At 37.6% G+C, this 124,851-nt stretch overlaps 1 protein-coding gene across 4 annotated transcripts; it reads left to right on the forward strand.

Annotated features, from left to right (window-relative positions):
- Positions 1-446: 446 nt before the first annotated feature.
- On the forward strand, positions 447-120,382 carry CORIN (corin, serine peptidase). 4 transcript variants are annotated; one of them, XM_031588552.2, is made up of 22 exons: positions 447-824; positions 15,911-16,055; positions 22,892-23,344; positions 42,624-42,834; positions 59,146-59,327; positions 67,591-67,704; positions 73,023-73,130; positions 76,703-76,813; positions 77,711-77,827; positions 81,576-81,674; positions 87,395-87,626; positions 92,821-92,966; positions 94,301-94,408; positions 99,418-99,531; positions 100,198-100,308; positions 101,981-102,110; positions 109,292-109,414; positions 110,527-110,576; positions 112,101-112,275; positions 115,928-116,199; positions 118,193-118,326; positions 118,857-120,382. In XM_031588552.2, the coding sequence occupies exons 1-22, from the start codon at positions 750-752 to the stop codon at positions 119,037-119,039; spliced, it is 3,393 nt and encodes a 1,130-aa protein (XP_031444412.2). In that variant the 5' UTR covers positions 447-749; the 3' UTR covers positions 119,040-120,382. The 4 variants fall into 4 exon arrangements, with proteins under 4 accessions (XP_031444412.2, XP_089995604.1, XP_089995603.1 ...); XM_090139477.1 differs by lacking the exon at positions 447-824 and adding an exon at positions 1,276-1,587; XM_090139476.1 differs by lacking the exon at positions 447-824 and adding an exon at positions 11,677-12,044.
- The last annotated feature ends 4,469 nt before the right edge of the window (positions 120,383-124,851 follow it).

Below are 124,851 nucleotides of genomic sequence, written 5' to 3' on the forward strand. Positions count from 1 at the left end.
TGGCCGCCGGAGGGGTCCCAGACTGCTCCAGTGGTGCCATGATGTTTGTTGCTGAGTTGAGCACCGGGCGTGAGAGCTCAGAGATGCACAAACCCTCGCCGTGTGTGACTTCAGCCGGAGCCCTCTCTTCGGAGCCGAGGAGGATGCGTCAGGGAAAGGCACTCCGCCGCGCTTCGGAAAGGAAGAGCTGGACCGCCCGTGGGCACGAAACTTCCTATCTCGAGGAGAAGCGAGAGCTGCTGCTGGCTCCTAACCCACACAATGAGCAGTAGGGAGCCGGAGGCGTTCTCTGCCACGCAGAGCAGCTCCGGCCCGGAGACGCGGAGCTCGGTGTGGTGGAGATTGGGTGCGGCAGAGGCCAGCCCCAGCCCAGCAGCCGCGTGAGCCCCTCGCTGCCAGCTGGAAAGCTGCGCGGCGCCCACCTCCGTCGCCCTCCCCAGGGGATGGTGCTGAGGGCGAAACGAACAAGTAGGCTGTCCCTCAGCCTGTCCCCAAGGGTAGAGTCTTTGTATAGGAAAGGGGTGGGGATGCGGCGGCTTTCTCGCGGAGGTTTATTATTATTGGGCGGGTAGACGTGGGGGGTGTGGGGTGTGGGGGGGGAGCGCACCGAGCAGACAAAATGCGGAGCCCCTCGCTCCGCGCCCGGCAAGCGTGTGTGCGCGTTCGGGAGGCGGGCGGCTCGGCAGCGGCGGGGGCAGAGAAGAGCGGGGATCAGGAGAGAGCGGAGAGGAGCCGGCGACAGCGCGAGCATGCTCTCCATGCAACAGTTCCCTGCCCTGCCCACAGAGGAGGAGCGCTACCGGCAGGTCCTCTCCGCCAGAAGGGTAAGGCCAGCCTGAAAGCGCCGGCAGGCTACGAGCGAGGGTGCGGTGCCAGTACCTCGACGCTTGGTGCTCGTTCTCTGGAGCTCGGGCGAGCGGCAGGGCGCACGGGTCAGCGCAGAGTGGAGAGTCCCGCTCCCGGCCCCGTGGCTGGAGAGAAAGAATGAGGGTCGGGGCCGTGCCGCCCGAGGGGACGCGTTCCGGGGCGGCTGGGGAGAGGTGACTGTCTGCCCCACCTGTCTCTGCGGGCGCTCCGCTGCCTGAGCTCTCCTGTGCGCACGGCTGCGCAAAGAGAACGCGGATACGACCGAGCTCGACTGCGAGCTGGGTCGTGTCGCCCACGGCTCTGTGCCAGCCTCTTGCCGAGACCCAGCTCCTACAGTCAGTGGGGGAAACGAAGAGGGCTGGCGCGCCCTATCAGTTCAGCGGCCGGAGGTGCGCCGAGCCCGGCGGCAACAGGTCCGCTCGAGCTTTGCGAGAGCGAGGTTGGGGCTTAGTGTCCGGCGGGACCCCGCCCGTGGCCCCATCCTCGGCGTGGAGCCCCCAAAGCCGGACACCCCTGCCGCGGCTGTGCGCCCGACGGTCGCCGCCCCCCGCGGAAGGTCATCTCTCGGAGCGTCACAGTGAGGGGCCGGGAAACTTGAAGCGAAAACGAGCTGTTAGTCCTCGCTGGGAGAGGCAGGGTACCTGGGCGACGGCGTTCCCAGCTCCCCGCAAGCTCCCCAGCGGGAAGATCGAGGTGGAAGGGAGGCTAGACAGCCGCGGGGTGAGCGAGCAGGTGTCTGCCCGAGCCCCGGTGCGGGTCATGCCGCGGGGCGGGCGAGAGCGGCGGGAGGCTGCGGGTGCTCTCAGTGTCAGCGCGCTCGGGCCAGCACCGCACACTGCGTGCCCCAGCGAGATAACGCGTTTTGCCAACTTTGTGCTTTTGCACTCGAAAAGACGATGGTGGAGCTTCCTGTGCTGTGAAATCGTTCCACATGCACCAAAATTGCACAGCGGCGTTTTTTAGAAGTTCCTAAATATGGCAAGAGTGCTTTAATTGTATCATTTCTCCACTTGATTTAAAACACAGAATCCTTAGATGCATTTCATTGCAGACAGTTAATTAATTGACTTTTTATGTAAAGTTATTAGCAGTCTGGCTGAGATGGTGAAACTCTAAGTGAAATGAAATACCTAGAGCTTTTAGTGCATTCGTGGGGTCTCTTGGGAGGGCTTAGCTTTCAGCAGTAAAAACCCGGGATGGATTTTTCCGTATGGCCTCTTATGTCCTTTCCATGTTCTCGAAGATGGTCCCATAGCAATACTAAACTACAGTTCTTAGTTTTGTTCTTGTCATGTATGCGTTAGTCTGGGCTGTTACCAGCCTCTCAGGTGCTTTAACTGTTGGGGTATAGGCACAGTTGAATGATGGTATCAGAGGCTATTTAGGTATCCCCTAAACATTTACTGCAATGAGTCAGCAACCACTGTGCTTCTCTAAAAGCTGGTAGCAATGCCTGAATGTCCTGGCCATCTACATTCTGTACAAAGCTTCTCTAGGGGTGGGGGAGTCTCAAACACTGTCCAAAACTTGTTCAGAAAGGCAATACTTGTGACTTCCCCAGTAATGGTGAAGCCCTTCAGCCTGTGCACCATCCTCACTCCTCATGCACTGTTAGTGCAGCCAGCAGCACTTGTTTTACTGAGTGGGTTCTTGGGACAGCGAGCCAGGTTGCTCAGCTCACTCCCATATTAGAGGAATCTGTTTGTGATCTATTAGTAACTGATGGGACCATCAGGGCAAAACGTTGTGTGTTGCCCCCCATTCTTTGGGAGCCCAGAACTTTGACCCAGAAGCATCAAAGAAAGCATTCACCTCCTCTCCAAAAGTCTTATCTGGCACTCAGCTGCGTGCCTATGGCAGATAACTTGAGCATGTAGTGAATCGAGAGTGTAAGGTAGCTTCAAATATGTCACAACTGAAAGTGTTCTATAAAATGTGCTGTACACCCTGGGCAGTTTAATGTATCTGAATTTTTGTTTATTCATTTCTTATGTATTAGATGATGTTTGCAGACATAAAGGAAAGCCAGGACCGTAAGCAGTGCCAGTAATTATTTTAAAATGCATGCTTACTTCCATGTAGGAATGGTTATTCTTCCATTCTTTCTTTTCATTCCCCCTTCCCCCTACCCCCCTTTATTTTATTTTATTTTGCTAAGCTGGCATACATGATTAGGTCTTAGCACTCTGCTCCCTTGAGGAAAATTAATGTCCTGCTATTATAGCAAACCTTCATATACTTGTAGCATTTCTTCTCATTTGTGTGGCTAAAGGTGTGCTCTCAGAGGCTGAGGTGGATAGAACCTCTGACAGAGCCAGCAGAGAAGATGGGCAGGCAAGGCAGTGTTGGGATGCTTAGACCTGGTGAAGAATCCCAGCAACTCTTGTGCTCACCATGACCCAAATGGTCTAACCAATCAGTGCTGAATTCTACATAAGCCTTTTGTACACAAGAAGGAAGCCAGTGCTTCCATGTATGTGGCCTACTGGCTCAGATGGAGGTGCAGCTTCAGGAGGGTGAGGCCATCCCAATATGTAGGCACTGAGGCACTTCCTAAGGAGTTGGGAGATGTGACTTTGACCCTCACCTGGACTGGGGGCTCCAGGTAACAGGCCTCCTGTTTTTGGGCTGAATGTCATGTGCTGTGAGGCAATCACACACAGTGGTGCTATCACCTGTTGTGGTTGGTCAGCTTTTAAAGCTGGCAGATACTGCTACACTGAGTGGGAAGAGCTGAATCCATCAGCGTGTCAGGTGTTGCTGGCAGAGCATAAAGTCATAGAATGGCCTGGGCTGAAAAGGACCCCTGCTATGTGCAGGATCACCAGACCAGGCTGCCCAGAGCCACATCCAGCCTGGCCTTGAATGCCTCTAGGGATGGGGCATCCACAGCCTCCTTGGGCAACCTGTTCCAGTGCGTCACCACTCTCTGTGTGAAAAACGTCCTCCTAATATCTAACCTAAACCTCCTCTGTCTCAGTTTAACACCATTCCCCCTTGACCTATCACTATGCTTATACCCTAACAGACGCTTATGAGGCCAGAGAAAGGCTTCGTTTCTGATGGCCAGCTGTGGTCTGGCAGGGCTAGGTGTCAGGCCACTTGCAATAGGGCAGTTGTAGGCATGCATGTGCAGCGTACACCCTTCCAAACGTGGCTGCCGGGCACCTCCTGATTTTTAAATGCCTGCAGCCAAGCAGCGCAGGGCTGTAGAGGAGTGATGTGATTGCAGTTTGAAACAGTGATGTTCCCGCTCTGTTCCAGCTTCTTTTCCTACCAAAAAAGAAATTGACCACAAGCTTAAACTCCCTTTGTGAAGGTCTTCTCGTGCAGAACAACCTCTAAAAGCTTCTCTCTCCCCGGGGTGCCCAGCCCGGGTCGGGCCGTTGGGGTTTCCCCGTCGGTCTGTCGGCACGGCCGCGCGAAGGAGCGCTCGTGCTGCCGCCCCCGGCTCGCACCCCGCGACAGACGAACACGACGCCGACCGCATCCCTTCGCTCTGCCCCCCGCCCCTCTATAAATAACTCTTTCCGGGCTGACCTGTCAGATTCCCCCAGCAGAGCGGATCCCCTTGACCCGGGGCGCCTGCAATGGAAAGTCTGAATGCAAAACATACCGTCGTAAAAATAGCGCAGCTGGGGAGCCCCCTCTGCACGTCCTGGCGGTGCCGCTCCGACCCTCGCGCTCACGGCTCATCCCGACCCGATAACGGCTCCGATCGCGCCGGCGGCCCTGAGGCGTTTGGCTGCCCTGAGAGCTCTCCCTGCCTGTTGTAGTGCCCTCATGGTGAATTTTTTTCCCCCATTCTCTCTCCTTTTAACTGGAGGAAGCAGATTTCATCGGTTCCCTTCTGGTCAATGCTTTGTAATCATCCAACACGAAAGAAGTAATGATTTAATGTCATAAATGCACAGACAGTAATGAGACAACGGTTGAGCAAGGACTTGCTGCTTTAAAAAGAGGTGAGAAGCCTCTGAGGTAACACACGAGATTTCAGCTCGTGCCTCCCTTGTGTGGAGGATCGTTTCCCTGAAGGGAGAAATTCTCCTCAGCTGTGCTTTCAAGCTGCTCTAATTTAAAGAGATGCTTGTCGTTGTTTATTTAAGAGTATAATTAACGTGCTGCTATTTCTGGTTGTTTTACCTGCACAGTTTGAATATTTGGATTTTAAAAGCAGCAATAAATACCAGAATGTGGTATTTAGCTGTTGATGTGCTTTCAGCTTTGGTGCATCTGCACTGTGATCTCCTGTCTTGCTGCATCCACTGGGGCCCAGCCTGCCCTGCATGCTGTGCTGGAGCGGCCTCAGCTCATAACCGTGCACCCACACAACCACTCAGTGATCTCGGAGACCTGGTGGCCAACTCATCAGTAATGGCAGTTTGGGAAAGTACATTCACTCAGAAGTGACCAAAGGTAGCGTTATCTCTGTGGTTGTCTCCTCCTTTGTCGTCTTTGATCCTTAAACTAAGCAGAGATGTAATGAATCAATTTGTCCATCAGATCCTTTTCGCTGTCTGTGCCATTAGAGTGGAACTGTTTCTTTTCTGAGTATTGCACAGTTTATAATTCTCTCTTTCTTTGTGTTAGTGTTGTTACCCACTTAAGGTAGTTTTCAGCTTGTTGTCCTGTAATGAAAAGAGGCTGAAAAACAGATATTGCCAGAGATGCCCTGCAGTGATAAACTTTATGCTTTGTTGATTCAAGCTCTGCCTCTCTTCACAAAGAATGTACTTCCCACAACAGTATGCACTGTGGGGCACCATCTTTTGCCCATGTGCTATATATAACCTATCGCCTTTAAAAAGAAAAAAGAGAGAGAAAATACAAATTGATGAAATTTTCTAATTTCTTTCTTGTAGAGTAATCTATAGGGGACAGCTCCTGTAAACCTGTCAAGTGGACTGCCAAGCTGTGGACTGCAGGTGCTCCTGCAAGCTACTGCTCTTCCTAAATTCCAAGGTTCACTTTTTCTCAAAAAATAAGCATTTTTATTTTGAACATTTAAGTCATCTTTATCCAAGCTTTAGCAGAAAGGAATTGAAGGTAAATATTAATTTCCTTTTTTTTGGGACTGCATCTATTCTGATTTATGTTTTGTAGTTGAGAGATATTTCAAGCTTAATTCTCAGTGGATGATTCTCCTGCTTTGGGACTGGATGGTTAGTGGCTGTCAACATGTCTTCCTCTCTTCCCCAAACCTGCAACACTCAGTTCTGACATACACTGAACCTAGTGTTTTAAAAATGAATGTGCTAAAATCTTCCATGTCTGATATTTTTGATCCCAAATAGATTTAATTTAGCAGTGATTCAATAGCAATAGTAATTGCCCAGATTGTCATTGCCTTTCACCTCACATTACTCCTAGTTTCAGAGTAGCCTATGCTGTCACTCCAATAGAGCTGCAAGTTACTTGGGAGCATTTCCTAGAAGTGAAACTTCTTCCCTTCCTGCCTACGAGTGAAGCAGTAAAAAAATCACTTACTAGCTCATTAGGCTTCAGAAATGAGTCAGGGCAGTCTTTTAGAAATGAAACCACTGGTAGCACTAGAAGCTTTGCATCCCAGGTCTCTTGGACCTGTAGCTCTGTATTCACATAATAGGTGGAGTATATGTATAGTATCTGCTCTGGAATTCCCTGGGATTCTCATGTGCTCTATTTTCCATTGCTCATTCTTCCAGGGTCGTGTCTTTTGCTGTGTGGATTATTTTGCCTGTGTTAAAGTGGTAACAGAACCAGTGGCACCTGGAGATTGTAGATGCAGAACATACTAGCAGTTGCCAGGCTTTCCCCCATCTCCTGCATTTTCCCATTTACAGACAGCTGAGCCTTACTTTAAAAGCCTATTTATTCTTGAACACAGGGCTTAGAGATAGACATTGCTGGGAGCTGGGTTGCTGTTTGGAAGATGTCTGTTCTGTGCAGGTATGAAAACAGGATGGATAATGTATCTGAAAGAATATTGGAAATCAAAAAGTAGTGATTTTTATTTATTGATTTGTTGCTAAATGATTTGTGGTCAGCATGTCACAAAATAATTCAGCAGAAAATGCCTTTCTAAAACATAGCTTTGTTCTTGCCCATCTGTTTTAAAGATATAAGTTGAAGTAATATGTAATGCATGCAGACAAGGCTGGAAAAGAAGTCTGAGATGGTGGTGGAATGTGTTTAAAAGTTATTAGCAATTCTTCCTCTCCCTTGCAAAGTCAGAGTATATGTAATAGTGTTGCTAGTGACCTGGAAGGGCTAAGAACCCAGATGGTTTTCATTTGCTTTTTCCTCATTACAGATAGATTATTATGTAACTTCTTGTAGATTTCCAGTGAAGATGTGAATGAGAGGAAAACTGACATCTGTTCTAGAGATGACGATGATGCTGAATAATCCTAGCCATAAATACAGTAGAAATGTTCTTCTTTGGCATAATAATTCACTAGATTGTTACTGTTTCAGACACCTAGATGGAAGTTTTTAATCCCATAAATCCATATGTGGTCCAAAAATCTTTGATACTATATCAAAGTCATAGCCAGAATCTTACACCTATGGAAGTGCTTTGTTAATGCACTTAATTGTGAGTTTTCTGTTCCAGATCATTGTTTCATAACTTAGACAGTGACAAATAGGTTTAATCCCTACTCATCTCTTCAATTATTTCTGTCAAAATGCACTGACATTTGGGGAAAATATCCTTTCTGTTCTTAATTTTCTCCTATTGAAGCAAAAAGTTCAAAGGCGGTGTTTCCGAGAAAAAAAATGGTATTCTATTGAAAAAAATCAATGCATTTTAACCTCTGCATTTTATACTTAGCAGATTATTGAGACATTATGTAATTCCATTTTCATCCTTGGGAAGAGGTTGAATAACTATCCAGCTATGCTGAACAGATGAAACTTTGTTTTGATTCTAAACCATGTCTTTACTTTGATTAATATTGCTGCAGCTCTCATCCTTGGTCCAAGATTCAATCATCTTTTTATTCACAATTCAGAAAAAAATAATTAACATAAATTTAAAATTACACCGTCAAATCTAAAATTTCAATTAGCATCCAATTCACATTGTTGAAAGCTTATGATTTTAAATAGATGACTGTATAATGAGCAATAGGCATGGCAGATATATCATATACTGGTTGACTTCAAGTTCAGAAGGCAGAACCTACTGATCAAGTATTAATAAAAAGAAGTATATTTATTAATGAGGCCTATTAGTCTTTTTCAGGATGGGCATTCTGGTAGAACTTACACATGGATGGTGATTAGTGCACTGATTGTGAGCCACAGGGCAGCCAGGATTTCTCATTGCTTCTTCTAATTTTCCTAGCTTGAAAATTGTTTTCAAGAGAAGGTTTTCCTTTTTCCTCTAACTGGATCCTTTCACCCTTTTACAGGATTTTTTTTTTTTTTTTTTTAAAGAATCTTTTCATTGGCACAATTTAGGCCATTAAGATTTTTTTTCTTTTCTGATGGTTTCCACTTTTGTTTTTTGGTGCTGATGGCTCATGGCAAATTCTTATTCAATTCTCAGCAAAACAAGAACTTGAAGCCAGTATTGTAAGCTTCAGCCCTGCACTCTGAATTATGATGCTCAGTGATGTATAGCCAGGGAATTGCCATGGCAGATCTATCTGCTTAACAAACCACTGTGCACTGAACACGTGGGTATCCAGGAAAGATTTTAAGTGAATGTGTATGTTCAGAAAAACAACACGGCGCTGTTTAAACTTCAGATGAGTAATGTTTGAAAGCCCTAGAAACTTTAAAATAAATAAATCCCAAAGCATAAATTCTGTATTAATTAAAGATTCATTTCCCCCAAACACTTTCCTGCTGCCTGCTGAGATAGGCTGAATTGATGTCCTTGTTCTGGTACTGAGAAATACCAGATAATGCTAACCATAGGTTGCTCCTTAAAATGAATGTCTTCCACTGTAGCTTTTGAGAAATCTTTGATATCTTCCATATGTTTACTAAATCTTGCTTTGGTTATGTGGCATGGCATCTTTGCTACCAGCTGTTATTAATAAGTGAGAACTTAGAATTGCCATAAACTCAATTATTTCTTATTCTGACTATTCTTGAAAATTCAACAATTCCATTGTAAACCTGGAAAATCCATTGTTGTAGTTGCAGACTTATATCACTGAAACTTATAAACAATGTAAATATATGTAATATATAAATATGCATCACAAAGTTACTCAGCAGCACTTCTTTTGAAAAATGAAGAGATTCAAAGATACTATTAAGAGGTGATAAAACTGTTCTCCCATAGTAATAAATACCCTTTATTTTCTTAAGTCCTATTTTGAAGAAGTACTGATTCTATTCAAGGGCTAAATGGTCTGTCTAAATCTCTTCTTAAGTGAGGTGAAGAGCAGTTACAGGTATCATGCTAGATATGTGAAATCCAGAAAAAACTTTCTTTTCTATCTCCTCTGCCTTCCATGAGATGTAAAGAATAGATCTGTAGTTCAGAACTAAGGTCAATATTTTGTTTGTGAATACTTTTCTGATGTGTAAATCAAATTTTTTCAGGAAGACCAATCATTATATTATTTATTTAGACAAATTTCAGTATTAAATAGATGTTTTTCCAAGTACCTTAAATACTTTCCAAAGTCCACTACATTACCCAGATAAAACAGGCTGGAGCCTTTCTTGTTGCTGGCTCTGACAGCTGTTAATACCTCAGCTAGAGATTCAAAGATGATGTCTGAGGAGTCTTCAGTCATATTCCAAAGCAAAAGCTTGACAGGTAGCAGTGCAGGTTCTCAAATACACAGGTGGTACATTGCATATGTTTGGATTTTGTCTTGGTGAACTTATCCTTGGAACCTTCTTGAACTGAAGCTGGAGCAGAACCAGAACTATGTTGTCACAGAGCAAGGTGAGACATATGTCTTCTGAGCTTTTCATGCACACTCTTCTCAGTTCCAAAATTGCCTCAGTGTCTCACAAAACTGCTGAAATTATTTGTTATGAATTAAGTTGTGCTCCAGAAATGAATGAAAGAAAGAACACCAAGTGAATTTTGCTTAGTCTTCATAATGACTTCTGGTAATGCCCAATTTGGATTTTTACTTTGCAATCTCATGCTGGATTAATAACAGCTTCAAAGATCACCTGAACAGAAGTGACCAATGGGTCTCTGTGGTAGTCTGAAGAGCAAACAACCGCCTTACTTCACACATCGTGTTTCCTTTAGGAAGCATCTCTGATATATGACTATCACTACTTAAAGTGAAAATGAGGGATGGGGATGTTAAAAGCGTTTCAGATTAACTTCAGCCGTAAGAATCCATCCGAACACTGCATTTAGAATCAACTATGTATTTCTGTGTATTTATTCATGGCAATAGAGGGAAATAGAGGGCTGGATTGCCTCCCCTATAAGGACAGACTGAGAGAGTTGGGACTCTTCAGCCTGGAAAAGAGAAAGCTCCGGGGCGGACCTTATGGCGGCCTCTCAGTACCTGAAGGGGGCCTACAGGAAAGCTGGGGAGGAACATCTTATAAGGGCATGTAGTGGCAGGATGAGAAGAAATGGCTTTAAACTGGAAGAGGGTGGATTTAGACTAGATATGAGGAAGAAATTCTTTACTGTGAGGGTGGTGAGACACTGGAATATGTTGCCCAGTGGGGTTGTGGATGCTCCCACCCTGGAGACAATCAAGGGTGGGGCTTTGAGCAACCTGGTCTAGTGGGAACCTATAGCAGAGGACTTGAAACTAGATGATCATAAAGGTCCCTTCCAACCCAAACCATTCTATGATTTATTCTATGATTCTATGAAATAAAGAAGTTCCCAGCTTTATATGACATCTCCCTTCCTTGAATACTTTGTATTTCAGACTGAGGGAATGACTCAACATGTTTATATGCCAGTGATTAAAGTAAGGGTAAGCCAGAGTATTTTATTACATAGGTGGGAAAGGAGGCCCTGTCATTTCAGTGAACTTGGAATGTATTATGTCAGTAATTTGTGATTTTTCTGAGGATGTGGAATTTGCTGCGGGAAGTTACAGGTTTACAGTGAGCTTGAGCTACTAAAAAAACCTGATACATTTCATTTTGCAAATAATAATTCATGTGAAAATAGCATGCTGCTAATGTTTACTGCCTTGCTGTATGAAGAAGTTATTTTCTCCCCTGAAACTGCACTATTTCCTTTTAGAATTACTATGACACTTTTAAATTAGTGGTATATACTTAAATCTGAGTATTGCGTTTGCAATATATTGCAATATACTGTATACAGTATATAGACAATTTCTGTTGCTTCCTTAGTATCCATTCTTAAGATGATCCATTTCAGCTTGGCTTTCTTGATTCCTTAACATTTGAAATGAAAAATTGTGCAAAGCCTCACTTCTAGTGACTTTTTGTCTGTTTCTGCTTTTAGCATATGACTTTGCTTGTTCATTTGGATGATTTATCTTAGACTTTCTGCTTGTTATAGTGACTATTAAGGATGTTATTACATTTTTTTTTTTTTTGTGGATGAAAAAGTGCACTGCTGACTCCCATGCTTTCACGTGAACTAGACAGATCTGATAAGAAATGTAGAACACTTCTAGTTTCTGTTACTCACCCCCAGGCATTTGAAATATTGTGTTGGTCAAAAGAGGATCTAAGAATGTTTAAATTTATTTTTACATGTTGACTTATTTTTAACATTGACACTTCATATGTTCAGTTTTTGCTCTGTAACAGTGAGAACTGGGAACTCTCTTCCCTTACACGGAAAGGAAAACTGTAAAGGGGTGACACAGTCATGTGAATCTAATCTCTAGAGCTTTGAGACTATCATCATGAGAGTCAATAATATAACAAAAACTGACACCAGAGCACTGTTTCAACTTTGGGATGGGAACAATATCGAGGACCTATAAAGAACAGCGGATAGTTTTCATAATCTAACATTTTCCATGCATAAACTATTGTTTAGCTAGATGGCAGATTCCCCCAAAACACAATGACTTCTACAAGGCCATATATTTACCATCCTCGAGTGACATTCTTTCTGCATTTCACAGTAGTATTTCTTGTCTATTTTTTCCACTCCTTTCCAGTATAAACACTGTACAGCGCTTCAGTGTATGTCTTGCCCAAGATATTTTCATGTTTGTGACCCAGAAGATGACATAAAGATCCAGCATGTGCAGAAGGTACTGTGTTTAGCCCGTCAGCTCTAATGATATTTCCTTGTTGGAACACCATTTGTTAGCTTTGTGATGCAAACAACAGGACATATTTTTGCCAAGTGCTGTGATATTCTGTGAAAACAACCTGTGATTCAGGTTGTTTTACAGATTAGTAGCTTAGATAATTTTTGTGTCTAAAAGGAAAATTGCATGATACTGTAGGCTTTTCATCAATAAATTTTAATGTAATTTGTCATTCCTGGGCCTTAATGTCACAGGATGTTATTGAAGTGACATCTTTGAGATGTTTGTCCCCATATCTTGCAGAAGACAAGCTGTGAATTTTGGTCCAACCAGATTTTAATCTTTCTGTAGTTAGATGAGACTATTTTTCTCCCTATCTTTTCTTTACCTCTGTGGGTTCAGAAAATCAGTGTGAGAAGTCTGATCCAGCCATCCTAATAAGACTAGGATTTTTTAAAATTCTGAATTGAAATTAACCAGAGTTCATGTTATATTTTCTTACTTGCAACCAACACTTACAGAACAGTATTTGGATATTAAGTAGCAGTCAATAGCATTTCACTAGGGACTGAGTGTTTTAGTTGTCAGAAGAAATTACCCGATTTTTAAAAATCATCTCGTACTCAGACTAAATTCTTGTTTAGCACAACAACTGTTTTAAAGGAAGTGACTTGTTGCCTCAAAACTCAAACACTGAAATTTCCTACTTATATTGTACACAGCATTTAGCTGAAAGAAGTCTTGAGTCAAGCTTTGTAGCATCAGTGGTAGGAAGAGAACTTGTACCACAGTTCTTCAAGAACTGAGAATATGCTTTGGTCCAGTACTCTGCTAAATATATTCTATGCCAAAACTGCTAGCATTTAGGTTTGATCTCTTTCAGTCTGCCCTCAATGATTCTGCTCCTATGTCTTCTTGCTCTTCCCTTGGAAAGAGGGAAAAGAGTATATCTAGAAGATACCTAAGTCTTACACACTTAGAGAATGGTTTGCAGAAATTATTGACATCAGAGTTTTGAGAGACAAGTTTTTATTTCAGCCATTAACATGGAGGAATAAAGTAGGCCAAATAGTACCCAATAAATAAGTGTGTTCCCATTTATATTCCTATTTTTATTTTTTTTGTCAGTTCCAATATTCATGACTGGGTTTGGATTCATTGCCCCTGAGGAATATTACTCTTTGTCTTTCCCTGCTGGGGCTGAAAAGTATTAAGTTTTTAATGAGACTGAAGTTCAGCCTTCTTTTCTTGCCAGTTACTGGTTTAAAATTAGGCTTCTAGGAAGACACAATTGTAGTGGTACCTTTGCTAATCTTTATGGGTAGTGGTAGTCAAGAAGAACTAGGAGGACAGAGCAGGACTGAAATTGATGAAGATACCATTAACTACTTAAAGCACTTAAAAATGGTACTTGTATTCTTTGTGTATTGCAGTATTTGGTGGCAAGAGGAAAAGAAACAGGATCAGGGAATATGTAAAGAGTAGGTAAAATGCGTTTATATTTATCTCTAGGACTCTTCATTAAATTCTCATTGATGACATTGGAACCATTAGCATTGCTTCTAGTTTTATTTTATATTCACCACAGAAATTAATGGGAAAAAAACTTTGAATAGATATACAAATGATGGATAATTAAGGTTATGCTTGCTGAGTCACCAATGATGATTTCAAATAGGTTTAGTGTTTTTCCTGCGGTCATTTCCTGTAGAAGGGAAAAATACAACATGCTGTTTATTTGCCTCTATTTAACTGTTATACAAAAAAAGCAATTGGTAGTGATTAGAGAAAAATCTTTACCAGTTTAACATTCTTTTCTTGAGCAGTCACCATCAATAACTTTTGGATCCAACAGACTCTTTAAGTCTTTGGCAGTAAGTTGCCAATGCAAAGACTGGGATTTTTTTATTCCTTTTAGGAATTGATAAGAGAGAAAAAAGTATTTAAAGTTCTTCTTTAGCATAAACATTCAATTAAAGTACGTAGTATCCACAATGCCAACAAACTTAAAAAAAAAAATTCTCAAAGAAACAGGAATATACAAGCAAGAGACTTCAGAAGCTCAGTAGTCTGTGTAGTGATGGTCCTGCTCCCTGCATTATTGACACAGCAGGATTATGTTCTTTTTCACAGAATATCAAGGCACAGTATGATTCACAAGGAGTGTGTACAGATGCTTGTGATACCGATCTGCAGATCTAATTTTCAGGCTGAACAAGGAATTGAACTCAACAGCACCATTTCCTGAGGGAATTCTGTAACCATTGTACTGTTAGAAAAAGCAATTTAATGCCATTTTCTCTTTTTTGGCTGTGCTTTCAAAAGCAGTTGAAAGTTGAAGTTAGGGCAGTGTTTGGTTTTGGAAGAGTTGTATTCAAAGCAGAACTGTGTTATTCCTGTGCCACCTGCACTCAGATCTCCCAGAGAGGCAAGGTACAGACTGAGCAAACCAAGGTTATCAAATCTAGTGAAGCTAGCTGTGTGTAGTTGCTAAGCTGCCAAACTCCAACATGACCTGAAGGAGAACTTGGGGCAAACTTTGAAAACTCTAATCTGAAAATGTAGGCAAATGTGGACTTAAAGATGTCACATAGTCAAGCAGGGACTGTCTAACTCTTGCTTGGATTTAGGCTCCTGTAAGTCACCCTTTTCTCCAGAACGTGAGATCTCCTTTTCCTTATGCCTGGATGTATGAAGTATTACCAGGCTTGTCATTCTCGCCCTGGTAAACTATTTCTCAGAGAAAAGCACTTAGAGCAAAAGCAGTCAAAGGGATTGTCTCATGCAGAGACTGTCATTTAAAAGGCTAATAATACATGTGTTAAGTTCTTTGGAAGGAGCTTGTCAGTGTAATGGATGCATTTACGTTCTTGTATCCTGTCACAGCTTCAATATGATTGATTTTTCTGACAAAGAGGCTAAAATATTATTTGTAGGTTTTAACTAATGATTCATCTTTTTGGGAGACTGTCTGGAGTTAATTGTTCTATCATCCTATTTCGTGCTATTATAGGGAAAAATGGAATTATTTTTAGTTAATTTTGAGTAAAGATGTATTGACTTAGTAATAACAGTTTCAGTCTTGCTATTAAAAGTACATTTTGTATTTCAGTTCTGTTTCTATTTAAAGAGTACATGCTTCTAATATACGAGATCATAGCCTTTATGGTGTTATGTTTTTGAATGCTTCCCCCCTCCCCCCCCGGCTACACTATATATTTTGAATAACTGTTTAGGCTTTTGCAAAACTTTGTGCACCTCAACTGAGGCTTTTCTGTATTTCGTTTACGGAACACAAAATATTGCTTACAAACTCCATAGAATACCGTGATAAGTTATAGCATGGTAAAGTACTTTGAAAGTGAGATAGTATTATTGTAGATAATAAGTGTAATGATCTTTATCACTTTTATTGTCACTTAAAACAAAGACTGTCATCATTTCTTGGTTCTTTATTAAAAAATCATTAGGAACTTGAAGGTCTTCAGTAGTTGGTAACTGCTAATTTTTAGTTATTAGTAAATAAGGTGTATTTAGTCTTATTACTGATTTATTATGTATTTTGCTTTTTTGTTTTTTCAAATGAAATGTCTATCCAACTTCTAGGTCATGAGAATGGTTTAGAAATTTCAGTGAAACTGTAAATTCATGGATACTGGGTAAACAAAAATTAATGGCATGGATTACACTAGGCTGTGCACCAAGAATGAAGATTGTATGCAGCTTTTCAATAAGAATCTAAAAACTACCTCTAGCATATACTTAAATAATCCATTTGTTTTGTGAAATGCGTAGGCCTGCTCTTGAAAATGTAGGAGTTATCAAGTGACACCAAAATGATAAAACTATGCTCTTTTGTTTTTCAGGTCTTGGGAACAGATGAGGATAATATGGGGGATGGCTGCTCTCAAAAACTGGCTTCTGCCAAGTTCCTGCGACTTTTGCTCCTAATACTGATTCCATGCATCTGTGCCCTTATCCTTTTGCTGGTTATTCTGCTTACCTTTGTAGGTGAGTGCTAATGGAGAAATCGACTCATTTTCAGTGAAGGCAATGAAAACCGAGGTATAACAGCATTCTCAAGCACTAATATAATTGTGGATGTTCAAGGTGTATATCAGTACATCTACCTAACAAACTAATTACCTAGTGAAAAAATAATGCTTGTTACAATGAGATAAATATGCTGCTTAGATTTATATATTTAAAGTTTATTTAAGGTAACAAAGAAACCTTTTCATATCTTATGAGCACACTACTTGAAGAGGTAGTATGTAGATGGTTTTCAGCAGTCGTTTTACAGGTACAAGATGATGTTTATGTTGGACGTTTATGTATTTAAGCAAAATATATTTGTTTGTTCTATATATGAAATATATATCAATGCAAAACCTCAAGTGTGTTTTGTGGAAACTTGTTCCAGAAATATTAGATTTTGTAATGGCTTAGTCTGATAACTAACTGCATAGATTACAGAATTAACAAGCTAGTAGTTTATAACCAGCAGAATTTTAAGAAGCCTTCCCTTTGTTACCACTACAGAGAAGTTGACATATCTTGTAATTAAATCACTTCAACTACAGCATGAGAAAGACAGTAATACTGGGTTAAAAAATTGCTTTTTTTTTTTTAAAAAAAAAGGAGTTAAAAATAATCTGTTCTTTCAGTGCTGAGAATCTGTGGAATTTCTCAATTTTTTAAAATGAAAATATTTTCTTGTTCAGCTTAGTTAAGTACTTCAGAAGCACATCTTTAACAAGTGTGCTGGTGTGAGAGAGTGTGCATGTGTGTATATATGTGTGACATCAGTTACTCCGGAAGTAATGTCTCCTATTGATTTCCATGCCAACTGCAACAGATACAAAAAGCATAGCAATGCTGTTTTTTAGAGCAAATTCTCAACTACAAGATACTATTTTTCAACATAGTCACCACCATTAGCTATGCATTTTCACCAGCAGTGAACATAAGCCTGCGTGCCACACTTGTAAAAATCTATACCAGCAATATAATAATTTTATTGATTAGCGGAGGTGATCTGCCATTGCCACTGCTGAAACACACCACGTACTGCCTCACTGTGCTGATGCTCACTGTTTGGTCTCCATAAACGTCCAGCAAGTGTCAATGAATATCAATGGTTACCTTTTTTTCTGTGTGGAAGGCTCAGCTTCATAACACACTTTCATGTCAGACACCATTTTCTCAGATTGCCCCTTTGCTTTTCTGTCACAGAGCAACAGAATGTTATGAAGTGCTGGTGGGAAGGTCCAAACTCTACTGAGCAGCCCTTATAAATATGTATAAGTACATATATATATATAAGCGCAGGAAGAAACTGAATACTTGTTTCAATAGCACTTTCACCTCTGTCAAAACAGTGACAATGTAAATCTGTTTTTTCAATTCAGTCTGAAAAGGATTTACAACAAGACATCTTAGACCTGTTCTTTTCATTTAGCTTAGGTTAGGCAAGTCAAGAAAACAAAGCTAATGAATGTCATGATTGACAATTGAGTCTTGGGATGTATCTTTAAACTGAGAACATGCTGAAGTGGATTAAGATTAAGTAAGTCTGGCAGTTAAGAAATACAATGCCATTCAATTTACTTTCCTTATGTTTAGGGTTCCATTTGTATCCTTCATATCCTCTGCCCTAGATTTTCATTCTTTGGTGAGAAAGCGAATAAAAAAGCAGGTATATTTGTCAGATTTTCCCATGTTCCTCTTCTGAGGCAAGTATTGACATAACACATTAAAATGTATTAAATCCTCTAGGTAAAGAGGAAATGGGACTTGTTCTGATTCTACTTACATAGCAAACATCAGGGCTATATCTTCTTAGGTCAGTGCAATTACTGTGGGGTATAGAATAAGGCTTGATTTTATTAACCATACGTCAAACTGGCAGTTCCCTTAAGCATCTCTTGAATTTTCATGATTCTAATTTACTATTCTCTTTCAGCTAGCAGCTTCTGTTTTGTGTGCACTGATAACCTAGAAACAAATCATATCTGATGTCTGGAGTTAAGTGAAGAAATTCTATGGGCAACTTTAAAATGTGTCTAAAATAATGTATTATGTTCTGTTTATTGAGAATACACTATATCCAGAATAATAGTTCATATTCAACTCAGATTAGTAATAAATGAATGCTGTTACAGCCTGATATTGGTATGATGATTTACAATATAAGAAACAAATTGATGGTCCTGACTGGTTCAGATTAGATATTCTCTATATAGGAAATTCTGTTCCTATCTTTCCACCACATGGAAGAGTTTAATTCTGTGGTGGTCATTCTTGTATGTTTCACTGGTGATTGAAACATAAATAGAGACCTCTAGTCTAAAACATAAATAGAGAATTTCCAGAAGAGAAGGCACCAGGGTGAACTTATTGCAGCCTTTCAATACTTAAAAAAGTCTTAGAAAGATGGAGAAAGACTTTTCACAACGGCATATAAGGGATAATGGTTTTGAACTTAAACAGGGTAGATTTAAATTACATATAAGGAAGAAATTCTTCACTATGAAGGTAGTCAGGTGCTGGATCAAGCTGTCCGGAGTAGCTGTGGATGCCCCATCCCTGGAGATGCTCAAGGTCAGGTTGGATGGGGCTTTGGTCAATGTGGTCTAGTGGAAAGTATCTGTGCCTACAGCAGGGTAATTTGAACTAGGTGATCTCTAAGGTCCCTTCCAATCCAAACCTTTCTAGGACTGTATGATTCTGTGATTATAAGTGATGTGTCCTTGCCTTCAGAATGTGCAGTTTCATAGGGACAAACCACTGCAGAAGAAATCTCACTGGGTGGCTAGTTATAGCAGTGAAGTATCATTTTATTCTGTGTAACTGCCTCATCCATTACATGTTTTGTTAGGTTGCTTTGCCCTTTTTGGTTAGCTTTTTAAACAGACTTGGTCTTTTTCAGATTTCCTGCTGTGAACTGTTAGAAATCACGCACAGAATATACTGCCAAAATCTCAATGTAGTGTCTTGAACAGTGCAACTATTCTTTAGATCTTGTAACAGTTCGTTTCAGATCTTTAAATAAAACATTAATTCCTCAAGAATGAAAAGCAACTGGAAAATGATCAGTAAGATTGTTGGCAAAGCACTGCTTTGAACTGAATGAGTCTAATGCCAGTTCCTTGGTTTTGTACCAAACACAATGAAAATCATCATGCTTTATGTTTCTGTCATCTGGACATGTCCAGCTGTAGCTGGAGACACAAATCCAAACGGGTTACAGCTATTTCTCAACTAATTAGCTATCTGGACATGATTTAGTGCCCAAAACTCTTTGTAAACTGACATTTGAAGAATAGTTGGATATAATGTGTATGCATACATGAATAAAATTAATATTCTGCATTTTATATTATATGTTTTGTATAGTTCTTAGCAGACATTGATAGGAAATACTGAAGACTTCTCATTACTGAAGAGATTTAAAAAAAACCTGATTATTTTGAAACATGTAATGTTATTTTCTTAGGAATCTTGAAATTTAAGTAGTTTCTACAGAACTTCTAATGCTGTAAGAAATGTAAATGCTGTAAATAAAATTTAAGATTGAAAACATACAGTGGTATCTGGGGGGGGAAAGGACTGTAATCAAAGGAAATTTAAGCCTAATTCAGAGAGACGGTGGAATCTGTAGACTGCAATTAAGTGTTTAAATTCTCTACTCTGTGCACTGGGAGGATGAGAGGACAGGAAGAATGTGTTGAAGGAGAGCAAGGTGCTTCAGGAAGGTGATCCAAAATTTTATATACTAACAGGGATCAGAGTTGGCCAGCAGTGAGTGCCAAGCAGAGGGTTGGCCTACCTCTCCCAAGAACATATGCACCAGAACCCAGGCAAGTGCAGCTAACTGATTGAGACAGAGTCTGAAGACATTTCCTAGTATTATCTAAAAGCATAAATTAAAAGAGCACGGCTAGTCTTTTAAAACCTCCTAATGTTGATGGTGCCTGCCAGCACATAACAAAACAATTGCTAGAGCACTCTTCTAGAAGGAGGAAAAGCTGGATTCTTTAGACTTTTTGAGTCCTAAGATTGCTGTCTAGAAGATTTAGAACTTAAAATTTAAACTCAATTATATGAAAATATGGAAGTGTGAAACTTGTACATACCCAGAGGCCATAACTCTCTAGTAATATCAACTTCCTATTCTTCCAAACCTTCACTTGCTCTCTTTAAGGGTTGCTACTTGGTGGGCAAAAACAATCTTAAAAGACATTCAATAACATTTATTGTCAGCTGAGATACAATTGGGAAAATCTGTTGCCTGGAAGACAGTTCATCATGCAGTCCGCCTGTCAAGAAAAGGAACTATTATCACTGAGTAACTGAAAAGAGAACAAGAACATTATTGCTGGAAAGATGGGCTGAAGAAGCAAACAAATATCTAGGGATCTCAGAAGAAGAAAATGATCTTATGGGTAGTGATGGCTATTATTCTAGTTCCAAACAGAGAATTGAGTGAATAGGTAGAGGATAGAATCCAGTGGATGAAATGCAATAATTTTCTTAACATTGTTTACTGGTCCATCATATTAAGCCAAAATATTTTTAAACTTCTTTCAAGCTTACACCTGACTTGTAATGTTTTTTCCTACTATTCTACTGAGTGATATATAAATAGCTAATCATTTTACTTTAATTTTAAGTCATTATTCATAGCTCTTTGGGACTGACATTTCCAAGACTTTTCTATTTTTGTGTTGAGTGGAGGAGAAGAAAAGAGTCTAGGGAGGAGGACTAAGAATGTGAAAAAATCCCCTCAGCTATTCACAAGTCATGGAAAAAAATGCATTGTTTCAAAGTAGGAAGAAAAGCTGATTTTTTCATTTTAACTTTTGAAAAGTTGAGTTTGAAAAAAAATGGCTGAAGTTTGAAACTTAAAACAAAGTAGGCTTCCCACTCATAGGGATTCGAAGCTTTATTTTGAAATACAGCATCCACACAGAACTACATATGAGTGAGCATAATCTCTGCATATGCTCAGCCACAATTCCTAAGATTTTAGAAAAATCATATTACTACTGATCTTAATTGTGAAATCAAGGCACATTCGTTCTTCCCATTTGGCCTGACCAGAGTACAAAAGGAAAGACAAATTGCTGCTGAAATAATTTGTGGGTGTGAGTTTTTTCGTTGCTTCTGTAAAGCACAGTACATTTCTCCAAATCACAATGAATTATGCACATTTACTGGTAGAAAAACAGAAACTTTCACATGCATATATGAAAGGTCCCTTGGGTTCTGCTAGTGAAAGATACACACAAAGTTTTATTCACAGTCAGTGACAATTGAACCAAAACAGTATGGATAAATGAGTGTTTGGCAAATCTTAAAGGGTAGCTGTTTCATTGAATCCCATTACATTTCAGGCGCCTTACAAGTCTTTCTTCCCAGTTCCAGTTGCTGCAGTTGAATATTACTCAATGAAAAGGGAAATGCTGAGGTTCTTCCTTTCAACTCTTTTGGTTTCATATTCTTCTATATTAAACTTCCCAACCCAAAGTGAATTCAAACTGAAATTTGGGTTTTCTGACACAGTTACTTGTAGCTGCGATTAATAAAGATATCCTCCTGCCCAGTCTTTGAATTTCCACGAAGAAGACTGATTTAATCTAGCTGCAAAGTGGCAGAAAAAAAAAAAAAAAGCAAGGAAAGGGATTCTATAACAGCAGGAAAAAGGGACTCAGAATACCCAAGTGGTAGCAGGCTGCAAGCAGTGACTGGAGTTGGCAGAGCAGAAGATGTGGCTAAATGATGGTCATGATACTGGGCATTTTGTAAACACAATAACCAAATTGAAAATGAACTTCAGAGGATGTGGCAGTGAGTGTTTTTTGGAATCAGGAGTCAATTTCACCAATGAGTTAGTGAAGGAAAAAATCATTATGAAAGACTATAAGAAAGATATATGTTTCAAACGTGGAATGGAATATTTATTACTATGAAGCTGTTTTACATGACTAACCAGATGCAGAAATTGCTTTTGCCGTTTACAATGGAGTGGTGTTTCACTTTTAGAGTTAAATATGACTCTAATATATTTTGTTAAAAAATGAGTTAGTATTTGTAGCTTTTATTAATATTTGTAGCTTCTATTAGATATAACTAAAATGTATGTATTTGAGACTCCTCCTTAATTATTTATTAATACTCTATTAATTACTTATTTCAGTAATAGTCACAAAAGTGACTGAAAAATGTGTGGATTAGATTTTCTTGCTATTTCTTCCGGATTCCTTGTTTCATATGGAATACATATCCTTAGAGTTATGCATTTGTTTTGATTTGCAAAGTTACTTACGACTGTTCAACACATACAACTAAGAAAAGTCTGTGTTTGTGTATAAGATAACAAATGAAGAACAAAAACATATTATAGCACTTGACTAAAAATCTGTGCACAACTGTGTATTCAAAATCCAGTATCAGAGAAGAGTGAGAAAGAACTCATGGATTTTATTTAGTGGTAATGGTTAAATTACATAATTTTGTATAGAGAAAAAGAACACCTCTTTCCATTAATTAACTCTTTCCATATTAATGGAATATGAAATAATAAAAAAGAATTTAATAGTTTTCTAACATACGGACAGTATGAAAACGAGAGATGATGCAATATAGAAATAAGTATTCCCTAATGTATTTCCATGATGATAGAACTTCTTAGAGCTTCTCCAATTTTCATTCTACAGTTACAGGTGTATAAGAATTCAGTCACCCAGTGCCACTAAATTTATTGTACTGTTAACGTCCCAAAACAAATTGGACACTTGTCCTTCTGGAGGATGGTAATACTGGTATTTTTTCCTTTCTTCCAGGGGTATTAGAAAAAACATGCTTTTATTCAAATGGGAGTGATGTCCTCACAGTTAATGGTGACATTGAAACGTCTAGCATTCTTCTGCCAAACATGGTTGAAAACGATTCCAAGACTCATCCCACAGTGGATATCAACACACGGACTCCCTCCTGGACCACCACGCCTTTATCCCAAGCTGGCCAAATGAACACAAACTCAAATCTGTTTAGAGAGACTTTACAGGAAAATGCATTTGCACCTACATCTCCAGCATCAGTGCTCAATCCCGATCTTACAAATGATGATGCTTTATCAGAGAACCCCAAATACGGCACCCAACTGTTTGCCACTACAGAAGGAGAACCACTGTGGTCCACAGATTTGTCCTCTAACATCACAGAGAGGATGACCACTCTACCTGTATTAAGTCCTACTCATCCATCTGTGTCACAGAAAAAGGAGCAGAAAGAAAGTAAGTTTATGTTTTACTTGGCTTCATAATTCTGATTCAGATGAATAGAATACATTGCTGGCTGCTTCTCAGTGAATTCCCATGAGTTCTGAGGAATTAGCCACTTTTTGATAATTTATATTGTCATGTATATTCCATGTTGCAATCATGTGTTATCAGAACATTTGATAAGAAGAGGAAGATGCACTAAGTTCATTCAGGTATGAATATTTACAGTATGTTCTTCACCAGACATGCTTACCATGTCTGAAAATGAATTATTGCTGACTGTACTTAGTTTGTAGATATAATTTTCTAGATTCTGTTGAAATTATGTATGTGGTAAGTACCCTTCCTGAACTGGGGATGTAATGACAGTTACAACATTTTCTGTGGTAATGGATAAACTTTTCTCTAATTTGAAGTTATTTCTCAGTGCTGCGATAAACTTCCAGTGACATTTCTGAGGACCATCATGGAAATGTCATGAAAGAACAATAAGAGTTAGCTGTGATCAGTTTTCACTGGTTTGATTATTAAAAAAAAAAAGTGCATTTCATTACTGCCTTGGTAATTTTATTGATTAATCATGTCAGTATTGAAAGGTTTCTTCATATTCTTTTGTTAACACTCTGAACTTTATATAGGTTGTCATATTAAAATGCACTTGATTTTCTTTCATTGCCTATCATTCCTTAGATGTTCATCTCATCCGAACATGAAGCAATACTTATTCCAGGTCACGGAAATGTCTGAAATAGATTTAAAGAGATGGCCAGTGACCTAAAAGTAGCACTTTGTATAAAACATATATTTGAAATTTCTGTGAAATGAAAATGAAGAGAGGGTATGAGAAACTTAACATGAGCCAGCAGTGTGCCCTTAAGGCTTGGAAGGCAAATGGGATCCTGGGCTCCATCAGGAGAGGGGTGGTCAGCAGGGATAGGGAGGTGATTGTCCCTCTCTACTCTGCTCTTGTGAGGCCCCATCTGGAGTACTGTGTTCAAGTGTGGAGCCCTCAGTACAAAAAAGACATGGAGATTTTGGAAAGGGTCCAGAGGAGGGCCACGAAGATGATCAGGGGGCTGGAGCACCTCCCCTATGAGGACAGGCTGAGGGAGTTGGGTTTGTTCAGCCTGGAGAAGAGAAGGTTGCGGGGCGACCTCATTGCAGCCTTTCAATATCTGAAGGGAACTTACTCCCAGGAGGGGAGTAAACTCTTCATAAGGGCTGATAATAGCAGGACACGGGGAAATGGTTTTAAGTTAAAAGAGGGAAGATTTAGGTTGGATGTTAGGGGGAAGTTTTTTACTAGGAGGGTGGTTAGGTCCTGGAACAGGCTGCCCAGGGATGTTGTGGATGCCCTGTCCTTGGAGGTGTTCAAGACCAGGTTGGACGAGGCTCTGGGCAACCTGATCTAGTAAAGGTGTATGTTTGGTGGCCCTGCTAGGCAGGGGGGTTGGAACTACATGATCCTTGAGGTCCCCTCCAACCCAGGTCATTCTGTGATTCTGTGATTCTGTGATTCTGTATCTGTCAGTAGGGATTTCTTCCAAAAAGCCACTGAATTATATGATGTTTTGAGGTGTCATTCCTCTGTTGGATTCCATACTTAGTTATAAGACCTGATATTGATTATCTACCCAATGAATATATTATTCAGGTGTGAGTGATCATATTGTTTGCATCACAGATTTTTTCGCTCTGCTGTTTTCTTCAGAAACATTCTGCCTTCAGGAGTTTGTTCATTTCCTTTCCTGCCCTGTTCCTCCCCCCCCCCCCCCATCGTCAAACAAGCAGATAAAAGTTGTGGAAGAGCTCTTTATGTCCTTTCTTGTACTTTTCAGAGTGAAGTAAAAGAGGAAACTCTTTAATTTATATGTATATATATGTATATGTGGATGTTTGTATATGTATTTTAACCTAGCACATGGAAAATATTTCTTTTGAGGGTGTTCCTTTATTGTGAACCAATAATTTGTCATTTACTCTCCATCTCCTGCAGTGCAGTTATTCCACAGCTGTTGGAATGGTCTAGGCTTTCTATACATTACATTTGCTAGATTTTCTTTAACAGATTCGTATCTTGTTTATTCTTCTCACATTCAAAAATCAGATCAAATGTGTGTAAATGTATACTTGTATCCTGTTGGTGGTTCATTTATTTACCTTAGATAGTATGTAGTATTCTACATACTATATATATACTTGGGGGGATTCAGGATAGTTTAGTCTCTGAATAATTTTGTGTTCCCATAGCTGTACAAGGGATTGAGGACTAGAAATCATAGGCTTCTCCCACTATCTCACCCCTGTAACAGCCTTTGCAAATTATTTCCTTACACTTCTTGGTTTCTGTGGTGTCTCCCACTAAACTTTGCTTCTCAGAGAGAACTCCAATGAGGTTTGATGTCCAAAAGAATTCTTGTGTATTCTCTTGTTGAAGGAGATGGGAAAAATCAGGAAACAGTGATATACATTTTTGGCATAGTTAGGCTGGGGTAGTCTTTTGGAGTACAAAGGGGTTTTTAGGGCAAGCAAAACACTTAATGACTATGTAGGAACAGTGTTAAGAGATCAAACATATCTCATTCTCATGATCCAGTTGTGACCATTAGCATGTGCCAAAAGAAGAATAAACTAGGACTAGCATTCTCAGCATTACATGGTAGCAGATTCCAGTGATCTGTAGTGAGTCCTGTTGAATTTTCTTCCAGTAATGTATGTAATCTCTTTTGGGTCAATATAAAATGGATATTTGAGCTTTCTAGGCAGATCTCATAAGGAAATTAATCTGCAAATGAAGTGCAAGGCTGATGTTTCACTGTCATCAACACACACTAGCAGATCATCCACCAGGAAAGGTTTCATCTGGTTCAGATGTGGTCAGGTTAGTGCACTACTGATGATTTAGTAAGAGAGCATAACTTGGACTTTATGCTGTTCTTATGCAGGATGGATGTTGAAAGACAAATGATATGTCACACAACACAGAGGCTGCCAGTGCAAAACCAGCCAGACAAAATTCTCTGAAGACATTTGAAATGGCAGTAATATGGCTGTAACATTTTTGGTCTGATCTTAATATCCTTATTACTGGATTTGCTGTAATGTTCAATCACAAGCTTCAATAAAATACATTAGAGAACATTAATAAGATAAATGATAAACACTGTGACTATATGATATTCACCCAAGACTTTAAAACAACACTAGTATGACATTTCTGAATTACTAACTAGAGTGAAATGAAATTTTGCACATGTGACATCAATATAAAAAGTCCTTGAAGCATAAGGAAGTGCTTTGTCAGAAATCCTAGTCAAGAATAGATTAATAGGCAAATGGGAATGAATGATACAATAAAGAAGTGATAAATAAGTTTGTTTTCCTTTTATAAGAGGAAGCAATACTTCACTGGAAGCAATACCCCAGCCTAACTATGCCAAAAATGTATATCACTGTTTCCTGATTTTTCCCATCTCCCTCAACAAGAGAATACACAAGAATTCTTTTGGACATCAAACCTCGTTGGAGTTCTCTCTGGGAAGCAAAGTTTAGTGGGAGAGACTACAGAAGCCACTGTTTGAAACTTCTTTGAACAAGTAAATGACATTTCTGGTTAATTCAGTGTACTTGTTCTTTAACAAGAGACTTCTCTGAGAAGTCCTAAAGAGAATTGTCTCTTAGACTAATTGCTCATTCAAAAACAGGGAAGTATATGAATGGTTAGGTTCCACTGTGAAGCTTAGCAATGCAGTCTCATAGGGTTTCATGTGAATGTAGAGTTCACATTTTACCTTAAAAATGATCCAGGAAGGCAGTGAATAGTCAAGTAACAACATTTCTACTTGTACTGAGTAACCTGTCTAAAATGAATATATGAGATATTGCACTCTCAAAAAAAAAAAAAAAAAAAAAAAAAAAAAAAAAAGTTGAGGGTTTGCTGCAGACAACAGTCTGGCTCAGTGACAGTCAAAAAGGCAACTCTGTTTCAGGTATTGTCATGATGTCAGATGTTGTCATGAGGAATGCAGAGAATAAAAGGAAAACTCATCACTTCAGTGTATAAGTTCAGACAAAAAGAAAGAGGAAGAATTGGAGAATGCAAACAGCAGGCAAACAGATCAGTAGAGGTGTGTAATGGCTTAGATGTGAGGAAACACTAAATATAAATAAGACTCTCTTTTCCTCCTGGAAAATTGTCCCTACATTTCTGAGTGGCTTGGGTAAGAACAGGCAGTGGTCACTCAGTGTTTTTCTTTATATTAGTAGGTGCACAGTGCATTTTGGTTATCAGACTAAGTTAAAGAAGATAGCCACAACTTCACAGAATACATAGCTACATCACAGAATAATGAGAAAACCAGAAAGTATGGAAATGCCTGGAAATCTTTGCGATGAGTTGGTCTAGTTCAGGCTTTTAAACCCAATAGTCCATTTTCAACTTCTGACTTGTGAAGCCTCAAGACTTTACGCTGCCAGAAGTTGTTACACTACTAGGATGGTTCTCATTTGCCCTAGATTCTTATTATTTTTCTTGGTGGTTCCTTGCAAAAGCTAATTTCTGCATCAGATGTATCCTCTCTCTATTACTTCTCTTTCTTGCCAATGAAAGAGTACAAAAGGAATGGATTTTTCCTTTTGAGAGATTAGGGTTTGTATGAATTCAGATTTAAATGTATTGTTTGGAAGTCATGGTCCATAGGATGGAGAATTTCCTGATAGCAAAAACATCAGTAAGAGAATTTCAGGTGAACCAGTAGGTTCACCAGTGGCATTTGGAGGTATATGCAGTAGTATTCTGTTCATCAGCAGTAGTCATTATCTTAAATAATAAAGGATGTTTTCCCAAGATAAATATCAATACACTTTCATCTGTACTTTTCTTCTCTTTGAAACAAAAGTTGGCTGCATTTATGCAGTAAAGTGGGAGACTGAACAGGAGACATCTCGTGTATCAGATTGAGAGTGATGTTTTCATTTCAAATGGAGCAGACTCCCTGGTTCATAATACTGCTGATCTGGGGAGACTAATGGAATATGCACTGGATCAAGTGGTGTTAGTAGCTACTTTTGTTTCTTCCACTTACTGATATTTATACATATATACATGCTTAATATCCATTTTTTTTTTGTCCTATGCCAGTTCTCTCATACTTCTCTTCTAGCAGACAATCAAGTAGCCATACAGCCTTTTCACGTACTCAAACTCACATGGAAAACTGTAACCATGCTCAAATACTAATAGGAAAAATAATATGACCAAGTGTTCTGAGCTTGATCTTCTACCATCCCTTTCTTTGCAGGGCCTGGCATCCAGCTGGCCCAGCACTCTAGCAAGCAGCACACAAGCCTGCCCTTGGCACATCCCTGAGTGAGTTGTATGGAAATAAGGGATGTATTTTTCCAGCTCTGACTATTTCTGAATATACTGAATAGAGCACTAGGAAAGGGCATGAGTCTCAGGTGATCATGGATTCCCATTCAGCTCCCCTCTACACTTAAGCAAGCGTGTAAGAGGATGATCAAAAACAAGCCCTAAATGGTTGCTTGTAGGAGTGAAGTGAGAAACTGCCTTTGCAAAACTGCTTATGGACTTCAGTTGAAATAGCATATATTTTATTTTTGCTTGTTTGCAGCTTTTACCCTTCCTGAAAAAAACCCAGATATGATTGTTATGTAGAGTAGTAGCAATAGTAATGAGAAAACTCTTCCATGTTTCATGCGCATTTGAAATAGAGCAATTTATTTGCAAAACCCCGCTCTGCCCAGAGGTCATCTTTTATTGTAATATAACAATGTCTAATTCATACATTAAACAAACATTTTCCTCTCGCTAGCAGTCCTTTCTTTGCATTTGGTATTCTGCCATAACTATAAGCTATGAAGAACAAAGCTGGCTCAGCCTTCTGTTTGGTAGAGAAGAAGCAATATGAGAATCAGTTTGGAGATAGCTGGAAGGGATTCGTCATGGATCGCATGAAACAAGAAATTCCCTGCTTCTCTCTCCTTGCCTTGTGCTTCTCATTCCAAGCTAAAGTACTCAGTAACAGCTTTCCAAGTTGGACCACAGTTTTCATCTTCCTAATCCCTAGTCTCTGAAACAGTGACCTAATAAACCATGTTTTCTTTTATCATAATTTACGTTTAATTAATCTAGTTGGAGCAGACCCAACTATATTAAGCTTAATAACAGTGATAGACCCATCGTAGATATTTAGAGATATTAATCTTGTTCTGAATAAAAATGAAAAATGTTAAAACATGAATTTCCCCCAGAGCAAAAATAGTTTTGGTCTTTCAAATTGGCAAAGAAGATCACAAACTGTGGTGTCCAAAGTCCTAAGCCAGAACTTTGGCCACTCACCTGCTTTCTTTTTCATACAAATACAAGCATTTCCTATGGATGTATGGGCACATCATGGCAAGGAAACCATTAAGTTTCTGGTATAAATTAGCTGGCAGTGTAATCCAAAAGGTTCTCACATGTGATCACTCTCTATGTAGAATATATGTAGATTTATCATTAAAACTTTGGTTTATGAGAAAGAAAAAGCTAACTAATTTTTAACACCTGATGCATTACCACTCTCAGGCAACTGGAAGGTTGACAAAAATGTTAAAGAATCATATGAAAATTGTAATGAGGTTGCTAACACTTTCATACATTTACCTCCAGATAAGCTTGAGCCTTTTATTCCTTTCAATAAATTAATGGCTCCTTATTGCAAATATTTTATTTGTAGACGATCATCTGTCCAAATACACTTTGTTAGGTCAAACAATGCTCTCTATAAGATACCTAACGGATTAAAAATATCTATTGGAATTAACATTGTAATGGGTACTGTAAATAACTATCACACTCTCCCAGCAATTCTATTTTCACTCATTTACCAATCTTTACTCTTCAGCCTTTCCGCCACATGCTTGACTTTAGAACAAGAGACTCCCTCACTGGAATAGAAATCTTTTCAGCTTTATGTCTTTTGCTTTTATGCATTCATTATGCTTTTTTGCTTTTTTTTTTTTTTTTTTTTTTTTTTTTAACATGTTGTTGCTTATAGTTTAAAGTGTTTTGTCAAAGTTAAACAACAAACTGAGCAAGTGGTTAAGCTCGAAGTCATGTGCCAGCCTGTTATGGCATTTCCATGGAGGGGATCAATGAACACAAGTCATCCCTAAGATTGGCTCTGAATTATAGTAAATGACTTCCTTTTCAGATCTATCAGGTTCTCTGAAAAGTCAGTTATGTGCTTATTTCAACAAAAAGATGTTGTTGATGCAAGTATTATTCTATATTGTAGTTGTTGATCAGTTTCAAAAGGCACACCTTATATCTTATAGTCGGGTGTGATTTCATTTTTTTATTGAAGTTTCTCTCCTTTATCCTTCTGCGTGGTCTGTTTTGACTTACAGTAGAGAGAGTGCAGTCAGCTGTAGACTATCATTAGTATAAAATGGAAAAATCTAGGCTATAGGCTATTGTCCAAAAGGAATACATTGAGGGAAGCTATATGTATTTATTAGTGCAATTGTATAAAAGAAATGGATTTTTAATTCTGGGAAGTGCAGATGAAATACAAGTATTTAAAAATCTGAATTTGCACAGGCAACTTGCAAGAATCTTTTTTGTAAACTTTAAATGCAACTTAACTAGTATACAGTAATAGGGAAACTTAATGATAATTATGTTAAGGTCTTAGACAGCTGTATATTAATCTACTCCTCTTACACACACACACACACACAAACCAACAACAACAACAAAAACCATGTTTTTTGACCACTAACTCCTCAGACTGTGAAAGTTTGTCAACATTCTTCTTTGTTCACATAATGATCAGATAGAGCAATTGGAACTCTGAGGAATGATTCCACTGATGTTGATAGCTAAGCTTATCTATGAACAGAAGCATTTGAACTCTAGTTGTAGAAATACGTTTAAAATGCAATGCCCAAAAGAAAATTGCAGCGATACAGACAGGAGAGTCAGTAGCAGCCCCTCAGAATAAAGAAAGGGCCCTGAATGTCCTTCACCATGTTTTGCAAAATATACTAAACAAACGTGCAATGAAATTCAGAAGATTGAGGGTGCAGTATTTCTCTTTAAAGCAAATTGTCTTTTACAGCCAGTAGCTGCCTATGATGCAATGAAACAATCACACACAATTTTGAAAAGCATAACTGTGGAAATCTTCCACAGGGAAAACAAACCGAAATCTGTTAGACTGCTAAGTCTGTTGTTAGCCATTTAGATCAGTCCTTGCTAAGCCAGATCCTCAGTACACCAGGATCTTAAATCCCATCTGCAAACCACCAAACAGGAAATTGCAGTTAGCAAATCATAGATTTGACGTACTGCCAGTGTTTTGCTTAGGAAGTGAGGTGCTGCATTTTGTCCTTGGTTTCTAGACAAATCTTATAGGAAACCTTAAGTAGGGTTTGCTACATTATTTTTGTCTGAAAGTGAGGTAAGCACTAAGTTATCACTGTGAGTTGAAAAAAGGATCCTAATCTCCTACCAAAGAGATCAGAAGAACAATTTGACTGTTCTTGAGAGTTAAATAACCAGAGACAAATGGAACAGCTCAAGTACACTCTATTATTGTACTGTCCTATTCACAGCCTGTTGAATATCTCAACCATTATCAGTCTTTTACAAAGCACTGTTTTGTTTTGAACATAACAGTATTGATATATAATTAATTGTTGTCAATCAAGCTAACATTCACGTTCATTGAATGTGAATGAAAACACACGTTAAAAAAAAAAATCTGAATTCCTGCTACCATTGGGCCTGTGGAAGCTAGCATTTATTTTACACCTTATCCCTTTTTATGTTTCAACAAAGCTTATCAATAATAGTAACGTACATCTTTCAAAACAATAGCAAAATGCAGTCCAGTAGTGTCATGATTGTTCTAATCCTAAAATCAATTTCATTTTGTGCCTTTTGTTTATTTAATGGTAGGTTCTTTGAAACATGTATCCAATTTCACTAAAAAATCCCAGTAAAATGGCCATTAGGAAATAGCTACTCAAAATACCAGATCTGGAATATAGGCCAGGTCACACCTCATGGGGGTAGGTACTCAGCCTCACCTTTAGCTAATGAACTTACCTGCTCTCAGCTGTTCCTGCCTAAGGGGTTAAAGAAGCAAATATGTGCTTTAGTCAAGAAGGGAAATGTCTGGAAGTGCCTGTGTTAAAAGAATTGGGGCTCAAAAAATGAGATGGCTTATTGAAAATCTAGTTTTCTGCTATATCCCTTGTCAGTAGAATAGACAAGTTAGAATTTACAATTACATCAAGCTCTTTGCAAAAAGTGTTTGATGCAGACTGGACGTGGTGCTCCATAACTTCCTCTGTAGAGCAACCTTTAAAAAAAGATTACCTTTAAAAAAATACAGTAATGTTTAAACTCTAATCTAAAATATGAGTTTTATGTCCTTCATGGCTTTCTCTCTGTGACCTGGGAGATAATGAACTGTTTTTCTGTCTGCTGCAGGTGGTCAGTGTCCTTATCACCTTTCCCTTTAGTAACTATGAAGCTGAGAATCACTCATTCCTTTCAAACAGTATAATTCATTAGCTGAGCTAAGTTAAACCCACAGCAATTGCTTTCAACAAGCCTTAGAGTTTTACTTCTATTTTAGATCTGTTGAAGAGGTTTGCTGTTCAAAATCTTGTCTCCTTCCTTCCCCCACATGTAATCTATTAAGAGTCACCTGGGCTTCATTAAAAGGTTAATACTGCTAAAACCCTACTCCCTTTGCTCAGAGCCATTCAGTGCTGTGCTTATCACAAGGTGCTGTTTGTTGGCTCCCTGAAGAGGTGACTCAGTTGCAATGTAGGGTAAGATAGCTCTTGGCTGGTTTAGCACCAAAGTTGTCAGCATGTCTTATCAATTGTGGCTGTGGCATTTTAATGGCGTACATACAAAACAATTATTTAACAACTCAAACTTATATGCGAGTAGGCAGTAGTCTTTTAGCAGTTTTACGATGAGTTGCCTTATTTTGAGCAAAAGATCATATGCACCTAGTAGTTTAAAGATATCTTGAACTGTCTAAGCACTGGACTGATACATGTACTTTCTGAATATAATTATGGTGACCCATTTTGGTCTGTGTTTTTTTCTGTGCTCTTATTTTATGCATTTTAAAGCTTTGGTACATTTCAGGAAATATATAAAGACTTAATTACCTAACAGTGATGCAAAATCTTCAAAGTTAACGCATGGAGCACGCTTCACTATCTTTAGGCAATTTCTGAGTAGCTAGTTTTAAATATGAATCCTATTCAACATAGTGCTTGTCACAACATAAGCCATTTTATTCTTGAAGTAGATATTTAAACTAAGTGGGCATTATTGTTTTGGGTTGACCTCATTTGGCTGCCAGGTGTCCACTCAGCTGCTGTCTCGTCCTTCCTCCTCAATAGGACTGGAGGGAAAATATAAGTTTCTTGTGGGTTGAGCTAAAGACTAGGAGTCCACTTACCAACTGATGTGCCAGACAGTATAAACTCAACATGGGTAAGATGGTGAAAAACAGATAAAAGTAAAACAACCTTCCCCTAGTGCATCTTTCTTCCCAGCTGCTCACCTTTACTACTTCTTTCTTGACTGGTGTGTATATTATGGTGATTGAGAGTTGCTGTCAGTTCATAACAGCTTCTTTCATCTGCTCCTTCCTCCTTATGCTTCCTCCATGCTCCATTGCTTTCCCAGAGGTGCAATCATTTTGGTGGAGCCCAACAATGCCCTGTGGTGGGGCCATTGGAACTGGCAGTATCCGGCTTAGGGCAGCCCTGGCCTTGCATCATGGAGGAGCTCTTCAGTTACAGAACCTGGGCACCTGCCCATAACACTGAGAAAGCTGTGAAAAATAGACAAGTTAAATCCTGCCAATGGCGCGCTGTTTCTTGTAGAAAAATGTTGGCATTCTTCCTCCAGAAAACATATGTATCCTTTTTATTTTCTTCAGTAATGTAATATGAACGTTGCTGTTCTGTAAGGATGAGATGGTGTTTTCTGTTACGTACAATATGTGCTGGAAAAGAACAAAGGCACAGCTTTTCTGTGAGTGTGGAAAAATGTGAAGAAGGTTCTAAGAATGTATTCAGACTGGAGCAGTAACCCAATGTACACAGTCAGCAACTAAGCTGTCCCTCATGTTAGGAAATGGAGGCTGCTGGGAGTTGTGGAAATCATGTTTTCAACTCAGTGTTAATATGAAAAAAATTGCAGAGACTTTTTTTTGTTGCGAAAGAGTTGATTTTAGCTAATGGCACTTGAACTAAGAAAACAGCTTGTAGATTTCCCTACTGGACTGATTCCAAAGGAGAGATTGTAGTTCCTGGCATCTGTTGAAATGGGCCAGAAGAAAATAATTGTCTGGGCCACTTTTCCTGAGTTATGTTAAAAACATCTGAAATACAATATCAGAGGTTCTGTCCCAAATGAACTGTACAAGAAAGGGAGGCTAAGAAAAATCTGTCTCCCAATTTAATTGAAATGAGAAATGTAGCAAGATGATGTAGTAAATTAAAAGAGGTATTAAATTTTTTGAAAACAGTAATAAGTTTTGTACACAAGTTTTGCTGGAAAGACCAGGTTCTTGGTGGAGTGCTGTGCTCCTTTGATCAACAGCAAAAGTCTATGACAATGTGGATACACAATAGCAACGGAGCAGAAGAAAAAAAGGTAGTATGTATCTTAATACATTTCACATGTGAAGTTGTGAAATCAAGCAGAGTCACAAAACCCTTTGGAGGTCAGAAAAGCATGGCAATTTAGGAAAAAAATTAATTTTATGAGGGTCATTTCCATATCAAGAAGCTTACAGGTTTCTATAGGTAAGCTGGACAGGTTTCTAAAGTTTGTTGCCACCCCATAAGATGCTGCTTTGCCAGCGAAACCGACCCCTAACCAGGTCGGGGCCAAATGCTCACACAGACCCCAAGTATAGGTGAAGCAAAATGGCGTTTATTAAAATGTAGCAGGCACTTAAATATTCTTGTCCCGCTTTGTCTACACCCCTTGCATACACGCTGTCCTATTATGGGACAGCACCTGGCAAGCCCTGAGCATAGGGAACCTGACCCCGTCACACACCGTCTCCTCGCCACGCCTACTACAAAAGTTTGAATAGATGCTTGGTTTGCCTCTTTTTAATGGGATTCCTAGGGTTTTCTTGACACTTAAAGATGAGATTTCATAGAATCATAAAGGTTGGAAAAGACCGTAAGATCATCTAGTCCAACCATCAACCCATCGCTGTCATGTCGGTAGAGCTTTCGCTAGGAAAGAGCCAGGTGAATATTGCTTGGTTTCTTGGTTTCAGCAGAAATGAATTCACTCTCACAGGCAGTGAATTTATGGCCTTCAACTGTGAAATTTAGTGCTTACAGCGTACTGGGATAAGTTCTGTAGCAAAGCTGGTGGTGGTTGCCGCTGCCTTGAACACTGTCTTGTTTTCCATAAGCCTCTTCAAGATGCTCTGTAAAAGCTGCTCTGAAGAAAAGTAATATTTTTCTAAGGAGAGTATCAGCAAACAAGACCTGGGATATAAAAAGCAGGCTGTGTTTTCTTTTTCAATTCAAATTTACCTAACCCCTTCAGAACGCTTTATAGTGCTGGGCAATGATGCACTTTCTGCACAAGCATTGCTCCTGCTGCTGAGGGCAGGCTCTGTTCTTGTCCACTGATAACTGACTCCTTCCCAGGTCCTAGAAAAAATGTTTTTACTGCCATAAAGCTATTCAGACTAACGACCTGATCTACGTGAACTGATTATTTTTCTCCCCAGCCTCTCAAAAAACATAAATAACAAGGCAGGATAGAGGAAAGGCTGTTTTTTGCCCAGAAATAGTTCATTCCATGGCCTCAAAAAGAAGTGAGAACCACTACTGAGTGAGAAATCATGCCATGTGAAGAGAAGGCTGGATTTTAAAACTGAAGATATCAATCATCCTTAAGCTGCAGTTTAGTTGTGTTTCTTTGATGCTTCCATAAATTTGCCTTTTGGGGAAAGAGTGTTGGTAGTTATTTTCAAGCAGTTCAGTTCTCTGGTCCAGTTCACTCAGCTAGTTGTGCAGGAACAGTCCATAAGCAGTACTATCTCAGAGCAATCTGAAGGGGACAGAAGGAAAAAGAAAATATGTTCTTTAAATTAGTTTAAGCAACTTTGAATATGAAACCGCAGACTCGTGTTGCAATTGTTGGAGTGGAAGTCCTTCTGTTGCCAGTTCAGTCTGTTTGACAATAGCCATGGATAAAGAGAAAAGTCTTCATTTAGACGAATGTCAAAAATGACCCAGATAATTAGGAGTCATGCTGCTCTGATCAGCAGCTTTTTCACATGTTGCTGTTCCTATTCACTGTTCATTTTTCTTCCATGTAGGTAATGCCAGAAGTAGTTCATGTGCCTTGTACTCCCTGTAACTAATGAATCTTTACTGGAGAAAGGAAGCAAATAAGTTGAAGCTTTTCTATACCTGTATGATGTTTCTTTTCTTTTCTGACCTATCACCTGCTTGATTGGGAACATGTTTAATATTAATATGTTACAACATCAATTGGATTTATTCATGAATATGATTAGCACTCTAGCAATGAAGAGAAGTGTAGTTTATAAACACTTAGTCTGTACAAGTGGAGCTGAATTTAGTAATTTGATTTTGAGGTGTACTGCATGCTTTTCTTATTTTTTTGGTTTTGTCAATGCATGATTTTTTCATCATTCAGAATTACTGTTTATTTAAAAAAAATAATTGTTATTCGTTCCAAAATTGATTTTTTCAATAACTGTGTAGGGTTTTTTTTAAATACTATTCCTCGTTAAAGAAGCTGTTCCTTTTACATTTATTTAAAAAGACTTCTACTTTTAATGGTCTTTAATATAAAATATTCCCTGCTCTGTGTCTACAACACTGTATGCCTACATACTGAGCAATTCTGGCACTGAGCAGACCTAGTTGTCTAAAAGATATGTTCTACCAATCACAAGATATTGGGCTTGATGCAAGAATGAATGAAAGGACTTGTTTATGCAAATGATCAGAATAAAGAATCTCTAGGTTCTCTTCTGGTTGCATTTTGGGTGAAACAACATGGTTGTGAAGTAGTGTGTTACTCAAAGTATAATCAACTAGAGCATTTGTGTGGCACTTGAGGGGAAACTGGAAAATTCAGTAAGGTCCCCTGTAAAACTTTTCCTGTTGCTGGGTTAGGGTCCTGAGTGCTAGCTGTGTATTTGTGCTCCTTAGCTCTGTGCAGTATAAGTGAACCAGTGGGGTGCTTCTCCTGAGTCAATTAGTCCTATGCAAAACTAAACACGCGAGAATGCAAGGTGTATTTTCTTAATCTGCTGGAGTAGGTTTTTGAGACTGTAGCACTTCCTGTTTTTACTGCAGTGAAAATGTGGTATGTGATGACTCTGTGATGAAACAATTGCTATTACCCTGAAACTACACTTTTTGACTTAAAAATGTGGAGAATATTTGATCAGGTTGAGAGCCTGTGGGTTAGAATTAGGAATGGGTCTAACAAAGGCCAGCTGGTGATAGGAGAATACTATAGGCCACCTGATCAAGGGGAGACTGTTGACGAGGCTTTCTTGCTTCAGATGCGGGAGGCTTTGTGCTCACGGGCTCTTGTCCTGATGGGGGACTTCAACCATCCGGATATCTCCTGGATAGATCACACGGCGAGTTGCAAGAGGTCCAGGAGGCTCCTGGAATGTGTTGATGATAACTTTCTGGTCCAGGTGTTGGACAGACCGACCAGAGGTGAAGCGCTGCTGGACCTGCTGCTCACCAATGTGGAGGAAATAATTAATGGTGTTAAGGTTGGAGGCAGCCTGGGTTGCAGTGACCACGCTCTGGTCGAGTTTGTGATCTCGAGAACTGTGGGCCTGGTGAAGAGTGGCATCAGGACCCTGAACTTTGGGAGAGCAAACTTTAAGCTGTTCAATGGACTGTTGGCTGAGATCCCCTGGGATGCTCTCTTTAAAAACAAAAATGCTGAAGAGAGCTGGTTACTCTTCAAGGATGCCTTCCTAAGAGCGCAAGAACTCTCTGTCCCACTGAACAAGAAAGCGGGCAGAGGAGGGAGGATGCCAGCGTGGCTCAGTAAGGACCTGCTGAGGGTGAAGAAAGGTGTGTACAAATTCTGGAAACAAGGGCGTGCCACCTGGGAAGAATACAGGGATGTTGTCCGGACTTGCAGATGTGGGATCAGGAAAGCCAAGGCGCAGGTGGAACTGAACTTGGCGAGGGACGTGAAAAACAACAGGAAGACTTTCTATAGGTACATTAGCCAGAAGAGACAGGCCAAAGCGAGTGTACCTCCTTTGGTAAATGTAAAAGGAGAACTGGTTTCAACGGATGGAGAGAAGGCTGAGGTACTGAATGAGTTCTTTGCCTCGGTCTTCACTGGCGGCCAGGACTCCAGTACTCCTTCCGTCCCTGAGCCCTGCATCCCTACACCTCTGGGTGGGGACTGGGGTGGTAAATCCCCCCCGCTGTGAGGACAGAGCAGGTCCGAGACCGCCTCATGAGACTGAATGTGTACAAGTCTATGGGGCCGGATGGCGTGCATCCCAGGGTTCTGAAGGAGCTGGCTGAGGTGGTTGCCGAGCCGCTCTCCATCATATTTGAGAAGTCGTGGCTGTCTGGTGTGGTCCCGGATGACTGGAGGAAGGGTCACGTCACTCCCATTTACAAGAAAGGGAGCAAGGAGGACCCCGGGAACTACAGGCCGGTGAGTCTCACCTCTGTGCCTGGGAAGATCATGGAACAGATCATCCTGGATGACATGCTTGATCACATGAGGAAAGGGCGTGTGATCCGTGACAGCCAGCACGGCTTCACCAGAGGAAGGTCATGCTTGACCAATCTGGTGGCCTTTTATGATGGAGTGACGGCATCGGTGGACAAGGGAAAGGCGACCGATGTCATTTACCTGGACTTGAGCAAGGCCTTTGACATGGTCCCCCACCACATCCTTCTCTCCAAAATGGAGGGATGTGGATTTGAGGGGTGGACCACTCGATGGATAAGAAATTGGTTAAAAGGCCGCAGACAGAGGGTGGTCATCAATGGCTCTATGTCCAGGTGGAGGCTGGTAACGAGCGGCGTCCCCCAGGGATCTGTCTTGGGACCGGTGCTCTTTAACATCTTTATCAATGACATCGATGACGGAATCGAGTGCACCCTCAGCAAGTTTGCTGACGACACCAAGCTGAGTGGTGTGGTTGACACGGTTGAAGGACGGGATGCCATTCAGAGGGACCTCGAGAGGCTAGAAAGGTGGGCCCGGGTGAACCTGATGAGGTTCAACACGGCAAAGTGCAGAGTTTTGCACTTGGGCCGGAGGAATCCCAGGCATCCCTACAGACTGGAAGGAGTGGTCCTTGAGAGCAGCCCTGTGGAGAAGGACCTGGGGGTCTTGATAGACGAAAAACTTAACATGAGCCAGCAGTGTGCCCTTGCGGCTCGGAAGGCAAATGGGATCCTGGGCTCCATCAGAAGAGGGGAGGCCAGCAGGGACAGAGAGGTGATTGTTCCCCTCTACTCTGCTCTTGTGAGGCCCCATCTGGAATACTGCGTCCAGGTCTGGAGCCCCCAGTACAAGAAAGACAGGGAGCTGTTGGAGAGGGTCCAGAGGAGGGCCACAAAGATGATCAGGGGACTGGAGCACCTCCCCTATGAGGACAGGCTGAGGGAGCTGGGCTTGTTCAGCCTGGAGAAAAGAAGGCTGCGGGGTGACCTCATTGCAGCCTTTCAGTACCTAAAGGGAGCCTACAAACAGGAGGGGAATCAACTCTTTGAAAGGGTGAGTGACAGCAGGACAAGGGGAAATGGTTTTAAGCTGAGGGAAGGGAGACTTAGGTTGGACGTCAGGGGGAAATTCTTTATGGAGAGAGTGGTGAGGTACTGGAACAGGCTACCCAGGGAGGTTGTGGATGCCCCGTCCCTGGAGGTGTTCAAGGCCAGATTGGATGGGGCCCTGGGCAGTCTGGTCTAGCATTAGGTGGAATGGTTGGTGGCCCTGCGTGTGGCAGGGGGGTTGGAGATTCATGATCCTTGAGGTCCATTCCAACCCTGGCAATTCTGTGATTCTGATTCTGTAATATGTACTTTGTGCTGTTACACTTGCAGTGTAATTTATAGGCTGGACGAAAGGAAGTGGGCTGAGCACCTGTGTTAAAAAGATGAGGCTCTAACTAAACTAGGCATCTGCTTTCCAGGAGAGTGGTCTAGGATATGGACATGCCTGGGATAAATACAGAAATGATGCTGTATCAGAAAGCCAGAATCATGAAACTGATGATAAAACATAGTGACTTTGTTACAAGGGCAGGTCCTGGGTTTAGTCTCTCCTTCCGTCTATCTTATTTTTAAAAGTTCTTGTATAATTACTATAAAATTTCATCTTCAGTACTGTATTATTCAGCTATGGAGCACTCCTTAAAGATCAGGTAGGTTCATGGAATTTTACACCTCTGCTGTCAGGAGTGTGCAAATTTTAAAAGATCCAAAGTAGCCCAGAACATGATCTTACAAGCTTTGTCATTGTGCTTCAGGTGACAGGTGGAGGTTTTGTGAATCATTTTGTTGAAATTTCAATTTTGGAAAGTCCTATGTGCCTCTACTTCCCCCAATTTAGGATAATTTAATATATTAAAGTAACTTCAATGTGATTTTTTTTTTTTTTTTTTTTGGTGAGGAGGAGACTCAGAATTTTGCAACAGTATATTTTCCTCCGTGGTTTTCCTCTAACCCAGCCACAGCAAAACAATGTAGACAAGAAATGGTTGAACAGGGTTAGTGGTTTAAAGAATTTTTTCTGTAAAAACTTCAGTATTTTCATATTTAAATCAGAACTTTTTTTGTTTTCATGTCCCACTTTCTCAAGCAATAAAAATGTTCTAAAACAAGAATCTTTGCAATACAAGTAAATGGCAAAAAATTATTAAAGTATCAAATACAATTAAAAAAAAAAAAGTGTTTTTGTAGAAGATCAAGATACAGTGCAAAGTCACAAAGTGGGTAGTTATTAAAGAGATGACAGATCTCTGATATTTTTTTAAAACAATTAGTTTGTGATTATGAACTGAATTTCCATCACTGGTGTTATTTTTCAGAAATATACCTGCAGTATTTCTGAAATGCTTAGCAGTACCTGCTGAGGCAGACTTGTTGAATGGTTAAAGTTGCATCCTATGTAATTTACATCCCCAAGTCTTATCTGACCAGAGGACAGATGCAGGTGTCCCAAACAAAGCATGTAAGAAGCCAGTTCTGAAATGTCTGATGATGGAAAACTCCTACTCCATTCAGTGATACCTCTGTCCAGTTTGCTATAGTGCATGAGCACAAATGCTTTTAAGAGTTTTCCACTTTCAGAAAACAAGAGTTCAGGTGGTCATTTAGCAGGAGCGTGATGCTTTACAACATGATTAGTGGCAGTCTGGTCTTGAGGGTGTGCCGAGATCCCTGCTTATTGCACAATATGCTCTGAGAATAAAAAAAATAATAAATAAATATGCCAAGACTTGACTAGACAGCCAAGAAATGCCTTCATCTACTCAGGAGGCTGTCATTAACATTGGATTTTATTAGCTTATTGTTGTTTAAAATTCTGAAATTGATGTATGGTTTGCGAAACTCACTTTTAAGAACTTAATGTACTAAGTTAACCTGCTGATCACACATAGCTGAGGTAGCTTGCTATGTATAAAATGGCATGGATAGAGAATTGGTCTCATAGGTCAGGAGTGGGACAATGATGGTTTAGGACAGGGCATATGTCAGCCATTAAAGCACGATAGTTCTGTGCTGATAAGGTAAAGAAGAAAGACTGTGTAGGGAGAATCATTATGCTGGGAAAAGTAGATAAGCAAGTTGATGATTTTTGGCAGGAAGGTTGCCAGAATTGAAAAAATAGGAAAAACCTGTTCAAGCTATTCCTATGGTGGGTTCATCCAACCTGTATCAGAAAGAAATTGGTTTTATTTCTCGTACAGTTTTTTAGAGGCCCAGAGGATTGTGAAAATATATGAGTTTAGTTATTTTTCCAAGCTAACCTACAAAATTTCTTTGAATTCTTTTTGTTTTCGGATATGCATTTTTGGGCAATGTTGTGATAGTATTATGGAATGTCACCTTATCCATGAGGAACAAACACTGCTTATATGCCATATTTGCTAACTTCTTAATTCAGTGCATACTTTGAACCAACTAATGGTGATACTTTTGTTCTAAATATATTGTTTTGATTTCACAGGTGCCTGCATAAATATCACCCACAGCCAGTGCCAAATGCTGCCATATAACTACACGACTCTAACTTCAGTTCTTTCCATTGTCAAAAGTATTGAAATGGAAAAGTTCCTGAAGTTCTTCAGTTATCTCAGTCGTCTCAGCTGCTATCAACACATCATGCTGTTTGGCTGTAGTCTTGCTCTTCCTGAATGCATCAGTGATGGTGATGACAGGTATTTGGAAACAAAAATCAGTCAGTGATGAGAGCCAACTGTGGTAAAACACTCTCTATTAATCAGACAAGTGCAGATCCCAACTAAGCCTATGACCTTCTCACTGTAAAACTTCTGTCTGTCAAAAGTATTCACATTTCTGCCAGAATAAGCCAACTGCAGGAAGATTCTGTTAGAAAAAGTGTTTCCAGAGCACTGTGGTGCTTGGAGATATGATTTAGCAGAGGATTGTTAGAGTTAGGGTACTATGGTTAGGCTGTGGTTGGACTTGATGATCTTGAAGTTCCCTTCCAACCTGAGTAATTCTATGATTCTATGGGACTGGATTTCCATGCCTAGGTTAATGTCATAGAGATCTCAATGCCTCCTTTGATTTTTATTTTAACACCATTTTTCTGGAAACTGTATTGGACCCTTCAGGTAGATTGGGAAAAATATCTAGTGTGAGACTGTAAACGATGCAGGCTTACATTAAAATCTGACTTTAATCATATGTCTTCAAAGGATGGTTGACACTGAAAATAAAGGCTGAGTGGCAATCACAGGGGGAACTGTAAGGGTACACATACAAAATGCTTGTTTGTTAAATCTAGTTTGAAAAGCATGAGTTGCATTAGTTAGCTTGTGTTCTTTTTAAAATCCTTTTCTCTCTCTTTTTTTTTTTTTTTCCTCTAAGCAGTTGAGTGATTTTAGTGATTACAGCTTATCTTGTAGAACCCAATTGCAGGCAAACAAGTATCCTTTAAATGCAAGTGTAATGAGTTAAAAAAGTATCATGTCCTTATTTTAGATGTGATTTCCTGTATTTCTGCCCACTGATCTCATTTTTTAAAAACCGGAGTGCAGTATTTTTACTCATTATTTGCATAATTTATTTATTTAAAAAAATGAGGCCTATAGTGTCTCATGATTTGTTTCTGTGTTTAGTTTGATATAGACTTAAATGTTTTGTGAAGCCATCCTAATGTCAATAATTGTTGAACAATGAAGTTGAAGCAAGAGGTTTTGCCTTTACTGAATATTTATGAAATCAGAACATAATTTTTTGTTTTCTCTCAGTATACTTGTTACTTGATTAGCAACCTGTATTGACTTTACTATGTCAGCATAACAGGGGATATTTGGAAAAAAAAAAAAAAAAGTCATGTCAGAAACCTTGAGGTTAATTAAGATTTATTACTGTAAAATCCAAAAATGAGATGATTTAAAATCAGTGAATCCCATTTTCAGAATGAGAATTTAGTCTAGACAACTTTAAGAGACACAGATATAATACCTACACAAAGTAGTAATTTAATACCTCCCTCTAGACCTCAGTAATAATTCACCTCAATGAGACAAGTCGAAAGTAAATGAAATTTGGGAATTCTGTCTGTGACTCTGAAGTGACCCTGGAGAAATCCCTTTGTTGGTATGAAAAGCTCTTGGAATAATAAGGGAAACTCATTTTGTATGTGTTGAGGCACAAATATGAAAAAGGAAGAGGCAGGCATTTTCTACGTCTATTAAACAGGGTCAATTGGTAACTATTAGGAATCTGGATAAGGAGAAGAGCCATTGTAAAAAGACTCTGAGGATAATGAATATCTTTATTGATGACCTGGATGAGGGCATTGAGTTCAGTCTGGAGAAGAGGAGGCTCAGGGGAGACCTCATTGCTTTCCTCTCTATAACTACCTGAAGGGAGGTTGTAGTGAGCTGGGTGTCGGCCTCTTCTCTCGTGTGACTGGTGATAGGACTAGAGGGAATGGCTTCAAGCTGCGCCAGGGAAGGTTCAGGCTGGACGTTCGGAAATACTACTTCACTGAAAGGGTGGTCAGGCACTGGAATGGGCTGCCCAGAGAGGTGGTGGAGTCACTGATCCTGGAGGTGTTCAAGGAACGTTTGGATGTTGAGTTGAGGGACATGGTGTAGCGAGAACCATTGGTGATGGGTGAATGGTTGGATTGGATGATCCTGTGGGTCTTTTCCAACCTTAGTGATTCTATGATTCTATGGTTCTATGAATAGGGATAGATCCACATACTGTATCCCTTTTTTGGAAATAAGATTTTTTTTTTTAGCATACAGTATCATAAAACTTATGTTAGTATGCAGAACAGTTGTTGCTGACATTGTCTCTAGTTCCTCCTGTGAATTACTGATTTTTCATCCTAACTGAGAGCATATCTGATAATAGTATATATTGACACTTCTTTGTTTCATAGTGCAATTGCCTCAAATTTATGTAAAATGTAATTTGACAAATGCTGCTTACAAACTAGAGAAGAAATGAGAACCATTTGATGCTCAGATGTTTATTCTTAGGTATTGTTGAGAGAATCTGTTGGTAGCTTCAGCCTTGGGAGCAATAATTATAACAATGTGCTACAAGAAGCAACAAGAAGGGAAGTTACAAATGCTAATCTTTGGTATCTAATATGCTGTCATTACACAGCTTTGTTCTGGTGTTTTAATTTATGGCTGTTTCACATTTGTCTTTCATGTTTTCATAAACATTGTTTTCATTATCACTTGAAGGAGATTAAGTTTCTGGGCAGGGAGCGTCTTCAGTGTTTGTGTAATAATACACAGTGTAATGTACTGGAATGTCTGAATACTAATACAATACTGTTGCTATTAAAAATCATTCTTTATCTTACTGTGATGAGAGTGGGGTGTGGCAGGAAAAAAAAGTCTAAAAAATCATATTTCATTCCAGCAACTGTGGATGCACAATCAGCTACCCCTGCTATTTTAAAAAATACATATAGCTGTAACTATAAAAAGCTAATTTGAAGTAGAACTAAAACCTGTGTGAAAATGGTACATGGGAAGTTGAAGTGCATTAAGGTAAAGCTATTATTTGCTCATGACTTGGGTAGGGCTCTTCATTTAATAAGATTGAGGCATCTTCCTGAGTGAATGCATGAGATCTTTCCAATATGGCTTAAAAAATAGACTTACTAAACCTGCTTTAGCAGTCCAGCAGCACTTCTAAGAGAACATGACTCTGTACTGAAAATCGACATACTCATCGCTGTGTCTGATTACTTCTGAAATGTTCAAGGTAGTATCTTTTTCATTTTGCTTAGTATTAGTCTGTGATCTATTGCCACCAGTGACTACACTGATACTTCATTTGTTGTAAGGAAAAACTGTTTTCAGAGCTGTTGGTTATCATTAAGGATTTAAGCTAATGAGTTTTACTTTACCATTGGGAGTGGGCCAAAGGTCAATAACTCCAACATGAGGATTGTTTATTTCTTTATATCAACTCACTTGCATTGGATTCTGCAAGTTTACAGGCTTTGAGCTTACAGAAAATTTAAAGATTCAAAATTAGAGAAGTTTGTAGTGGTCAACCTATAACTGTACAATGCTTCATCTATAGATCTGATGGAACAGAAAGCTATGTAAGATCTTAAGGACTACATACATGGCTTGTTTCAGACTGAGCATTAGAAATAAACTTAAAGGCTACAGATTCTCATTGTCTTGGTGTCTTCTAGAAGCCTGAGTAATTCCAGTAGTCCCTGGAGTAGAAATGTATTCCAGAAAACAGAACAAATGCCTTACATTGATATATCCCCAGAGTATTAAATTTTTCAAGGTCAAATTTAATTGAAACTCTACCAAGAATACAGTATTTGAGCAATGTAAAAAGGGTAATATACTCTCAAGGTACATTTCTCATGGACTTCTCATTTCTGCATCTGTTTACTTACTGCTATTTTGAAATTTTTGTTTCGTTTTTTGAAAACAAAGTTGTGAAATGGTTTATATCTTAAGTTAGGGCTCAAAGAGTCCACCTGAGATCTTGGCTTTTTATCTTGATTAAAATCTGAAAAATTACTTCACTTGTGTACAAACACCCATTCTTGCTTTTTAAATTTTCTTTACCTTAGGTTCATTCTAAAGTAGAAAGCTGTGTAATTAAGTCAAAGTATTTTCTCTGATTTTCAGTCTCTTTCTTGTAAAGGAGTTTGTCATGTCAGTGTCTGTATGTAACAGTTTTTGTTGTTATGCAGTAACCTCCATGGAGCGAATAACAGTAAAATACACACTGAAAGCTGAAGAAAGCTATATGATCTGTAGGGGCTAGGGGAAAACTGACTAGTAAAACTGGGTTAATGGAGAAAAGGTTGTATGAATCTATAAACAGTTTTCATGTAGTCAGCTACCCTTTGAAGTGTTGGAAATAGTAGAAAAGAGCTCATACTGGGAAATCCACTTTTTTTTTGGCTCATTGTCTTCATCTATTTTCTGTAACTTTTACAAGGAAAGAAAGTAAAAATGATTCATTTTCCATGTGGGCATAAGCTAGTATGACATGTTAGATCCAGAAAGCAAATCCAGAAATCTGTGTGTCAGATTTTAACAACAGCTGAAAAAAAATTTGAGATGAGGACAATTTCTTTCAAGTCCTTTTAAAATACAGTCAAGAATCAAACTTCATATAGCAAGAGATCTCAGGATGTCATGTTTTGTATAAAACGTGAATATCAGAGATGTGGCTGTTTTTCTGCTTTTGTGAACTTCCTTTAGACTTATGATTTTTGTTTCTTTGGCTTATAGTGAAATTGATCTTTTCTAATTTATTTTCTTTTATTGTTGTGAATATTTAGAAATTAAAAAATAATAATCTTATAGAAAAATAATTTCTTAGACTTCTTGATGCCCTTAGGGTATTTTGTAGAAAATGTTAACTGAATTACATAGATCTCATTCATGTAGCTAAAGAGAAATTTTATATTAGGACTTTGAATAGGAAGCTATCAACATATCTATTTTTCAAAGTCCCTAATGTGTTCAATTGTATATGAAAATGTATGACTTTTGATGGGTAATTCTACTCTTGCATATTTCAGTCTTGTTTTAATCTACCTATTTTTAGTAACAAAAGCAGGTAGATATGCCAAGACAAAAGCAGCTGTTAGGATCTCTGAGTAATCAGTCTGATAGGTGACCTGGCACTTTTTAGAATGCTTCCGTGCAGAGATGTCAAATTATATTTGCAGATTTTTGCAATTCTATAGCTTTTAAGAAATGCTTAAATTTTACATACTGGTGAAATGTCAATTCTAGGTAACTGTATTGAGAAACTCTCCTGGAATGGCATTTAGAAACCCCTTAACAAAATCATATTTTCTATGATTTCACTGGAATTGCTGCTACTTGATTTAAACTTACAGCACTGATGAGCATTTTTCTTACCATCATCTGAGTGCGTGGGGTGAAGGCTCTTTCAGAAGCATATAAAATGGCTACTTGTCATTTCCTAGGTTTGCAGTATGGCTCTTCACACACTGTGGTAATTGCTTCATTTCTTCTTTTTGATAGTGCCACTACAGACCGAGCAAGTCAGCAAGACTCAAAGAAGCTATTCAGGCTAGATTTTTGACAATGGTTTTCTGTCAAGGAGATCTGTTCTATTCTTCAGCCTTGATGCAGAAGACTATTAATTTCAACTTTTATAATGCGAATAACACAGAGGTGATTTTTAATAGATGAAGTGCTTTATATCCAGAGTATTTTAAATCACGTGTGTTTTGTTTTAAATCTTGCCATGTCTTCATTTAAAATGTGACAGGCTGATTTAGTACAAGAAAACTCAATATTGTAGAATCTATGAATACTTAATTGAGTTATAATCCAACCCTTGGTTTTTAATGCATTTGTGGTTCATGTAAGCGTAGTTGTGACCACACAACCTTGGAGATCCAGTTAATGAAAAACATGCATTGTCAAACCCTGTCTTATAATGTACCCAAAACTTAGGGAGAAGGAGTCAGGTATAGTTGTGAATGCTTTCCCACACAGATAATGTGCTCTCCCACTGTTATTCATTTTTCTTGTGTCCTTCACTGTTGTTTTTAAACATTCTACAGAGAAAATTGGTGTAACTGTTTCTGTTTAACCAAAAAACTGATCACACACACACAAGGTGTGTTACTTGAGAAAGCACAGATAAGAACAACAACTGCATGCTTTTTTCTTTCCTTGTGCACTTTGAGTCAATTGATATGCCATCTGATGCTATAATTTCACCAGTGATTATAATAATTATAGGGTGGTTTAATTCTTTCACTAGACTGTTGAGGGTACAATTGCTAGTGACAGATAGTCAACATTTGACATATTGAGAGAAGAATTTAAATAGCCAGTTTGAGCTCTAGTCTCTCCTCAGTCTGATCATGCACTAATTCCAGGTGAAATAGAATTGACGTAGAGCAACAAGAAAGTGAAATGGTTGGCAGGTGTAATGCACAGGGGTGAAGTTCAAAGTGGCAACAATGTTTAGAATGTTTTAAATAGCCATCAAACAGCAATAAACGATTTCTGTGTACTTATGAAAATGTTTATGTACAAGAGCAAATGTCATATACAAGGATGTGGTTGAAACCATGTTTCAGTAAAAGTTATGAACATACCTGAATTGTTTTCCTACGTAAAACACAGTGAATCAACTTTTAGTTCAAACTGCAATCTGAGTACGTAACAGATGGATACATATGAGAAAAGAAAATCTACAACATGCAGGTTCAGAAAGTATTTGCAGAGTGAAATTAATTATAACAAATCCTCAAAGCACAACTCCTGCTCTGACTAAAGCTAACTGATCAAGATAGAAAATACTATTTTTACTGTCCTGTGATCAGAATGTGTTCTTTATGAGATACAAGTGAGACACTGAGTGGGAGATCAGCTGGTTTACATCTGACTTCAAAGAAGGGAATGCTCACATATGTCTGGAAGATTGGCATTGAACATATTTCCAAGAAATGAAAAAACTTTAAAATGATGAATCGTTACGACTGTAATAATGTAGCTGAAATTAGTGTTGCATTTTTGTAACAGTTTTCTTTTCAAAGCAGCCTGTATTATTCATAAATAATGTTGTATTTCGTGTGTTATTTCATTAGTATTGTGGAGTTGATTCTTACAAGGCAGAAAAAAATATGCTAAAGAGAACACTAGCATTTGCATTGTCCCTTAGAACTCAGACCTTGAAATCAATATGTGATACTCAAAACTCATTTCTGATGGAAGGCTATAAGATGAGAAACAGAGTTCATCTTTGTAGAGAATGCAAGGGAAAATACAGATGAAGATATAGGATTGGTCAAAATGCCTATGTTTAAAATTGATTGATTTGTTTTCTCACATGATCCTTTATTCAGATGTGTATAATTTTGGAGAAAATAAGTGCACTAGTTACAAATTTTAAGTCTAACTTCCATAATCACCAGGAGTTTCTAGTGTCTCAAACTGTGCAAGTAGTAGAACTTAAAATCTGGTATGGAGCTTGTGTTAATAAGTGGTAGGGTTTTTGTGTTAGTAAGTGGTAGGGTTTGTGCCACTTGTGAGCGGGTTCTTGAGACCTAGTAAAATAAGAGAAGTAGAATAGAACGTGTATTTACTTTAGAGTAATCTCTGCAACCTACTCTTTTTATAAAGTTTATGGGTCTATGATTTTGCATGCAGGAATTAATTCACAAATTTTATCTTCTAAATCTTAGAAAAATCATTACTCATATGTCCTGAGTTGACAAGGGATTGATATTAAAGTCTCTGAAACCTTTTCTGTTAGGATCATGGCTCAGCTAGTGGTGAAGGAGCCATGAAAGGCTTGTAACTGGGGCTGGCCCTGGAGCCATGTTACAGGTCTTATGTAAAAAGTCCTGCAAAGGAGTCTTATCTCAAACTATTTTACAGTACTGTGCCAGTAGGTGGCAGATGCAGTGTAGGGGAAGGACAGATCAGGGAAAAAATGTAAGGAAATTAGGACAGAAATTAGAAGCTGCAGAGAACATTTTCACCTTTTCAGAGAATTGTCCTTATTCTGCCTATACGCAGTGGCTGTTTACAACTACTGACATGTGGTTGTACAGAAGGAAGGGATTACTTAAGAAATTAATTTAAAAATTTAAAGCTAGAAAAGTAATTTAGAGCTGTAGACAATGGTATCCTACATTGGCCAAAATAATGTTGATGGTCTGTTGGGGGTGAGGTTGGCTTTTCCATAGCAAATGGCATCAAATTTGTACACAGCATTTCACCTTCCTCTCTGATCTGATGTAGTGGCCATGAACACTTTCCCAAATCACAAAATAATCTGTCAAAGTTTGTGTGCTGGGAGGAGTTAAGGACAGAACACAGATTTTTTTAAATTTATCAAGAATAGGAGGTTGTTTTTTTTTTTTTTTTGAGACGTTTTGGGCATGGGAACATCCCTTTGAAAACATATTTTACAACACTGCCCAGGGGATTTAAGAGAAGGGAAGGAGTCAGAAATCAAGAGGACTGATTGTTTTATGAATGCATATTTTACTGATTGATTGCCTCCAGCCCACTTGGTCTAATGATTTTCTGTGTGTATTGTCTATTATAAGTGTCTGGTCTCTAAGCTGGATGTTAACATGGAATCACAGGTCTTTCTTACTTTCTCCTATGCGTGCAATATAATATTTCTGATAAATAGATACTGATCATTTAATTAACTGAAATAATTATTTGTGGCAAGTCACAGAGTGAACACAGCCTTTCTTTAATTTGAATGTTTATTATATGTGCTAGAAAAACACACTTGCTTTTATGAAGTGAGCTTTATTTCGTTTAATAAAATGTGACATGTAAGCTGTCAGTAAAACACTACACTTTCACAAACACTGCAGGAGAATCAACATTGATAGTCTCCTATCACACTTTTGCATCTGGACTCGAAACCAGAAAGATGTAGGTGAGGGAAAAAATCTCTATAATAGGTATGGGTACACTTCTTGTGCAGGAGTTAATAAAACCAAGATTGAACAGTGTTTAAAGAGTTGTTTAAGAATTCATATACTTTTCAGCTCATGCTTAGCCTCTCTTAATGAACAGCTTATTAACAAATACCTTTAAGCTATCTGTAGTGAAAACCTAATGAGAGTTCAGTTAGTGAGATATGTTAAGTATGTTTCCCTCTCCTGTGAGCAGCTGCTGCTGCCTTGCTGGAGGCTGCAGTGGTAGAGCACCCCACAACCTGCTGGCTGAGCAGGGCAGGCAAAGTACAGTCATGGGATCATGCAAGTAGGAAGGCACCTCTTCAAACCCCTGCTCAGATCAGAGCCAACTTAAAGATAGTTCAGATTGCTCAGGGCCGTTTCCAGGGTTTCCACAACATCTCCAGAGGATGTGTTCCAGACTGTTTCATGGTAGATTTTGAGTTGATTTTATTTTGGTAGTGCTGTAGAATCAATCTTCTGTTTCTGTACTTGTTTTTTTCCAGCTCAGCATTGCCTTTCCTTGTTCTGGTACCATTAGTTAGTTCCATGATAACTTGGATCAGGAAACTGATCTGAATTAAATTGGGAATGAAGGAGAAAAGTGAGGTGAAGGGAGGCTCAGAAACAAATCTGAGGGGAGAGTTTCATTCTTTCAATGACAATGTTTGCTCGTGACAGCTTGAGTTGTTTGTGAAACAACTTCATTGTGAGGAAGCAGTATGATAATTGATTTAACAACAAATTTATTCTCATTGATAGTGGTGGAGTGACAGAAAATGAATAATAGGGATGTCCGTGATCCTTTAGGACTGCTGACTAAACATAGCTCAGAAGTTTTTGTGTAGACTGGTACCTGAGGTCTTCTTTCAGCAGTAGTCTGAAATCTGCAGGGAAGCATTCATTTTGGAAATGAACATGAAAGTAAGGGTATGTATCAGAATGCCTAAAGGATAGCTTCCCATTTCCACAAGGTAAACTGTTATTTTGGGTGCCTTTTTTATCCTGGTCATAGTAATACATATTGCAGCTGGGCACAGTGTCTAAGCTGTGCAAAACAGAGCTACTTTGTATGTTGTGGTTAGTGCCTTGTAGGTAGCAGTGCTGTAGGAAGCCCTGTTTCTAATGTACATTGAATCTGCTTCCCAAACATGGCCTAATTGTATTGGGTTCTAGGAACAACATCAAGTCTAGAATTTTTAGCTGCAGAGGCTGATGTCTTGGAATGTCACAGTGCTTAAGTACTCAGTTTCCTTGTGTAGCTTCTGCTGCCCGCTTAATCACCATTTTACTCACCATTATTAAATATTTTCTATAGCAATGCTGTGGTTGAAATAACTTTGTGTGAATGCTGTGTTAAGAAAACCTCTGCGTCACTGACACACTTTATCTTTGCCAAGTGTGAATCTTGTTTGCCAACATTAAAAAAAAAAAACAAAACTTTTAACCTGTATTCTTATGCATAGTAGGAGCTGTTTCTTCTTCTTCTTTTTTTTTTTTTTTTTTTTTCCCAAGAGATGTTTCTACAGAGTAAACTAAATCAGAAATGTGTTCAGCACATGTATGATAAATATCAGACATAGAATTTTCAGAAATTTGATTTTGTTTAGGAGTGGTTTTGGCAGATAGTACAAGATTGTAAAAATAGCTCATAATTGTGCCACTATTGTTAGTAAAATTTATTCACAGTGATTCCTGACTAAACTATAACTCTAATGAATTACTTTACTACACCTCTTCCATTTTTACTGTCATGTTTAGTTTACATGATGAGATCATTCAGGAATCTAAGAAGGAGTACTGGCTACTTTTTTCAGGTCAGATTATCTCAACTAATTGCAGTTATAATCCAAAACACTAAATAATTTTGCTAGCTTTTTTTTTTTTTTTTTTTTTTTTTTTTTTTTTTGTGGCAATAATTGCTGTTCTATATGGTAAGATTTACATAGCAATTTGCTAGGTATGGGAGAAGAGAAAAAATTATTATGCTGTATGAGATATAAATCAGGTGGTTTAGATTGTTAGGGTATTGTCAGCTCAGCTGTAACATGTGGTGCTGCTGTATGCAGAAAATAGCTACAGATCATAATGTTTCTTAGGATTTTTTTGGTTTGTTCCCATCTGCCCCAGCATTATCTTGCAAACATATTACCAGCTGAAGGATCATTCTGCCTCAGACTTTACATCATCACCATGAGCCTGTGTGCTTGTAAATGATACTGTAAATTATCCCACAACTCTCTATATTGAGGCTGTAGCATGATTATAATTTTTCTGGTAACTGTGCCAGCTTAAACTTCTTCAATAGATTTGGCTGAATAAGTAATCCAGCAAAATACCATCCAGTTTTAACTTGGCTTGATACCTGAACACAGCTTACTGTGTGTCTGTATCAACAGTGATCCTGGAACAACTGAAGGGACAGAGGTGGAGAAAGAATAGTAAATAATAAAGAGATGCTTAAGCCAGCACTGTAACTATAAGAAATATTAATCCATCTGACTTGAGTTGTCTACAAAACTGCAAATGTGACCTTTAGACAGAGCAGTTCTTTTACTCTTATCTGTAAAATTTCAGTAATGAATTTCCCAACCTGATCTAGCTTATTGTATAGCGTACAAACAGATGTTTGCAGAACAGATTGTGAAACTCAAGGCAGTGCAGAAAAAGACATTTTGGAACGAGATCTACATACGCTGTTGCTACTTCCAGAGAAGATATATCAGACATTTACTTCAGTGGCTGCTGAGTTTAAAAGCCAAAGCTTTGAGCTACTCAAACAATTGCTCCATGAGAAAAATCTGTTAAATTTTACAGCAGGAGTAAAACAGTTGCCTAGAGGACTTCTTCTCTCCTTACTGCTTCTTGTAATATATTTCTTTGATAATTTCTAGTGCTCAAAACAGCCATTTAAACAACTTAAGTATACTGATGAGCCCCATGCATAATAATGTGATTGCAAAGATGAGAAGTTGGTTTTACAGAAGGAATAATTTCTGAATTCATCTGAAAATGTAAAATGTTTTCAAGTGAGTGATAACAACTAGATCAATGCAGTATTATAATCAATTTGAATTCCAGTTGAAGTGAACTTCAAATAATTGGCATTAAGAACATATCAGATAATCTGCTCTCAGGCAGTATGAAGCCTCTCTGAAACCTTAATATCAGTTAAGATGATAGGTTTAGAATGTACTGTATTCTATATATGTACTTGATATAAAACTGTTTTGATGAATAGCTTATGGGTTACACAAATTAAAAAAACGAGCAAACAAAAAAAACCCCACAGACTATTTCACTACTTTGTTTTGAGAACACATCTTTTCTTTTTGTTTTGGTTGACACTTATATGTTGCTGAAATAACTGAGGTGTGAACTTCTAGGTGTGGAGAAACCACCCATAGATTCAAAAGTATCTTATGAATCTGTTCTTTTATCAAACTTCACCTTCAGCAAGAATCATTTCCATGAATATCCTTAAAAGCAAAATTGTACTCAAGTACGTTACAGCCTCCTTCCATGCCTGCTTCTGGCGCCAAATGAATGATGATAAGATTACCACAGACCTGTCAGTTTTTTGGTTTTTTTTTTAATGATTTGTCTCTGGGAGTAAACAAAGACAAATCGAGATGAAGATTTTTAATCACCTTTTCATCCTTGACTGGATTAATATGTCCATTCTAAGCTTGATAATTACCCAGAAAATATTTAATTTATGCAACACGTATGATTGAATATTGAAACCATGCCAAATATTGTAATAATGCTGGGTAATCCTACACTTTCTGGTTTGTCAGATCTTCTCTTGAGACTACAAATTCTGCATAGCTTATTTAATCACTACTCAGTTGTCCTTTAGAATTTAGTAATTTCTATATTATTGTGCTGTGTATGTATCCAAACATCTACCCTGAACTGTAATATTGCTTAAACATATTATTGCATAAATATAATATTGCCTGGACTACTGCCAAACTATACAAGTGAGGTGAACTCATATAGATTTTTTTTTTATATAGATATTAATCATCTGAAGTGCAAATTTATCTAGTGAAAAAACTGCTTATCTCCTAACATTTTTAGAAACTTCTAAACTGTTAAGTATAACTGTACAGAGTTACATTTAATATGATCTTTAAAGTGTTCGTAAAATTTCCATTATGTTGAGTGATCAACGTGCCGAAGGACCTTTGGAAATAATGAACCTGAAAGGAGGCTGTGGCGAGGTGGGAGTCGACCTCTTCTCCTGCATAACTGGAGATAAGACTAGAGGGAACGACCTCAAGTTGTGCCAGGGGAGGTTCAGGTTGGATATTAGAAAAAATTATTTTCTGAAAGAGAGTTCAGGCACTGGAAAGCGCTGCCCAGAGAGGTTCCTGGAGGTGTTCAAGAAACATTTAAATATTGTACTAAGGAACATGGTTTAGTGGGGAAATATTTGTAATAGGTGGATGCTTGGACTAGATGATCTTGGAGGTCTTTTCCAACCTTGATGATTGTATGATTCTAACGAGCCTGCTATCACTTCTTTGAAAAAATAAGTCAGTGGAGTATACTGCCTACAGATTGCAGTGTGAGGTCATCAGATATGCTCCATTGGACCAGTAGGAATAACTTAGATCTGATGATGTGAAAAACTGCTCATGTTTGTTTTCACTGTGATATAGTGTCGTAATGTTTTGTGTATTTTTCTAGAAAATAAATAAGAAGTTAACTTTAAGCATATCAGTCTGAATAAATTAAATGGCTCACACTGGCAAATAAGGCAAATCAGTAGTTCACTTTACTTATGTAGTTATGTAGCGTCTTGTTTCTTACAGTTAGTTTTTGGAATTCAAGCATCATCCATAGCAAGTAGTGACTTTGCTTCTGGCATTTTTCTATGTTAAGGAGCCTCCAATAAACCAATGGGACAGCTCATGTTATTATATAAATAAACTTTTAGAAGCAGAGGTTTCGTCAAAAACGATCAGTTAAAAATGAAAAGCTGAAGTCCAAAACACTAAAGGAAAGTGATTTGAGACAATCAATTGCCCTGTAAAATCCTCCTTATTTGGGGAGTTTCTAAGACCCAAGCAAGAGTCAGTGGCAGCTACCACAGTGCTCTTATTGTGTCCTTTCTTACTCTTCTTATTAAAATAGATTGAGTAAAAAACAGAAGAGTGTTTTAGAACATCTTTATCTGAAGAGTCATTTCAGGTCAGATAGTAAACCTTCAATTCGGCAGGACAATGTGCAGAGCTACTAAGTGGCAGCTCTTCCTGTCAGCAGGAGTAACCATTTGTTCTTGGTTTTGTAAACAGCCAGCTATGTGCTTTCTGGTGCTGAATTTTTGTGCCTTTCAACACATCACAATCTGGCAGTGAAAAGTATTATTTTAGAACATATGTTCTCTTCAGGCAACAAAGGAAGCTGCCAAATAGGGAACTGCAAAGAGACAAGTTTGGAGATAAAGGCCCTTGTAATGTATCTGATAATTTCAATCTAGTATTGTGTAAAAGTATTTAACATAATCTGGAGAATCTCTCTCTAAAAATATCTATTTTGAACTAGTGGTTCCAACCTAGTGTATGTAATAAATTCAGTAACAACACTGGCAGCACATTCTTTTTATTAGATACTAAGCAGAGGAAAGCAAATACACTCATGTCAGAATACTTATGCAAGAAAATGTTTTGCTTTATACTGATTTCTCCATGTTAGCATGGCTGGTCAGGCATCTCTGTCAGCTTTTTATTTGCTGATTGCAGGAGCTGCTTCTGATATCTCACAATTTCTAATGAAACTGTGTTTTTTCTCTATTCATATATACATTATAATCCTAACAGAAACACTACATTAAGTAACAAAACTCTTGGGCAGTGTGGACTTTTTCAGTTCAGTACAAAAGCCAGGCTGGTCAGCAATGGTTTACACTTGATAAATTTGTGCTAACTGTTCCCAGTCATCATCACCTTGCTATGCCCAGAAGTGTATTCAAGGGGGACTCATTCCATTTCTGTTGGGACTGAATTAAGGTTGACCAGCTTGAGTGTACCTAGCTTGACATTTTTGGCTTTTTTTTTTTTTTTGAAGATGAGTGCAACTCTTGATGTTTTCCAGTTATAAGTGACCTCTCTTTTTTCCATGACCTTTTAAAGATAGAAAAGGCTGATCTTGCAGGAGCACTGGGCAGCTGTCTCAGCACCTTTGGATGCATCCCCTTTGATCTTGTGAACTCATATGAGCTGAATCAACTGGTTCTGTATGAGAGCTGTACTTCAGAATTAAATGTATTTCTATTTCTCTGTTCACATTTTTTTCCTTCACTGGGAGCTGATATTTCTCACTTGAAGCCATTTTGTTTCCTTTCAAAGTGTGGTGCCAACAAACATTCATGGGCAATGCTTTCCTGTTCTTGGTGCTCACTGCTTAAAAATAAATACGCATTGGGTAGAATAATAATATCATATTATTAAGTCAGAGGTATCATTAAGAATATAAGAAGTATACATTAAGATAATATGCTAATCATATTTTAAGTATTACATATTTTAGAAATCCGTTATTCTTGTTTTCTGAATGAGAAAACATTGATTTCAATGTAAGTAAAAAATTGAAATGTATTTAATATTATTTAATAAAATAAACCCAGCAATGGATTATAATGCTTCCAAAAAATAACATTTTACTTGTAATCAGAGCCAGTTATATTTTTTGTTATTCTATCAGGAATATGTGTCCCAATTTTAGTTGTGCCTCAGTAAACTTTAACTGCTTTAAATATGACTGAAATACTTTATGCTTATAATTTGTATGCAATTTCTGCTTTTTGGCTATTGATTCATAAATTATGAATGTAACGTAGCTTCCAGTCTTTCCCTGGTAAGTTTTTTTTAGAATATTTTAAGAAACACAAAGTGCACTGCAGTAAATTCTAGGAAGAAATTGACGTATTTGAGAAAATATAGTGATAGAGCATTTGCTACGTATATGAGATTTTTTTTGCCATTGACATCAGAATCACAGTCACAAAATGGGTAAGGCTCATAAATGCTGAAAGAGAAGTTGATAAAATGCTGCTCCTACATTTTACATCTGGCAGTTGGTTCTCTCCATGAGCAGACTCAAGACTCAGCAGACCTAAGCTGTCAGAAGGATTACCCAATCTAAGAAAATATATTTTTTTCAAGTTAGTGATTATTTTATTAGCTCATGAGAGCATTTAACAAAAGAGGGTAGGGGTAGGTCAGCACAACTGTGAGGAAGAAGATAAATAAGCTTTCTCTTATCTTGTGTCACAACACAATTACATTCCTTCAACTGTTAATGAAACGTCAGCTTCAGTATGTACGGTGCTGAATTTAGAAATTACTCTGGCTTAATAGGAAGTTAAATGTAGACTAAAAACCAGAGCTGATATCACCTTCAGTGAGGTAGTGAAGATTTAGCACCTTTTTGGTGTGACTCTTTAGAAAGTGAAATTCTTCTGAAGTAATTACTTTTATTTTCTTTTAATTCAAGATGTGGCTATTTATTAGAGTAATAATGCTTTTTGTCTTTGTTCTCTGTCTCTTTTCTCTAGTCAAGTCCTCTTGCCGTGCAGGACATTTTGTGAGGCAGCAAAAGAAGGGTGTGAACCAGTCCTAGGGATGGTAAATGCTTCTTGGCCAGAATTCCTCAAGTGCTCTCAGTTCCACAACCAAACTGAAAATGACACAATTGAAAGAGTATGCTTCTCGCCACACCAAGAAAAAGGAAAGCAATGTATGTTTCTGTTCTTAAATCTTACACGATATTCAAGAGCTCCTCTTTAATGATGTAATGTATTTTTTAATTCTGTAGGATTAGCTCTGGGATGAAACTGTTGTTCTTGATTCTGTTATTATGTTAATTCAGTTTACTATGATAAACCCGGTTATCAGTATGTTATAGTTTTGCCATGCTTCAGCTGCTTAGGCTAATTTGCTTTGCATTAGAAATTCCTGAACTGTTCCAGAGAATGAAGTTAGGAGAAAAGTAATAGGCCCTTTAAAAATGTTCTGCTGTCTATTTCTTTGATAAACTCTAGTAATAACAGGTTAGGTATTTGGAGCAGGAACTGGTTACACAGTCCAAATTTCAAATGTCTTCTTTATCCTTGCTGTAAAAATGGGCCCAGAACTGATGTCACTCTGTTCTCTAGATCCAAATTTATTTGAGATTAGTTCTGACAGCAGAAATCCTAACTTGATTTTTTTCTCACTTACCCCTTGCTGGAGTTCTCTTGCTGGCATCTGAAACTGTGCTGTTGCTGTTCGTCATCCCATGAGCCTAAGTGGCAGAGGCTTGTGCTGTCCATCAGTAGATTCCAATTTTTGAAGTGACTTTTGAGTGATAACAGAATATAAATAATGATATGATGAAAATAGTTTTTCAATTTTGCTTAAAAAAAACTTGAGCATTCACGCATGCAAACTACCTTAAAAAATCAACGAGGTTGTACAGTGTGCCTTCAAATTAAAAGTTAAGATCTTACAGCCTGGGGTGTATCTCCCTGAACCATCTGAATATATGTAATTAAAAATAGCCTGTAGATCAAATTCTTTGTATCTGTTAGGGCATGTTTTAGGGGTCATGAAGTAAAGGAGACTGTTGTCCAATATCTATCCTCCCTTATGAGAACATTTGTAATGGCTGACGTGACAAAATACATGAAGAGAGATAGTGTTTTTTTGAAGGTAGAGTGCTTACCGGAAGAAAATGAATATTATGCACAAGACTTCTGCAGGGTTCCTATGGGCTTCTGAGCAAATTGCAAATTGAAAGCAACTGGGAGCTGTGTTTTGTTTATATGAAACAAATATATGCTAAATATGCTGAAAAATTAGGTCTTATGAGCTTCTTCAAAGAGGAAGCATATATTTTTTTTCCAGACCTCAGCTTCCCTTTTGTGAAATGGGAATAAAACTGTCCTTCTAGCTTGGAGGGTTGTAACCGTATGTATATTGATGCCTTTGATACCATAGTGTATAGTAACATCCTAGAAGTTAGGAATACAATCATTTTTGTCCTTATGGCAGTTTTAAATAATAAATAAGGTAAGAAACTGTGGAATATATACATAAATATGGTAAGGAGTAGTACAATGAGCAATGAGAGTAGCTAGCAATGATCAGTGAGTGACTAGCATATCGTTAGTTGAGTACACTTGTACTGACCACAGAATGAGATGTAATTCTGAAAAAGGAACAGGATACTAGAGACATGGATTTTATGCACGTGTGGTATGAATACAAGGCATGATATAAATATGCCTGTTCTTACTTGACAAATTATATCTGACTGAACTTTTGAAAAGTCTCAACATAACTAAACAATTTTAGAACTTTTAGATCAAATTGGAAGAGGTTGCTGCTTTATGAAAGTTTTAGAATAGTTTAGTTTAGTTTTATAGTTTCACTATTTTTTTAACACTAGAGAAAAGCATGTTAAACTAGTGCCTGGTTGATTATTCTTTCATAATCTGTCTGGTAGAATTTGCATCTCTCTGATAGTAAACTCTATAAATCACAGAAAAGTACATGAGAAACTTGCTGTTTCTTATTAAAGAAAAGATTTAGAGCCAGTGCTGAAGTGCCCTATCTGGCAGGCTAGAGACCCAGGCCGTGTATTGTCAGATCTGACATGCTGTTTTATAAAACAAAAGGCATTTTAAAGCAATTTATTCATGAACTGTTGTGCATGATGTTTGATACAAATCGCTTTCAAGTAAAATGTTTGACTATAGAGAATATCTTGACATTTTTTCACATAAAATGTTTCTGAAGTGATTCTTTTTTGACTGAGAATGGTAGGAACCTGCATTTCTCCCAGGATGTTTCTCCTACAGAAATTAATCAATGCTGAAAGTATTTTAAATTTGTATATTTAAAAGCATTTGCTTCTCTGAATGCAGCAGAATCAGGCAGCAGGGTTAACTATTCCATCTCCTTGGCACCTGGTGCTCAGCTCCAAGTGTTCTTCATGTTCATCTTCATGTTCCAGGACTCAGTTCCTGGAAATTCCAGGAGCATTTTGTTGACACATAGCTGCTTATATACCAACTTCGTGATTTCTTTTGGGGACTAATAACTCCAGACTGCATGCAGAGAAAGCTTTACCTGCCTTCATATGCCTTTCATATGCTTTGTTACGTGAGGTGGTGTAATTCTCTTGCAGGGCTTTAGTATTTTATTGCATTTATTTAAAACAAACAAACAAAAGGTCTGGTTGCTACGCCTAATTCTTTTAGCACAGCATCATCCAATCCAAAACAATTTTCTTTTTTTGATGTTTTCTTTTTCTGATTATGAATAAATACTGTACACCCTCTGCATTTTTAAAAACATTATCCTTCCTCCAAAAAAAAACCCTCACATGACTTTCCAGGCTCCATTGGAGTCTGGCAGATTTCCTAGTTAGAATTCAGAGCATTCATCCTGCAGACAAGTAGCAGCTTTCCTGATAAATATTCATTAGCTAGACTTGGGATTACCTAGTACATATACACTTGATTATCTGTCACTGCTGATCTTAATCTACTTTTTTCTTCCAAAGGCACTGTAAATTGAGTGTATTTTGCCACTACAAAGAAACTTGTAGCATACATACCTGATGTGTCCACAGAAATATTGAATATACTGGAAAATTTGATCTGTGTGCTTTTATAGTAAAAACATCTGAGTGTTTAAAATGAATAACAGATAAAAAGGTGCAGTACTGTTGACAGGGTTGCAACAGATCAGATGGCAAGATTAAATTAAATCCCGCTCTTTGCTTTTAAGATAGATATTAATAGATATTTAAGATAGTTAGCAGAACTGGTTTCATAGTTCTAATGTGTAGTGAGTGAGCAAAGGGCAAGCATCATTAGGCATTCATTCTACAAATCTAGTAATGCATTCTTGGGGGCAAAAAAATCTCAGAAACATTCCTAGGGCCTTCTATGCATATCCCTACTCACAGAAATATTTCAGCTCCGTTTTCCCTTCTTTCAACTGTCACTGTGTTTTTCTGTTATTTTATATGCTTTGACCAGCCAACACAGCTGGTGGTGTTAAAACTGCAGAGAGAAAAGCAGAGTAGCTTGAATGACAAGTAAAGGAACACAATGATCTGACTTGCAGTAAAGTGCAGCTCTCAGGAAAACCCTGAAATTGTGTTTTAATGAATCTAGATGGCAAAATTATTTCAAAAGCAGTAGAGAATATGAATCTTCTGGCTCTTTATACAGTGAAATTTTGTAAGGAACAGTACAGTTCAGGCAACGTTCATTTTGCATTATGCTGAAGAGATATTACGAATTTTTTTTTTTTATTTTGTTAAAAAGTGACGCCCAAGAGGCCTGAACTGTTCTTCATAGCTATAAGATTTTTAATAGATAATACTGTTTAAAAAATTTCACTGCATTATCTTGCATGTTATTTGCACTTCAGTTCCAACAGATACAAATAAAAATGTATAATAAAACAAGCCAAGGCTTCCCTTCTTAAGGAAAAAAAAAAACACAAAAAACCATAAATAGCTACAGGTTGTGCCAAATTATAATTTTTTTCATATCAAAATTAGTTTTGTTTTACAAAGTTTTATCTCTCTGTGGATAATCTTTGCAATGTTTCAAGTAGTGAAAGTTAAATATATTAAAGTATATTTTCTTAATATAATTTTTATCACAATTTCTACCATGGTCAGAATTTCTTTCTTTCTGGAGTAAATGCCATGGATTTCAGTCCTAACTCAGATTCAGTGGAAACAGTGACTATTTTTTTCCTTATGATAGTTTCTTAAAATATATTGCTTTTTTGCTTTTTCTGGCTAGTTTTTCTTTCTGTGTGTGTGTGTTTTGAACAATGTAAGAAAGTGTCTTTACATGTTGTAATTTGGAGGTACTCTAATAATTCCTACATCCTACAAATGCACATATCTTCCTATCAGCAGTTAAAGTTTAAATTTGTAAAAAGAAAGGAATAAATAATAATAGTAATGAAAAGGAGTGATAAACTGCAAAATCAATAAAATAAGTAATCCATGAAATCATAAATAGCATTCAGAAATCTTATTTTTAAGACCAATTTTTTTGAACTTTTAAACACTGGCTATTGCAGTAGTTTTTCAATTGGATGATCTTTTAATTAAGTTTTTCTGATTGCTGATAGCCCAGATAATCTCCCTCTTTGATAAAATCACATGAATTAATTATTGTACATGTCAATAAATTCCTTGCAATGTTCAAGGGCATGAAAGAGCTAAATGCGTGAATAACTGGAGTAAGCTCTTTCAGCCATTTGAAGATGACACCTTAGGAGTTTTTAGCTTGTTTTAATTTGGATAAGAAGCATTTAATTGGAACACCACATTGAGAATGTTAGCAATAGTTGTTTACCGTTTAAGCCTATCATTTTAAGGTGCTGTAAAAAAACAAATAGTTAATAGATTTATTGATGCCAAAACTATAAACTTCAGCACATTTTTTTTCCTCTGCTATGATAATAACATTGCCTTTGCTCAGGTTTACCTTTGAATTTTACAGTAACTCAGCTGGATAGTTCAAATCTTTCTCTAGTGGCTCTTGGTATACTTTACTTTTTCCTACATGAGCTGTTGTAATGCACAAAATACAGAAAATACTTAAGAGAATGACTACAATGTATGTAAAGAAGTTAAGAATTTTCTTGACCAACTATACTGACCTAATGCAGATTTCATTTTGTCCTGTTTGTCCCAAGCATCAAACATAATGAAAATTCTTGTGACACTTTTTTTTTTTTCACATGGTACCTGGTCTATCTTTCAGGACATTGGTAGGAATTTACAGAACTTGCTTTGAGAAACAGCTCAGAACATAGACTCAGGTGGAAGAGACTCTAGTCAATATCTGATTACAGCCAGGTATTTATTTTTCTATAGTCAGTGACAAAGTAGTTATACACATCCAATACAGAATTTCAGAGAAGGCTTTTAAAATCAGGAAGGTATTATCTTTCTCTTGTACCCCTGCACTGTACACTACTGGACAAAATGTCTGGCATACAGCTAGGTAAAAAATGTAATGTGATGGGTCAGGCTCGAAGGGTTATAGCAGGGTTATAGTATTACATCAGGCTGGTGGTTGGTCACTGGTGGGATTCCACAGGTCTCCATTTTAGGGCCAGTTCTCTTCATTGTTTTTATAAATGGTCTGAATACAGAAATTGAATGGACACTATAAGTAAGTTTGTGGATAAAACAAAATTAGGATTGATCCCCTCATGAACAGAGAGGCCTTGCAGAGAGATCATGGCAAATTGGAGGGCTGAGAAATCACTGGCCTCATGAAGTTTAATCTGTTGAGTGTGGGATTCTGCACATGGTTTGGAGCAGCACTGGATATATGTACAGACAGCAGTAAGAGAGACTGCAGAGCAACCCTGCAGAAAGGCATCTGGATGTTCTGTTTGATGGTGTTTTAAATATGAGTCAGCAGCTAAAAGGGCCAGCTGTATACTGGGGGGCATCAGGCCTAGCATTGCTAGCCTGTCAAAAGAAGGGATTGTCACTCTCTGCACTGTGCCAGAGGTTGGTTGGGCACTGGAACAGACTCTCCAGGTCATGGCACCAATCTGCTAGTGTTCAAGAAGCATTTGAAAAATGCTTTCAGACATAGAGTTTGGATTTGGGGTGGTCCTATGTGGAGTTGGACACAACTGTTCTTGTTGGGTCCTTTCCAATTCTGGATATAGATATAGTTCTGTGCACTCACTTAAAGCAGTGAAAAAAAGTCAGAGTTGGTCTGTGTATCTGTAACACTGATACTGATCAGCTACCAGACCAGAAAGAACGATATGGGATTTTTTTGAGAGATAATTTTTTTTTTTTCAGAATTGTGTAGTTTTTCATGTGAGAAAACATTTGCAGCTGAAGGATATCTTTCTCCAAACACTCTTTCTTTACTTCTGTTTTTTTAACATTTTATGTCTTTCAAATTAATTTTTTCTTCCAATATGCATGCCTTCTTATTCTTTGCCTGTTTCAGTTCCGGATTTGACTGGAACTTGAGGGCTTTTTAGGCCACTTCACTTTATTGGAAGAGAAGATCTCTTGCATTCTTCCACCACAGAGAGGAAGGAGTTGTCAGCTTTCCTAACTGTGACTGTGATCCTAGTATCAAAACTTTCTCTAGCTGACAGCTACATGTTGCACTGTACCACAGGGTACATGGAATATAGGAAGCAGGTGATGAAAATCCAGAGGCAAGGGATTCCTCTGTGCTATTTGTGACTCTAAGAACGCCTATATTGAATCAGGTTAAAAGTCCACCTAGTTTGTAATGCTGTCTTCAAAAGCTGCTTTAAAACTACATGCCCAAAGATGAACTTTTCTTACAGGTCTCTGTTTGCTACTGAGTGCTAAAACTTAGAGAAGAACAGCTATGATTATGATTTCATTCTTTCCCTTGTTTGCCTATACTGTACTCAAGATAAACAGGGAGATGTTCACATTAGAGAGTGTCTTAAGATGCTTCTTAGATGCTTCTTAAGAAATGAAGAAGTGGATTGTAATGGAACTCAGAATGGGTAGAAGCAAAATAGGGTAGGGAAGCATTAGGAAGGGAGAATGAGAGTGATTTACAAGCGCATGGAAACATTTCTTTCTGCAATTCAGAAATGAATATGTGACTCCCGACTATCAATAAACAAATCAAGATGGTTCCTCTGATAGTTCGTTTTGATCCATGTCATACTTATACTGTTTTCTTCTTTGCACATGCAGAAAATTGTATACAGTTCCAGCTTCAGAAGAATGTAATGTGTCAAAGTCAAGTGATGTAGCATTATCAAACTTAAATAGTCTTACTTGTTTGATGAATTACAATTTTTTGTTCATGTGATCTTCTTTCTCATAGACAAAGACCTGATATCACTGTCTGTGAGATAAACACTTGTTAGTAGGGAATTAGAGCCCATATTGAGAAAGAATGTCGTTTCTCCTATTGTGCTTTCTACCCACAGAAATCAGAAGGTGCATGGTATAAGGCAGAAAACTGGACGAACAAAAAGATCAAATTACAATAAAGAAAATATAATGTTATCATACAGAATGAGATTCTCTATCATTTTTTCAAAGACCAGGTGTCTCTTACTTATTTTGAACACCTTCCTGTAAAGTTAGAAACCTTTAGAATAAAATGCATAAGTAGTTTTCACTTGAAAAACCATAGCTCCATTACACAAATGGAAAATAACATTTTTATAGCATAATCATGGTCAAGTGGAGAGTTCATGTGGAAGCATAATAGGAAAAAAATGTAAATTATTCAAGTAAGTTTTTATTACAAACAAGGTTTTGTGTGTCAGTAGACAAAAGACTGCCCTCTTCCTTGAGGATGATAAAATAATATTTTGGGCTTAGAAAAACACGTTAAAACTCTGCAAACACATCTCCTGATGGATACTCTAAGCTCTAGGGTTGTGGTTTTGGTGTTGTTTTCTTTTTTCTTTCTCTATAGATATCTCAATTCCCTATATATTCAATAGCAGTGACGGTTGTCTTCTAGTGTTCCGAGTGTTATAAGAGATTGGAAGAATCCTTCCCTTATAGAAAATGTCTGTGCCATGAACTGTTAAGCCTTTTTGCCTTGTACAGTTTTTACCAGGTAAAGTTTTGCCTGAACAAGTAGACTGGAAAGATCTAGTTGTTGTTAACAGCAATTGGATATTTGATCCAATGCATCTGTTTAATGGAAAGTGCTGGTTTAATCCTAAAGTCAGTACTAAAAGAATTGCTCTGTAGAGGTACATTTTGGAGTTAAAGTTTGATTGAATCTCACTGATAAACTCAGTCTAGATACCTGTTTTTTAAATAACAAAATTTAGATAAAAATGCCAGCTTGAAGTTGCTTGAAGTTGCTTGATTTGGAGTTTGTTGCCTTAGTGTATCAATTACAATATCATTTTCTAAATATCTTTAATTTCTGCTTATTTCTTTAGCACATATTTAAAATCTAACATATTCATTCTTTGTTCATTTCCAGCACTATGTGGAGGAGAGGAGAGTTTCCTGTGTGCCAGTGGAATCTGCATTCCAGGGAAACTGCAGTGTAATGGCTACAATGACTGTGATGACTGGAGTGATGAGGTCCATTGCAGTAAGTTTCCTATGGTCTGCAGAGTTCTGTTGAAGTACTGAATCCATTCAGAGAAGCCTAAAAACTAATTCCTGTTGGAACAGGATAAGAGCTTTGTACAGTATTTGCTTATATCATCATTTGGACTTTCTCAGCTGACACTGAGAAAGCCACTCTTGCTGCAGAATGCTTTAGATCTGTTAAATTTATGACAAAGCAGATTTCGTTATCAGCTTAGAACTGCTATTTCTGAAAGAAGCCATGTGGAAATCATAAATATTTTGGGGCTTCTTATTTAAATGAGTTGTTAGCATACAGTTCTAGTAGCGAACTGAAAACTGCTAAGTGTGTCTTTTTCCTAGCCCTTTGCGTTCATTTTATAGCAGAAGCAAAACCATCTGCTTAGAAAGTTCTCTTGGCCTCAATACTGGATGTGGTTTATTTAAATACATCTCAGTATAGCGTGCAGTAGAGAAAAAAAAAAAAAGGTACATGCTTAATACTTATTTCATTCTCTGTAGTAGTTTATAGAGTACAAGTTTTCTGTGTTGACAAGAACATCCTAGGACTACTACCACCTTTAGAAAAGCTGAGCAAATTTATAATATGAAAACAATGAAAAGAAAAAAAAAAATGAAGAAAGGAAAATTTGGAACATGGACTAAGTAGGGACTGCAATAGGACATGATGACACAAAACAGTGCTGTGCATTCAGACTTTGAAAACTATCAGAAATGGGACTGAATTTCTGTGCAGTCTATTTTTCCCTCAGAGGATTTGTTTTGATTAATGATGTAAGGAGCCTGGACATTCCAAGACTCCTGAAGCCACTTTTGAGAAAGTTGATGTAGATTTTATCTGTAAGACTCCAAGGGATGGCTGCAATTTCCTCAGGATCTCTGTATGAATAATGCTAGAGCTTGCTTTTTGCTTAATAGCATTTTATTTGACTGGAGTTTTATATATTTTCTACTATTTAAAAAGTACTGCATATTTTTATTTTTGAAAGTATTTTTGAAAGTATTGCATATTTTTATTTTTGTCAGCGTCAACTTGAGAGCTATGGCTTTCAAGTTCCATTAGAAATGGGAAAGAAGAAATTACTAATACAAGTATAAAACATTACACATCTTGAAAAATCAAGAGTTATAAAAATCATGAGTTATTCAAAAATACCTATAAAAGAAAGCCTATCTGTAAATGACACAGAGTTTATAGGCAGATATATATATATATTTTATTAGATCACCTGGTAAGTGTTGGGCGGAGACAAACTTTTGTCAAATAATCATCAGTTACATGGCAGAAACAGTGGCCTTGAGGTTGGTTCTTTCATTCAAAATTTGGTTCCAAACAACTCAGGAAGTCTTTTTTTAGCCAGTTGTGTTTTGTACTCTTTTGCCCTTGAGAAGTTTTTCTACCACAGTAGAGCCTGATCATGTGTTTGCTCCCCACCTTTTTCTGCGCTCTTTCAGTTTCTGGTATATTTCAAAAGGCTGAAGGTTGCTGGTGTAATTGGATGCATTAGAATGTTTCAGATTTTATAAAAGATTATATCTTATAAAAGATTTTATAAAAACAATATCTTGAAAAATGTTTCTGTAAACATGCAGTAAAAATCTGAATTGAAATATTTTTGTTTGGATTTTGATTTAAACATTGTGTTTGTGACCTAAGCATAACTACTATTACTTTTCTTGATATGAGAATGTGCTGCAAAATAATTCCAGTAAGATTCTGAACTTCTCATATTATGGTTGACCTGTAACTTTGTTTGAAAATAAATTTAATCAAATTATTTTTTTTTTTCTGTAGGAAATTATCTTTGAATTACTTAATGGGAGGAACTTTTAGTTAAAGAAGGCAGTATTTATCCTCAAAAATCTGATTTCATTCGCTTGCAGTCATTTTCATTGATTTCATTCTCTTACCTCCAGCATGTGTACAAGTGGCTGGGCCAACATCATTTGTGTTTAATGAAAGGATGAAACCCACTAGCTTTTGAGTGATCATAATGCCTTGGTTTCTTCTTGATTATCAAAGATAATTGTTTACACGTGTCACTGCAAGCCATAGAATAGAATAGAGTGCTTTGTTGAATTATGTTTTTATTTACTCCTAGAGGTGACAGAATTTGTATACTGAACTCTATCCCTTCTCTTTAAAATAAACATAATAAAGTGTAATGGACAAGTATCTTTAAAATGGAAGATTCCTAAAGCCAAATTTGAGTATGGTTAATGGTCAGAAGCATATATGATCCAATAGTGAACTTGTGAAGATTAGCTATAAGTGAACAGAGATGTAAGGGTTGCTGAATGCAAAAGATAGACCCATCTTGAAAATATACTTGACTTTTGTGGAGTATGGAATGCAAATTTTTATTTAAGTTTATGAAAACCGGGCTTGTCTCATCTTTAACAAAATTTAAGTTGACCTGATTATAGATGAAAAGTGCAGACCGCTCATTTTATTCTTATAAAAGTAAGCGTTGTTGCCAATACCCTGATGGAAATATATGTTAAGACCACAAGATTTCCATATTCACTTATTCCAAGTGAAATTTATTTCTTTGAAAGGAAATCTGTATTCTTTTTTTTTTTTTTTTTTTTTTTACCCTGTGTGGGCCTGAGTGCTGCCATGTTCTAAATGTCACTGCTTCAGCTACGGAGGTTATGGATGTAAACATGACTGGGGGCATGGATGAAAATTGAAAAGTGAACTTACCCAGTGAAGCATCATAGAAAAGACAGCTTTGTTTCATTTGCAGAAAGAGGAACAGAAGGACAGAAACTGCCAGAATTATGAACTGATCAATAAGGGTAAATGTTGCCAGAGTACTTCACGCTGTTGCAGATTCAAAACAAGTAACGTTTAGAATTTTACTCTCAGCTGGCTATTGTTCTGCTTACATGAAACTGGAACTTACATATTTTCATTTAGGGTTTTTTTTTTTTTTTTTTTTTTTTTTTTTTTTTTTTTGGTATTTACTGTTTCATGCCTTTTATTCTTTTAAAAGCTAAACTATTGACTAGAACACTCACGGCCTCGCCATAGTATTCTATTTTATGTCCTGCAGCACTGTCTTCTGCATTGTGCTATAAATTCTATTTGGACTTTCTAAGATGATGTGAAATCAGTAAAAAGCATGAATACTTCTGTGGCAAAAGGGCAAGAAATTATGCTAGTTCAAGTTCTAAAGTTCAAGTTGGTAAAGCCTTGAGAAACTTAGCAGTTAGAGCACTTGCTCAGGATGTGAAAGACTTGGCATACCTTGATGTGGAGGGTTCAAAATCCCACTGCACACCTTCTGGGAGAGTTCTGAACCTGTCATTGTGTAATATACCAAGAAGGACACAATTCTTTCAAATCCAGATCACTGTGCAATCCTGAATGCAGGAGCCCCACACCAAGAGGAGATAAATGGTAGCCTGATTATGTTGTTTTGAGCATCACAACTGAGGTGTGAGACCCATGCTCTGGTACCTGCCCTCTGAGCAATTTTCTTATGCTGTACAGGAAAGACCTTGTGTAAAAATGTCTACACAGTGGCATAGCTTCAACTGGTAGAAGAGTTAATCTTCCCAGACATTCTGTATCCTAACATTCTCCCTGGAAAATCCAGATGTGAAGGAAAAGCTTACAGGAGGGCAGTGAAACTAGGTCACCCACTTTGCAGCTATGTGTAATCAAAAGTTATTACTAGTAGAATCAGACACCACCAACCCTACTTTCTGTTCTCCACTCTTTCTTAACTAGACTTCATGTTTTTTATTGAACTTGATACTATTCATATATTTTGGGTATTCTCAGAATATTTTTCAGAGATTTACTGCAGATCTCAGCCGTAGAAAGAAAAGCTAAACTTGCTTAGGGCTGTCAGTGCTAAGAAGACCGGGTTAGATGGGCCCTTAGCAAAATGATCTAGTGGGTGTCAACTCTGCACAGAGCAGGGGGAATTGGAATGAGGTGATCTTTCAGTTCCCTTTCAATTCAGGCCATTCTATGATTCTACGACTTCCTTGATAAGAAGGTATCAGGCTCAAAACTGTGTTGAAAAAAGTTAATCCTTTGAAACCAGTGTAAGGTCAAAGGAAGTCTATAAAGCAGGGTAGCTCCAGCTCTGTCTAACAACCACATCAGGTGGTCAGTTTTAGGAATCTAGCCCATGAGGACCACAACCTTACTTGATAACTTTGTGTGTATAAATTAATAAAACATTTTGTTCTTTATCTGCAACCAGGGCACTTTTCTTCACTCACTGTTAGGAAGCTGGAACTCTAGTTCACTTTTTTACTATTATGGAAAAAGTATTTCTTTAATGAAAAAGCAAAGAAATGAATGCTATTTATATGATAATGGACTATTTTGTTTAACTCACCAACCGTTGTTTCACAGTACTATGTCTGGGTGTGGCTGGTTAATATGAGAAAACAAGTATTTCACTTGTCTAGGAAAAGCTATTTAAAAAACAGGCTCTTCAATAACTCTTGTCAGGTTTGTGCTCAAGGCAAATAATAATGTAGAAGATGTCAGTGAGAATTAACATATATCTTCATGAGGTTGTTGACTGTGAATTTCAAAATGGTTGAACAATGTTTTAGCCTTGAACATGAGGTCATGGTGAGATTTTTGGTATAATTATCATTCAGAAAACAACGTACACTCTGATTTCTTCCCATCTTGCAACATATTCCTTAATTTTTTAGTCATTAATTCCTAACAGTGCATTTATTACTGGAAAAGGCATTCTATGGTGCCCTCAGACATAACCTGCAGTCAAATAATCTGTGCCTTGAAATCTTGTCATGACTGTCTTGGTCAACAAGATTGAAATGACATTCATTTTTCTCCCATCTCATCTGATTCCTTCCTTGCTTACCAAGATGGAATCTGTAACCAGAACAAAATGTTCCAGTTCCCTAGTACTTTTCATAATTCATTTCCTTCAACAGCTTGAAAACATTTTGAGTACTCTCTTTACTGTCTTACAAAATTTTTCCCAGATGACTGCCTTGCGTTTACCAGTTTGTGGAAGATGAAAGAAGAGCAAGAGAAATAAAATACACTTTTTATGGTACAGGGACTGGTATCACCCGTTGGTATTGATCATACAGACAGAAAACTATTGGTAGAAACAAAAGGAAATATGTCTAAAAATGTGTATGATTTTTCTTTTACTTCTATATTAGATTCTAATGAACTAGTAAATGCTGCAGACCTGTAAATAAGATGGTAACTCTGTCTAGTCTTGCTTAAATCAATAAATTCCACTATTTGTGTTTTATAAGAAACCTTTCCATTATCATGTTAACATTTTATAAAACTTTGTTTTGCAGACTGCAGCGATGATTTATTTCATTGTAACACAGGAAAATGCCTCAATTATACCTTTGTTTGTGATGGGTATGATGACTGTGGAGACCTTAGCGATGAACAGAACTGTGGTAAATGGACTTTTTGTGCTTTTCTCATTTAAAAAAAAAATATAACAGTATTGATAATAAAAGAGTAGGATACTCTATTGCTACTGTTTAGGGCTAAGTAAAAATAGTTCTTTCCTGTTGCTCCCCTTTAGATATTGAAAGGCTACTATCAGGTCACTTTGGAGCCTTCTCTTCTCAAGGCTGAACAGCCGCAGCTATTTCAGCCTGCCCTTGTAAGGAGAAGTGTTCCATCCCTTAGAGCATTTTTTTTGGCCCTCCTCTGGGCATATTCCAACATGTCTATGTCTCTCCTGTACTGAGGACTCCACATCTGGATGCAGGATCATTGAATCCAACTCTTGGCTCTGTAGAGGACCACCCCAAATTCAAACCACATGTCTGAGAGCAGTGTCCAAATGCATCTTGAACTCTGGCAGGCTTGGTGCCATGACCTTGGGGAGCCTGTTCCAGTGCCCGACCACCCTCTTAGTGAAAAACCTTTTCTTAATCCTTAACCTGACCCTCCCTTGACACAGCTCCATGCTGTTCCCTCAGGTCCTGCCGCTGTCACCAGAGGGAAAAGATCAGTGCCTGCTCCTCCACCCCACTCATGAGGAAGCTGTAGGCTGACATGAGGCTTCTCCTCATTCTCTTCTCCTGTGTCCAGATCAGTTATAAAAACTTTAACTGCAGCTCTGGGGTATCCCACTGTTAACTGGTCTCCAGACAGATGTAAACCCATTTAGTATGAGCGTTTGAGCCTGATCTGTCAGTCGACTGTTCATCCATTGTATTGTGTACTTGTCTAGCTGTATGCTGGACATTTTGTCCAGAAGGATACTGTGAGAGACTATATTGAAAGCTTTACTGAAATTAAAAATAATAATAATAGTAAAAATATATACATATATATGCTCGCTTCCCCAGGTCAATTAAATGAATCTTGTCACAAAAGAAAACTTATGTTATTTAAGCAGGACTTTCCCCTGGTTAACCTGTATTGACTATGATCAATGACTGCATCGAGAGGTCTCCTGATAAGCCACATCCATCAGTATCTTTGGATGAATCCCATTGTAGCCAATAAACTTATGTACATTCAACAGGAACAGCAAATCCGGCACAAGTTCAGCTAGGAGTTTACCATTCCCTCAGTCATGGTTCTCCATCTTGGAGGTCACAGGGTCCATCATTAGTGTTGAATACAGAGACGAAAAAAACATTAAATGTCTCTGCTTTATCTTTGTCCCTATTTGTGAATTGTCAAACCTCATAAAGTAATGGACAATGTCACCTTTGATCTTCTTTTTGCTCTTAACGTACTTTAAAAATTTATTCTTTTTGTCCCCTACAATACTGTTTGGTTTCAATTCTAAGTTATCTTTGGCTGCATGAATTTTGTCTCTACAATGGCAAACAATGTATCTGTATGCTCCTGTTCCCTGATATTGCTTCCAATCAATGCCCATACACTTTCCTTTTCTGACTGAGTTCTTAAAGAAGGTCCTTGCTCAGCCAAGCAGGCTTTCTACCCTTCTTCATTTCTGAAATGAGAACGCCTTTTTCTATGCTTTTAGAGGTGGCTCTTTGAATGTGACCTTCACTTATGAACCTTAGTATGTCAAAAGCAGATTCCCAGGGAACCTCACTAAGTAGTTCTTTGAGAAGCCTGAAGTCTTTTCTTTCTATATCCAGTGTCAAAGTTTTGGTAGCAATTTTTTAAGTCATCAAAGATTTGAAACTCCACTATCTCATGGTCATTTCGTGTACAAGACCCTTTTTGTTTACAAACTACAAATCTACAAGTCACCTTTCTTGGTTGGTTCCCTTAGTACCTGTACCAAGAATTTATCTGCAATGTGCATCAAGAATTTCCTGGACTTGTTTGTGTCAGCTGCAAGATTGTGTCAGCTTCCAGTTAAAATCTTGGAAGCTGAATTACCAGATAAGGACAAAGGCAGCTGATCTAGAGATATCCTTTAATTTCTTATAGGATAATTTATCAATTTTATCATCCTGGCTGGGTTGTTCACAGAAGGGTCCCAGTACAACATCCACTTTGTTGTTTTTTTTTTTTTTAAATCCTTAATCCTTATCCAGAGACTCTCAACAGTGTAAACAGTGATGACAAGTACCATGCAGCCCAACCTTCCCATTGCATACTATGCCAACCCTCTGCTTCTCTTGCCCTTCCTATCCCTTCTGAAAAGGCTGTCACAGCTGTCCTTCACAGCACAGCAGTTGTAAGACTCTTTCCTCAAGTCTCCCTTATGCTAATAATGTACCTCTGGGACTGAATGAAAACTTCTTGCTTATTCCTTATCCTGCATGCATTAGAGTAGAAACATTTCAACTGTGCTAAAATGTACTAATGCTCAGCATACTGTGGAGCAGAAAAAAATACCTCACTAGGATACAATCCCTCAAGTCTTCCTTTGAGGAAAGTGTATCCAAGCAGGCACCAGCAGACCAGGTACTTTGTAACCATTCCCTGACAAAAAAAAAAAAAAAAAAAAAAAAGAAAAGAAAAGAAAAGAAAAGAGCAAACAACAACAACAACAACAACAACAAAAACCAAAAAAGCAAACAAATCCAAATTCTGCCGGTGACACCAGCCTTGGAGTCAGGTACTGATGTGTCAAGTCTGCTTGTTTATCCCCCAGTATCATTCTCTGCAACTGGAAGGATAAAGGAAAACACTGCGTTTCTGTGTACCTTATCCAAAATCCCTGAAGGCTCTGAAGTCTATTTAACTTATTCAAGATGTTATGGTTGCTCTTTCTAGCTTGGCTGAATTTGACTGAGACTAAAGTAAAACATAAGAGGGTACATATTGGTGATGCCAGCAGTTTCAGATCTGAACTGTTCTTACACAAGCTTCATTATGAATTTGCATATTTTGATGAAAGAAGTGATATTTCTTTTGAATTCTGTTTTGAATTGACTTTGTAAATTCTGCCTCAATATATTTGTCATTCTGCCATGTTTACTTTCATAGGCGAAGAATGCTTTGCCATAAGAAAGAATAATCTTCGTATGTAAATATTTGAAAACTTTGAAAGCCTTATTTTTTTAGCTTATGTTCCCAGTATTGTACCTGAGAAAAACTGTTAACTTCAAAATAGTTCTTTAAAAACTTTAAAGTAATTCTTTAAAAGTTGAAATACTGTTTTCATATTTTTTTCTTTTACTTTTCTAGGAAAAACACAGAATTTTGAAACTAAAAATCAGAATACGTTTTTTGAGTTTGCTTTTATATTTCTTCTTCCAGTTAGAAATAGAAACAACTGAGAGAAATGTGGTTTCTCTCAGAATACAGCCAAGAGAAGGAATGAATGCATCGCTATCTAAGTTGAATTTACTAAGTAGAATTCAGAACATATTTAACATTAATCTGCAAAAATAAAAAATAAATACGTGAAGAAGTATAAAACTTTCATTGTAATTTACTTGTATAATGGCATAGCTTATGTGCATAGAACAATTAATTGTCCACTAACAGAAATTATGCATATGGTAGTTTATTCTCCAGTTATGGTTTGTTTGTTTTGGTTTTGATTTTTACTTTTTATTTTGGTTTATTTTATTTTTAGATTGTAATCCAATGACTGATCATCAGTGTGGAGATGGAAGATGTATAACAGCTGACTGGGTATGTGATGGTGACCATGACTGTATAGACAAATCAGATGAAATCAATTGCTGTAAGTTCTCTTAATGTCTAAATGAGTTTTTTTCTTTCTGTAAGAATCAAAATAAAAATCTAAGATGAGAAGTACTCCTATATACTGCTTATAAGGCAAAATCACAATTTTGCAATTAGCTGATGATTTTTCTGGTTGCAGCAAATTGAATGTTTGTTAGTAATGTTGAGAAGTACCAGCATTGCCCTGTGTTTCAGCTTTTTGTCAGTTACAGATTATTGTTTAGTTAATTGTAGTGTTCCTGGTAATGATAATGAATGAAAGCATACATGCTCTTTAACTGTAGGTATTTGGAGTTTGTTACAGCTTTATGGTATGTTTATATGCTATTTATCATACCTCGTGTGATTTCCGTCTGCTTTAACAATGATGCTGTATATCTACACAAGATCTCTACAAGGATAGTGATTCAGTTTGCAAAATCAAGTATTGGAGAACTAGCTGGTGTTTTAATATGAATAAAGTTGTTATAAGGCACATGGTTATGCAGTTTTTGATTCTAGTATCTTGCTGCCTTTCAGTGCTTGATCTTGCAACCAGTATTGTACAGTTTTGTCCAGAATCTAAGAAACGAATCTAGGTCAGGAAATATGTAGGGGGAAAAAAAAAAAAAAGTGGCAAAATTTTTATATCAAGAAAAATGTTTTCTTTTCTCTTCAAAACAGCTGAGCCTTCATCTCAGTCTGTTGCTAGTACGTGACACATACAGTTTCAGTCCTTGTAATTAAAGCTCAGCTGTAGGTTATTGAGACATATTCTACACATAATGTACCTTGCTTAGTACTTCAGTACTAAGCAGCATATCAGCTCCTCCTAAATTTACTTCATTGTAAAGTTCGAAATAATTGAGGCCTTTACTGATTGATGATCAGGATACCATTTTTGTTTTTTTTCCAGCTTGTCATAGTCAAGGTCTGGTAGAGTGCAAAAATGGACAGTGCATTCCTAGTGCATTCAAGTGTGATGGAGATAACGACTGTAAAGATGGAAGCGATGAAGAAAACTGCAGTGAAAGTAAGGTTATACCTCTATTTATTCTTACTGAGCCTGTGTTGTCTGTTTTCCAAAGTGCCATTAGCTGAAACTGTCTGTCAAATAGACTTTCTTTGCCTTTCAGATAACACTTTTCAAAGCTGTCAGGCCTCTGCTTTCACAAAGTTGTTAGTCATTATTAGTCTTTACAAATATTAAAAAATTGATAGAATTGAGGTGATATTTTTATCATAGCATCTGATTACCTGATTGATTAGCTGTTTATTGAAATAAAGAATATATATCCACTTTGCATGAAGTGGTTAGAAGCTGATACCCAACGAGTTTGTATCGTATTGGGTGGAACCCTTTGTTAGGGAGCTTACAAACAGGAGGGGAATCAACTCTTTGAAAGCGTTGATAACAGCAAGACAGGGGAAATGGTTTTAAGTTGAGGGAGGGGAAATTTAGATTGGATGTCAGGGGGAAATTCTTTACAGAGAGAGTGGTGAGGTATTGGAACAGGCTGCCCAGAGAGGTTGTGGATGCCCTGTCCCTGGAAGTGTTCAAGGCCAGATTGGATGGGGCCCTGGGCAGCCTGGTCTAGTATTAACTGATTTAGTATTAAATGTGGAGGTTGGTGGCCCTACATGTGGCAGGGGGGTTGGAGATTCATGATCCTTGAGGTTCCTTCTAACCCAGGCCATTCTGTGATTCTGTGAACCTTCTCAAGAAAATGTTATTTGCATCAGAATTTGTGAGTCAAAGAAAAGAGGTTTTTATAAATGTAATGATGAGTTAGTGTGGCTAAAAGATACTATATGGGAATTGAAACCCTGAAATATGATTTTCCAAATAATTTTGTCATGAAATACATTTGATTGTCATGATTTCAGCATTTTAAGGTATTGTTCACGTGTAATTGATTTGATTCTGGAAAAGCTTCAAATTGCAGTTTTTCTTTTAGTGAGATAAACTTCAATGTATTTCTCTTATGACTTATTTTTAAGGAACAGTGGAATTTAGTTCTTTTAGAAAACTTTAATGCTTTCAGGCATAATGGTAACAGGGCAACCTATTCAAAAGATAGCTACACTACACGATTTCCTAAGCTTTATTTCCTTAGAAACCAGTCTGAGAATCCTTTCTACTCAGCCCCCTCTATTGTTATATTTTGAGATCTTCCTACTTTAGTTTAAACATCTCCATTCCAAAAGAGAACCTTAAGTACACAAATTATCATCATTCTTCTCTACAATTAGTGGAGACAATGAAAAAAGGTCTTGCAGGAAATTTCTTTCAGACTGGACTGTGGCAACTAAAAACCAAGGATGAATTTTTGTCTTTATTTCTGACTGCCTAATTTCACAAAATACTCAGGTGTGTTCTTCATCATTCCTGATGTCCATCCTCAGTTTTATTCTATAATATCTTCAACTTTCTCTTTCTCTTGGCTGATAATGTGATCATTTTTAATGTGAGAGAAACACAGTAGAAGAAAGAGATAAAATGGGAAGTACAAAACTATTCAGAACATTCTTGAAGCAAACACACTCAAACTTTTAAAACTCATCGAGCTTAAGCATCTTAAATTTATTTATCCCTAGTAAAAGAGAATTTCACTGACACTTTGATGCATGATATGGGCTAGAAGTTAGTAATGTAATTCTCATTGCTTTTTGCTTTTTGTTTCTGTGGGTATTTCAGAAATTGTTAATTTTTTATTTTATTTTATTTTATTTTTTTTGAGGGGATATAATGAGCAGATGTAAAATCAAAGATGCTAAATTCAGAGGACTAGAAAGATGTTATAATTATGCAGTCAGTAATCTCACTGTATACTAAAAGAGTTATCCATTTAGCATTAAATTGCAATGCTCAAAGCTTTTTAGTACAGAAGGTTTTCTTCTTCCTTTATGTACTCCTTGAAATGCAGAAAGCTCTGTCTGATATTTTGCAATATTCCATAGAGCAGAAACCTTCCTTTAAGCAGTCACATCCTAAATTTTCCTGAGAAGATGTGGACAAAATTTGGACTTCTTTAATTTCTTGCACAGTCCATGTAAAAACTGAACAATTATAGTTTGTAACTTCCTTTTGCATTATGTACATGTGTGCATATGCAGTTAATTTCAGCAACTAGAGAAAATGTCTTAGGACATATGAAGCAGAGAACTTTTTGTATTTAGTGTAACTTAAAAACCTGAAATGTCTAACAGAAGCAGTGAAGTTATGACTAAAATGATCTGGAATAGTCATTTTGTTACAAGCACAATGAATATGAGAAATCAACATAGAAATGTGAATTCAAGATATTGATACATTGCCACTTGTCTGTATAAGGATACAAGGACATTGTGTAACAGTACAAAGATATGCATATAGGAATTACAAACTAACATTTCTTGATCTATGTCCAAATGAGAAAAACAGTCTCCTTCTCTACATGCCTTAGGGAAATTAAATTTCCTTCAGAAAAGGTAAGGTATGACATTTATTAACATTACTTCTGTCATTCATTCTGTGAAAATAGAAATCTAATATGAATGTACTCACAGCTGGTTCTGTGATTCCCTCAAAACACAGGGTAATGTGTTTATAGAAATTCACTGTTGGCTGTGCTATATCAGAAGAATCTACACTGTAGAACAGGGAGTTCTAAGTTGTTGAGAAACTTCCACCATAGGATAAGAAGGAGATGAAACACACTTTTAAAATGAATTTTAATGTTAAAATTCATTATAGCTGTAGCAATAAGATTTTTCCTTACCTTTCAAGTTCCATTTTGTAATCAAATTCTCCTAGTCAATTACTACAGCAGAAGAATGTATTTTTGCATTATTTTGATAGAAACCGTTTATGAAAGAAAGTAAGCCCACAGAATTAGGAAAAATATAATTGCAGCATCAGTTCTTTGTAATAGGTTACTGGTTTCTTCAGCATCTTCTGTATCCCCGATGTAAGGAAGTAATAACTGACTAATGTTCATGAGCTGTATGCAGTAGAAATACAAAGCAATTGTTGCTGTAAACCATTCAAAGGAGGATGAAATGAAAAAATCAAAACTATTCAGTCTCTGTGTACATGAGTAATAAATTACTAATTTTGCAAGACCCATTTGGAAGAGTGAATTTAATGGCTTGGAAAGAACCTATGATACGGACAGAAAGCCAAGGGTTTGTTAAAGAAGCTAACTATCCAGGAATTTTGTTCATAAACTTTGTTGATGAAGTACTGATGAAGTACTGTTTTTGGTTATGCTAACATCCATCTTTTGGGGTATTATTATTATTTTTTTAATAATTATTTTTCATTACCAAACATGGCAACAAAGTTTCATCTCTGCCAACTTTTTTTTCAGGATAGTTTTATTGTCCACCAAAACAATCATGAAATGAGAGAAAGATCAACTGTTTGGCACTGGAGAATAATTTCCTGAGAGTATTCTTTTAATTAGTATCTATTGTTTTATTTGAAATCCAATTTACATAACCTTTCATGCTCTGCTGCAGGCTAGACCATGATGGATGGCTTTCAGAGCTCCATACATCTCTGTCAGGATTTGGGAATATAAGTTATCATATTGAGGGATAAAGTGACATTTGGACAGTTTTGCACACTTGTATTCCTTATCCTTCATTACTGCACTTTCAGTGCTGTAGGGTACTTATTCAACTATGTAAACAAAATAATAAATTGTTATGAATCTCTGTATTTTCATATCACAATGCTTCAGTCTTCTTTATTAGTTTGGTACAACATTAGAATAGTAAATTTCTATTTTTCTCAGGTCAAACCCTCTGTCAGGAGGGAGACCAGAGATGTTCTTCCTGTCCTGATCCATGTGGAACTTCTCTCTGTGAGATGAGAAACAGCCAGATGAACTGCAGTAAGTAGGTCACATGCTTCATACTGTCACTGTTTTAGGGTGTGTTAGATAATGAAGATGCAGGGTAAGGCACAGTAATACTTTCGTTTACTATCTAATGTCACAGTGTGTAATGATTACCTGTTGAAAAGGGCAAGGCTGAAACAAGAGTTTCATCATAAATCCTTATATAAGAGATACTTACAATATTTGACATTGACATATTTTTGCCTTTTGTGAATTTTTGATATGTTCTTAATGAATGTTTACAGTAATACCTTTTCTTAATGCCAAATCAAGCCCGTTGTTTACGTAAAGAAAACAACAAAGTGTGAGATAAGGATTTATGTTAAAAATACAGGAAAGCATGATATTGTGTTTAGTGGTCTGAGAAGTTTCAGCCCTTTTCTCAAGGAAGAATTTTGATATTAAACCTGGCTAATCTAGTTATTCTTCTGACTAATATGTTCATAGAGGATCAGGGTATTCCCCACCGTGTATCTTCCTTTCTATATCCTGTACCATACAACTCTATGCAAGCCCCTCACACCCACTGTTCACTTGCCCTTTAAACTAGGGCAGAACTTTATATTCAGAAAGATTTTTTTAAATTAAATCTTCAATTCAGGACACCTCAGCACATAGGCAGTGTAAGCTTGCCTTTACTTACATGTGAATGTGTAAATGTGAGGACGTATCCTGTAATTGGTTTGTAAGCCTGAGCAATACCTATTGCAAGTTATCGGTTGGTACTGCTAGCTTGTTTGGATAATGCTACCTATGATGTTGCTGCATTAAATTATAGTAGGATCTTAGATAACTTGTGTTCGAATGGATGCAGAGAGAGCAATTGCCCAAACTCCTGATCAAAGTAGTGCCAAATGGATAATGCTGTCCAGGATCTCATGAAGCTGAATTTCTAGGATCGCCATAGACCAAAATTCCAGAAACTTTCTTGACAACCTGTTTGAGCATTAGGCCTCCCTGATGGTAACATCCTCTTTATCCTCTTTACCTTATGTGGAACTGGAATTCATTGAGCTCCAAACTGTCCTTCACCTATTAGCTTGTCCCTATACTTCCAATAGTCTGACTCCATTTGCTTTACAACTTTCCATAAGGTAACTGTTAACAGCAACTAGATCTCCCCTTAGCCTTCTATTTTTATGGCTGAACAAATCCTGTTTTTGCAGCCTCTGTCTGTATAGTGTATATTTGTAACATATGTTTCTAACCTTCTTTGTGGCACACCACTGACCTCATTCCAGTATGTCAATGTCTTTCCTGAATGAGGGAGCCAAAATGAGACATAATACTCCAGACATGCTCTCACCACTGCTGAATATAAGCAAATTACAGTTATCTTGTCATGGATAACAGTCAGGATAATCAAGCATGTTTTTTTCTGTGATAAATTTGTGCTGGCTGTTCCAGATCACACTTCCTCGTGTGCAGCCATCTTCCGGAAGGATTTTGCTTCATACCCTTCCTCTGGACTGAGGCTAGCCTGAGTGGACTGCTGTTCTCTGAATCCTCTTTCTTACCGTTCTTAAAGACAGCTATGTTTCTTGCCTTTATTTTCCAATCTGATGCCAGGGTTTCCATGACCTTTTGAAGATGGTGATAAAAACCAGCCTTCCAATGAAATTAGCCAATGAAAATTGAGATAGAAAAGACAATGAATACCTTGGCCATACTTCTAATCATTAAGTACTCTGCCCCACTGACCGGCAGATCCCCATCTTTCCCACCCTTCTTTTTACTGCCAGTGTACTTAAAACAGCTCTTCTCACTCTTTACATTTCTCGATAGTCTCAAATTTGGCTGAGCTCTGAGATCTATCCTTGTATGCTAGGAAAATGTTTCTTCATTCAACTTCAATGCTCTTCATGTTCATTGTCCTTCAAGCTGATATTGATGTAGTTAAAACCCCCCACAAGTACCAGGGCTTACAATCACAAGGCATCCTCTAGCTCTCTAAAGGTGGATTCATCTACCTCCTCTTTTTCTAGAGGGATTTGTTGTATATTCTTAATGTGGAATTTGACATCACTTTTGTTGGCCTGTCCTCTGATCTATATCCATAATCAAATTATCCATGTGAGAGAAAACCTTCCATGGTTACTGGAACAGTAGGATTTTTTTATTTTTTTATTTTTTAGTTTAGTCACCTGTTCTTCTTCAAGAAGTACTTAGAAAATGTTATGGAACGGGAAAGAAAGTATCCATATAGCACAAAACTAATAAGAAGCCGGTTTTAAAAAAAAAAGCAAAAAAAAAAAAAAAAACCAAAACCCATTTTTATAAAAGGTTAGTAATTTAAATTTTCTTGGTTGAAATCTCGAATATCTTATTTGAATTATATCAGTCATTTTCTCTTTTGTGTCTCACAATTTGTGGAAGATTATTCCTTGCTTACTGAGCAGCAAACAGTATGTTGTGGAATACATATAACAGTCAATGAGAAATAGAACACTTCTAGTGGAAATATTTCCTTGTTGTATTTTGGTCAGTAGTCTGTAGCTCTCAACAAGAATAGTACATAATCTGAATTAGACTTTTTCCCTATCCAGTCCAGTAAATATGTAATTGTTTATACAAAATAGAATGGTTAGTGTATTTGGGAGAGATTTTTCTGGTACAACATATGAAAGTACTATGGTCTTTTTTTCATGTTACTATTGCTTTGCTGTAAGACTAGAGTTACCTCATCTTTGGTAAGAGATGAGAAATGCCATGGAAAAATTCCCATGGAATTTTTCATTTTTGACAAAGCAGTATTTCTTAAGTTATAGATGTCTTCTATTGGAAAATTCCTGGATGAACATAGGCCACATTTGCAATATTGAATATGATGAATGTTCTCAGTATGTGATAATCTCTGGTCAGTTTAGGCTGGCTTTGTAAACTGGTTACTGTGTATTTCAGATAACAGAACAAATATCTGAAGAGATGTATGTTTGCACATAAATAAAGTAGATCCAGGCTGTTTCCAGTGGTGTGAGCACCAGTTGAAGCAGAGGATGGTCTACCTGAATGTCAGGAGATTCTGTTCTAACAAAGCACTGGAAGAGGTTGCCCACAGAGGCTGTGTGGTCTTCACCCATGATCTTCAAAAGCCATCAGATGTGATTGTTGGCAACTAGTTCTGGGTGGCCGTGCTTGAATCATATAGAGTCGCAAGGTTGGAAACAACCTGCAAGATCATCTAGTCCAACCATCCTCCCATTACCTTTGCAACCACAAGCTACTAAACCATATCTCTTAGCTCCTCATCCAGACACCTCTTGAACACTGCCAGGGACGGTGACTCCGCCACCTCCCTGGGCAGGCCAATCCAGTGCCAGACAATTCTCTGAGAGAAAAAGTTCTTCCGTATGTCTAACGTAAACCTCCTCTGGCACAACTTGTGGCCATTTCCTCAGGTCCTGTTTGTTGCCTGGGAGAAGAGGCCAAACCCCCCTCCTCATCACAACCTCCCTTCAGGAAGTTGTAGTGTGCAATGAGGTCTCCTCTGAGCCTCCTTTTCTCCAGACTAAACAATCCCAGCACCCTCAGCTGCTCCTCATAAGACATGTGCTCCAGATCCCTCACCACTTTTGTTGCCCTTCTCTGGACATGATCCAGGGCTTCAATGTCTTTTTTGTAATGAGGGGCCCAAAACTGAACATAATACTCAAGGTGCGGCCTCACCAGTGCTGAGTACAGGGAGATGATCACCTCCCTGCTCCTGCTGGCCACATTATTTCTAATGCAGGACAGAATTGTGTTGGCTCTCTTGGCCACCTGGGCAAAGTAGAGGTTGGATCAGATGACCTACAGAGTTCTCTTCCGACCTAAACCATTCTGTGATTCTGTGAAATATTCCGCTCACTTCTGTTGAAATTGTAGTTGGGAGAATATCAGAAATTGCAGTTGTTACCACAAGTGAACAATACATCCTCATATCTAGTATAATATATGATGCTACTGTGTTTGGAACTAATTCCTGAATAGCATATAGTGCAATTTCATAATAAAAATATGGAGATATTAAAAATAGATATAAATACATTAGAATAATGTGCAATGGATTCTATCCATTGTTCCCCACTCGTTAAGTTGTATCATAAATGGAGCAGCAAGATCTCTGAAACTAGGATTGACATCAGAAGGAAAGATTAACATTTGGAGTTCTTAAATTTAGTCAGATGTTCCTATGGAGTGCATGTTCTGATTGTTACTCTGGCTGGTGACTATAGGGGATTGGGTGTAAGATTCAAGGTAGTTTTTCCAAACCTATAAAGGCACATTTGCACATGATTTGATAGAATCTTTCTAAATGCGGTGTGAAAATTTGTAATGACAATGAAAACACGCGAAGAGCTGTTCTACAGGGGCATTTCATAGGGCTAGATTTTATTCTAGAATTTACCTAAGGCACTATATGTTTTGTAAGGCATAACAAAAAAGACAACAATATTTATGTATTTCTACCCTTTACTCTTGAAAATATTATGTTATACAAGCTCTTGGAGCACTGCATGTAGTTTTGTGTTCATGAAAAACTGAAGAGTATGTAAAATTCTGTAAACATCAAGAGAAGATGTTTACTGGGGAAAAATTGAAGCACAAAGAACGAACAGATCCGAGTGCAGCCGTGTCCCTTCCTACTCAGGATATTCTATATGCTATAAAATTCATTGTGAAGAAAAGGAAATGACTTCCATATGAGTAGAATTTTTGACAAATGATGCCTTTGAACAATCTCATACACTGTAAAGCTGGGACTAAGTGACTTGAGACAACAGAAACAGTTAAATATTGGCAGTATGCAATGGTTTAGTAGGGAGAAAAAGCTGTATCCAAACTGAGCTTCATATTCCTCACATTAAAGAGGTAAGTACTAAAGAAGGTTATAATAGCAAATATCGGTTCAAGAAATACCAGCCACTTGCTCTGTTTAGCTCAATAGTTGACTGTTGAATCTTAGGCAATCTGATCACATATTGTACTGACAACTGACATTAGCAACTGTCTGGACGTTGTTTTCTGTTGTGATGGAAAATTGAAAAAAATTGATTGCAAATTTGGGAAGAAATGCAAAATCTGTTCAATCTTTTAAGGTTGAAATGAATTGAATTCAGACAGTTCAATATGTAACAACTCACCCGAAAATTGATTATTCTTATATACAGATGTAGTTTGTGTAATCATATGGACTGTTAGCCGTTGTATTTATTTTGCCCTTGTTTATCATTCCCATTATTACTAACTATATCTTACTTGAATTAAATTATTCACATTCAGACCCTTTTATATTCAGTATTTCTGCAATTTGTCCCCATTCTTCCTTCTTGTATCGGAAGATTCGAAGACTATTGCAGATCTTGCAATGCAAGATTTGGAATGCAAAATCAAAGAGAAATAATATTCTATTTTTTATACAGAGATATTTTATATTTAGTCTCTTTCCCTAGAGATTTTCATGATCTGACTGGAGAAAGGCCTGAGAAACCTCACTTGTCCTCAGAGCTGACCATGCTTTGATCAGGAGGTTGGACTACAGACTTCCTGTGGTCACTTCTAAGCTGAAGTACCCGATGATCCTTTAATTATCATTGATAATTGCCCTGTCAGTATGAGACATGTAACATAGCACACTAGTAGGAAGTGTGTTAGTGTTATTTCTTCTATAATTCACTTAAACTTGAAACATGTTTCTTAATTTTAATTTTTAAATGGTTTTATTTTTGTGAAAGGTCAGTGTGAACCAATTACTCTGGAACTCTGTATGAACTTGCCTTACAACTATACTAGTTACCCAAACTACCTGGGCCACAGGACGCAGAAAGAAGCTTCTGTCAGCTGGGAGTCTTCTCTCTTTCCAGCCTTGGTTCAGACCAACTGCTACAAGTACCTTATGTTTTTTGCCTGTACAATCTTAGTACCAAAATGTGACCCCCATACAAATCAACGGATTCCACCTTGCAGGTACTATACTATACTTAATTTATTTCTTAACTGCCATTGTCTATCATATTAAATTTTCTGCCTTCACTGAATATGCCAGAAATTTTGTTTTGCAGTTCCATGGAAAGAAGTTTCTGAAGTATATAAAGCAAGGAGAGAAACAGCAGTTCTATTAAATGTCAAAATGGATAGATTGGATATTTATTATGGAGAATTTTCCACTTCAGCTTGATTAGAATTGCATTATTATGATAGATATTTAAACAGAATGAATTAATCAGATTTGGAAATTTCTTATAATACTACTTTGCATTTGTATAGCACTTTATCTATGGAAAGCCAGAGCCAAATACTATTAACAACATTAAAGATTTTAATGCATTATTGTCTTTCTGAATTAAAGGATAGTCATAAAATATATTGTCAGATTAACTTTTCTTCCACTCTCATCAATTAATATCACTGTACCTTTAAGGGTTATGTCAAAAGAGATCTGTTCCTTCCCATGCTGCGTTTCTCTCTTTTCTTGGTCTGCCCTGCCCTGCCCATATGGATTAATACCTAGTGAACTGAAAGAAATTGCACTGAAAATTGCAATACATTTCCTAAGGATTCCTACCATGTAGCATTTGTTGACAAATAAATAACGTTTATTTGTCCAGTGATATATACCTTCTTGTTATGAGTTGAGATTGAGACACAGGGAAATTTACTAAGATGCTGATTTATTCTCACTTAGGGACATATCAGGTGGGTGTTAATATTATATATAATGTGAAGTTAGAGACTAGTTTGTGCAAGCTCTGTTTCAGGTTTTTGTGTTTGAAAACAGTCTTTATTTTTTAAAGAAATCACTATAATGTATAAAAAAATCGGACTCATTTTAATATAGAGAGACTAAAATTAAATTATAGGCTTTAGCAGCTACATACCTAGCTAACAGATTTTAGGAAGTATTGCAATCTAGTTGAAGAATAGCAGTAGTCTTCAAATTTAAAGCATTGAACAGAAACATGAAGAGGAACTAATAAAAAACATGGAATAGTTTAGTTTGAAGAGGACCCCTGGAAGTCCCAGCTTTCTGCTCAAAGCAGGACTAACATCACATTTACATCATATTGAATATGTAGCATCTCAAATCCTAGGACTGAAAGCTCTTCTTATAGCCGCTACATATCTGTAATGAAAATTTTTTAAAAACTTAACTTTATATTTCTTTCTCCTTCAAGAATGGAGTGATTTCTCTGCTTTGTGAAGTGTACTCTTTAACTGACAGAAAAATCAAATTAATTTGATTGATTGTAAAATCATTTGAGTTGGAAGGGAACTTTAAAGGGTCTCTTGTTCAACTTTCCAGTAATGAACAGTGACATCTACAGCTAAATAAGTTTGCTTAGCCCTGCCCAACGTGACTTTGAATGTCTCCAGGAATGGGGCATCCACCACATCTCTGGACTACCTGTTCCAGTGCTTCACTACCTGTTTCATAAAAATCTTTTTTCATATATTCAACCTAAATTTCCCTTCTTTTAGTTTGAATCAGTTTTCCCTTGCCCTATTACAACAGACTGCTGAAGAATCTGTTCCCTTACTTCTCTCTAATAGTCCTGCATTAGATACTGAAATGCTACTTTTGGGTCTCCCAGGAACCTTCTCTTCTCCAGGCTGAACAGCTTTGCTCACACAGCCTATCCATGGAGGATAGGTGTTCCATCCCTTGGATAATTTCTGTGGCTCTCACATCTCTCCTGTACTGAGGAATCCACATCTGGATGCAGTATTCCAGGTGTAGTCTCACCAGCGCAGAGCAGAGGGGCAGAGTCTGTTCCCTCAATCTGCTGGCCACACTTCTTTTTATTCAGCCCAGGATATTGTTGGTTTTCTGGCCTGCAAGAGCACATTGTTTGCTCATGTCCAGGTTGCCAGCCACCAGTAGCCCCAAGCACTTTTCAGCAGGGCTATGTTCAATCCTTTTGCCCCCCAGATTTTATTGGTAGTTAGGGGTTGCTGTGTCTGGGGTTGCTGTGACCCAGATGCAAAACTTTGCAGTTGGCTTTGTTTCAACCTCATGAGATTTGCCTCCACTGCTCAAACCTGTGTAGGTCTCTCTACATGGCATCCCATCCCTTGGACATGTCAACTGTAACACACAACTTGGTGTCATCCACAAACTTGCTGAGTGCACACTTTATCACATTGTCAATGTCATTGAAGACATTAAAGAGAATCAGTCCCAGTAATGACCCCTGAGGGGTACCACTCAGCACTGATTTCCATCTGGACATTTAGCCATTGACCACCACTCTCTGGGTAAGATCTTCTAACTAGTTTCTTGTCCATCAAACAGCCCACCCATATCTGTCCAAATTGGAGAGAAGGATGTGGTGAGGGGCCATGTTAAAGTCTTTGCTGAAATCAAGATAAATGACACCGGTGGCTCTTCCCTTGTCCACTCATGCAGTTGTTGATTTGTTGACAGTACCACAACAACTGCAGGTTTTTTTGAGATGAGTTTTGACTAAGAAGTTTAGAAAGAAAAAAATTAAGTCAGTATTCTGATATTCCAACTGTGAAATTCAGTAAGAAATGTGGGATGGATTTAAAAAATAAAAATATTACCAATTGGCATTTTTTCCTAAAAGCGTTTCAATAGGCTTTCATGTGCCATGGGATAAGCACTACTTTGAAGATGACCTACATTTTAATTCTTTTACCACAAACTGACAACTGAATGGCTAATCAAAGCTTTTAGAAAAGGCCAATTTTGTCCAGAAACGCACAGAGAACATGCGAATGACAGAATCAGTTTGGCTATTTCAGCTAACAAGATCTTTTTTTTTTTTTTTTTTTTTAAATATAAACTCAGTATTATTATTTCATTTGTTTTAATCATCAGTGAATAAAATAATCTATGCAATTCAGAAACTTGAGGTCTTAAAATGGTGTGAGTCGACATGTTTGATATTGAGACAACTCTTAAAGGAAAGACAAAACTATGAACTATGTCATATCAAACTAGATATGAATGAATTGACATTGATTAACTAGGCTGCAGTTACATGACTATTTTCTTTAGTACATTTTGTCTCATTTCATGTGGACATGCTAATAGAATTCAGCCTGTACTCTGTATTCAGAAGCTATTAACAGACTAAAAGCATCATTTTAGAATTACAGGCTAGATGCTTTGCATTCTGCTCTGCAGAGTATGTGGTAAATAAAATACACAGCAATTATAATATAGTGCAGCACTGATGTCTTCATTCTAGCTGCTGAAATCAATGTTGAATAACCTGGTGCAGAAAAACATTGGCTCTTTCATATAATCCTTGCAACAAAATGAAATTTGAGAAGAATGATAATGTCTTGTTTTCTCAGATAAGAATTAAAAAAGGTCATTTAATTGATCATTGATCCTAAATAGACCTATATGCTAGGTTTTGGTCACTCCATTTCTTCAAGCTTGCAGGAAAAGAAAAAACAAACACAATAAAAACAAGACAACAACAACAAAAAAACAGGTCAAAAGTTAAAGGCAACATGATGAAAGGAAAAAAATGCTCTCCATGAAAGGATGTGCTGTTCCAAGAAGAAAGATCTGAAAAATTCAATCAACTTCAATACAAAGCTAGATAAAAATGACACAAAGGAAACTGAAAATAAAATAGAAATGGAGAGGATCCTGTGATTGAATATTTCTCAAAAAATAGGAACAGAAGAGAACTTTCTTTGAAGCAGTAGGAGAAAGTCTAAGAAATTACAGGTGTGGAAGATATGATCTAAAAGGTGCAATTGAATGCATTGCTGAGTCTAGAGATGAGACACAACAATGGAGAGACACTATTGTCTTCAAAAAGGTAAAAGTGAAGTACTATGAGGAAATAATTCACCAGGTTCTTGGGGGCTGAACCAGCAAGCAATGGATTTAAAGCTTATCAAGAGAGCTACAGGTCAGATAAAGAAAATTATAACTGTATACGTATATAAAATTATAGTAGTAGGAACATTTTTAATAAAAGCTTAGACAAGTCACCTATCCAATATGTGGTATGTTTCTGCTAGAGGGAGAAATGAAAAGAATGTTGACGTTCTTACTGCAGATTGCATAGTTAATATTCCACCAAAGTAAAAAGCAGCATTTGAAACTGATACCATAGCTGGTTATACTAATACTGTTAATACTGACACTATTGAACTTTCTTAAAAAAGAGATAGTTGAAACAAAGAGGAATTCAACATACCATAGATACAAGAATGTTGCATTGAACAGCACATCAGCAGCAATTCCAGGCAAAAGGAGTCATTACATGTTTAAAAGAATTGTTAAACTAACAGGAGAATTTCCAATGAGGCACTTTTGCTTTGAAAATTTGAGACATTTGATGTTGTTTGAGACATGGGATATCAGTATAGATAGAATGAACTGAGTTTATGTGATTAGTCCTGTTTTTTTTTTTTTATGATACGAAAATAAATATGCAACAGAAGGTCTACACTCGTATCTTTTTCTAGATGTGATAGAAGCTTCTGTTGCTCTAAATGAAAGTACCCGACTAAGGTGATCTGTGCTTCGATTTTATTGAACTTTCTGGGGAATTATTTGCTCTTTTGTTTGTAAGTTTAAATGTATTGTCTTTCTGGAACCACATTTCTAGAAATGTCTGAGTAAGAGTATTTCAGCCCTGCAGTTCCTACACTGTATTCACTATGTGCATCTGAAATCTTGTCACAGTATTTAGAACTGCCTGTTCTTATAAACCTTAAAATTTGTCAGAGACAAAGCTTTTTTTCAGCACTACACTGCTCTTTAGGTGATGTGCATGGTGCAGTGGTATCTGAGGTAGCGTCATCAGAAGAGGTAGCATTTTATTGGTACAAAATATGTTTGACTTTTTTTTTTCCTTGATGGAGAACAGTGTTCCTTATAAAAGTTTTGCTACCATCCTTATGGAAGAGAGAATATTTGTAAGTAATTATATTTGGTTATTATATTATAATTCAGACAATAGTTTATGTACAGAAATTTAAACTCGTGTTTCGACAGAAGCAATATATCTCTCTTTATAGATATTTATATTCCCATATGGAAATCCAATTAACTGATTTTTCCTTGATCATCTTCTGTAAATTTGTCTAGAATTATTAACTTCTAAAACATGGTAATTTCTAAGACGACTTCTCAGTTATTCTATGCAACTCCATTTTGTCTCCTCAGGACATTATGTGTACAGTCTAAGGAACGCTGTGAGTCTGTGCTTGGGATTGTAGGTCTGCAGTGGCCAGAGGATACTGACTGCACTCAGTTTCCAGATGAGAACTCAGACAACCAAACTTGTCTGACACCAGATGAAGATGTTGAAGGTACATAGAGAGAAATTAGAGACTGTGTTTTGGAAGATACTGGTTTATGGTTTTGGACTTTTTTTTTGGTTGGTTTGTTTTCATACCACCCCTTTAAATAATTATAGCTCATGTAGAGTGACTTAAAACATTCATGTTGTCTAATAACTGTAGGAATGATTCTAAATCAGTTATCAGAGAATTTGCACAACTACTGTTTGCAGATAAGAGGAAGTTTTTGTAAGGATCAATTACCCTCTTTGAAATCTTTGAAAGTCAGTGTTTGAAAATCCAGGCTGACACCACACCTACTACTTGTTTGTATTTGTACTTCCTTTTTAAAACCTATCTAGATGATATAATAATGATTTTCTAACAGGAAGCGAAGTCTTAGCAATCTTAAAAAAGCTAAGTCCCATGACATCTCGGGGAGAAATGTAAACTTAGCATATTTGCTAGCATTTTTTTTCCTCTTTTTTTTTAATGATTATTGTTTTTTAAAAAAGGGATGTATCAAGTCAGTAGCAATAGCTCAGCAATAACACAACTCATGAGTATGAACGTGCAAGAAAAGAATGGAATTGCCTTACATGATTCTACATTTTCTTTGTGTATTAAGAGTGACTGTGCAGTTTTTTCTTCTGCTATGGTCATCTCACGTAAGGTCTGTGGAGATTCTGACCTACCTTTTTTTTTTTACTTACCAAAGATGCCAGTAAAATGCTGGGAAAACTGAAAAATGATGTGTACCAATATACAGATAATTCTTGCCTTTTTCCTCCCACTCACCTACATGGTGATGACAATATTATCACAGTTTTTGATCTTGCTTAGAGAAAGCAATGAGTGATAGCTATCTGGTCTGTAGTTTGTTTAGTGAAGATTTATTGCTAATGAGTGTAATGAAGCATTCTGAGAAGCCACTGAAGCAAGTGTAGCAATAGGTATCATTTCTTCAAGCAAAGTCTATGTGCTGATATATAATTTGGGGAGTTGTATAAGATGTATAACTCCATAGTAATTAAATCCTTTGTCATGGGACTGAGAGACAAGGAAATAATTTCAGCAAAAGGCTAATGGAAAGGAATTACTAATTATTATAAAGCAGTATGTAGGAGTGCAAAAGCAAACTTCTGGCACAACGTGGTCAGCTATGGGAAATAGCATTCCACCACATTCACAGTACAATTGTTAAGAATAGTTACCTAATACACGGTTCCAATGTATTGCTTCACAAGGTTTCTGTTTCTGTCATTTATCCTTCCAAAACAGTCACAGTAAAAATAACTACACACATGATGATTAAGCTTTCAGCTTGTGGAGTCTTGTTTCTATCTGTTCCTTGTCACTGACAGAGTGCTCACCCAGCCACTTCAAATGCCGTTCAGGGAGGTGTGTCCTGGCATCCAGGAGATGTGATGGTCAAGCTGACTGTGAGGATGACAGTGATGAAGACAGCTGTGGTAAATAAATTATATGAGTCATACTTTCCAAATGAAGAGTAGCCAAGTCATTAGAGAATATTTTGTTTTTCTTCACTTAATTGAACCATAGCATGATGGTTCACAGAATAAGCCCCTTTTTCTGCAAGACGAAATGTATTTGAAAGCAATTTTTTAAAGACTAGTGACAGTAAAAATACTTCAGCAAGAATTCTTCTTGATCAATGTCAACACAATTTATTATATTTGATAATTGAGATTCTGCTAGCTTTGTTCTATGATATCTGATTATTCTTGTAGTAATCAAGATAAAAAATGCTGCAAATCTATTTTTTCTGATACTGCTGGAGATTCTAATGAGCTAAAATAATCTTCCTAGCAGTTTATAACTTGAATTTGTAAATGCAGCTTTAAACTTATATCTAGAAACACTCTCATTGTGGTATATTAACACAAGGCATGTATTAGCACATGGCTAGTGGATTCTGGCTAATCTTTAGCCATGGATGTAAGTATAAAGTGATAACCACAGATTTTTTTCTCTGGTACGTATCAGAGTAAATCTATTGTAGAGAATCTCTTGTCTCTTTGCGTAAGGGGACATACTGAGTTGAGAATAAGCAGCAAATATCTTGTTCACTGTTTCCTTGTATGTGCTAGCAGGAGTATTCTGAGAGGGCATTTTATACTACTGCCTACCATAATGTGTAGTGGAGTTCTGCATGTTGTCATGTTACAAGGAGCAAAAAAACCAATTACAAACCATAAAGAATTTAGAGAGAAGATGTGAATACAGGTAAGGGATTTGTACATTCTGGCAGCATAGCACTAAGGTGTACAGTCTGGTTTCTTTGTAACAGAGAGTAGATTAAGAGCTGAAGGAAGTTGTTAAGGAGACAAAATATCCGTGGTAATAAAAGATTCTCCACTCTGCTGCACACACACACAAAAATCCAGCACCTGAAAGCTGAAGCTAGATTAAAATTCAAGCTTGTCACTTCTATAAAGTTATCTTTTATAAGAGAAGCTTGTTTTAATGATTGGTATAATCAAGGCATAATTTATCGCTAAGGAACAATGTACTCTAAGCCTCAAGGAGTTTTCAAATCAAGATTTGTATTCTGTCTGCTTTTCTACACCATTTACCTCCCCCTGCAAAAATAAAGAAAAGAGAGAAAAAGATATGATAATCAAAATAGGATTTAAATCTAGATCAGTTTTGGATTTCAAAGGCAGAGCTGATGATCAGAGTAATTATTTCAGAGATGATAATCTTTTTACCTTTGAATTAATTGTCTTGAATGTCCTCTTCAACAAATATTCTTTGCTGCTACAGTTTTAACTCCTTAGAAAACTGATTTCTATGTGTCTTTTATGATAATTTTATTCTCCTAGTCATTAACATATGAAATATTGCCCTAATATGTAACATTAATTTTTCCAATAGATCTCTCTCTGTCTCTATGGTCTAGACAGACTGTCACTAGCAATCAGAAGAATTCTTATCAGCATCTATAAATATGGAAAGCTCTATCTGCTAGGAAATTACAGCTGTCAGAGTGACATTACATTGACCAGAAGTAATGTTGTTACTGAAGAACAGACAGTCCTTGTAGAGCTCCGGAAGTAACCATCTCTGATGCATTTATATTCCTTGCTTGTTTATCTTCCCATATGTAAACGACTAGCTCACATTTTCTTAGATTCATCGTTTGAAATTTTATACCACTAAAAAACAGTCAGGCAAGCATTAAATTAAAATTATTGAAGTGCTTTTAATGAGAGTCATAGCTCTCATACTTTGGAATATCTTCCCAGTGCAGGGAGGAGGAGGCTGGTAGAGACTAGCTACATGTTTGGATAATTAAGCTACCATTTCCTGAAATGTATGATAGAGCACTCTAATGGGAGTGAGGTATATTTTGCCCATGAAGAGTAGAGCTCTGTTCAGCACACCCTTTCTCCTCTCATTAGGAATTCCCATCATACTCCCTTGTGATCTTTGTAGGGAAAGTTTCATCTGTGAAATTACAGTGAAGTCATAAGACTTTAGTATCTCTAGATATTGAGAAGTAAATTTGAACCGGCATTTTGAATGTGAGACTTTTTGTGTGTTTCAAAAAAGTGTGAGGAAGTTAATTTCTTAAAATCATTATTAAGAAAGAAGTGAAGAGAGTTTGTGGTATTAAAGATGCTTGATTGTAATTGATCATATTAATTTACTGACTGCTGAACAATGCCTCTGGCAGAGAGCAGAAGAGGGTCCTAAAAGAGTGCTAATGATGCTGAGGACGTGATATTCAAAACAAGTATTGTCCTTCACTATTTTCTTCACTCTGAATTCTGATTCTAGTTTTTTAGCTTAAGAAAAAAATGTGGCCTTCATATTAAGGACATAGTAATAATTATAGGGCAAATATATGTATGGGTAACAAATGGTTAATTACTTCATGTTTTGAAGGATGGTGAAGGTAAAAATCGTATGTGAGTACCTGTAATACAAATACAAGTTTTCCTACCGTCATTTTCACTTCTGTTTAATTATCATTAAATTAACAACATATGTTGTACGTGTATATAGTGGGGAGAAATAAGTGTACTATAAACAGTAGACAGAATCTTTCCAATAAAACAGTAGAGTTTAACACTGAATTCATAGAACCATAGAATCCTCAGAGTTGGAAGGGACCTTTATAGGAAGGTCATCTAGTCCAACTCCCCTGCAATGAACAGGGAATTCAGTATGTAATAATTTTTGTCCGGAGAATTGTCTCTATTTGTCTACGGTGCCCTCAAAAATAAGTTTTGCAGAGTAATGGAACATTTCACAATATGGCACTATAATGTGCGATGAAGGGAAAAAGCAAACATGAACTTAATTAATTGTAAACATTTCAGTTCAAAAACTGCAAGATTGATAAATTAGATTTTTTAAAGCTTTTTATTTTATTTTGCTTTCATATCAGATTCCTAACATGACTGACATTCTTTGGTTTTTATGAGAATTGGTTTCAATTAATTTTTCATTAGTAGTTATTGCAAATATTATCAAGAAGGAGACCTGGAAAATGGCCACATTTAAGAAAGGTCTTTTGTCATGTGAAATTAGTTTCATGGGCTCAAAGATATTTATTTATCTGTATGCTTAACATTTTTAATGTGGTTTATTCAATCTAAATAAATAAAGCCCTTTGCACATCCAGTTACAGTTAAACTTGGGTACATTCTTCCAGTAATCATGAGCTAGTGTTGATTTACTGGTTCATATTAGTAAAATAATCACTTCTGAAATAATACTCAGAAAAAGCATATCTACTTACTGACTTAATGTTGATATGTTGCTGCAGTTCCAGATCCAAGAAAATAGAGGTGCTGTTTCAAATACAGTGTGTGAGCAGAGATCAAAATTATTTGTCTGAGGGTGCACCAAGACTGTCGCCTGAATTTGAGCTTGGATTAAAATGAGAACTAGCACTGTCAGCTCTAAATCACACCAAACAAGGCAATCAAACCACCCATTTTATTCAGGAGAACAGGTTTTAATGGTTTCCTCTAAAATCAGAATGTCAGGTGTGTAGGATATTAGTATGTCTAAGCATTCCATTGTTCAACTAGTGTCACAGCAAGGTGCTTTATTAGTTGGTTAAAAACAAGTAGTGAAATAAAACAAAAGAAAAGATTTTGTAGATGACAAACAGAAGTTATACTGTCAAAACGCTTTGATGCAGTTATGAGGAGTATTCCTCTTGAAACAAGTGAGGCTGGTTAGCAGGATTCTGAAAAGGCAATCATACTGTTTGTTCCCTTCTTAACAGTGACTCCTCCTGAATATTCATACATTCATAGGTTCTTCCTAATATTTTCAGGCTGTCCTGGTCACACTAAGAAAACTGCTTACACTCGAAACTTAAAGTATCTCTCTAGCTTTCATTGTGATCTGCATTAGGTTCTGCATCAGCACTGCCAAAAAAATTTACATTTTTCTGTGCTATTTTCTGGAGATTCCATACTGCCACAGGATCTAATTTTGAAAGTTCAAAGGTCTGTGTAGAAGGGCTGCTCCAAAAGTAATGACTCCTATTTTATTATATTGGCCCATGTCGAAGGTGAATGTAGGCAGGTTGGCAGTAGACGTAACTTCCCAACAACATTCCATTATGTTTTGTTGCTGTGTGACAGATGGCAGCAGAGAGGCTGTCTGACTAAATGGCATCTGACACGGAGTGCATATGAAGAAAAGGTATGTCACTGAATTCCTCCATGTGGGAAAAATTGGACTCATGGACATTCATCAGTGTTTGATGAATGTTTATGGAGGCAAAAGAGTGGCTGTCAGTACAGTGATGCAGTGAGTGGTGCATCTTCAGCAGTTGTGATACCAACAGTGGACCATCCCTGCTGGTGCAAATTTTTGCAAGCATGCTATGTAGGACTTTGTTCATCACTGGCAAAAATGCATGGCTCATGGTGGTTCCTATGTTAAAAAACAGTGCTTTTTAGCTGAGAATTTCTCTATCAAGTTGTGTTATTGTACTCTTTGTATCTGTTATAGTTCCCATGGAAAAAAAACTAGAAGGCATTACTTTCGGAGCAACCAAAATAATATGCTTTTAAATATGCCATGGATTTCAGGATTTTAAATGATTATATATTAAATGTAAATACTTTTACTTTATCTACCTTTGCATTTACTTTTATTACATACATAGTAAATACATTTGAAGAGTAGTGATTTGATCTCGCTTGAGACTTGTGAGCTAATGCCTAAATCATTATTTACAGCATGTCTAGCATAGCATGGATTATTATTTTAAAAGCAGTAAAGTGTGATACATTTTATATCCATTTAACAAATATGCAGTGTGGCAATCTTGCTTCCATTTTTTTCATCAGTAACTATTCTAGTTAACTTCTAAAATTAATGGTGAAACTGAAAATATTTTGGATGTTTCAAGATTACTAAGGCAGAACAAAATAGTTGATTTGATATTGCATGCAATTATTTGAAAATTGTGCTTTTCTGCCTCCAGGCTGTAGAGAAAGGGGTCTTTGGGAGTGTCCTTTGAAGAAGCTCTGTATCAAGCATACAATGATCTGTGATGGTTTCCCGGATTGCCCCGACATGATGGATGAAAAGAACTGCTGTAAGAGTTTTTGTGGCTTTAATTTTGCAAAGGGCTGGTCACACTTTTAGGATCTTGTGGCCAAGAACAAATGAATGTAAAAACATTCTACACAGACAAAAAGGCATAGTTATTCTCTGTTTCCTTTTCACTCCTTGGCACCAATTTCTTTTTCCTTATCTTTTGTCCTCTGGATCCATGGATCCTTGCTGTCTCCTTGCTCACTCCAACCCTCTCTATCCCCCATGTTTCTCCTTCACATCTTCATGCTTCTTTTCCTACTCTTCCACAAGTTAAGCAACTGGGGTAGAATACCAGCTTGGCTGAACAGGGGACTCCTTGAAATAGAAAAAAAAAAATTATATATATACACATATCTGATATCTTGTATCAGAGGCTCTATATGGCAATGAGGCTTTATAGGGCGATTATACACCTGCAGCTCTGCAACTTTCATCTACATGGAGAAAATAAGAAAAATGAAAGCTCAGCTTGAGTTGACATTGGTATCAGACAACAAAAAGTTTTTTTAAGTGTATCAACTGCATGAGGAATTCTAAGGAAAACACTGGGTTGCATATCTGATCCATGCCTAGCTTCTCCCCTATGTTTTTTTTCCAGTCTCTATGTGCATTTCATGTTGGTTATTCTTTGTCTCAGTGCGAACAGTGTTTTTCCTCCTTGCAGCATTTTGTGGGAAGGATGAGCTTGAGTGTGCCAACCATGAATGTGTGCCACGTGAGCTGTGGTGTGATGGACAAGCTGACTGCAGCGACAGCTCAGATGAATGGGACTGTGGTAAGTTTCTACTATGGCATTTCTGCCTCAAAGTGATGTTCAGGTTGATGGCAGCATTAATGTACTAATGGTAATAATTGATGCTGATTTTGTTTAGAATGCAATTGCAGTGGTTGAGAGATCTCCCATTATTACCCACGGCAGACTGGATTCAAATTGGTGAAGCAGGCAAGAAGGTGGGAGAAAGGAGAGAAAGGAAAAATAGTGTTAAGTGTCGCAGTGCAAAGATACAAGTAAAGTAACGCTGCAGGGAACTTTTAAATAATGTGTGAAATCAGGAAATTACTGTGAACAGATGAGAGAAGAAGGAGGCATGCAGATGTAGAATTTGTTTAGGCAAAAAATCTAAGCCCTGATTCTGTACTTATGAAATTCAATGTGAAATTCGCACTGAATGCAGTGGTACAGGTTCAAGCTTACAAGAGGTAAATAATAGATTCCCAGTGCATGCATGTAGGTACATCATACTATCCCTGAAGTATGATGTAAACTGCCAGTGTTAACCACACACAGAGTAGGCCTTGTGCTTTTATACATAGAACTCTCTAAACATTTCTCTTTAAATTGAAATTAGATTAAAAAAAAAAAAAAAACACTAAAAAGAAGCAGATTGGAAGCTTGTAGCATATCCTCTGAAAATTCACAGTTAGCATGCATTTATGTATTACAGTAGTTTATATTACTAAGTTTTGAGATGCTTTGTATCTAATTTTATATATAGAAAAAATGCACTTTATTGCTTACAGAAGCAAATATTTTGCATTCATACTAAACAGTATAAACATCAAAAATATTAATCATTAACATTAATAAACAACAAAATTTAATAAAACCTATGTACCGCAGAATGAATGTTCTAGAATTGCATATTTGAAAAGGTGTACTCTAAAATTGATACATTTTATGTATTTTTAACTTTATTAAAATTAACTTTATTAAATTAACTTTATTACAGGAAGGAAAGCAAAAGCCCCCTTAGCATATAGCAAAAATGTTTAGCGACAGGCTATGTTAAGATTACTACTATTCAAACAAAAATCAGTAGAAGAATTTAACTAAAATCAGCGTGTATTTGGGGAAAAAATGTGCAAAAATTTTTACAGAATCTTAGAAAGAGAAGGATGTAGATTTCTACTTGTGCAGTTTGGGACGTTTTGAGATGCTTTTTACATGTGATAAGGGTTGGTCACATGCTTTTAAACATAGATTAAGAAAGAAGGCATGCTCATGATCTTTCTTGTTAAAAGAAGCTGCTGGGTTTTTTTCGTCTTTAATTACACCCACATATCAGTAGATAAGAACGATACAAATTGCTGAGTCATTCCTATCATTCCTTCGTCAAGCAACATTCATCTCTCAAACTACCTTAGTGATTTCAGTTGAATTATTTGTGAGGTAAAATATTACATAACAAGATTAAGACTATCAGAAACCCATGTTAACCTCTGCTAGTGATTATTCTAGTCCCCTACATGTCTGCTATTTAGTGTCTTATGCTATTCAATATTATCAAGTTTCTAATAGCCATGGTTGCATTGTTTTTAAATTGTAAAACTATGAAATCAACAGAAGTGACAGCATCTTGGAAGAATGTAGCTGTAGGTTTTGATATACCATGCATAAAACAAATCAAGCGAAATAACAATAAATTTATTTTTCTTTTTCTTCACAGTAACTCTGTCTAAAAACATGAATTCCTTGATGTTTCTGACCATTCACAGGTCAGCTACTGATAATCATGTTTGTGCTGATGAGTGGCAAGAAAATTTGAGTCAACTGGCCTGCAATCAAATGGGTTTAGGGTAAGGTCAGTAGTTTGTAGCATTGGTGAATTTTTTAGGACAATGGGGATGGATGTTGATGTAAATCATCATTGATCGCTGTGACCCATGCAATATCAGGCTTAGTATGGAAATAACAGAGAGAAATGAAATAAAGAAATTTTGTGAATTAAGATAGAAACAAAAACAAGTATCTGGACACTTTCAGAATTTTATAAGCATTATGTGAATTGTTAAGAGTCTTGAAGAGACAGTCATGTCCTGGCAAACATCAATATTCAATCTTGCAGTTATTTCTGAGGCTCAAAATTGTTTGGAAACACGTTACTCTGTCTTCCTAAAGAATTAATGTAGACTTGTCTCTCAGAATACTGGGAAGTATCTTTGGGTTCTACAATAAATATAGTATAATAGGCTAACAGATATATTTAATTTAGATATCTTTAAACATAGAATTGCTAATGGTAGATCTTTCCATGTGTATCTCAGAAAAAAAGAAATAGCCTCTATGGATTTTTCATATTTCATGCACACTGTCATCTGCTTTGACATTCAATGCTGTCTTCTACTAAGAAAAGACAAGCTTGATGGTATAGAAGGATATTTGGGAAATCAAATACCATGCAAAGTAAAGTATTGGAACTTGATGTTTGAATCTAGATTTCTAGATTCTCTAGACAAAGCATGCAGTATGCTTGACTTACCTTGAATATATTCACATTGTCCAGTGGATTCTCTTAAATTTTATAGTTTTAACAATATGAGATTTATTTAGATGATATATATTTTATTAGGGGTAAAAACAAGTAACTATTAAGATTTACTGAAAATAACATTACAGGTTGTTGTTGATGTCGAAGACTTTGTTTCAATGATTTTAAGCAATAATAATATACAGCTATACAGGGACTTGATGCAGTATATTACAGACATTTTAGTTTATATTTGATAGTTTGTCTTATCTGTCATATATGTAAGTATATTAAAATATATAAAGTTATTTGGAGAGGAATTTATTAAAGAAATTCCAACTTAATAATTCCTTTCAAATAATGATAGTTACTTCAAAAAACATTAATAATATAGTCATATAATATTTTTTTCCTCCATGATTGAATACTTTCCTTTCTTTAAGTAAAAATTTATTTGTAATCAGTGATGTCTAGAAAACAATATGTGAATACTGTCAGTCAAAGAGAGGTTATTCCAATGATTAAACATAAATACTTTTCCCAAACTGCATTAAGTCCTAGCTTGTAAAAATGACATTGAATTTTTTTCTTATTTTTATTTTTTTACTCCAGTGCTTTCAAATCGAATTTGCTGAGTTTAGAAGTACACAGCTATTAAATCTATACATACAGGAAACAGATGCTGTTTTAGCTCTGAAATAGGACTAATTTGTTTTATATTAGTGCCCATACACATGTTATTCATTACCTTCTGGCATAACACAAGGCTTCCTTTTTCAAGCCTGTTGTCACTTGAGTCTGAAAACAATGGGATTGTAGAAGTGGAACAGAGAAATGTTTGTGTTACTTTGAAGAGAGAAGAAACCCAGTTTTGGATAATATTTCATTCTAAAGTTTGGTACTTTTGAGATAATTTGCATAATAGTATAGAGAAAACAAGATATTAAAATCATTCTGTCATACAGAAGTATCCTGATTTATGTTACTTTTAATTATGAGCAAATTATTAACTTCATAAGCTAAAATTAGTTCCTGATTTCTGCTGTTTTTTAATTATTATTTGTATACACGTCATAATGTTCTTCAACTCTCACTATAAACTATACTGTAAACTCTATTCTGTTGAGCATAGTGATCAGCAGTTAGCAAGATGGAATGCTTTGAAACCAACTTTTTTTTTTTTTTTTTTAACATTTCCACTGTTCATGTAATGAAATGATAACAAATATTACTTTTTTCATTTGTAAGCACTTTTTTAATGCATAAGGCAGACTGGATTTTAGTTTTCTTATTAAGTTAAATAAATAAATAAAGCACCAAAAAAACATCCACAAATTGCAACCAAACATAATGTTTCTAAGATGGTAAAGACTTAAGGATTAGGGCTAGAGTAAGAAAAGAGCAGGTTATAGACTACTAGCTGGGTTTGCTGAAATTCATCCTAGAGCATTTAAGATACAAAACTGGCAGATCTGGTTACCAAACTGTAGCCACTAGCTTTGTGAAGGTGTAGGAGAATGGCGAATAAGGCTGAAAAGGGTTAAATGTCATTAAAAAGGGGGGAAAAAAAGAAAAAAAAAAGAAAAAAAAAAAGTACTTGCTTGCCTTGCCTTGCTTCAGGTATCAACAAAGAATTATAGAAGTGTAATATAAGATCTTAATGATAGTCAGCCTGTATTTATCCATAAGGAATCATGTCAAATTCCCTTAATTTCTTTCCCCCAAATTGTGAATATGGAAGAATAATAGTTGTCATGCATTTTTAGCTTCCATACTATGTAAATTGACTTTTTAAATAAGTAGGGAGATAGGTACAAAGATGAAATAAGAGTCTGTTCGTGATTCATCCTTAAGCCATAAAGATAGATCGGTGTTGAGCTAGATATGCACCTGTGTGTCTGAGATTGTCATGGGTCATTCAGATAAGGAGTGGAGAGAATGCTCACTAATTTCTCAGTATCAAGCTGGAAGAATCTGAAAGCATTTTGAAGGACAGGATTTGAATTTGAAAATTTCTTAATGGACTGGAGAAATGGCCTGAAATAAATGGTAATAAGATCAAGACTATACAAATAGGAATACACTGAATAAATACAGGGTGGGGAATGGTTGGCAAGCCAGAAAGCACAATGTAGAAAAGGGGCTAGGAAATATTGTGAGTCAGAAGCTGGACATCAAGGAAAAATATCATACTGCTATAGGAAAAGCAAATGTGATTTTTATATGTATAACCACAAATGTTTATGTACAGTGCTTGGTATAGTCCCTCTTTTGTTCATCTTGTATGAGATGTGTGTAAGATGGGGAAAGTTCAGATATATATTCTCTGTGAAGAAAAGTTGAAAAGTCAGGGGGAAGGAGGTACAGGAGCATTCAAATATGCACATGGAAGGTTGTTGCAAAGAGATAAAGAATAAACTGATCTTTTTTCAGGGAGAATGAGATAAAAGCTTAAATGACAGGTAGGAAGATGTAGAACAAAACTGCTAACTGCAAATCTTGGAATATATTGCCTAAAAATGCTGAGGAATCTCCATTATTAGAGTTTTTTATTAACAGGATAGACAAATATCTGTCAGAGATCACTTAGATATAGCTGATCTTGTTTTGGAGGAGGGGAATGGATCACATGCCTTTGTAAGGTTCCTTTCAGATGAATTTCCTACGATAGTTCTGTTTTGATTGATTGCTTAGTGAAAGAAAGACTTTCATAAGAATTTTTTTATTTTAGAGGTCTTAATCCCATGTCATTGCTGAAAACAGTATCGAATACCTCATGAAAGTCTGAGAGAAATACATGGATATTTTTTACCACTCAGTTTAGTAATTTAATCCGTTCAAATGTGTAGGGAAAAAGATCATAAGGCATTGTTATTTGTAGTGCATAGAGCACTGCAGGCACCCCGGTGTGTATTCACTCAGTGTTATCTCTGAGTGGTTGAAAGCTCAGAAGTTTTATCACAGTTTTTTCTACATAAAGATTTACCACAGTTTATTCAGTACCCAAATGAGACAGTTGGTTAAGTTTTTGTGATCTAGACCACAACAGGTTGTTAGAACCTCATTAGTATTAAAATGACCTTATGATATATTTTGGTACTCAAACTGTTCCATCAAAATACCACAAGATGTTAGAAAGTTACGTAGATTCAGGTGGGATTTGTGAATTATTTTGAATGTTTGGTGAAGAATCTGGTCCAAAAATCACTACAGTGAGGTTGGCATTGAACTGGCCCTTAGGCTGCATCTTGACAAGTTTAGACTAGGCTGATTCCCCCTGCACTTCCTTGTGTGTCAATGTCACAAGCTCCTAGATAATTCAGAGGCCATCTGCAGGACTGTCTTTAGTTTCTTAAGCTAAGAGGCCTGAAAAAGCCATTCTACACAAATATGCTTTCAATCCAAAAATATGGTTTCAATTTTGCTTTTTGTTGCAATGTAGGTAATAATAAAAGCATTAGTCTAAAATCAACACCAAGTTTCTGAACAAGGATGTTCTGTTCTATGAAAACAAAAGAAGTGGGGGAGAAAACTTTTCAAAGAGCCTTCTGAAAATGTGTCATAGAAAAGATTCCTTACTTGGCCTTGCCTTAAAACTTGAGTGATATTAGATATGGTCACAAATGCTGTGGATTCCCCATCCCTGGAGGCGTTCAAGGTCAGGTTGGAGGGGGCCCTGGGCAGCCTGAGCTGGTGGAAGGTGTCCCTGCCCACAGTATGATTTTTGTGTGGGTTGACTCAATTTAGGCTAAGTTCAGAAGGCTATTAAATCAACATTTCAAAAGATCACAGAATCACAGAATGGCCAGGGTTGGAAGGGACCCCAAGGATCATGAATCTCCAACCCCCCTGCCACATGTAGGGCCACCAACCTCTCCATTTAATGCTAGACCAGGCTGCCCAGGGCCCCATCCAATCTGGCCTTGAACACTTCCAGGGACGGGGCATCCACAACCTCTCTGGGCAGCCTGTTCCAGTGCCTCACCACTCTCTCTGTAAAGAATTTCCCCCTGACGTCCAACCTAAATCTTCCCTCCCTCAACTTAAAACATTTCCCCTCGTCCTGCAGTTATCGACCCTTTCAAAGAGTTGAGGTACTGAAAGGCTGCAATGAGGTCACCCCGCAGCCTTCTTTTCTCCAAGCTGAACAAGCCCAGCTCCCTCAGCCTGTCTGCATAGGGGAGGTGCTCCAGTCCACCGATCATCTTTGTGGCCCTCCTCTGGACCCTCTCCAACAGTTCCCTGTCTTTTTTGTACTGGGGGCTCCACACTTGGATGCAGTATTCCAGATGGGGCCTCACAAGAGCAGAGTAGAGGGGAACAATCACCTCTCTGTCCCTGCTGGCCACCCCTCTTTTGATGGAGCCCAGGATACCTTTTGCTTTCCGAGCTGCAAGGGCACACTGCTGGCTCATGTTAAGCTTTTCATCTACCAAGACCCCCAGGTCCTTCTCTGCAGGGCTGAGAAGATAGCTAAGTTCAACCCCAAGATGTAGACTGATGACTCAATTAGCAGCTATGTCCTTATTTTGCCCTAAATTGTTCATTGATAACTTTAAGAACATTGTTGGAGTCTGTGAGGAACATCAGTAAAACAAAATTTTCCTATGAAGAAATTAGACACCATAAGTCAAAGTGGCACTGTTGACTGAAATATACATCTTCCTCTTAGAGTTTATCCATGGAAGAATCCTGTGCTACAGCTCCAGTAGGGATAAGATACAGCCTTTATAAGAAATTCTAAAGACGTGAATCAGGATATACTGGTTTTGAGCTGGTTTTGGTGAATTCATCAGGCTGTGACTGCGAAGGAAAAAAAACATAGCCATAGTTTTATTTTTGCTAAGTAAAACACATTGTATTAATAATTTCATATAATTAAAAATTTCATACAGGCATCTTGAAGGTTGTTGTTCCTGATTTAGAAATGTGTCTGTGTTTAATAATGAATATAGCAACATGAACTGTAGTTTTCAACAAAATAATGTGGTATAATATAATTTGGATCTAGCAGATGGTATGATGTTTACACTTTTTGAACCCTTTTGAGTTAAATACTCTATATGTCAGACACTTTTTTCCAGTTATATAAAATATCAGTGTACACAATGAGGTGCTAAATGGCATTGTTCACGGAGGATTATAAGGCAGAATGTCACCTTAAGAGTAAAATAAGCTTGTGTATGTTTGGTGGGAAAGAGCAGGAAATAAGAAAGTGCTGGATATGATGAAAAGAGGGAGCATTATGTATTTACCATAAGCCAGCAATAATGGGGAAAAAAATTGCTGCAAAAAGAGATTTCTTTAAATGAAGAAGACAGACTATCTATACGCAGCTATCTGGCTGCGTATTCCTGATAGTAGGTCATGGAATGATATTTGCTTAACATGTCCAGAGAAGGTTCTGAACAATAAGTCATGAAACAGGCAGGACCCAGGGCTGTGGCCTCAAAGGGAAGTTAATTCTGCCATTGTTGAGAAGGTGGTTTCACTGAAAACCTTATGATAAAACATAATTCTCTGATCTTTGTTCATGTGATCAGCTGGCTAAAGGATATTACAATTCTGTAAATGTTTTAAAACAGATACAGCTAATACTTAAAAAAACCACAGACTTAAACAAATAATCTAGCTGACTCTAGTAGGTATTGTCAAGAGGTATGAGTTCAGAGGGTTTACTTTTTTTTTTTCTGAACTGTTCTCATTTCATTTCCACAAGCTAGTACTGAGAATTTGGTCCATTACCAGTGGTCAGGAGAGCAATCCCTGAAAGCTCTTCTCATTGATGGGGATTGATATCTAATCAGGGATGTTTCTGAGCTGGAAAGCTGTAGAGCCATTTTATTTTTTGTCTTCTAAGGAATTGAGACTTACTAAAATAACGGTTCCTTCAGTGCTTTATCAGGGTGCGGTGGAAGTAGATGTGTGGAAATATCTCCTGGTGGAATCAATCCATCTTGCTTTCATATTCCTGATAATTTGCTGCACAAGGCTGGGTTTGATGACATCACCTCTAATTTATTCTGTCTAGCAAGACAGTGCAAAGTTGGAGATATTGCAAAATATTACAAGACTCAGCTTGATCTTTAGAATTATATTTTAACAGACTTCCAAATATAGGATGATACGAAAATATTTTATTATTTTTATTATTATTGTTATTATTTTACCTCTTGAACAAATTAAGATCTATTTGTTGTGTTTTTGGAGTCAGAAAAATCTAGAAAAGCTATTTCAATTTATGCAGTGCAGTGAATGCCACCAAAAAGTTTTTGCTGTTCCTTGTTCTAATTCTAGCTCTTGACAGAAAATACAGTGTTAATGACAGTGGTATGTTAACTGGCCTGGCGTCGTGGGGTGATGTAATTTCTCAGCAATGATTCTGCCACTTGTGGCTTTGATACAACACTATGCTCAATATTTACGTAGTAAACAAGAGGTCTCTTCCCTTTCATAATTGTAACATAGCAAACTAATAGGAAGTATATGAAAGTCTTTTATTTGTTTCAGAGGACCGTCTAAAACAAAGATTGTATTAGAAGATGGAGAAATGCAGCATCAAAAGTGGCTGAATCTGCACTCAGATTGGAAGAGTAAGAATGCTTCCACTTTACATGCACTTCTAGTGAATGGGTAAGTAACAGGTAAAGGAGATTTATTTCACTGCTGTGGTTAGTCACCACGTTTGGAGATCACAGATTTTTCAGTAGAACTTTATCAATTTACAGTAAGTTTCCTTAGCAGGTTATCTGACCTTAGAGAGCAGTATATTCCTTTTAATTAGCTCTATTAAATACATAGCTGATAATGAGCCAAGCTTCAGTCATGGCTGAAACATTTGAACTGTAATTTTGAGATTAAAGAGCCAACTCGATTACTTTTAGCATTTAGGACAAAACTGGAAGAGCATTTGAATCCATCTTCAAAAAGCAGATTTTTTTTACTGTGGGGTAAAACTAGCACAAAACTGAAGTGTTGGAAGGCAGAAGTAGGCACTTGCAGAAAGAGTCCTTTTAGTATTTTTCTACTGAAGAAGTCAGCCCACTTACTGAGATTACAGCCTTCAAGAATAACCAGAGGAACAGATAATCCATGTATGCAGTCTAATTCTGCTCTGTTTCTGCATCTGAAAAGCACTTACATGGGATGGATTAATAAATTGTGGAAACAAAAAGGGAGTCAGCTGAGCAGCAGTATTCTTGGTTCTAACAAGAATCTCCCTTTGACAAAGAACTACTATTTTTGCTCTCGCATCTGAAAATTTCCAAAAGGATTTTTTTTCTTAATATGCGCTTTTGTGATCTTCCTGGGTTTTCATCAGTGTACCACATCTTTTGAGTCAAAGATTTTCATCAAATGTATTTCCAATAAATTCTCAGCCTTCAACTGCAAGGATGGGGAAAGCAGCACATCTCTGTGCTTTCAGGTGCCATAAATTAAGACTTGACAGACTGTACACCCCAGCCAACCTCAGAGCTGGATCAGTGCCCATAGAACAAGGTTGCCTGCAAAATGTGTAGCACCTGCTCATGAAATGCATTGTAAAGCTGAACTAATATTTTAAATTGTTGCAGGCAGACTCTGAAAGCCATTGACAATCTGGCATATGGAGCTCCTTGTGTTTCTTTTTACAATCTGAGGAACAGCTGAGTTCACAGCAGTGGGTACCATACCTGTGCTGATATACAAACTGTCAAAAATAACACCGAGTAGTTGAGACTTTATGTTCTTTTTCTAATATTTAGGCAGATGTGCCGAAGCAGAAGCAAAGTGGCTCTCCTTTGCACTAAAGAAGGTAAGAGAAGTGCATGTTTCTGAGAGAAAAAAAGGTATTTTTAAAGATATGCTAAATGTACTTGAACAAATTCAGTTGTTTAGTGTCATTCTAATATTTTACTTGACTGCTGCAACCTCCAATTTTGCACTGCCTCTTTTCATCTGTGCTGTATTAAATTTTAGCAACTTTTTCTTATTTTGAACTATGAGGTTCTCTATAGTACCAGCATAATCTGCTCTTGCAAAATGAGTTTTTTCAGCAGTCAGGTTCCAAAAATTAATTTGAGAAAACTTCTTGATGAAAATATTATTTATGACAAGAGAGGTTACTAGGTGACATACCCAGGGGTTGAATCTGTGATCTGTTGTGAATCTCAATCACAGAAGAATCTAAATTAGAAAACTATAGACCAAATCTGGAGGCACAGTGGATTGTGCAATATTGTGGATTGAAATACACAGAAATCCTTCATCTTGAATAATAAAATGTTCTACAAACAAAGAGATCTTCGCTGAAGAACACATACATTATGAATTTCCTGCCATGGAGAAAATTAATCGCAAAGAATGACCTAAATTTGGGAAAGTAATAAAAATATTCACTACTCTTACCTGAGAATAACACCCCAAAGGAACCTGTTAAAGCTATTTGCTCCTGAGTTATTTTGCTTTAAGAACACATAATGCTCCTTGCCCCCAGACGTTACTTAGGAGAACACAGAAAGAATTACAAATTACAAATTTAATTTATTTCTCTACCAGAGATATCTGCAATGTCAGCATACCTTCCCTTGGGACATGAATTGCAGAAAGTGGTGATGTTCTTTCATTCTGTGAATCACACTGAGCATAAACAGGATAAGTAATAACAGTCTGTCATCTTACTAATCCAGAATATAAAGTAAAACAAAAGTGAAGGACATACTAATTCAGGCAATTCCTATCTTCCAGGCAAATAGGAATCTGGTATAATTTACACTCTGTTTATAAAGTGGAATGGGCAGAGTACTGGAAAACCTTGGACTCTGCAAATATTTCCCTTAGGAATTTCCAAGAGCAAAGCAAGTTTTGTGTCTTGCAGCTAAGTAAACAGTTTGACAAGCACCTCACACCTGGCTTAAGCAAGTGCTTATTATTGCTGGCCTGATTTTTCCAGAAACATTCCTTCTGGATAGTACAAGTAGCACAAAGACATTGTTAGCTGACAGAAAGACAGTGATATGAAGCCAAGAATCCTTTGCAAGGGCAGCCAGTAACTCTGTTCAAGATAATCATCTTTATCAGTTTAGCGTGGTTAATAACTAGACTGAACAGGTCAAAATTAATCTCAGGAGTCAAATCCCTTTGTAGAAAAAGAGGAATAAAAATGGCTCAACGTGTTTGATAATAACATACGGTTAGTGATGACTTCAGATACTGTACTGTTCAGTGTAATTTCATAACTCTGTTAACATTGTTCTGTGGCCACAGTTTTTCTTCCATGTCTTTAATGCTCTGTGTTTGTGGTAACAAATTACTCCCTTCTGCATCTGTTTCTCACTAGATTGTGGCCACCGCCCTGCTGCTCGCATGAACAAAAGGATCCTTGGTGGCAGAACCAGTCGCCCAGGCCGATGGCCATGGCAGTGCTCTCTGCAGAGCGAGCCAAGTGGACACATATGTGGCTGTGTTTTGATTGCAAAGAGATGGGTCTTAACAGTGGCACACTGCTTTGAAGGGTGAGAGGAGCTCAGTTGTACTGTTCATGTACAAATTAGATGTAACTTGCACATGAGAATGACAAAGTGCTCCCTCCATTACCAAACATATTGGCAGCAGGTCATGACAGAATCACACAGAATGGCCAGGGTTGGAAGGGACCTCAAGGATCATGAATCTCCAACCCCCCTGCCACACGCAGGGCCACCAACCATTCCACCTAATGCTAGACCAGGCTGCCCAGGGCCCCATCCAATCTGGCCTTGAACACCTCCAGGGACGGGGCATCCACAACCTCCCTGGGCAGCCTGTTCCAGTGCCTCACCACTCTCTCTGTAAAGAATTTCCCCCTGACGTCCAACCTAAATCTCCACTCCCTCAACTTAAAACCATTTCCCCTTGTCCTGCTGTCACTCACCCTTTCAAAGAGTTGATTCCCCTCCTGTTTGTAGGTTCCCTTTAGGTACTGAAAGGCTGTAATGAGGTCACCCCGCAGCCTTCTTTTCTCCAGGCTGAACAAGCCCAGCTCCCTCAGCCTGTCTGCATAGGGGAGGTGCTCCAGTCCACTGATCATCTTTGTGGCCCTCCTCTGGACCCTCTCCAACAGTTCCGTGTCTTTCTTGTACTGGGGGCTCCAGACCTGGACGCAGTATTCCAGATGGGGCCTCACAAGAGCAGAGTAGAGGGGAACAATCACCTCCCTGTCCCTGCTGGCCACCCCTCTTTTGATGGAGCCCAGGATACCATTTGCTTTCCAAGCCGCAAGGGCACACTGCTGGCTCATGTTAAGCTTTTCATCTACCAAGACCCCCAGGTCCTTCTCCACAGAGCTGCTCTCAAGGACTGCTCCTTCCAGTCTGTATGGATGCCTGGGATTCCTCCGGCCCAAGTGCAAAACTCTGCACTTTGCTGTGTTGAGGCTCATCAGGTTCACCAGGCCCACCTTTCTAGCCTCTCGAGGCATTCCTTCTTTCAACCGTGTTGACTGCATCACTCAGCTTGGTGTTGTCAGAACCTTTGCAGAACAGCAAGTAGCCTGGTTTTAGAGACAATAACAAAGAGTAAATGGTGTAAAACAGCATCAGGTTAGGTTTTGACATTCTTTATTATGAATTGTTGTCTCTGCTGATGAAAGCTAAATGAATCACAGAATCACAGAGTCATAGGGGTTGGAAGGGGCCTCCAGAGACCATAGTCCAACCCTCCTGCCAAAGCAGGTTCCCTACACCAGGTGGCAGTCAGTCAAAGAGAAAAAGAAGACCAAAATTCTAATCCCATAGGTCTCACACAATGCCATAGATTTAAAAAAAGAAACATCTGGAATGACCCTGGAAAAATGCTGTGGTCATTGAAAAATAAAACAGAAGTATTTAATCATAATATAAGTGACGTACTGGAGTATTCTGATTATAAACTGTGACTTCATTATCATTGTCAATCACTAGAAAGTCAATATTAACCACTAAGTGCTTCATGGTCTATGAGGTCCCATGGCAGAGACTATGGAGGGCAGAGGTTTGTGTAGCTTCAGAACTATCTTAGTCATTGTCAGCTTTCTAATGGAAACCAATTTTCTTTTTAAAGAATTTGGATGAAAGTGCATTACCTCATTGGTTTTGTCTTGTGCTGAAGTTATTTGTATTTTTAAAGATAATTGAAATGTATGTTTTCTGCTGTAGTCAGCAAATTTTTTTTGCTGGGTGGTTGTCACCAGTGCTTAATCTTGCTTAAAATTGGTTTGTGCTCACTGGAAATTTTTGGACTACACTAAACACCTTTATTTCTTTTTAAGCCAATAGAAGTTCTGTGGTAGACATGTAAATGTACTTCAGTTTTCTACAGATGAACATTCTTTCTAACTTTGATTATTCTTTTTCTTCAGCAATAATTTTGTTTCTTTTTGTTTCTGAAACATTGAATCCTTTGGAATTTTTTTTTCCCTTCTGTGGCTCTTGATGTAAAGAGATGTGTGGACAGAACACTAAGAGATATGGCTAAAGGGACTTAGTAGGCCAAGTTTATGGCTGGACTTGTGATCTTTGAAGGTATTTTTGATCTTGTGAAGGTATTTTCCAATCTAGTGAATTATATATTTGATATAAAAAGTCTTTTTCACTTTTGTATTCCAAATGCCCTTAAGTAGAAAACACCAAGGCAAAAAGTTTTTTAAAATGCTAAGATATTTTGGTTTATCAATTCCTTGAGTTATGTGGAGAATCCTTCTCTTCTGCCTCTCTGATGAGATTAAGGATATGTTTCCAAGAATCTGAAATCTTTACATTCTTTGAGTATTGTTTCCTACAGCAACAGTAAAATCATTCCCAGTGCCACATAGTTTCTTTAAATTTACTAAACCAACCAGTTAAGAAATTAAAGCATATTTTAAAGTGCTCTGGTGCATTAAATAAAAAATATTTTGTGAAGTCTGGGATCCAAAATATGAAGACTGTATCAGTAATGCAGTAGGCAACATTAATGCCATGAACATTTGTAGAGATTATAAACAGAAGTGAGATACATTAAGCAGAGTCATTTGCTTGTTTTGTTGGCCCCTACTGTTTTTCCAGATCTGTTTGAAATGCTTTACAGCAAAGCATCCATGACATTTAAAGTTTTTTTACTCAATAATAGGTTTAATACTTTCTGGCTGAGACTTCTCATTGCTTCGAGCAATGTTCTTTTTCAGTGCTCATAAAAACAATAGGATATTCCTACCACTTAAACTTGAAACATCTTGGAAAAACACAAATTAATTATGATTGTAAAAAGACAGTTGTAGTCTGAAATACAAGAATTCTCAAGGAACTCAGATAAAAATAGTCTTTATTTAGCAACCAAATCTCTTTCAAAATTTTAGAAACAACAATTCTGTTGAATACTGTTAAAAAGCTGAAATTTCACGCTTTAATTTACATTGCTATAATTAAGCTTCAGTGTTTTCAAAGGAACTTAGTTCCATGGAAGTATCTATCTCAATTATTCTGAAAAAGGGACTTTTCTGAGGATCTTAGAATCACAGTCTTATTAAGAACTCATGACTTATCTTCAGTTACAATCAAGAGATTACATCATCTAAGCCTTTAATGAGGTCTGTGTTTTCTTATGTCTTTACAAACCCTAGGTCAGTCCTCCCATTTGCACCATATCCATCATTTTTTTGTGATCAGGGGAATTTGTAAAAAACTTGTAAACGATAAGAGACTTTTCACATGACCATCACTGAAGATTTAATTTTTCATAACTGAATTGCATCTGTGAGATTCTTTTGGGGTTTCAGCTGGAGTTACTGCTGTGAGCATCATACTATTGCACAATACTGTCGCTCCTAGAGAAACGAGTTCATGCTCACCAGAGTGCAAGTGAGCACCTAGGGACATGGGAGGATCCAATTTTGAGATTCTTGGGTGTTTAATACAGCAAGTAATAGGTGGTAATATACCTTCTGAGGCTGTGAGCTAGAATTTTTTCAGTAGCTGTTAGGAAGGGAATGGAAAGCATTGTCTTTTGTTGATCAGTAATGATGCCTAAGCATTTGTTTTCTTGTAGCATTTCTGTCATGTACACAGCTTTGTGAAGTATGGTATGCAAAAAGTCAGGGGGAAAGAAAACCTCGGGATTTTAAATTAAAAAGAACTTGAATTAAATTTCCCATTTTCCTGTTTGTTCCTAAAGGAGAGAAAATGCAGCTGTCTGGAAAGTAGTGTTTGGGATAAGCAATCTTGATCATCCATCAAGCTTCATGCAGACTCGACTGGTGAAGTCCATCATCTTGCATCCACGCTACAACAGAGCAGTCGTAGACTACGACATCAGCATTGTACAACTAGATGAAGATATCAATGAAACGAGCTATGTAAGACCTGTCTGCTTGCCCAGCAAGGAACAGTTGGTACAGCCAGATACCTACTGCTACATCACAGGCTGGGGACACATGGGCAACAAAAGTAAGATAAATACTTTCAGGAATATTAGAAGAACATGTTAAGAACCTACTGGGTTAATCAAATAAGGGATCCCACTACAAAGTTTCACCCATTTATACTAATGCTGGACTTGATTCACAGAATCAAGAATTGCAGGAGTTGGAAGATACCTCAAGAGATCATTGAATCTAACCCCCCTGCTAGCACAGACTCCCTATAATAGATTGCACAGGTAGGCAATCAGTTGGGTCTTGAGTAGCTCCACAGAAGGAGACTCCACAATCTCTCTGCACAACGTGTTCTATTGCTCTGTCACTCTTATTGTAAGGAAGATCTGCATGTTAGTACGGAACTTCTTTGTTCAAGTTTTAGGCCATTGCTCCTTGTCCTACCACTAAACACCACTGAGAAGAGCCACATCCATTTGCCTTCCACATCCCCTCTTATATTTATAAACATTAATCAGATCTCCCCTCAGTCCTCTTTTCCCCAGGCTGAACAGAGCCAGGTTACTCAGCCTCTCCTTATTCAGGAGGTGCTCCAGGCCCTTTATCATCTTTCTGGCCTTCTGCTGGACACCTTCTAGGAGATCCCTATCCATTCTGGACTAGGCATCATTTTACTCACTTAGGCTGTCTTCAGAATTGTATTGGGATAATAACCATGTCAGATCATTGCTGGGGGTAACATTCTTAGTTCAGTGGAGGCTAGAAGCTAGAAGCAAAGGCATACAGGCTGAACGAACAATTTTCTTGAGCCAGTGCTCTGTGTCACACTCCTGGCTTGTGGCAAGATTTATTCTATCAAGGCTTAATCACAAGTGTTGTCTCTGAAGAGAAATATTACTGTTTTTTTTGTGCTCAGTTGCCCCTGAAATCCTTGGGTCCCATAGGAAGAACATTTATGTTGTGTAAATATCTGTTTTGACAGATTATCTTGGGTCCCTTCCAACCCAAGCCATTCTGTGGTTCTGTGGATCTTTCATGCACCAAATGCAAAGTATCCTGGCCCCAACCCTGGTTAGCTCTATCCATTATGTTTCTCCCTTCTCTGTAACAGCAATTCTCAGAAAGGCAGTTCTGTGCACTGGATAAGGAAATCTTCCTTTCAGTACTGCTTCACCCCTAGTAGCCAGGTCCATATATATGGCAAAAACTAAATTGCACTAGTGAAGAACATGCGGTTTAGAAGCAGCTCCGAATCTATCAATCTAAAACTACATTTTATGTAATGGCAGAAAAAAAATAACAGAAAGCTTTTGTACCTGTGGTAAGTAGAAAAATGTTATTTGATAGCTAATGTGATTTCAGCTTTGTTTTTAAAGGTTTTATGTTAGAAAACTGCAAAAACCATATTGGCTTAGTATTTCATGCTCTAGGTTTAACAGTTTACCTTTGAATTTGAGCTAAGTCAGTTGCTCGCAGTAGGATGAAGTCCTGAATGTGCTGAAGTAATTTCAATATCCTTTGAAATCTGATTCCCTGATACATTAAATTGAATTTACCCAAATGTAACTCATGCTTGTGTTTATACCAACCTCAACTGCGAGAGATACTAGGATTAGAATGAAGAGTTAACCCCTTCCTCTGCCTCACATTACTGCTTTCCAGCCAATATTGTCCCCATCATAAAAGTCCAATAACACATCACATAAAGGTACTCTGCCTCCTCAGTCTTCAGTATTGTGCAAATACACACTTTTGTCAGCAGCACCCATGCGCTTGGTCATCCTCCAGAATGCAACATATACAGACTTGGCTGAGGAGTCTTCATCATGAATCCTGCAATGCAACCATGAAAAAAAAGACCCGCAAACATCTGAGCTTCAATCTAGACCTATGTGTTTTTGTTTCATATATTTTTACATATACATATATATGCACACATATTTATATACACACACACATGAAGTAATATTTAGATCTATCTAAAGGAAATATTTATCATATCTCAAAGATCCATCACAGATATTTTTGTATGTCCATATGTTTTAATGCTTATTTCTGTTTTTCAGTGCCTTTTAAGCTTCAAGAAGGAGAAGTGCGCATCATTTCCTTAGAACAATGCCAGTCATACTTTGACATGAAGACCATTACCAGCAGGATGCTGTGCGCAGGCTATGAGTCTGGCACCATAGACTCTTGCATGGTAAGCCTTATCTCTAAGGAGAAACTCACAGCTAGAAATGTTTCTAGACATCAAAGTTCTGTGACACTTACTAGATTCAGCATACTTCATCTAGTATAGAAACGCCTACAGTCTCTCGACGTGTTTTAACCCAGCTGTTATTGCTGCTGGTACAACTAGTAGCTGGCTAGTTGGGGCTGGGGGGCTGACCAGATCACTCACAGCAATCTCCTTCATCTTCAGTGTCTCTGATGCTGTGAAACTGAAATAAACTCAAGTTTATGGTAATGAAAAGCTGATGTTCTGAGGTTTATCTGTATTAGTTAAACAATAGACTAACTTTTAAAATAAAAATAAGCCATTTGCAGGTACTTTTTTGTACAGTTGAAAAAGGGAACAAAGATAGGTAACTGTATGCTGCTACAGAGCAGAGCAGCCAGTCCTTACAGCTGAGTTACTTATTAAAGACAAATCACTCCAGGAACTGGGACAGAGCTTTAGCCATGTGACTACTGGCTATGTATAGCTTCTGATTTTCTTTTGTATTGCAGGGTGACAGTGGAGGACCACTTGTGTGTGAGCAACCTGCAGGACGCTGGACTTTGTTTGGTTTAACATCTTGGGGCTCTGTCTGCTTTTCCAAGGTTTTGGGACCAGGAGTTTACAGCAATGTGTCACATTTTATTGACTGGATTGAAAAACAAATATATATCCACACCTTTCTGCTGAACTAACTCCAGATGGTAAGAATTGTGCTGACAAACAGCAGGAGAATGGAATCAAACTTCAACACTGAAGATTTTGCAGTCCAGAAATTCTGTGAAAAGGAGTCCCAAGCTCTTTCTATTCTTCTTGTGGAGCTATGGGATATGCAGTGTATGCTCATAGTCAATCCTCTGCTGGTGAATATACTTTGGGGTAGAATTAATAATCTTTTTTTTTTCTTTTAACTCTTGTGGTGCTATTCCAAGCACAGCAAAATGCTTAAAAGAAAAGAAACAGTCACTTTCTTCCTTTCGGATATTCAAACTAAGCAGTAGCACAGAGTATAAAAACTTTTTAAGTGGCCTATTTTAATACTATTCAATTAGGAGCACATGCATCTTCTCTCACTGTCACACGGTGCAGACTCAGTGCATTCAGATGACACTGGCAGGGCACAAATGCACCAGGGCCATGCCAAAGGTTGCAGGTGTGGAAAAGGTGGTAGGACTCGTGCGTTCCTGCAGCACAGGGCATGGCAGTACAAGCACAGGTTCGAAGGGGCTGAGTAAACACCGTCTGTCCCTCAGAGTGGCCAACATGGCTAGGGCACTGCAGCATACTGACTCTACTGCTCTGTTCTGGGGGCCAGCTGGTATACCTCTTCAGGGTACTGTGTGGCACTAGTAGGCCAACAGACCCATAATACTATTTGAGGCACCTGAAACCAAAGTTTTGTTTATCAGCCTCTTTGGATCGTTTTTTCCAAGTTTCTACCACTTAAGTTTTCTAAAGCTTCTGTGTCTCACAGTGTCCAGAAGTGCCCACTTCCCGACAGCACCACACAGAGTAGCACATGTATTAAAACTGTGCCCCACTAGCTTCTCTTCCCCACTTTTTTTATTTATTTATAGTGTTCAGCCTATAAAACATGCACTGACAACCTCTAGTCCTCTGGAAACACAGCATTGGTAGAGCCACTGCAAATGCTTTTGCCTCAAGAGTAAGCTATTTGGGGCATCTGGGGAGATGTGGAAAATGTAGATTTAAAGTGCAAAAGATGCAGTGTGAGCAAATATGAGAAATAATACTGAGAAACGGAGTATTTTTGGGTAGGCTTCTTCTAGTATTTTGCACTGAATTTAATTTTGCTTAACAAGATAAAACAATCTGGAGAGAGAAAAGGCAAAGAGAAACCTATATGGCAGATGATTTGAGCAGAAAGCGGAATCCAGATGTGTATTAGAAATGTTAAGCAAAGCTTCGTCAGCAAAAGCCCAAAGGAGGCCCCACTGAAGTGTTTGGTGGCAAAGTGCTCTGTGCAGTGATAAGAAGCCAAGCCTTGACTTCAAGAGTCTGGCTGGAAAAACAAAAACAGAAACAAAAACAAACAATAAACAACAAACAAACCCACAATACTTTACAATGGAGCTTACAGTGGAGCTTGGCACTGGCACCTTTCTACAGCTAGAGGGGAATTGTTTCTTACTAGCTGCTATAAGTGGTGACATGCACAGCTCATTGCTTTTCAGGTAGCCAGAACAGGAGGAGTCAGACTCCAGGAGGAGTCAGGAAATTGAGAATTTCACTGGAGAGTAATGCAAAGTTTCAGCCTCAGGCATACAGTTACTCTTGATGCTACCTCTGGCGTGCCCCCATGGCAGCATGCAGGACCTTGTCAGCACAATGCCTGCCATACATGGAAACCTGCATTATAACAGCTGATAACAGAGATTTCATGTACAATAAGTCATGTTACAACTAACCTACACAGCCCATACTATTGCTTTAGTGAAAAGTTTGCCTCTTTCTTTAGTATCTTCTCCTTTAACATGTGTAACATTAGACATACTGGACAGCACTCAAAAAGAGCATTATTAATAAATACTCAATATTTGTTGTGGATTCTGAAAACCCTATTTAAATGACTTTTGTATCACTGTTTAATGCTCAGAAAGAAAATCTCCATAGGCTTTGTTAGTTTTTCCTTTTTATTTTTTTTATTTTTTTTTTAATATATTAAGGATTTTGCTTTTTCTGTAACAGAAAATGCTCTTTCCCCAGAGAGAAAGTTGCAGTGACCGTGTTATTCCAGTGCAGGTAGACTGCAGGTGGAGCAGGTTAGTGGTGCCCTTGCTTCAAGGCTGTATGAGCAGCAGGTTGCCCCACTGCAGCTCTCCCTGGGGCCAGGCTCTCTGCAGCACAGCACAGCATAGGCAGCAGTTCTGCAGGCTTGGCCTTCTGGAGGTAAGAGCAAATAGAAGCTGTTGTGAATCTAGCAGCTTCCCTGACTAGAAGAAGCAGTTCACACCCCTGAATTAAACAAAGGACTGGAGTACATACAGTCATTTTGTACAAATATTAGCACTACCAAATGATAGTATGTGAAATAATAACATACTTCAATTAATTGGGTTTGGCTCTGCCACATTTTATATGCAGTCCCTCCCAGGAACCAAATGAGAGTATTGCTTAAACAAAGGGCCCAGCCTCTCCTGTTTGGGGTCATGTCAAGATATTATAAACCAAGCTCCAGCCCACAGGGCTGTGGCTTTCCCCCACAAGTTGTCTGCCACCACATTCCATGTAAAGAGGAAATTTGTAATTTTATAAATGTATTTTTATACTGCTTTTTTCTATGTGTGCGCATCAAATAGGCAAGTATATTCCTCCTACTACTGCCTTGAAACTTTTTCATATGTGCTGCTGTAATGGCGACAGCCACAACCATGCTATGTTCTTTACAAGCATAGCTTCACTGCGAGGTGACACTGTTGGTTTCACTTCTACCATGACTGTGCAGCCAAATGGAAGCAATGTCATACAGACAGCCGATGTGCTTCTTTCTCACTGTACTAATAAAAATTTACAATAATTTTCCTAGTAATGTCTCTGCTTCAGGTGTTTCAATCTTCCCAGAGACTCAATGACAGTGTGGAAGTGTGAAGAGAGTAGTGACAAAAATTATGACTTCAGCACTAATTCCTAAAAACAGGTTTGAAATGGTATTGAACTGCTCTTATCTGGTTTGTCATGCACTACTGGCAGCTCTGCTTGCATCACAAATTGGCAGAGGGTTTGGCACTAAACCTCCTCTACAACTTCTGGTTTCTTCTGCACATATGCATCCAGTACAGAAGAATACCAAGGACAGCACTGTCAACAACTATTTGGGATTTAAATAGTTGAAAAATTAACATGTTTGGCTATATGGCTTTCCTCAGGTCAGCTAAGGACATATCTCCTTACAATCAGGATGCTGAATTTCAATGCATGAAGATGTTGAAATAAAAAATACAAGCATGCAGAAACATGAAATAGTTAAAATTTGACTTTTAACTGCAGTCAGCAGTAAGGCACCTGGGACCATGAAGACAGGAGTAAATAAACCAGAGTAAAACAGAAATTAGTAACACAAAAACCACATGGAAATTCAGCCATTAGAAAGTTTTTAGCACATGCATCTTTGGGATGTGATCGCTGTCTCCTGCAGGGACTGAGGACTACCTAGGGAAGCAGCATACCAGGGAGCACTGGTGCTTCATGCTCTCATGCTGTAGCCAGTGGCATTGGGGGACTATCAGAGCATGGCTTAGAGAATTCTTCAGCTCAGTGTATTCCATGAGCAGGCCAGAGCTGGGCTGTGAAGTCATCCACTACATGAAGGCTGTGGCTGTTGCCACCTGCAAATGCTCAATGTACTCACTGCTGCTGAAGAAAAGCAGGAAAAAAAAAAAAAAAAGAGTGAATTTTCTGGCAGATCTAATATCGCACAGCAACCTGTGAGTTAAAGCTGCTCTAAGCACAGTCACAAAGTTGGGGCCAAAGTTGGGGCAGAGGCTGAAAATTGGTGTTTGCTTTTTTTTTTTTTTTAAACCAATAACCAAAACATTAAACACTGTGCTGTCTTTTCTGACATCTGCAAAACACCTGTGAGATGATCTTAAAAAGCCCACCTTCCAAATGGCAAAGTCAGATCATGCTGTGCAGAAGCAAACAAGGGACTGTGATGTCTACAGTGCTAAAAAATAATAATTTAAAAACCCTCAACTACTGAGAATGGTGGATGATTAACATGCACCCCTCATTTGGCACCACTTTAGATATAGCCAATTAACAATTTGAGGCATTTATTAAAGACTCATTGTCCACATCTCCTAATTTAGTAAGAAACAGAGTGATCATGGCAGACAGTCATTCAATTTTTTTGGCTGTTTGTCCACCAAGGAAAAAAAAAAAGAAAGCAAAGGATTGGGTTCTACAAGGTGATATTTTTGTCATTGATACAGCTAGTTAAAGCCCCCTGAAAGTGTATAACCCGCAGTAGGAAAGAATTTTAAGCAATATGCACCACTGGTGAAACAACATAACAGGAAAAAAAACTGAGATGCTCTTTATGCGTGCACTATTTTGCACATAATAAAGTGGTAAAAAAGTGCTTATGGTCAGTGATATCATCAGTACATAGGATTTTTTTTAAGAGTACCTAAAATTTCAAGGCAACCCATAGTGTGCTTTTGAGCCCTAGATGAAGTAATCTTCCACTCAGTTTAAGAACACATCTTGCAAACCCTTCCAGCACTGAGTCATGGGGTGATTGTGCTTGTAAAGCCAACTAACAATACTGTAAGTGTCTCAGAAGTGAAGTAAAGGGCAGGAAGGCACTAAGGCAGCCCCAGGGCTCCCTGTTGAGGGCCACTTTGTTTTGTTGTGAAGTAACTCGGCTGCCATAGCTCACAGGATTTGAAGGACCTTGAGTACTTACAGCTTTTACACAATACACACATGAACTCCTAAGACTGCAGTATCAGCTACCTCCAAATTTGCTGATGGAAATGCTGGAAACAGTCTTCAGTTACATCACATGTTATTGCAAAGGGAAAGATAAAAATCCCTTCTCTGTCACCACAAATTAACAGAGGAAATAAATTTATGGTGCAGAAGAAGCATTCAGGCGAGATAACAGAAACATCAGTATTTAACTTCCAGGGCAGGAAGCATTGGTCTGGACTTCATTGCTTGAGCTCTTCACTACAGGAGAACATCTGCTAGGATCAGCATGGGAAGCAGTGCACCTGCCCTGGGGCTCAGCAGCAGAGCAGATCAACTCCAACATCCACTACATCCCATCCCTTGTATGATTCTGCCCCATGGCAGCTATCTCCCTGCACAACCTGCTGGCTGTTCTGCATCTTCTTCCAGGAAGAAGATGGAACCTCACAGTTCCACGATGTGCAGAGAAAGCTGACATTTGCAGTCAGGACACCTGGAGTCCCCTCCTAACAAGTTAACCCCAGCAGTTACATCTCTTTCTATTCCCCTTAAGCACTTCTAAACCTGGTTCTGGGAATGAGTTTTTCCAATTGCAAAAAATATAAGAGTATTACAAAATATAAAATATTAGATTATAGTGGAAATGCAAGTCACAGCTTGAACCAGTGACTGAGCACTGGTAGGAAGGCAGGGCCAACACAAGGGAACTCAGGTGCATGCAATACACCTGACTGACCAGAAGGGGTGGAGTTAGGATCCACCCCTTTCCAGACCTCATTTAAGGGTTGGCAATGGAGGTAAGGGTATCTTGCTGGAGAACCTTGTATATCTGAGGTATTTTAAAGGTGAGTAACTTCTTTCATTTATTTCTCTGTCCACTGCTGTTGTGTTTGAGCAAATTCTCACTCACTGCAGCCTGGGATCTTGCTGCTCTGCTGTCACTGTGCTTCCCATCATGTTACATTAGGTAAAATAGAAGAGTACACAAGCAAGTATACTAAAGCCACATAAAAATAATAATTATGAATCAACTTAGGTTGGATGCTATTTCCAAGAACTTGAATGTTTACT

The sequence above is a fragment of the Phasianus colchicus genome, chromosome 4 (genome assembly GCF_987193195.1).
Source record: "Phasianus colchicus chromosome 4, bPhaCol1.hap1.1, whole genome shotgun sequence".
NCBI classification, from domain to species: Eukaryota; Metazoa; Chordata; class Aves; order Galliformes; family Phasianidae; genus Phasianus; species Phasianus colchicus.

Excerpts from the sequence above, each read along its gene's own strand:
- CORIN (XM_031588552.2), top strand. The coding sequence starts at position 750 with ATGCTCTCCATGCAACAGTTCCCTGCCCTGCCCACAGAGGAGGAGCGC. Across the intron at positions 23,345-42,623 it reads GAAAAAGGAGCAGAAAGAAA|GTGCCTGCATAAATATCACC; the intron begins GTAAGTTTATGT and ends TTGATTTCACAG. Across the intron at positions 118,327-118,856 it reads GCACCATAGACTCTTGCATG|GGTGACAGTGGAGGACCACT; the intron begins GTAAGCCTTATC and ends TTTGTATTGCAG.